The sequence below is a fragment of the Muntiacus reevesi genome, chromosome X, assembly GCF_963930625.1.
Source record: "Muntiacus reevesi chromosome X, mMunRee1.1, whole genome shotgun sequence".
NCBI classification, from domain to species: Eukaryota; Metazoa; Chordata; class Mammalia; order Artiodactyla; family Cervidae; genus Muntiacus; species Muntiacus reevesi.
Window position 1 is genome coordinate 56,823,289 of NC_089271.1, and position 144,179 is coordinate 56,967,467.

At 38.4% G+C, this 144,179-nt stretch overlaps 1 protein-coding gene across 2 annotated transcripts; it reads right to left on the reverse strand.

Moving 5' to 3' along the window:
* Positions 1 to 2,976: 2,976 nt before the first annotated feature.
* On the reverse strand, positions 2,977 to 115,570 carry EDA2R (ectodysplasin A2 receptor). 2 transcript variants are annotated; one of them, XM_065915679.1, is made up of 7 exons: positions 115,409 to 115,570; positions 92,236 to 92,332; positions 20,139 to 20,317; positions 19,496 to 19,581; positions 17,748 to 17,912; positions 14,441 to 14,827; positions 2,977 to 13,190 (listed from the first exon to the last, which is right to left on the reverse strand). In XM_065915679.1, exons 2-6 carry the CDS (start codon positions 92,320 to 92,322, stop codon positions 14,451 to 14,453), a joined length of 894 nt encoding a protein of 297 aa, XP_065771751.1. In that variant the 5' UTR covers positions 92,323 to 92,332; positions 115,409 to 115,570; the 3' UTR covers positions 2,977 to 13,190; positions 14,441 to 14,450. The 2 variants fall into 2 exon arrangements, with proteins under 2 accessions (XP_065771751.1, XP_065771750.1); XM_065915678.1 differs by having other exon boundaries at positions 14,428 to 14,827.
* Positions 115,571 to 144,179: the final 28,609 nt, after the last annotated feature.

Sequence of the window (144,179 nt, forward strand, 5' to 3'; positions counted from 1 at the left end):
CTAGCTACCAATGGTAGTTTTCAGAGAACTAAAACAAATGATTTCACAATTTGTATGGAAATACATAAAATCTCAAATAGCCAAAGCTATCTTGAGAAAGAAGAATGGAACTGGAGGAATCAAGTTGCCTGACTTCAGGCTCTATTACAAAGCTATAGTCATCAAGACAGTATGGTACTGGAACAAAGACAGAAATATAGATCAATGGAGCAAAATGGAAAGCCCAGAGATAAATCCATGTACTTATGGACACCTTATCTTTGACAAAGGAGGCAAGAATATACAATAGAGAAAAGACAATCTCTTTAACAAGTGGTGCTGGGAAAACTGGTCAACCACTTGTAAAAGAATGAAACTAGAACACTTTCTAACACCATACACAAAAATAAACTCAAAATGGATGAAATCTCTAAGTGTAAGACCAGAAACTATAAAACTCCTAGAGGAAATCATAGGCAAAACACTCTCTGACATAAATCACAGCAGGGTCCTCTATGACCCACCTCCCAGAGTAATGGAAAATAAAAGCAAAAATAAACAAATGGAACCTAACTAAACTTAAAACTTTTTGCACAACGAAGGAAACTATAAGCAAGGTGAAAAGACAGCCTTCAGAATGGGAGAAAAAATAGCAAACGAAGCAACTGACAGAGAATTAATCTCAAAAATATACAAGGAACACCTGAAGTTCAATTCAAGAAAAATAAACCACCTAATCAAAAAATGGGCCAAAGAAGTAAACAGACAGTTCTCCAAAGAAGACATACAGATGGCTAACAAACACATGAAAAGATGCTCAATATCATTAATTATCAGAGAAATGCAAATCAACACCACAATGAGGTACCATTTCATGTCAGTCAGAATGACTGCTATCCAAAAATCTACAAACAATAAATGCTGGAGAGGGTGTGGAGAAAAGGGAGCCCTCTTACACTGTTGGTGGGAATGCAAACTAGTACAGTCGCTATGGAGAACAATGTGGAGATTCCTTAAAAAACTGGAAATAGAACTGCCATATGACCCAGCAATCCTACTGCTAGGCATACGCACTGAGGAAACCAGAATTGAAAGAGACACATGTACCCCAATACTCATTGAAGCACTGTTTATAATAGTCAGGACATGGAAGCAACCCAGATGTCCATCAGTAGAAGAATGGATAAGAAAGTTGTGGTACATATATTCAATGGAATATTACTCAGCCATTAAAAAGAATACATTTGAATCAGTTCTAATGAGGTGGATGAAACTGGAGTCTATTATATAGAGTGAAGTAAGCCAGCAAGTAAAACATCAATATAGTATACTAACGCATATATGTGGAATTTAGAAAGATGGTAACAATGACCCTATATGTGAGACAGCAAAAGAGACACAGATGTATATAACAGTCTTTGGACTCTGTGGGAGAGGGTGAGGGTGGGATGATTTGGGAGAATGACGTTGAAACATGTATATTAACATATGTGAAATGGATCCCCAGTCTAGATTTGATGTATGGGACAGGGTGCTTGGGGCTGGTGCACTGGGATGACCCAGGGGGATGGGATGGGGAGGGAGGTGGGAGGGGGTTTCAGGATGCGGAACACCCATGTACATCCATGGTGATTCATGGCGATGTATGGCAAACCCACTACAATATTGTAAAGTAATTAGCCTCCAATTAAAATGAATAAATTTATTAAAAAAGAAGTAAAAAAATGTAATTAGTGTGCACACTGCTTGTTCAGGAAAAGATCAAAACTCAAAATTTGAAGTATGGTTTCCATTGAATATTTATCACCTTCACACCACAATAAAGTCAAAAGCTGTATGTTAAACAACTTACTTATCATAAATTGGGGACTGTCTATAATTCCTTTCCTCAACGCCAGCCTCAGACAACTTTAACTTCTGTCTCTATTAGCTTGCCTATGTGTACATTTTATGCAAATGGGATCATAAAATATGCAGTTTCTTTTGTCTGGCTTTTTCACTTAGCTTGCTTTGAGGTTCATTTATGACATGTCATGTGTTAGTTCAATCCTCTTTATTACTGAACATTACATTATATGTATACTTGACAATTTGCTTATCCATTCATCAGTTGATAGACATTTAAGTTGTTTCTACTATTTGGATACTGTAAATAATGTTTCTATGAATATTTGTGTAAAATTTTTTTGTGCACATGTATTTTTAATTACCTTGAGGTACATACATAGTGGAATTATTGGATCATGTATTAATTCTAACTTTAACTTTCAGAGGAATTGTTAGGCTGTTTTCAAAAGTAGGTGCACCACTTTACAATCCCACTGACAATGTATGGGCTTTCCCATTCTCCACTTGCCAACATGTGTTGTTAGCATATTAAATATGGGAGAAACTCAGATTACTCTAGGTCTTAAATAAGATTATAGTAAAACACGGAATTGAAAGTTAAATAGTATCTCTTTAGGTGGTTCTTTAAATTCAATGAGATTGTAAACAGATTCTAAAATGGCCAGGTAGTACTTCTAAGAGATAATAATCTAGACAGTCTAAAGAGAATATACTTCTATGCTTTAAAAAATACTATGATCAAAATGAAAAAAAAAAGCATACAAACTCATATTTTGCAGACCTCACAAGATATGTGCATAGTCCTCTTAGGATGGAACCCTGTTTTAAGAAGGGCTAGTTTAGCACACAAAAATTTTAGTAGATCTGTAGCCTATGAAAAAGACAGATGCCATAAGCAATTCAGAAATATTGAAGGAAAGCTAGGTTATAACCCAGATGTCTTGGGTGGCAACTCAGTGAATCCCACTACCCTTCGTGCTGGATCCACTGATAAGAAACATGTTTCATTGCTATACTCACTGAGCAAAGACACACCAGCCAAAAGAGGCACCTTAGTTATTTGAAAGTAGACTAATAAACAAGGTTTTTGGATGCATTTTTTCTTTATTGGCTAATATGAAATATCTCCAGAGCATCAGAAATAAAACATTCTGTCAGTAGCTACCACATACATAAGGCTCAAGATTCAACAAAATGTCTCCAAATAACCAATTTAGAATAATAAAAGTAATTGAAATTTACCCACATTCAATGTAAAACACTAGAGACCTTGGTAGTGAGGTGAGCAGAGTGTTACATGCATAAGAGATTATCTTCCCAGTACAGTAGGGGTTTGTGTTTCAGAGAGGGTACTACAGTGTTGACACTCTTACTGAGCCTGAGTCTGAGAACCTTGAAGGAGAAAGTTGTTCTCCTAGGCCCCTCTCTGTCAAAATTCAAATCGAGGTATACAGAGAAGAAAATACTGAACCAAAAAAGTAAACTCATACCCATCAAATACCTCCCCTCCCTTACAAACAAGAACACTTTTCTTTTGCTAGCTCAAATATAGACAACTCAATTATTATCTAGTCTTAGGGGCATGTTGAAAATGTTTCTGTCATGTGTCTTTTGTGCTTCCACTAACAAATATTACCCAAATAGAATAGACACATGAAAGCAAGGCATTCAAAGATACCTGTACTTTAAGAGAAATGCAATCTTTAAAAGCACTCCCCAGGAACAAAAACTTGAGTGTGACATTTGCCATGGCCAAGCAACAATTATGGAGAAGAACATGGCAACCCCCTCCAGTATTTTTGCCTGGAAAACCCCATGGACTGGACGGAGGAGCCTGGTGTGCTGTAGTCCATGGGGTCACAAGGAGTCAGACACAACTGAGTGACTTCACTATAAGCAGTAATTATAAAGAAGAAAAGTATCCTTCACCTCACCTCTACCCAAGACGTCTTAAAAAGCAAAGTAAAACATTTCCCTAGTTCAATTGCTAACTACAATTTTTAAAATTAACTTATTTAATTGGAGGATAATTACTTTACAATAGTGTGATGGTTTTTGCCATACATCAACATGAATCAGCCACAGGCATACATGTGCCCTCCTCATCCTGAACTCCTCTCCTAGAACCAAGGTGATTCTTGTTATGACTTTGGATGATCCCACAATGTTCATACCATGAGGACCTTGCTCCTGGTTGGCATACCCGTGTACTGAGGTAAGCTTGGCAACAAAGGCTGGTGTCTTAATTGCTACAGAAAAGGCCATTGCTAAGAAGTTATTATGGACTGTGTATTCTAGCCAGAAAGTTTCTGGTCTTGGGTGGAGCTTACAATGAGTTTTGTAGTGATTGTGCTTAAGGATATACCATTGGGAAATTTTGCTACATGGCTGCTGGCTTTTTTTCTGCAATGTTGCCCTCAGTGTCACTATGGTAACTGTACCATGTTAAAGCAACTGTTAAAGTGAAATTGTTAAGGGTAAACAGTGGAGAAAGTCCTGGTCTGGGGATCAAAAGACAGGTTAGACTGACCTCTAGTCTGCCAAGGGATATATCTAATATAAGCTGCTTTTTTCTTCTTCAAAAAGAATACTATAACACCCTATTCAGGGGATTGTGAGGATGAAATGAGACCAGAAATATATAAAAGAGCTTTGTAAATTATAGTCTAGAGCAGACACAGTGAAGATGGCTGGCTGTAATATTTTATCATTATATTATTGCTAATATAATTGTGACACAATCACTACCTTTCCCATAGATGCAGCGATATTAGTCTTGAACTATGGCAATGCAAATGGTGATTTTTGAATACCTAAGGCCTCCTCAAGCTGAATCATCTTCAATTTGGATACTGGTTCTTGCCCTGCCAGAAGCTCCAGACATGGCTAATTAGAGTCAGTGAGATAAGAATAAACTGTCCCAGAAAGAAAATAACAGAGAACTTAAAAGTCAAGACCTAAACCCTTGGCTCACACATATTTACCAATACCTGTGTTAGGTCAGGCTACTTGATACAGGCTTGCAATTCAATTACTTCTAATCCCCAGTGCAGTACATTGGGAACTTTTAATTTTTTCTTAGGTGCTTTTTAGCACCCTGACTAGTGGGTTGCCCTGGGAACCCTCAATCAGTGTTTGTAGATGAACTGTTCCCAATGATACATTTAATAAAACCTTGAAAGCAGAAGTCTGTTGTAGAGAGCATTCGTTTGCCAGTGCTAGGACCTATTGAAGTGCACACGCTGTTTAGTGTACTTAATTAACCACCAAGTAATTGTGGGACAAGAATTAGCTGTACAGGACTCAACAATAATAACAAAAACAGATAATACAGAAGAATACAACCTCCAAGTTACTTATTACATCATGGTCATGAGATATATCAGTTCAGTTCACTTGCTCAGTCATGTCCTACTCTTTGCGACCCCATGGACTGCAACACACCAGGCTTCCCTGTCTATTACAAACTCCCACAGCTTGCTCAAATTCATGTCCATTGAGTCGGTGATGTCATCCAATCATCTCATCCTCTGTCACTGTCATCCCCTTCTCCTCCCACCTTCAATCTTTCCCAGGATCAGGGTCTTTTTTAATGAGTCAGTTCTTCGCATCAGGTGGCCAAAGTATTGGAGCTTCAGCTTCAGCATCAGTCCTTCCAATGAATATTCAGGATTGATTTCCTTCAGAATTGAATGGTTTGATGTCCTTGCTGCCCAAGGGACTCTCAAGAGTCTTCTCCAATACCGAAGTTCAAAAGGATAAATTCTTTGGTGCTCAGCTTACTTTATGGTCCAACTCTCACATTCATACATAACTACTGGAAAAACCATAGCTTTGACTATAAGGACTTTGTTGGCAAAGTAGTATCTCTGCTTTTTAATATGCTGTCTAGGTTGGTCATAGTGTTTCTTCCAAGGAGCAAGCATCTCTTAATTTCATGGTGCAGCCACCATCTGCAGTGATTTTGGAGCTCAAGAAAATAAAGTCTGTCATTGTTTCCATTGTTTCCCCATCTATTTTCCATGAAGTGATGGAACCGGATGTCATGATCTTCATTTTTTGAATGTTGAGTTTTAAACCAGCTTTTTCACTCTCTTCTTTCACTTTCATCAAGAGGCTCTTCAGTTCCTCTTTGCTTTCTGCCATAAGGGTGGTGTCATCTGTATATCTGAGGTTATTGATATTTCTCCCATGAGATATATAGTTAGGAATTAAAGGAAAAGCATAATTCTGAAGGAATCAAACTGGAAGGAATGATGAGAAATATGAGATCCAACTGACATGTCAATAGAAAGAGACAGTAGGTCTTCTTTCCTCTCCCCACTCAGCTACCCTTAAGTATGTTGGGGGGGTATTTTTGGAGGTCTGCTAGGAGGTACTGTGGGGAAATCAGGCCCAAGAGGGAAGGTCACTTTGGCTCCTAAACTTTCTATAAGGTTCCAAGAAGCCAAATTCCCACCCTGCTCCCTGTTGGAGGCAGGGAGTTATAGGACTTCAAATAAAGGGTGAGGCCCAGGAGATTCACCGGGAAAATACTTGCCCCACCCTATGTTGCAACACAGAACTATCACTCTTAAAACATGCATAAGACGGTCTAGCTGACCCAGGGAGTGTGGTGAGTCTAAAGTGACTTAGAAGAAGGCAGGAGAAAACTTGTAGGCCATAGGAATTAAGAGCTATGCGGAGAGTAAAGCAAAAAAGAAAAGAAACCCTCTCTATCTTGGATGCGGATAAAGTCATGTGCTGTTTTTCAATGGAAGACTATGCTGCTGCCTCCACAACTTAGATTACAGAGCCAGGTGCTTTTTCTGGTGATGGAAATGAACTGCTTTACTCAATATCCAAAGTCTCTTCCCTAGGGTTCTTAATGATCTTTTAAAGGTTATTTAGGCAATGTCTAGTGGATAGAAATAACCAGTGCCCTCCAACACCTCTGTTTGTCCTGCCATGGTGGTAGTGGTTTAGTCGCTGAGTCATGTCTGACTCTTTGCGAACCCATGGACTGCATGGGATTTCCCAGGCAAGAATACTGGAGTGCATTGCCATTTCCTTCTCCAAGGTATCTTCCTGACCCAGGGATCAACCCTGGGTCTCCTGAATTTTAGGTGAACTCAGGGAAGCTGAGCCACCAGGGAAGCCCTTCTGCCAGAGTCAAGAGCAGTTTCTGCTTTACTTGACCTTCCCTGGGCTCCATTCTCAGTCATGAAATCCATACTTTGGTCTGGGGATGGGAATATGGAGCAGGCTGCCTTTCCCAAATATGAATTGCTTTGAGTAAGTTACTACTCCTGTCTTGAACTCAGGTTCCTCATCTTTAAAACAGGTATAATGTATGAAGGAACTTTTTTACAATATAAAGCACTAAAGCATTATAATTGACAGATTTTTTCAAATATCTGCAATCTATCTGAGAGAGGCTTTTAAAGATGGGATATTTGCCCTCTCCCACCTTGAAATAAAGTTGAAGACTCAAGCCACTGCTAAAACTAAGATCAGAGACTCTTAAATTGAACACAGGAGGGTAGGAAGGACAAGTAGAGTGTACACTCCTACTGGTTTCAACCTTTTCTCTTACCCCCCAGGGGAAAATGAGGTAAGATAGACAGATGAAGTCCTGTCTGACATTACAGCTATTCTCACTTTTCAATCTCTTGAGAGAGAGTGCTGATGGAAAGTCTCTTACTTTACCACTGGCAGAGAATATACATCCAGGCTGGATATAGGGTAGGAGTAGGGGAGCTGATGGGAGGCAGAGTGTATAGGCCTGGTATTGTGGGGAAAGGTATTACATTAATACATTCAGGCATAAGGGCCTTATTTGGCCCCCCACCCATTTTCCTTCCCCAAAGAGTTGTTTTCTGGAACAGATATGCCAGAAAACCTGCTATTCCAAACACTTCTAGAAAATGAAAATTTCAAGACACTGGAGAGGCCCCTAGCTTTAATAATTATGCTATACATCACTGAGTAACTTAAGGTCAGTCACCTTTCATCTCTGAGCCTCAGCTTCATCATAGGCAAACTGGGGATGGTGATCCTGGCCTTCAGTTCAGTTCAGTCACTCAGTCGTGCCTGACTCTTCGCGACCCCGTGAACCACAGCATGCCAGGCCTCTCTGTCCATCACCAACTCCCAGAGTTTACTCAAACTCATGTCCATTGAGTCGGTGATGCCATCCAACCATCTCATCCTCCATCATCTCCTTCTCCTCTTGCCCTCAATCTTTCCCAGCATCAGGGTCTTTTCAAATGAGTCAACTCTTCACATCAGGTGACCAAAGTATTGGAGTCTCAGCTTCAACATCAGTCCTTCCAATGAACACCCAGGACTGATCTCCTTTAGGCTGGACTGGTTAGATCTCCTTGCAGTCCAAGGGACTCTCAAGAGTCTTTTCTAACAACACAGTTCAAAAGCGGCAATCCTTTGGCACTCAGCTTTCTTTATAGTTCAACTCTCACATCCATACATGACTACTGAAAAAACCATAGCCTTGACTAGATGAACCTTTGTTGACAAAGTAATATCTCTGCTTTTTAATATACTGTCTAGGTTGGTCATAACTTTCCTTCCAAGGAGTAAGCATCTTTTAATTTCATGTCTGCAATCACCATCTGCAGTGATTTTGGAGCCCCCCAAAATAAAGTCAGCTACTGTTTCCTGGCCTTGGGTCTGTATAAAGATCCAAAGAGATGATTGCTCTGAATGTAAACTGCAAAGTTTAGTGCATATATGTAGTAAATTCTAGCATTCACATTCTAATATGATTATGTCTAGTCTTGGTTTTTGCAAGTTAAATCACCTCCAACATTCTGGACTATGCTGATGGTCAGTCACCAAGTCATGTCCAACTCTTCACGACTCCATGGACTACAGCACGCCAGGCTTCCCTGTCCCTCATCATCTCCTGGAGTTTGCTCAAGTTCATGTCCATTGCATCAGTGACACCATCCAACTATCCCATCCTCTGTCACCCTCTTCTCCTTCAATCTTTCCCAGCTTCAGGGTCTTTTCTAATGAGTCAGCTCTTTGCATTAACTAGTCAAAGTATTGGAGTGTCAGCTTCAGCATCGGTCCTTCCAATGAGTATTCAGGGTTGATTTGCCTTAAGACTGACTGGTTTGATTTCCTTGCAGTACAAGGGACTCTCAAGAGTCTTCCCTAGCACCACAGTTTCAAAGCATCAATTCTTCAGTGCTCTGCCTTCTTTATGATCCAGCTCTCACAACCATACATAACTACTGGAAAGACCATAGCCTTGACTCTATGGACCTTTGTCAGTAAAGTGAAGTCTTTGCTTTTTAACCTACTGTCTAGGCTTGCCATAGCTTTCCTGCCAAGAAGCAATCATCTTCTAATTTCATGGCTGTAGTCACCATCCACAGTGGTTTTAGAGCCCAAGAAGAGGAAATCTGTCACTGATTCCACCTTTTGCCCTTCTATTTGCCATGAAGTGATGGAACTGGATGCCATGATCTTAGTTTTTTTTTATACTGAATTTTAAGCTTTTTCGCTGTCTTCCTTCACCTTCATCAGGAGGTTCTTTAGTTCCTCTTCACTTTCTGGCATCAGAGTGGTATCATCCACATATCTGAGGTTGTTGATATTTCTCCCAGAGATCTTGACTCCAGCTTATAACTCATCCAGCCTCAAAGTTTGCATGATGGGCTCCGTGTATAATTTAAATAAACAGGGTGACAATAAACAGCCTTGTTGTTCTCCTTTCTTGTAATTCTGTGACCCTGAACCAGTCAGCTGTTCCATGTTGTTGTCGTCCAGTCACTCAGTCATGCCCGACTCTTTGTGACCCCATGGACTGCAGCACACCAGGTTTCCCTGTCCTCACCATCTCCCAGAGCTTGCTCAAACTCATATCCATTGAGTCAGTGATGCCATCCAAAAATCTCATCCTCTGTTGTACCCTTCTCCTCCTGCCTTCAATCTTTCCCAGGATCAGGGTCTTTTCCAATGAGTCAGCTCTTTGCATTAGGTGGCCAAAGTATTGGAGCTTCAGCTTCAGCATCAGTCCTTCCAATGAATATTCAGTATTGATTTCCTTTAGTATTGATTGGTTTGATCTCCTTGCTGTCCAAGGGATTATCAAGAGTCTTTCCCAACACCACAGTGCAGAAGCATTGTCTTTGGCGCTCAGATTTCTTTATGGTCCAACTCTCACATCCATACATGACTACAGGAAAAACAATAGCTTTGACTAGATGGACATTTGTTGGCAAACTAATGTCTCTGCTTTTTAATATGCTGTCTAGGTTGGTCATAGCTTTTCTTCCAAGGTGCAAGCATCTTTTAATATCATGACTACAGCCATCGTCTGCAAGGATTTTGGAGCCCTAGAAAATAAAGTCTGTCACTGTTTTCATTGTTTCCCCATCTATTTGCCATGAAGTGATGGGGCCAGATGCCATGATCTTTGTTTTTTAATATTTTTTTTTGATCTTTGTTTTTTGAATGTTGAGTTTTAAGCTAGCTTTTTCACTCTCCTTTTGCCTTCATCAAGAGACTCTTTAGTTTCTCTTTGCTTTCTGCCATAAGGGTGGTGTTAAAGTGCCAGTAAATTTGGTAAACCCAGCAGTGGACACAGGACTGGAAAATGTGTTTTTCATTTCAATCCCCAAAAAAGGACAGTGCCAAAGAATGTTCAAACTACTGCACAATGGCACTCATTTCACATGCTAGCAAAGTAATACTCAAAATTCTCTATGCTGGGCTTCAACAGTATGTGAACCAAGAACTCCCAGATGTTCAAGGTGGATTTAGAAAAGGCAGAAGAACCATATATCACATTGCCAACATCTGTTAGATCATAGAAAAAGCAAGAGGATTCCAGAAAAACATCTACTCATGCTTCATTGACTACTCCAAAGACTTTGTCTGTGTGAATAACAGGAAACTGTGGGAAATTCTTAAAGAGATGGGAATACCAGACCACATTACTTGCCTCCTGAGAAATTTGTAGGCAGGTCAAGAAGCAACAGTTAGAACTGGACATGGAAAAATGGACTGGCTCCATATTGGGAAAGGAGTACGACAAGTCTGTATATTGTCACTCTGCTTATTTAACTTATATGCAGAGTACGTCATGAGAAACGCCAGGCTGGATGAAGCACTAACTGGAATCAAGATTGCTGGGAAAAATATCAGTAATCTCAGATATGCAGATGACACCACCCTTATGGTAGTTGTTCCATATAAGGTTCTAACTGTTGCTTCTTAACTAGCATATAGGTTTCTCAGAGACAGGTAAGATCTCTCTAAGAGCTTTCCACAGTTTGTTATGATCCACACAGTCGTCAAAGGCTTTAGTATAGTAGATGAAACAGAGGCATATGTTTTTCTGGAATTCCCTTGCTTTCTCTATGATCCAGTGAATGTTGGCAATTTGGTCTCTGGTTCCTCTGCCTTTTCTAAACTCAGCTTGGACATCTGGAATTTCTCAGTTAACATAATGCTGAAGCCTAGCATGCAGGATTTTGAGCATAACCTTACTAGCATGGGAGATGAGTGCAACTGTCTGGTGGTTTTAATGTTCTTTTGTACTGCCCATCTTGGGAATTTGAATGAGGATTGACCTTTTCCAGTCCTGTGGCCACTGTTGGGTTTTCCAAATTTGCTGACATATTGAGTGAATCACTTTGATAGCATCATCTTTTAGGAATTTAAATAGTTCTGCTGGAATTCCAACACCTCCACTAGCTTTATTGACAGCAGTGCTTCCTAGGGCCCACTTAACTTCATACTCCATACTCCATACTTCATACTGGCTCTGGGTGAGTGACCACACCATCATGGTTATCCAGATCACTAAGATCTATTTTCTATAGCTCTTTTCTGGGTATGCTGGACTATATAGGCTGCTATTAATACAAAGCAAATAAAATAATTGCTCTATTCATCTGGTCAATTTTTATTTCAAAATGTGATCTATGTAAGGGAGTAGATGTCAGTCTAATTATCCTATTATGGACATAAGGGAGACTTAAAATCAGTACATGGTGCCTACACATGAGCCTCGAAGTTCCAATCTACCGTGTAGCATCAGCCATGGAGGGAGAAGTTCTACTTTATTCTAAGAACTGTGTGAAACTGGTCATGATGGCTTAGCAATTGATTGGTTTTTCTCTAAACTAAGAGCACCAATGTTTCCTGAGAGGCCCTGGAGCAGGCTTTAACAAAAACCTAAGGTCTTAAGTGTCCCCCTAGAGCTCAGCAACTTCACAATCACTCTAAAAATGCTCTGAGCTCTGAGTTTGGCCCTGGGGATGTAGAGACTCAACCTTGGGCTTAAGAAGATCAGGCACCATGAAAGGACAAAAGAGGCAAGAAAAGAAGATAAATAAGATAAAAGGAACTTTAGGAAGTACCATTTTAAAGGTCAAAAAGAAGCTGAGTTGGATCCCCACTAAAGAAGGTAAGAAACCTGTAAGGGGAAAGGGGGCAAACGGATTAGCTCTGTGATTGTCACAGCCAGAGTAGTCTAAGAGATGTATGGGGAATTGAGGTTTCACGCCTATCCTAACATGTGTGTAGGGTTGTGTGTGTGTGTGTGTGTGTGTGTGTACTGGGGAGGAGAACAGTGCAGAGTAGCTGAATAGGAAAAGTTTGATTTTGTCCCTAAAGTACAAGGTGTATCAATAGGATACTGAGAGGCTCCTCCTTTAGGTTTACCTGACCAAAAAGGCAGGCAGTAAAACTCTACCCTATTCACTGCCATCTTTTCCCCTCTTGTCTATAATCAAGCTGAGCTAGGAACATGTCTGGTAGTCCCACGACTGGGTAATCTGGCTTTCTAGGCTAGCTAGGATAGGAAAGCAAGAAGTGCTGCTGGTTAGTCTTGGGAAAATGATGAAGCATCAATCCTTTGGTAGGATGAGATAGGATGTGCTCTGTCTGTAGAGTACAGGTTGTTGTAGATATCATATCTTATGCCCCTGCTGCTGTTGTGGTTTAAGAACAAGTCAGGAGAGTCCAGAGAGAATGATTGGGCTGCCATGAGCCCAAGAGACCTAGGGAGGGAGTAGAGCAGGTTAGAAACCAATGGGGCAATCTCATTATCTGCTTCTTCTCTCCATCCCTCAAAAAATGGTTTAGGTCAGTGGTTAGGGTACAATAGCAGAAAAATGTCACCTGTTTGAGGTGATAACTTGACAATTCTATCTTACTCTACATTGGTAAGACAATTTCACATGAAACTGGATTCAGTTTTAAGTACCCCATACTTTAAATGAACCAAAATGGTACTTTCCAGACAGGAGATGCACTCTTTAGACTTCTTCAGGGCTATCTCATGACACAGGAAGCAGATGAGGTCTGTGTGGCCCAAGGAGCAGAGCAGGACCCAGGGTTGGTTACTATAGAGAGAAAGAAAGTTTTTCTTTACATCGAGCTCAAATCCATCAGTCATAGCAACAATACCCATTGATGAGTAGAACTTTCTGACATTGTAAGTATGTGAGCAAGGATGACACCAACACTTCGCGGGGATATTATAAAAGGGACTTAAGCATGGATTGAAAGGACTTGGAAGGGAGGTTGGACTATATGACCCTGAAGGTATCTAGACTGACCTTAGTAGCAGTCTTGGCTTCCACCTACATATTGTTTACATTTTCTTAGGTAAGATAAAGGGAGGGGTAGTCAATGGGGAGCCTGGACACTATCATAGCTTAGGAGAAATATTGAAATGGGTGGTGAAAGTAGTTGGTTAGTTGAAAAACAAGAGTCCACTCTCATGCTTCATACTGTCCCTTGTTACTTTCTTAAGCTTTTGAGAAAGTAACTTTGGCCATGGAACAGTCACATTGATTGAATTGGACAAGCTCTGGATTGGAGCTTCAAAACCTGGGTTCTAGCTCAGTTCTGCCACTGAAATGCTCTGTGACTTTGAGCAAATCTTTTCTCCTTTCTGTATCTCAGGTCTTGCCTCTATAAAATGAGGCTAACAAACCTTGAACTGCTTACCACAATGGGATGTTATGAAGACCAGATGACTGTAGTGTATATGTAGGGATATATAAATTGTGACTGGGATCAAGGAAGGGAAAGAAAAACTAACATGGTTTAAATACCTCTAATGAATTAGACACTGTAAAAGGCACTTGCACATGCCATTTCTCACTCACCTCTCACACTATAAGGTGAATAGTATTTCTTATTTTTCACAGATTAAGGACCTGAGGCTCAGAGAAGTGAAGGAATTTATACAAGGTTCACACAGCTATTAAGGAATGGAGGTAGATTTGAAATATAGGACTGCCAGATACTGAGATTTGTATAATTTCCCATTGCACCTTGCTGCTTGAACACATGATGGGAGATAACTGAATATAACTATTAGACAGTGGGGCCCCAAGAAAGCTTTCAAAAGGCCAGGATATAGAAATTGTTATTATGTCAACCTGGCTAGTTACTTGGCAACTATAGGCCCAGATCTGATGTATGACTGACTGGCTCAAAATGATTAACATTACCATTGTCCCTCTATCCACCAGTGTTCCTAGTTTGCTGTTCCTCTACCCCTAGCCATACTGAACTCCAGGGGATAATTTCTCTGGAGATGGTCACCAGTTTCTGGTCTTTCTGTCTTACCTTTCTAGCTCACCTCAGTAGAGTTAAGGGCTGAGGACTTCAAAGAGCACAGTGAGCTCCGGCCTGTCTCCAGAGCTTTCAGCTGCATTTCCTGTTAATGTCTCAGCTCCAGTATAGGAAGCAGAACTGGAAAACTTTCGCAGGTCCAGCTCTGTGCATTCAATGGGAGTGTGGACCCAGTGGGAGTGGCTCTCTGAGGCGCAGGAGGCCAAAGTAAAAGATTCTTGTACGGGGAAGCCATGAGTTGAGCTGCTGTTGTCATCTAGGATGGAATTAAGTGGCTGGGTCTCAAATATGCTTTCACTCAGTGGGGACTCAGGGCTGGTCTTCTGGCCAGGTGGTATGGGGAAGAGAGATTCCTCCTCTGCTGTCTCACCAGCCTCATACTGAAGCGAACTTCCTGAAATTTGAAACAGAAAGCCACTGGGTCAGAGGAAGCCAAAAGTAGGGGCTCTTCTCAGTGGAGCAGCTGGTCCTGAGCACAAAATTGGGAAATATCTGGGAACTAGTGCACTCCTTCCCATCCCTGGGAATCAGAGCACACAGCACCAGGCTGAGATGACAAAGTTGAGAAACACATTTACATTGGGGTATCAGATTGAGGCTACCTGGTGGTGGATCAGGGAAAAAGAATCAATTTCTCCAGAGAAAGAGAATCCTTTGTGGGAAGCAGCAGTTTAACAATCTCCACTCTAGATCTGGCAATGAGATTTATTTCCTGGTGCTATTCCTGTGTATATGTTGTGTTATATGGCAAAAGGCACTTTGCAGGTGGAATTAAGATTATGGACCTTAAGCAGGTAGATTATTCTGGATTACCCAAGTGGGACCAATGTAATCACATGTGTCCCTATAAAGGGAATACGGAGTAAGAAGAGTCAGAGAGAGTATCAGATACGTGAGATGAAAAGCTTTTGACCACCATTGTTAGTTTTGAAAATGGGAAGGGGTCATAAACCAAAGAGCAGGTGGTATATAGAAACTGGGACTGGCCCTCAGCAAGGAAATGGAACCTCAGCCCTATAACTGCAAGGAACTGAATTCTTCTATCTGAATGATTCAGGAAGTATTCAGGAAGTAAGCTTCAGATTATCTTCTGAAGCCTCCAGAAAGGGATAAAGCCTTGGCAACACCTTGATTTCAGCCTCGTTAGACTCTAAGTGAAGATCCAGCCAAGCTTACAAAGCTTCTGATCTATGGAAAGGGTAAGATAATAAATGAGTATTATTTTAAGCTATTAACTTTGTAGTAATTTATTATAGAAGTTATGACAATTAATATGTCTTTCATGCATAAATCTGATTCAACATCAGGTTACAAACTAAGAGCCTATGGGATGTGTATTTGTTTGATCCCTGCACTGTGGCATTGGTTGCTTTTAATTACAAGTCATTGTTAGAACTTAACACTTTTTCATATAAATATTTAGATTCTTGACTTCTCTTGAAAATTCAGAAGGTTTTGAAACATTGAATGTTCCTACATGGTAGTAAAGAGCTAAAGTTGGGTAGTAGATTCCCTTTAGACAGGGGATAAACTATTCAATTTGTCACAATTCCTACTCCTCTCTATTGTACCTTATATTGGATCCAATTCACATATTAATCTCACCCATACAAGCCCAGTATGCATATAAGTCAGTGACTTCTGATAAACACCTTCCCCAAATGAGAAAATATCTTACCCTTTTCCCCCTATGGAGACCATGAGGGAGCTACCTGCCCTCATATCCTCAGAGAAGGGTACTGCATTATTATTTTGAAGACAGAGGAGGCGCTGAGAAAGGTTACCCATTTCTCCTCTCCTAAGGCAGGGGGAGGGAAACAGGAAGCTCTCAAATGTTGCTTCATCTTCTTCCTTTTGGGCCCTGGAGCCAAAATGTTTCATTGCCCATGCCCAGAAATGGGTCAACTGCTCTTATCTGAGAAACTGGCCTCCAAAGTCAGAGACAAGATGGTTCACCCTGAGCCACAATGTTCTGGGAGACATCAGAGAGTAGAAGTGAGAGAACCAGAGTTTTGGAAGGGTCATAAAGGGATAAGAAGGAAATGGCAACCCACTCCAGTATTCTTTCTTGGAGAATCCCATGGACAGAGGAACCTGGCAGGCTACAGTCCATGGGATCGCACAAGTTGGACATGACTTAATGACTAAACCACAAAGGGATAATAGTGTTCCCCTTGTGCCCTACATCTCTTGAAATTTTAGATTTATCTCCACTTAAGTGGTAGAGTCAAACGTATCTGCTAGGCTTTTTGAAAATCATATAGCAGGTCCTAGATCTGAACCTGTAAAAGTCAGGTCTATATAAGCAGGATCTTTACACAGAGAGGTTGAAAAAAGTTGTGTTGCTTTGGATCCAATATCCAGTAGACTGATGAGGAATCCTTAGCATCTGTGTATCTATTAGAATGTATCTTCTCTTACTAAGTCAACTCCATTTACTAGCCTGGGTTCCTATTTTGGTGTTTCTGTTTAGCTCTCAGCTCCCTTGAGGGCAACTCCCTTGAGGGTACACCAAGCCTCATTACTCTTGATTAAAAATTTATCCCCTTGTTTGGTTTTGGCCAGTCATCATCCCACCTCCCCCATATTTGCCCTCAGTGACCTGGACTTTCTGTCCCACATTCTTGGTTAATGGCCGGACTTGTGCTGAACACAGATCATGATGTTATTCCTAACTTTAAATCTCTTATGGGCTGGGCCAGACCTCTTTGGGTATCATTACTTTATGAGAAAAAATGTCTAATTTTGTCAATTCTTCTGGACACTGGACTCTGTTACTCACATCTGGTATATCACTATACTGATAACCGTTGCCTGAAACCTCACTCACTTTTATTACAGTCATGCCTCATTCCAGCCAGCCTCCCTCCTTTCCTGCTCCAGAATCTATACCTATTTGTAGAAATGACTAGTTAGAAAAGAACTTAGAAATTAACTCTATCATTTTAAAGGTTAAGGAGAAAGATTTAAATATTAAGGAGAAAGAAGCTAGATGACTTATCTGAAATTACACAGTGATTTAGAGGTAGATTTAGAACCTAGGTCTCCAGATGCCTTTCTCAAGAGTTTTCCTACAGTGTTGTAGTCCTTTATGAACTCTCGTACCTTAATGAACCAGGTCCCATAAACACACAGGGTCACCGTCAATTATCTCTGAAGTCTTGTGCCCATTACTACCCTCAGATAGTCTACCTTTGAGGCTTTTCATCACTTTAGGGAAAGTCTATTAACTCTCAATCTCAGAAAATTTCCTCTATTCAGCTAGTCAGAAACTTGTTCCTGATTCATGTAATATGTGAAGCAGCTACCCTTACCACGCTGGCAATGTCTGTTGAAGAACTGCTTGCAGTAGAGGAAGAAGAGCCCCAGGAAGGCCAGGGTAAACACCACGAGCAGACTGCTCACCAGTGCAACAAGTGTGGCCTCCTGAGGGGATACTGTGGGTACATCTGCCTTCACTAAGCTCAGCTGGAAGGCACCTGTGAGACAAGAAAGTGGGGGAAGTCAGTCACTATAAGCAGTCAATAGTCATCCTGACACTGGGTTTGGACTTCCTCAAGCCATCACCTTCTCCCTAGGGTCTTCCTCAATTAGGGCTGATAAATTGGTTCTATTCCTTTGTAGAGCAAAGAACAAAGTGGAGGGACTCTAATATATTGCTGATATGGTATAAATTAGTATAGCTACTTGAAGATTCACATATCCTATGGTCTTTCCATGTCACATCTAGTTATATAACCTAGAAAAATAGAAACAAACTAAAATGTTCATCAGGGCACAGGATAAATAAATCATGATATAATTCTATAATGTGATATTATATAGCATTTAAAATAAAAGACTTATATGGTTCAATATAAATAATCCAGAGGGGAAAAGTAAATTGGAGAATATATAGTTTGATATCATTTAAGCAAAATATTACAAAATTTAAAAAAATAGCATATATTGTCTATGAATATATATATATGTATGTATTTATATGTATCAAAATATGGTTGGAGAGTATGGCAGAGTCATAATGCTCACCAGTTATCCACATGCTTCTCTACGTTTCCCATATACCCTTGTAGTAAGGCCATCAGAGTAATTCTGGCCAATGAACTGTGAGTGGAAGTTAATATATGTTACTTGCAGACTGAAATAGTTAACAGCTAATATGTCTGTCTCCTCTATCTCTTACACTGTCCCACCAACCTGGAAGTCACATGATTTGATGGTATAGTCATAAGATGGAAGAAGACCTTTGCATAGCAAGAAGCAAGCTTTTATTATATTAAACCACTGAGATTTGGGAGTTTGTTATTGTAGTATATCCTACCAACAAAATATACACAATTTCATGTTACTGGTTGCCTCTGGGGAGGTAAAGAGAGAATGAAACTAAGAAAGGACAGAAAAATGAGCTCTGTTTAACCTGTGGAATCTTCATTTTAAAAAATATCTGAAGCAAATATGTATGATTTTAAGATTTATTAATTACTGATACTGTATAATTGAACATTTTTGTTTTTTATATTTTTCTGCATTTAAAATATTTAACATGTTTGAAATACTTCATGTTTTAAAAAGATATCACTCAAAAAATGTGAGTTGACATACAGACAGTAGATAGACAAAAATGATAGACATATAAATGGATAATGATATGGGTACAGACTAGAACCTAATACTTCATCCTGTTACCAGTCCTAACCATTAGGGACTCCTATAAACTTCAAATAAATAATCTACAATTGTACAAAAGTTATAATTTATAAAGTGCATCTAACCTATTATTTCATTAGAAATAGACAGCATCCCACAAAGTATGAGGAACAACAATTTTCATGACTTACATTTTTTTTTTCAGATAAGGGAAATGAAGTTCAATGAGTTACAATGATTTTTAGAAGGTTACACAGAAAATATATTGTGTAACTATTATTCAAATGTAACAGATTCCCTTGCCAATCTACCCTATAGGAAGGAGGAGGAGAGGGTAGGGGAAGACTTTACTACCCCATTTTGCTCTCATCCTATGGATTGGGGAAGAAAGGGGAGAAGAGAACTGGATACACACACTGAACTTCAGAGGAAGGTGTCTGTTTTGTGCACGGGATACATTCTTGATCTTGTAGGCCTCCAATACGTGTCTTTTGGTAGAATCTGTGGTCAGAACAATAAGAAATGGCAAGGTGGTCAAACAAGCAATGTACTTGGATTGGTCTGTCTTGAACCATAGGCAGTTTCTAAGAGTCTTGCCCTCTAGGATGCCATCTCTCATTCTGACTCCTTTTGAGTTCTCTGCCTCTATGTCGGTTTCTGACTTAGAATCCCAGACTCCTCACCTCTTCCCCCATTCACCAAACCCTATAGCCAAAGGAGGAACTAGTCTCACAAGAGAAGGAAACACTGCTTTATACCAACTGCTTCCCAGTCTCTTTTAGATCTACAGTGAGATTTACCTTGAAACTTGGGTCTGAGCAAAGTATGCCAGCATGATAAAAAAAAAAAGCTGTTTACAACTCATCTATAACTGACTGTGTGCTAGGCACTTTATAGGAGGATCTTGAGAAGATACTGTTTTGCCTTCATGGGAGCTTAACCTCATCATTATATGGACAGTTAGAAAACTTCAACTAGGCGCTGAGAGGTAAGGGTCAGTGAGACCTCCAAGGTCTAGAGAAGGACCAGAAGAGCTTGACCTTATACAGAAGGCTCACCTGGGCAGACAATTCCCACAGATGGCATTAGAGGTAGCTGTACAATTGGCCTTCTGAATACGATTGATGACAGCACAGGTGATGCAAGTCTGACATCTATGGTGTCCCCAGCTGCTTTTGTATCTACGAGGAGGGCAGGCTGTGCAGTATGCATCTCCACCCTCTCCATAACCACAATCCTGTAGAGAAATGTGAGTTACTAACATCACAGAGATTTTGAGAGAGGATTAGCTATGGGACTAGTGGACACTGCATGTAGCAACATTTTGCACACTGCAAGTGGCAACCCATTACTGAATCATGACATCAATTTAAAAGGTTTCAACCAGTATTGAAAGTTGAAATAAGATAAAATAAAATAAAATAATGACACCAAATATCAGAGTGCAGAGCATGTACTAAAGCAAGGTATTTATATCAATCATCATAGGCTAGGTCAGTTCAGCACAGTTCACTTGCTCAGTCATGTCCGACTCTTTGTGACCCCATGTACTGAAGCACACCAGGCCTCCCTGTCCATCACCAACTCCCGGAGTTTACTCAAACTCATGTCCATTGAGTTGGTGGTGCCATCCAACCATCTCATCCTCTGTCATCCCCTTCTCCTCCCGCCTTCAATCTTTCCCAGCAACAAGGTCTTTTCCAATGAGTCAGTTCTTCCCATCAGGTGGCCAGAGTATTGGAGTTTAAGCTTCAGCATCAGTCCTTCCAATGAATATTCAGGACTGATTTCATTTAGGATGGACAGGTTGGCTCTCCTTGCAGTCCAAGGGACTCTCAAGAGTCTTCTCCAACACCATAGTTCAAAAGCATCAATTCTTCAGCACTCAGCTTTCTTTATAGTCCAGCTCTCACCTCTTTACATTACTACTGGAAAAACCATAGCTTTGACTAGATGGACCTTTGTTGGCAAAGTAATGTCTCAGATTTTTAACATGCTATCTAGGTTGGTCATAACTTTTCTTCCAAAGAGCAAGTGTCTTTTAATTTCATGGCTGTGGTCATCATCTGCAGTGATTTTGGAGCCTCCCAAAATAAAGTCTGCCACTATTTCCATTGTTTCCCCATCTGTTTGCCATGAAGTGATGGGACCAGATGCCATGATCCTGTTTTCTGAATGCTGAGTTTTAAACCAACTTTTCCACTCTCCTCTTTCACTTTCATCAAGAGGCTTTTTAGTTCCTCTTCACTTTCTGCCATAAGGGTGGTGTCATTTGCATACCAGAGGTTATTGATATTTCTCCCGGCAATCTTGATTCCAGCTTGTGCTTCATCCAGCCCTGCTTTTCTTATGATATACTCTGCATATAAGTTAAATAAGCAGGGTGACAATACACAGCCTTGACGTACTCCTTTCCTTATTTGGAACCAGTCCATTGCTCCATGTCCAGTTCTAACTGTTGCTTCCTGACCTGCATGCAGATTTCTCAAGAGGCAGGTCAGGAGGTTTGATATTCCTGTCTCTTTAAGAATTTTCCACATTTTGTTGTGATCCCCAGAGTCAAAGGCTTTGGCATAGTCAATAAAGCAGAAATATATATTTTTCTGGGACTTGCTTGCTTTTCCGATGATCCAGCAGATATTGGCGATTTGATTTCTGGTTCCCCTGCCTTTTCTAAAACCAGCTTGAACATCTGGAATTTCACAGTTCACATACTGTTGAAGCCTGGCTTGGAGAATTTTGAGCATTACTTTACTAACATGTGAGATGAGTATAATTGTGTGGTGGTTTGAGCATTCTTTGGCATTGTCTTTCTTTGGGATTGGAATGAAAACTGACATTTTCCAGTCCCGTGGCCACTGCTGAGTTTTCCATATTTGCTGGCATATTGAGTGCAGCACTTTCACAGCATCATATTTGAGGATTTTAAATAGCTCAACTGAATTCCATCACCTCCACTAGTTTTGTTTGCAGTGATGCTTCATAAGACTCACTTGACTTCGCAGTCCAGGATGTCTGGCTCCAGGTGAGTGATCATACTATCGTGATTATCTGTGTTGTGTTTAAAATATTTTCAAAGCAAAGCAATAAGCCAGAGATGCCTGGGGAAAGAAATTATGAGTGGAGACACACAATAGACTGCCTAAGAGAAAGCTGGAGAAGATTTTCTTGGGAAAATAGGACATTCAAAAGCATCACTATATTTGGAGGGGTAGTTTAAAAAGGTAGTAGCATGTCTATGGCAAGATACATGATTAGAAAAAAGTGGAAAAAACCCAAAGCTTACATGCAAGACTGACCTACAGGCTAAGTGCCAGTTTGGCTAAGTGTTGAAGGAGTGCTTCAGCACAGAGCCGATCTGCAAATCCTGGGTGAGATATGTGGGGGTTTTGGGTTGTTATTATTGTTCTTGCTTTTAACTTCTGGCATTCAAGGAAATCTCTGTTAAAATATTAGCTGAATATGATCTAAATGAATACAGATTTCAGTGATCACATATAACAAGAAATACAGCTTTTGTGCAAACAGTTTTGTTACTGGGTAGGGAGAGGGTCCAAGGGGAACCTCCCTCATGGGCCTCAGTCCTTGTTGAGGACACAAAGAATAATATGAGCTCTTACCTGTGGCAAAATCAAGTTTACTAAGGAAAGATCAAAAACAATACCTCAAGGGAGAGGTAGGTCAAGCCAAGAGAGGCACTGGATCAGGAATGATGAAGTATCAGAGATTTTAATGGTGAGGTGTTTACATATTTATTTAGATGGGCATGAACTGAGAATTTTGATTGATAATTGCAAGTTACATACCAACAGGTTCTATTGTGCATATCTTTCCCATAACTCAGTCTGCTATAATAAGACATATGTATGCCTGCAATGCAGGAGACCTGGGTTTGATCCCTGGGTTGGGAAGATCCCCTGGAGGATGGCATGGCAAACCACTCCAGTATTCTTGCCTGGCAAATCCCCATGGACAGAGGTGTCTGGCGGGCTACAGTCCATAGGGTCACAAAAAGTCAGACATGACTAAGCAACTAAACACATGGCACATGTATGTATAGAGTATTTATGAACCCTTAATAGGTTAGAACTGGACATGGAACAACAGACTGGTTCCAAATAGGAAAAGGAGTACGTCAAGGCTGTATATTGTCAACTTGCTTATTTAACTTATATGCAGAGTACATCATGAGAAACGCTGGGCTGGAAGAAGCACAAGCTGGAACCAAGATTGCCAGGAGAAATATCAATAACCTCAGATATGCAGATGACACCACCCTTATGGCAGAAAGTGAAGAGGAACTAAAAAGCCTCTTGAAGAAAGTGAAAGAGGAGAGTGAAAAAATTGGCTTAAACTCAACATTCAGAAAACTAAGATCATGGCATCTGGTCCCATCACTTCATGGCAAACAGATGGGGAAGCAGTGGAAACAGTGGTTGACTTTATTTTTTGGGCTCCAAAATCACTGCAGATGGTGGTTGCAGCCATGAAATTAAAAGATGCTTGCTCCTTGGAAGGAAAGTTATGACTAACCTAGATAGCATATTAAAAAGCCGAGACATTACTTTGCCAACAAAGGTTCGTCTAGTCAAGGCTATGGTTACTTTCCAGTGGTCATATATGGATGTGAGAGTTGGACTGTAAAGAAAACTGAGTGCCAAAAAATGGATGATTTTGAACTGTAGTGTTGGAGAAGACTCTTGAGAGTCCCTTGGACTGCAAGGGGATCCAACCAGTCCATCCTAAAGGAGATCAGTGCTGGGTGTTCATTGGAAGGACTGATGCTGAAGCTGAAATTCCAATACTTTGGCCACCTCTTTCGAAGAGCTGACTCATTGAAAAAGACCCTGATGCTGGGAGGGATTGGGGGCAGGAGGAGAAGGGGACAAGAGAGGATGAAATGGCTGAATGGCATCACTGACTCAATGGACATGAGTTTGAGTAAACTCTGGGAGTTGGTGATGGACAGGGAGGCCTGGCGTGCTGCGATTCATGGGGTCACAAAGAGTCGGACACGACTGAGCGACTGAACTGAACTGAACTGAACTGAGTAGGTGCCCAGCTGCCTAAGTTCACAGCTGTGTATCAAGGGGGCATGTGCCAGGCCTGGAGAAGCCCTATGGTTAGTTTGTATCCACTGTGTGCCTAGGGAGCATACACTGGAGTTGGAAAGGTCTCAGTGGTTATTTTGTATATGTGTGAGATCTCCTTGGCTGTTCTGTGGCATGTCTTGGGTAGGATTTAGAGATCAGCTGGCATCCTTTTCAGCTAGACCACCCCTCATCGCTCATGCCTATCTTCCTACCTGATGGTATGGTTAAAGCTCCTAAACAAATGGACTACTATAGCCATCATCAAATAACATAACAACTGAAAACAGTTAACAGTGGGGAAGGGGGATAATCTGATTTCCAGATTTACCACATTATAATTAAAACAGTGACCAGTTTTTAACAATGACAACAAAAACACAAGGCATAAAAAGAAACAGGAATATCTGACCCATTTAAAGTAACAAATAAAATTGACATAAACTGTTCCTGAGGAAGTTCAGACATCAGACTTACTAGATAAAGGCAGAAAAGTACTTTCTTAAATGTGTTCAAAGAAAACCATGGAAAAACAGAGACAAAGAATTAAAGAATATAAGGAAATAAATGTATGAACAAAATGGGACTATCAATAAAGAAAAATTGTAAAAAGGAACAAAAGAGAAATACTAGAATTGAAAAGTAAGATAGCGGAAATAAAAAATTCACTAGAAGAGTTCAACAGCTGATCTGAAAAGGTTGAAGAATAAATGAGCAAACCTAAAACCTGACAGTTGAAAGTATAAAGTCAGAGGAGCACAAATTCAAAAATAAAGAAAAAAGCAAACAAAACCTGAGAGACACTATCACGTGGGCCAATATATATATTATGGGAGGCCCAGAAGTAAGAGAGAGAGAGAAAAAAATTCGAAAAAAAAATTTGAATAAATATTGGCTGAAATTTATCAAGATTGAGAAAAGACATGAATAACACATTCACCATGCTCAACAAATATCAAGCTGGAAAAATTAAAAAAGATCCATATTGAGACATAAACAAGATGTAGATAGTCAAAGACAAAATGAAAATCCTGAAGCAGAAGGAGAGAAACAATTTATCTAGTACAAGGGATCCTCAATAAATTCAAAGTTGATATCTTTTCAGAATCTGTGGAAGCTTGAAGGCAATAAGATGACATACTTAAGTCTCAAAAGAAAAAAGCTGTTAGTGTATAGGAATGCAATCCTATACACTAAAAATGAGAAAACAGAAAGAGAAATTAAGGAAAAAATTCCATTCACCATTGCAAAGGAAAGAATAAAATACTTAGGAATAAATCTTAAAGAAACAAAAGACCTATGTATAGAAAACTATAAAACACTGATGAAAGAAATAAAAGATGACACAAATAGATGGAGGAATATACCATGTTCATGGATCAGAAGAATCAATATAGTGAAAATGAGTATATTACCCAAAGCAATCTATAGATTCAATGCAATCCCTATCTAGCTACCAACAGTATTTTTCAGAGAACTAAAACAAATAATTTCACACATTGTATGGAAATACAAAAAACCTTGAACAGCCAAATCAACCTTGAGAAGGAAGATTGGAACTTGAGGAATCAAGCTGCCTGACTTTAGACTATTCTACAAAGCTACAGTCATCAATGCAGTATGTTACTGACACAAAGACAGAAATATAGTTCAATGGAACAAAATAGAAAGCCCAGAGATAAACCCACGCACCTATGAACACCTTATCTTTGACAAAAGAGGCAAAAAATATGCAATGGAGAAAAGGCAATCTCTTTAACAAGTGGTGCTGGGAAAACTGGTCAACTACTTATAAAAGAATGAAACTAGAACACTTTCTAACACCATACACAAAAATAAGCTCAAAATGGATTAAAGATCTAAACATAAGACCAGAAACCATAACACTCCCAGAGGAAAACATAGGCAAAACACTTTCTGATATAAATCACAGCAAGATCCTCTGTTATCCACTTCCCAGAGTAATGGAAATAAAAGCAAAAATAAACAAATGGGACCTAATCAAACTTAAAAGCTTTTGCACAATGAAGGAAACTATAAGCAAGGTGAAAAGACAGCCTTCAGAATGGGAGAAAATAATAGCAAATGAAGCAACTGACAAAGAATTAATCTCAAAAATATATAAGCAGCTCATGCAGCTCTATACCAGAAAAAGAAAAACCCACAAAAACAACCCAATCAAAAAATGGGCTCAAGAACTAAACAGACATTTCTCCAAAGAAAACATACAGATGGCTAACAGATATATGAAAAGATGCTCAGCATCACTCATTCTCAGAGAAATGCAAATCAAAACCACAATGAGGTACCATCTCATGCTGGTCAGAGTGGTTGTGATCAAAAAGTCTACAAACAATAAATGCTGGATAGAGTGTGGAGAAAAGGGAACGCTCTTACACTGTTGGTGAAAATGAAAACTAGTACAGCCACTATGGAGAACAGTGTGGAGATTCCTTTAGCAACTGGAAATAGAACTGCCATATGACCTAGAAATCCCACTGCTGGGCATAGACACCAAGGAAACCAGAATTGAAAGAGACACGCGTATCCCAATGTTCATTGCAGCAATGTTTATGATAGCTAGGACATGGAACCAATGTAGATGTCCATTGGCAGATGAATGGATAAGAAATCTGTGGTACATATACACAATGGAATATTGCTGAGCTTTTAAAAAGAATGCATTTGAATCAGTTCTAATGAGGTGGGTGAAACTGGAGCCTATTGTGCAGAGTGAAGTAAGCCAGAAAGAAAAACACCAATACAGTATATTAATGCACATATATGGAATTTAGAAAGATGGTAACCATGACTGTATATGTGAGTCAGCAAAAGAGACACAGAGATAAAAAAACAGACTTTTGGTCTGTGGGAGAAGGTGAGGGTGGGATGATTTGAGAGAATAGCATTGAAGCATGTATATTACTATATGTGAAATAGATCACCAGTCCAGGTTCGATGCATGAGACTAGGCACTCAAGGCCGGTGCACTGGGATGACCCTGAGGAATGGGATGGGGAGGGAGGTGACAGGGGGATTCACGATGGGGGACACATATACACCCATGGCTGATTCATGTCAATGTGTGGCTATAACCACTACAATATTTTAAAGTAGTTAGCCTCCAATTAAAATAAATAAATTAAAAAATAAATAAAAGAAATAATCTGTTAGCCAAGAATGTTATACCCTGAAAAAAATCCTTCAAAAATGAGGGAGAAGGGCTTCCCTGCCAGTCCATTGGTTAAGACTTCGCCCTCCAATGTAGGAGGTATGAGCTTGATCCACGGTCAGGGAGCTAAGATCCCACATGCCACATGGCCAAAAAATCAAAACATAAAACAGAAGCAGTATTTAACACATTGAATAAAGACTTTTTCGGGTGGAGAGGGAGGTGGGAGGGGGGATTGGGATGGGGAATACGTGTAACTCTATGGCTGATTCATGTCAATGTATGACAAAACCCACTGAAATGTTGTGAAGTAATTAGCCTCCAACTAATAAAAAAAACTAAAAAAACAAAACAAAACAGAACAAAGTTTAAAAACATGAGTGAGAAATTAAAACATCCCTAGATAAAGAAAAGAAGCTAAAGGTGTTTGATACTATTAGAGTAGCATTTTAATAAATGTTAAAGGGAATTCTTCACATTAAAATGAAAGCACACTTGTTTGTAACAGATAAAAGCAAAAGAAGCAAAAATAGCACAAAGGAAGGTGATATCAAATTGTACAAGAGCAGTTTTTGCATCTTATTGAAGTTATCAATAAGTTGGTATCAATTCAAACTACATGGTTAAAATTTATTATGTAATATATGAAATAACTAATAAGGACCAACTGTATAGCACAGGTAACTCTATTCAATATTCTGTAATGGCCTATATGGGGAAATAATCTAACAAAAGTGGATATATGTATATGTATAACTGATTTACTTTGCTGTATACTTAAAACTATCAACATTGTAAATCAAGTATACTCTAACAAATTTTTAAAAAATAAATAAAATTGAGTATGTTAAAGGGAATCCACATGGTAACCATAGAGAAAAATATTCAAAAGAATCTCATGAAAGAAATGGTAAGGGAATTAAAACTTTTCATTGCAAAAAACAAAAAGCAAACAAAAAAAAACTAGCACTAAAACAGCAATAAGGAAGATAATAAACAAAAAATGATGTAAGAAATACATAAAACAAACAAGAGAATGCCAGAAGGACTCTCTTATCATTATTAATCTTTATGTATGTGGATTAAACTCTTCAAATGTACAGATTGCTGGATAGATAAAAAGAACATAATCTACCTATACAGTGAGATTCACTTTAGATCCAAAGACACAGATAAGTTGAAAGTAAAAGAATGGAAAACATAGTCCATGCAAATAGAACTGAAAAGAGAATTGGGATATCTATACTGATAACAGACAAAATAGACTTTAACGTTAATACTTTTATAAGAGAAAAGGAAGAATATCAGATATTTAATAAATGGTCAATACATCAAGAAGTTATAACAACCCTCAGCATACATTCACCAAAGAACTAATCCTCACCTCCCCAAAAAATCTATGAACCATTGACAAAATTTAAATGAGTAATAGCAGTTCTACAAAAATACCTGGAGACTTTAATACCACATTTAAATAATGGATTGAATATCTAGAGAGAAGATCAATGACAACATAGAGGGCTTTAATAACACTATAAAACAACTAGATATAACTGACATATATAGAACACTACACCTAACAAAAGAAGATAACGTTTTTCTCAATTGCACATGGAACACTTTGTAAATTAGATCACACATGTTAGGTAAAAACACAAGTTTCAGTCAATTTTAAAAGACTGAAATTATACAAATTGCTTTTTCTGACCACAAGGCAATGATGCTGCAAAACAAAAACAGAAAGAAAATTGAAAAATCTACAAACGTGGAAATTAAGCACCACATTCTTAAAGGAACTAATGGATCAAAGAAAATAGCTCAAGTGAAACTATAAATTACTTTTAAACTGAATGAAAATGAAAATACCACATACCAAAATGTATAGTATATATCAGGGCAGTAGCACTCTGAAAGAAATTTATACCTGTAAATGCCTATATTAAAAAAGAAAAGAGATTTCAAATCAATAATCTAACTTTACATCATGAGAAATGAGGAAAAAAAGAGCAAAGTAAACACAAAGCTAGCAGAAAGAAGGAAATAATATAGATTAGAGTGGAGATAGAGTAGAAAAAACAACAGGGTAGATGAAATAAAAAGTAGATTGTTTGAAATGAACAAAATTTCCAAGCTTTTAGCTATATTGACAAAGAAGAAAAGAAGATAAGAATGACTAAGATCAGAAACGAAAGTGAGAGTTTCCTGACAAGATGATGGAGTAGAGGGACCTAAGTTTAACTTCTCAATGAAAATACTAAAATCACAACTACCTGCTGAACAGCCATCAACAAAAAAGTACTGGAATCTAGGAAAAGATATTTTACATTCAAAGACAAAGGAAGCCACAGTGAGATGATAGGAGGGGCACATCTTCAATCGAGTGAAATCCTGTACCTGCCAAGTGGGAAACCAACAAACTGGAAACTAAATTTCAGAGGATCTCCCACAGAACTGAGAGTTCTGAGCCCCACATCAGGCTCCCAAGTTTGCTGCTATGGTGTCATTAGGAGGAGCCCCCAGAGCATTTGGCTTTGAAGACCAGTGTGGCTTGATGGCAAGAACTCTGCAAGACTTGAAAAAATAATAACACTCTTAGAGGGAACACATTAGGTTTCATGTGCACCACGACCTAGGGAGAAAAGCAGTGACTTCATAGTAGCCTGGGTCAGACCTACCAGCTGGCCCATGAGGGTATCCTGGATAGATAGGGGCAACTGTGGCTCACTGTGGGGACAACGACACTGGTGGCAGAGGTAGAGGGGAGTACTCATTGGCATGAGCTGTCTAGGAGACCACCTCTGACACTATGACCTGGTTCTACACAACAGCCCTTAGACTTCAGTGCTAGGAGATCTCAGACTAAACAACAAACAGGGCAGGAACATAGCCTAAACCATTAGAAGACAGGCCACTTAAAATCTTCTTGAGCACACAGCCATCTCTAAATGCACACCTTAACATAGCCTTGCCAACCAGAGTGACAAGATACAGTTCTACCCACAAGTGGGCAGACACCAGTCCCTCTCACCTGGAAGTCTGCACAAGACCAGCCTCAACCACCAGGGGGCAAAAACCAGAAAAAAGAACTAAAATCCTACAGCCTCTGGGATCCAAAACACAAAAAGTTAGGCAATGAGATGGTGGAGGAATATTTTCCAGATGAAGGAACAAGATAAAACCCCAGAACAACTAAGTGAAGTGGAGAGAGGCAATTTACCCAAGAAAGAGTACAGAGTAATAATTGTAAAGATGATCCAAGAATTCATGAATAGGATGGATGCACAGAGTGAGAAAATACAAGTTTTTAACAAAGAGGTAGAAAATATAAACAATAACTAAACAGAATTGAAGAATAAAATGACACAAATGAAAAGTACACTACAAGGAATCAAAAAGAGAATAAATGAGGTAGAAGAAGGGTTAAGTGAGTAGGAAGAAAATATGGCGGAAATTAATGCTGTAGAATAGCATAAAGAAAAATGAAAAAAGTAAGGACAGTCTGAGACACTTCTGGGACACATCAACATTCACATTATAAGGGTACCAGAAGGATACAAGATAGATAAAGGATGTGAGAAAATATTTGAAGACACAATAGCCATAAACTTTCCTAACATGAGAAAAGAAATACCCATCCGCATCCAGAAAGCACAGAGAGTCCCATATGTGATAAACCTAAAAAGGAATACACTGAGACATACGTGAAAAAAAAAAACTGAAAAAAATACAAAGAGAAAATATTAAATCAGAAGGGAAAAGGAATGGATAATGTATAATGGAATCCCCATAAGGCTATCAAGTTGATTTCTTCACCAGAAATTCTGCAGGCCAGACATGAGTAGCACGATGCTGTATATTCAAAGTGATGAAAGGGAAAAACCTACAATCAAGAATACTCTATTCAACAAGGCTCTCATTCAGATTTTAGGGAGAAATCAAAAACTTTACTGACAAGAAAAGGCTAAGAGAATTCAGTACCACCAAATGAGTTTTACAGCAAATGATGAAGGAGCTTTACAACAAATGATGAAATAGGCTGAAAATGCCACAATTAGAAACGGAAAATTACATAATGGGAAAGCTCAACAGTAAATGTAAACATACAGAAAATGTATGGAATCATTCATACACATATTATTGAAAACCACAATCATGAGAAGAAGATAATACAAATGCAGGATATTGTAAATGTGTTTGAAATGAATAGACCTGCAACTTTAAAGCAATCTTTAAAGCAATATATATGTATATACTTTATGTCAACACCTCATGGGAAGCACAAAGCAAAAATCTGTAATAGATACACACATAAAAAATAAAAAAGAATACAACAGAGCTCTTAAGATAGTCATCAAATCCCTGCTGCTGCTGCTGCTAAGTCGCTTCAGTCATGTCCAACTCTGTGCGGCCCCATAGATGGCAGCCCACCAGGCTTCCCTGTCTCTGGGACTCTCCAGATAAGAACACTGGAATGGGTTGCCATTTCCTTCTCCAATATATGAAAGTGAGAAGTGAAAGTGAAGTCGCTCAGTCGTGTCCGACTCCCAGCGACCCCAGGAACTGCAGCCTACTAGGTTCCTCCGTCCATGGGGTTTTCCAGGCAAGAGTACTGGGGTGGCGTGCCATTGCCTTCTCTGCATCAAATCCCTAGAGAAGAGAATAAGAAGGAAGCGGGGAAAACCTAAAAAATAAATCTAAAACAATTAACAAAATAGCATTAAGACTTAAATATCAGTGATTACCTTAATTGTAAATGGATTAAATGCTCCAACCAAAAGATACGGACTGACTGAATAGATACAAAAACAGGACATATATATATGCTGTTTATAAGAGACCCACTTCAAATCAAAGGACACACACTGATTGAATGTGAGGGGATGAAAAAAGGTATTCTATGCAAATAGAAATCAAAAGAAAGCTGCAGTAGCAACACTTATATGAGAAAAAACGGACTTTATTTTTTTAATTTGTTTTTTAATTTTTATAATGTCTTGGTTTCCACCATACAACAATGCAAATCAGGTGTAACTGTACATACATCCACTCCCTCTCTCCCTTCCCTCCTTTCCCCCACCCCAACCCTTGAAGTCATCACAGAGTACCAGATTGTGTTCACTGTGGTACATAGTAACTTCTCATCAGTTATCCATTTTAAACCTGATACAGTACATACATTGATGCTACTTTCTCCATTCCTCCCAGTTTTGCCTTGCCCCACTGTATCCACAAGTCCATTTTCTACATCTGCCTCTCCATTCCTTCCCTGCAAATATGTTCACCAATGCCATTTCCCCAGATTTCATATACATGTGTTAATATACTATAGTTGTGTTTCTCTTTCTGACTTACTTCATTTAGTACAACATGCTCTGGATTCATCCACCTCACTAAAACTGACTCAAATTCATTCCTTTTGATGACTGAGTAATATTTTATTGTATATATGTATCACATCTTCCTTATCCATTCATCTGTCATTGGACATCTAGGTTGCTTCTATGTCCTGGCTACTGTAAATAATGTTGCTATGAACATTGGGTGAAAAGTGAAAGTGAAGTTGCTCAGTCGTGTCCGAGTCTTTGGTGTACCTGTGTCTTTTTCAATTATGGCATTCTCAGAGTATATGCCCAGTAGTGGGGTTGCTGGGTCATATGGTAGATTTATTCCTAGTTATTTATGGAATCTCCATACAGTTCTTCATAATGGCTGTATCAATTTACATTCCCACCAGCAGTGTAGGAGAGTCCCCCTTTCTCGACATCCTCTCCAGCATTTATTGTTTGTAAATTTTTTGATGAGGGCCTTTCTGACTGCTGTGAGGTGAGGTGATAACTGATTGTAGTTTTGATTTGTATTTCTCTAATAATTAGAGTGCTGAGCACATTTTCATGTGTTTACTGTCCATCTGTATGTCTTCTTTGCAAAAATGTCTGTTTAGATCTTTTACCAAATTTTTGATTGCTCTGTTTGTTTTCCTAACAAAGCTGTATGAGCTGCTTATATATTCTGGAGATTAATCCCTTCATGGATCACAGCCTTATCATGGCAAAGGGGGTTGCATAACACAATGAAGCTATGAGCAATGCATTGAAGGGCCACCCAAGACGAATGGGTCATAGTGAGCAATTCTGACAAAATGTGGTCCACTGAAAGAGGGAATGGTAAAACATTCCAGTATTCTTGCCAGGAGAACCCCTTGAACAGTGTAAAAAGGCAAAAAGATATGACACCAGGAGGTGAGCCTTCCAGGTGTCCAATAAGCTACAGGGTAAGAGCAGAGGACTATTATTAATAGCTCCAGAAAATAATGAAGTGGCTGGGACAGAACACAAATGATACTCAGCTGTGGATGTCTGGTGGTGAAAGTAAAATCTGATGCTGAAAATAACAATATTGCATAGGAACCTAGAATGATAGGTTCATGAATTAAGATAAATTGGATGTGGTCAAGCAGGAGATAGCAAGAGTGAACATTGACATCTTAGGAATAAGTGCACTAAAATGGACAGGAACGAGTGACCACAACATCTACTACTGCGGGCAAAAATTCCTTAGAAGAAATGGAGTGGCCCTCATAGTCAGCAAGAGTCCAAAATGCAGTAATTTGGTGCAGTCTCAAAAATGACAGAATGACCTTGGTTCATTTTCAAGGCGAACCATTCAGCATTACAGTAATCCAAGTCTATGCCCCAAACAGTAATGCCAAAGAAGCTAAAGTTGGCCAGTTCTATGAAGACCTACAACACTTTCAAGAACTAATGCCCAAAAAATGTTTCTCTCATCATAGGGGTTTGCAAAGCACAAGTAGGAATTTAAGAGATACCTGAAGTAACAGGCAAGCTTGCCCTTGGATTTCAAAATGAAGCAGGGCAGAAGCTAACTCAGCTTTGTCAAGAGAACACACTAGTCATGGCAAACATCCTAGTCCAACAACACAAGAGGTGACTCTACACATGGACATCACCAGATGGTCAATAAAATCAGATTAATTCTATTTGTTGCAGCTGAAGATGGAGATCTATACAATCAGGAAAAACATGACCTGGAGCTGACTGTTGCTAAGATCATGAGCTTTTTATTGCAAAATTCAGGCTTAAATTGAAAAAAAAAAATTAGTGAAAATCACGGGGCCATTCAGCTATAGCCTAAGTCAAATCCCTTATGGTTATACAGTAGAGGTGAGGAATAGATTCGAGGGAGTACCTGAAGAACTATGGATGGAGATTCATGACATTGAATAGAAGTCAGTGAAAAAAAGACTCTCAAAGAAAAAGAAATGTAAAAAGGCAAAGTGGTTGTCTGAGGAGAGCTGAGGAGAGAAGAGAAAAAAGAGCTGAGGGGAGAAGAGAAGCAAAAGTCAAGAGAAAAAGGGAAAGATACAACCAACTGAGTGCAGAGTTTCACAGAAAAGCACAGAGAGATAAGAAGACCTTCCCAAATGAACAATAGAAATAAGAAAGGAAAACAATAGAAAGGGAAAGGCTAGAGATCTCTTCAAGTAAACTGGAGATGTCAAGGGAATATTTCATGCAAGGATTGGTATGATACAGGACAGTAATGGTAAGGACCTAAGAGAAGCAGAAGAGATTAAGAAAAGGTGGCAAGAATACACAGAAGAACTATACCAAAAGGGTAATAATGACCCGCATGATCACAATGATGTGATCACTCACTAAGAGCCAGATATTCTGGAGTGTGAAGTCAAGGGACATTAGAAAACATTACTACAAACAAAGATAGTGGAGGTGATGGAATTCCAGCGGAGCTATTTAAAATTCTAAAAAAAAAAAAAAAAAAGATGCTGTTTAAGTGCTCCACTCAATAAGTTATAAAATGTGGGAAACTTTACACTGGCCACAGGGCTGGAAAAGGTCAATTTTCATTCCAATCCCAAAGGAGGGAAAGGCCAAAGAATGTTCAAACTATTGTACAATTGTACTCATTTCACATGGTAGGAAATTTATGTTCAAAATACTTCAAGCTAGGCTTCAGCAGTATGTGAACCGAGGACTTTCAGATGTACAAGCTGGCTTTAGGAAAGACATTGGAACCAGAAGCCAAATTGCCAACATTCACTGGATCACAGAGAAGGCAAGAGAATTCCAGAAAAAAATCGTTTAATTCTGATTCATTGACTATGTTAAATATTTGACTGCGTGGATCACAACAAGCTGTGAAAAATTCTTAAAGAGATGAGAATACCAGAGCACCTTACCTTCTACTGAGAAACTGGTATGCGGGTCAAGAAGTAACAAAACGAGACATGGAGCAACTGACTGGTTCAAAATTGGGAAAGGAGAACGACAATAGCTTATTTATTCTATATGCAGAATACATCATATGAAATGCTTGGCTGGATGAATCACAAACAGGAATCAGGATTGCTGGGAGAAACATCAACAATCTCGGATATGCAGGTTATACCACTCTAATGGTTGAATGTGAAGATGCACGAAGGAAACTCTTGATGAGCGTGAAAGATGAGAGTGAAAAATCTGGCTTAAAATCCAACATTCTAAAAACTAAGATCATGGCATCTAGATCTATTACATCATGGCAAATAGAAGGGGGAAAAGTGGAAGCAGTGACAAATTTTATTTTCTTGAGCTCTAAAATGACTGAAGATGGTGACTCCAGTCATGAAATTTAAAGATGCCTGCTCCTTGGAAGGAAAGCTATGACAAACCTAGACAGTGAATTAAAAAGTAGACATCACTTTGCACAAAAAGTCCATGTGGTCAAAGCTATTATTTTTCCAGTAGTCATGTACTGACTACTTGAAATTTGGACTCTTGAGAGATCGTTGGACTAAGAGGAGATCAAACCAGTCAATCAGAAAGGAAGTCAACCCTGAACATTCATTGGAAGGACTGATCCTGCGAATAGACAACTCATTGGAAAAGTCCTTGATGCTGGGAAAGATTGAGGGCAAAATGAGAAGGTGGTAGTACAGGATGAGATGATTAGATTGTACCACCAATTCAATGAACATGAATTTGAGAAACCTCTGGGAGATAGTGAAGGATAGGGGAGTATTGTGGGCTGCGGTACATGGGGTCACAAAGAGTCAGATATGACTCAGACACTGAAAAACAACAAAAACAAATCTTTCGTTTGATTTGCAATAATGTTCTCCCATTCTGAGGATTGTCTTTTAATCTTGTTGTTTCCTTTTCTGTACAAAAGCTTTTCAAAAAACTCAATACTATGAAAATGACTATAATACCCAAAGCAATCTACAGATTCAATGCAATCTGTAGCAAATCACCAATAGTATTTTTCGCAGAACTAGAACAAAAAATTCACAATTTTTTTGAAACACAAAAGACCTTGAATATGCAAAGCAGTCCTTAGGAAGAGAAATGGAGCTGGAGGAATCAACTTTATTGTCTTCAAACTATACTACAAAACTACCGTCATCAAGACAGTACAGTACTGGGACAAAAACAGAAATAAAGATCAATAGAACAAGACTGAATGCCCAGAGATAAACTCACGCACCTATGGGAACATTATCTTTGACAAAGGAGGTAAGAATATACAGTGGAGAAAAGATAGCTCTTTTCCCCACTCTTCAATAAGTGGGGCTGGGAAAACTGGATAGCTACATGGAAAAGAGTGAACATAGAACACTTCCTATCCCAATACATAAATATAAACTCAAAATGGATAACTCATGTCCACTGAGTTGGTGATGCCATCCAACCATCTCATCCTCTGTTGTCCCCTTCTCCTCCTGCCTTTTATCTTTCCTAGCATCAGGGTCTTTTCCAATGAACTGGTTCTGCACATCAGGTGGCCAAAGTATTGGAGCTTCAGTCTCAGCATCAGTCCCTTCAATGAATATTCAGGACTGGTTTCCTTTAGGATTGATTGTTTTGATTTTTCTTCAGTCCAAGGGGCTCTCAAGAGTCTTCTCCAACATCACAGTTCAAAAACATTGATTCTTCAGTACTCAGCCTTTATGGTCCAACTCTCACGTCTATACATGACTACTGGAAAAACCATAGCTTTGACTATATGGACATTTTTTGACAAAGTAGCGTCTTTGCTTTTTAATATACTGTCTAGGTTTGTTATAGCTTTTCTTCCAAAGAGCAAGCACCTTTCAATTTCATGGCTGAAGTCATCTTCTGCAGTGATTTTGGAGCCCAGGAAAATAAAAAACATTACCTCCTAGACTAACTGAACTAAAAGCAAAAGTAAGCAATTGAGTGTAATTAAACTTAAAACCTTTTGCGAAATATATTTAAAATAAAGAGACAAATAAGGATACTACATAATAATCAAGTAATCAATCCAAAAAAGATAACAGTTACAAATATATATTCATCCAACATAAAAGTACCCCCATATATAAGGCATACACTAACAGTTATAAAAGAAGAGCTAGGTAACATAATAATAGTGGGGATAGTAACACTCCAATTACATCAATAAATATTCAGACAGAAAATTAATAAGGAAATACAGGCCATAAATGACACAATAGACCAGATGGATTTAATATTTATACATCATTCCAACCAAAAGCAGCAGAATACACATTCTTCTCAAGCACAGTTAGAATAATCTACAGGGTATATTACATTCTGAGCCATAAAGAAAACCTTTATAAATTTCAGAAAACTGAAATCATATCAAGCATCTTTTCCAACCACAGTGCTATTAGATTGGAAAACAACTTTAAGAAGAAAATTGTAGAAAACACCCACGAACACATGGAGGTTAAATAATATGCAACTAACAAACAAGATCATTGAATAAATCAATGAGCAAATTAAAGGAAAAACCTAGAGACAAAAGAAAATGGAAACATAATGATCCAAGAATGACGGGACATAGCAAATGCAGTTCTAAGAGGCAAGTTAATTATAGCAATACATTATTACCTCAAGAAACATGAAAAATCACAAATATACAACCTAACCTTATACATAAAGCAACTAGAGAAAGAACAAACAAGATCCAAAATTTCAGGAGGAAAGATGTCATAAAATTTAGAATAGTGGTAAATGAAAGGGCCTTAAAAAATAGAAATGGTCAATGAAGATACAAGCTGGTTCTTTGAAGACATAAGCAAAATTGATAAATCTTTACCTAGATCCATCAAAATAAAAAGAGAGAGGGTCAAATCAATAAAATTAGAAATTAAAAAAGAGAAATCACAATTGACACCACAGAACTACAAAGGATAATGAGACAACTACAATCAACTATATCCCCCCAAAATGTACAACCTAGAATGGACAAATTCTTAGAAAGTTACAGTCTCCCAAGACTAAACCAGGAAAAATTAGAAAACATGAAGAGACCAATCACAAGTACTGCAATTGAAACTGTGATTAAAAAAAAAAACAACAAAAGTCAAGGACCTAGTAGCTTCATATGTGAGTCAACATTCTTCTAAGTACCTTCCCTCCTGAAACTCTTCTAAAAAAGTGCAGAGGTAGGAATATTTAGGAGTTTATTTTGTGAGGTAATCATCACCCTGATACCATCACATCAAAAGAAAAAATATCTAAGAATAAGGCTATTAAGGAGACAAAAGACCTCTACTCTGAAAACTAAGATGATAATGAAAGAAATCAAAGATGACTCGAACAAATGGAAAGATATACCATGATTTTGGATTGGAAAAATGGTGTCAAAATGACTATACCACACAAGGTAATCTACAGATTCAATGCAACCCCTATCGATTTACCAATGGCATTTTTTAAAGAGATTCTACAAAGCTACAGCCATCAAGACAATATGTTACTGACACAAAGACAGAAATATAGATCAATGGAACAAAATAGAAAGCCCAGAGATAAATCCACGCACCTATGGACACCTTATCTTTGACAAAAGAGGCAAAAATATGCAATGGAGAAAAGACAATCTCTTTAACAAGTGGTGCTGGGAAAACTGGTCAACTACTTATAAAAGAATGAAACTAGAACACTTTCTAACACCATACACAAAAGTAAACTCAAAATGGATTAAAGATCTAAACGTAAGACCAGAGGAAAACATAGGCAAAACACTTTCTGATATAAATCACAGCGAGATCCTCTATGATCCACTTCCCAAAGTAATGGAAATAAAAGCAAAAATAAACAAATGGGACCTAATCAAACTTAAAAGCTTTTGCACAATGAAGGAAATTATAAGCAAGGTGAAAAGACAGCCCTCAGAATGGGAGAAAATAATAGCAAATGAAGCAACTGACAAAGAATTAATCTCAAAAATATACAAGCAGTTCATGCAGTTCTATATAAAAAATAAATAAATAAATAACCCAATTAAAAAATGGGTTCAAGAACTAAACAGACATTTCTCCAAAGAAAACATACAGATGGCTAACAGATATATGAAAAGATGCTCAACATCACTCATTCTCAGAGAAATGCAATTCAAAACCATAATGAGGTACCATCTCACACCCGCCAGAATGGCTGCTATCCAAAAGTTTACACACAAAAAATGCTGGAGAGGGTGTGGAGAAAAGGGAGCCCTCTTACACTGTTGGTGGGAATGCAAACTAGTACAGCCAATATGGAGAACAGTGTGGAGATTCCTTAAAAAACTGGAAATAGAACTGCTATATCACCCAGTAATCCACTGCTGAGCATAGACACCAAGGAAACCAGAATTGAAAGAGACACGTGTACCCCAATGTTCATCGCAGCACTGTTTATAATAGCCAGGACATTAGAAAGAAACAAAAAGAATGACCACTTTTACTACTACAAGTCAGCATCTTAATAGAAGTTCTAGCCAGAGTTATTATAGAACGAAAATATAGAAAATGAATACAAATTGGAAATAAAGAAGTCCCTGGACCGCTAGGGACTCCCCTGGTGGTCCAGTGGTTAAGACTCTGCACTTCCAATGTAGGGGGTGAAGGTTTGATCCCTGATTGGGGAATTAAGATCCCACGTCCTGTGCAGCATGGCTAAGAAAAAAGTAAAGCTATACTTGTAGATCACAAGATCCTATGTGTAGAAAAACCAGTTATTCCACACAAATGCCTACTAGTAAATTTTATGGGCTAAATTATGTGCTGTGTTATGCTTATTCACTCAGTCATGTCCAACTCTTTGTGACCCTATGTACTGTAGCCTGCCAGCCTCCTCTGTCCATGGAATTCTCCAGGCAAGACTACTAGAGTGGATAGCTGTTCTTTTCTCCGGGGGATCTTTCCAATCCAGGAATCGAACCCAGGTCTCCCACATTGCAGGTGCATTCTCTATCAATTGAGCCACCAGGGAAGCCCAAGAATACTGGAGTGGGTAGCCTATCCCTTCTCCAGTGGATTTTCCCAACCCAGGATTTGAACCAGGGTCTCCTGCATTGGAGGTGGATTCTTTACCAGCTGAGTTACTAGAGAAGACCACAGAATTATGTCCCACCCCTCAAATCATACGTTGAAGCCATAACTCTTGTACCTCAGAATGTGACTGTATTTCCAAGCTGGAACATTTACAGAGATAATTTAATTAAAATGGGATGGTAGGGTGTAACCTAATGCAATATGACTAATATCCTTACAAGAAAAGATTTTGGGGGGCAGTCCCAAGATGGAGGAGGAATAGGATAGGAAGTTCACTTTCTCCCCCAAAAATACAACAAAAGATCATCTGCATGTGGAGCAACTCCCACAGAACAACTTCTGAACACTGGTGAAGGACACCAAATGCCCAGAAATGCAAACAAATCTCAGAATGATGATAGGGATGAAAAGAGAGACAAAGGGTTTTGGGACAGGGACTCTTCTTGGGGAGGGAGTCATGAAGGAGAAGAAGTTCACACACAATAGGAAACGTTCTCAAAGGCAGAGTCAATGGGAGCTTAGGAAACTCAGAGGGAAGACCGAGAAAACTTCACCACAGAAATAATGCTGAGAAGAGGTTCACATGCTTGCATCCACCCACAGTGAGTGGGAGCTGGGTGCAGAGGCATGGGCTATGCCATTGGTTCTCAGGGAAAGGACCTGGGTTGAATGCTGTGAGGATACTCTGAGGGGACTAATGTGACAAAGCACAGACAGAATGGGGAAAGCGTGGGATTGCCAGAGAAACAAAGAGAAAACAAACAAAGGACCGTTCCCAAGGGACAGCTCTAATGCCTCATTTTGATTCCTGGTGTGTTCATAGAATAAGAATACAAAAGTGGGGTGACCTTTCCCTAGTGAATATCACAGTGGGGTGAGGTTGCTACCATTTATAGCCCAGGAAGCAGAGAGGCAGGTGTGCACCAGCCAGAGGCAGAAGGCAAAGGGCCGCTGGAATCTCAACCCCAGAGACCACATCTGCTGCCAAGATGTGAGCAGACTGCCAGCCACTACCCATGTCTTCCTGGGATCCTGGACAGCTCAGATCTGCTGGGAGCATCACAGCTTGAAACCAGCTCCCCTGAGGAGACCCATGGTCCACCTGGGACTGTGACCTCACGATGCACCTGGGAGCCCAAATGGATTGGCCCTGGGAGGTGCACACCCACCATGAGCTGTGGCAATCCCTATGTGGTCCATCCACTCATACACGCCAGCAGTATCCCTCCCTCTCCACAGCACAACTGAGCAAGTGAGCCTGAATAAGTAGCCACTGTTGCCCCTTCGTGTCAGGGTGGAGATCAGACACTGAAGTTAGACTTGCAAGCAGAAGCAGCCAGTGAGAGTAAAGAAAGAAGGGGGAATCACCCCAGAAATGGCAGGTGCAACAGATTAAAATCCTGCAGGCCTTCCTAGATATATCAGAAGGCCTTCTGAGTGAGCAACTCAGCTGGAGCAGGGAAAGAGAACATTCACCTAAGTACCACTGGATACATACTTTCTGCCTCCTATAAATTTTTATTATAATTATTATTTTAATTTTTTATTTTATTATTTTAAAAATTTAATTTTTTTCTTTTTTCCCCATTTTCCCCCTTTCTTTCACCCCCTTTTTCTTTTTTCCCTCATACTGTCCTATATGCTTCTTTATTACTCTTTTAACTTCCATTTTTTACTCTACTTCTATCTTTATAAAAAAACCTATTTTAAAATAAATTCCACCAAGGAAACCAGATCTGAAAGAGACACATGTACCCAATGTTCATCGCAGCACTGTTTATAATAGCCAGGACATGGAAGCAACCTAGATGCCCATCAGCAGACGAATGGATAAGAAAGCTGTGGTACATATATACTATGGAATATTACTCAGCCATAAAAAGAATTGATTTGAATCAGTTCTAATGAGATGGATGAAACTGGAGCCCGTTATACAGAGTGAAGTAAGCCAGAAAGATAAAGACCAATACAGTATACTAACGCATATATATGGAATTTAAAAAGATGATAACGATAATCCTATATGCAAAACAGAAAAAGAGACACAGATGTACAGAACAGACTTTCGGACTCTGTGGGAGAAGGCGAGGGTGGGATGTTCAGAGAGCACAGCATTGAAACAAGTATACTATCAAGGGTGAAACAGATCACCAGCCCAGGTTGGATGCATGAAACGGGTGCTCGGGGCTGGTGCACTGGGAAGACCCAGAGGGATGGGATGGAGAGGGAGGCGGGAGGGGGGATCAGGATGGGGAACACATGTAAATCCATGGCTGATTCATGTCAATGTATGGCAAAAACCACTACAATATTGTAAAGTAATTAGCCTCCAATGAATAAAAATAAATGGAAAATAAAATAAATTCAATAACTTTTAAAATGTTGTGTTTGATTTTGCCTTTTATATTGCACTTTTGAGAGTCTAATTTTTATTCTAGGTTTTAATTTTTGCATTTTGATCTTTTGTTATTTTGTGTCTTAAAATTCTAATTTTTTAGTATTCATTTTCACTTAGGGATTTTATTATTGGATTGATTGCTTTCTTCCCTTTTGACCCTCCCTTTTTCTCCTCCTTGTCACCTCTTTCCCCCTCCTCCCTCTTCTCTTCTCTATATAACTCCATGATTCTCCTAGGATGTTCCTGGCTGTGGAGAGTTGTTTCAGCATTAATCTATGGGTTTTGTCTTCTGTGCTGTGTGGACTCAGAAGTGAAAACCTGAGGCAAGAGGCTCAACTCCAGAACCTTGGGCCATCATAGAAATCCTGACCCCAGGGAACATTAATAGATGAGAGTCCGCCCAAAAGCCTCTACACCTCTACTGAAACCAACCACCACCCAAGAGCCAAAGTTCCAGTGCAAGACTCCCCATGCTTATCCTCCAGCAAACCAGGAAAATAACACTGAACATTAACAGATAGGCTGCCCAAAGTCATGCCAAATCCAGAGACACCCCAAAACTCACTACTGGACACTGTACTGCCCTTCAGAGAGACAAGATCCAGCTCCATCCACTAGAACACAGACAGAAATTCCCCCACCCAGGAAACCATCACAAGGCACTGGTTCAACCCAACCCAGAGGGAGCAAACTTTCCATTTGCAGAAAGGAGACTCCAAACACAGAAAACTAAACAAAATGAAAAGATAGAGGAATATCCAGCAGGTGAAGGAACAAGATAAAAACCTACCAAAGCAAACAAAAGAGGAGGAGATAGGGAGTCTATCTGAAAAAGAATTCAGAATAATGATAGCAGAGATAATTCAAAATTTTGAAAACAAAAGGGAGATACAGATAATTAGACTAGAGACACGGATTGAGAAGTTGCAAGAAATGTTTAACAAGGACCTAGAAGAATTAAAGAACAGCCAATCAACAATAGACAACACAATAACTGAGATTAAGAACTCTCTAGAGGAAACCAAAAGTAGAGTAACTGTGGTGGAAGAATGGATAAGTGAGCTAAGAGCAGATGGTGGAAATAAATGAAGCAGAGTAGAATAAAGAAAAAAGAATAAAAAGAAATGAGGACAGCCTCAGAGATCTCTGTGACAATGTTAAGCACCCCAGCTTTTGAATCATAGGTGTCCCAGAAGAAGACAAAAGGAAAGGGCATGAGAAAATACTTTATAGATAATAGTCAAAAACGTCCCTAAAATGGGGAAGGGAATAGCCACCCAACTCCAAGGAACTCAGAGAGTCCCATACAGGATCATTCCAAGGAGAAACACACCAAGATACATATTAATCAAGCTAACAAAAATTAACCACGAAGAGCAAATATTAAACACAGCAAGGAAAAAGCAACAAATAACATACAAGGTGATCCCCCAAAGGCTGACAGCTGAACTTTTCAACAGAAACTCTGCAGGCCAGAAGGAAATGGCAGGGTATACTTAAAGTGATGAAAGGGAAAAACCTACAAGCAAGATAATTCTATCCAGCAAGGATCTCATTCAGATGTGAAGGAGAAATCAAAAACTTTACAGATAAGCAAAAACAAAGATCATTCAGCACCTCAAAGCTGGCTCTTCAACAAATGCTAAAGGGAAACACAGATAAGGTCAATAAAAAGGAATCCAAAACAATGAAATAAAAGGTAATGGGATCATACTTCTCACTAATTACATTAAATGTAAATGTGTTAAGTGCTCCAACCAAAAGATACAAATTGGCTGATATAAAAAATAAGACTCTATATTTGCTGTCTACAAGAGACTCACTTCAAACGTAGGGACACATACAGACTGAAAGTGAGGGGCTTGAAAACACTATTTCATGCAATCGGAGAACAAAAGAAATTGGGAGTAGCAATGCTCATATCAAATAAAATTGACTTTAAAATAAAGACTGTTATAAGAGGCAATGAAGGGCACTACATAATGCAGGGACCATTCCAAGAAGAAGACATAACAATTATTATTATATATGCATCCAACATAGTAGAACCAAAATACATAAGGTAAATGCTAAGAACTATCAAAGGGGAGTTCATCTTTCAGTATCATATCTTTTGCCTTTTCATACTGTTCATGGAGTTCTCAAGGAAAGAATGCTGAAGTGGTTTGCCATTCCCTTCTCCAGTGGGCCACATTTTGTCTGAACTCTCCATCATGACCCGTCCGTCCTGGGTGGCCCTACATGGCATGGCTCAGAGCTTCATTGAGTTAGACAAGACTGTGATCCATGTGATCAGTTTGGTTAGTTTCCTGTGATTGTGGTTTTCATTCTATCTCCTCTCTGATCAATAAGGCTAAGAGGCTTGTGAAAGCTTCCTGATGGGAGGGACTGCCTGTGGGGAGAACTAGGTCTTGCTCTAGTGGGCAAGGCTATGCTTAGTAAATATTTAATTCAATTTTCTGCTGATGGGTGGGGCTGTGTTCACTCCCTATAGTTTGGTCTAAGGCCAAATTATGGTAGGGGTAATGGTGACCTCCTCCAAAGGACTTATGCCAGTATGATGCAAAGAGTTGACCCATTGGAAAAGACCCTGATGCTGGGAAAGATAGAAGGCAGAAGGGGGACAGGACGACAGAGGACCAATAGACATGAGTTTGAACAAGCTTTGGGAGATGGTGAAGGACAGACAAGCCTGGCGTGCTGCAGTCCATGGGTTAAAAAGAGTCAGGCACAACTGAGTGACTGAACAACAACAAAAATAAAGGGGAAATTAACACTAACACAATAATAGGGGGGACTTTAACACTCTAGTCACACAATGAACATATCATCCAGACAGAAAATTAATAAGAAAACACAAGCTTTAAATGATACATTGGAACAGTTGGATATAATTGATATCTATAGGGCATTTCACACAAAAATGATGGATTTCACCTTTTTATCAAGTGCACATGGAATATTCTCCAGGATCAATCAAATCCTGGGCCAAAAATCAAGTCTTAGTAAATTAAAAAAAAAACTGAAATATTTTCAAACATCTTTTATGATCACAATGCTATAAGATTAGATAGCAACAATAAAAAAATAACAAACACATGGAATTGTGTTCATTGTTCAGAAAAACCACCCTTCTGAATAACCAACAGATCACTGAAGAAATCAAAAAGGAAATCAATATCTGCATAGAAACAAATGAAAATGAAAGAAAAAGACAAGTCAAACCTATGGGATCAGTAAAAGCAGTGACAAGAGGGAAGTTTATAGCAATACAGTCTACCTCAAGAAACAAGAAAAACATCAAATAAACAACCTGACATTATACATAAAGTGACTAGAAAAAGAAGGAAAAAACCCATTAATGTTAGTAGAAGGAAAGAAATAATAAAAATCAGAGCAGAAATAAATGAAAAGGAAATGAAGGAGAATATAGCAAAAATCAATACAAAAAAAATGGTTCTTTGAGAAGATAAAATAGAAAAAAACATTAGGTTAACTCATCAATAAAGAAGGGAGAAGACTAAAATCAATAAATTTACAAATGAGAAAGAAATTACAACAGACAACACAGAAATAGAATCATAAGAGACTACTATGAGCAATAATATGCCAACAAAATGGACAACTTGGAAGAAATGGAAAAATCCTTAGAAAAGTATAACCTTTCAAAACTGAACCAGGAAGAAATAGAAAATATGAAGAGATCAATCACAAGCATGGAAGTTGAAACTATGATCATAAGTTTATAAACAAAAGCCCAGGACCACATGGCCTTACAGGAGAGTTCTACCAAATTTAGAGAAGACCTAACACCTATCCTGCTCAAACTTTTCAAGAAAATTACAGAGGAAGGAAAACTCAAAAAATCATTTTTAGAAAGTCACCATCACCCTGATACCAAAACCCAACAAAGAAAGAGAAAATTACAGGCCAATATTACTGATGAACACAGGTGCAAAAATCATCAACCAAATCCCAGCAAACAGAAATCAACAACATATTAAAAAGTTCAAACATCATGATCAAGTGGGCTTCATCCAAGGGATGAAAGAATTCTTCAATATATGCAAATCAATCAATGTTATATACCATAATAACAAATTGAAAGATAAAAACCATACAATTATTTAAATAGATGCAGAGAAAGTCTTTGATAAAATTTAAAGTCCATTCATGATAAAAAAAATTCTCAAGAAAGTAGACACTGAAGGAACAAACCTCAATATAGTAAAAGCCATATACTCAAACCCACAGCAAACATTATCCTTAATGGTAAAAAATTGAAAGCATTTCCTCTAAAATCAAGAACAAGACAAGGGTGCTTCCTCTCATCACTGCAATTCACCATAGTTTTGAAAGTCCTAGCCATAGCAATTAGAGTAGAAAAAGAAATAAAAATAATTCAGATTGGAAAAGAAGAAATAAAATTCTCACTGTTTCCAGGTGACACGATTCTCTACATAGAAAACCCTAAAGATGTCACCAGAAAATCACTAGAGGTAATCAATGAGTATACTAAATCACAGGATATAAAGTTAATACCCAGAAATCCTCTGCATTCCTATACACTAATAATTAAAAATCAGAAAGAGAGATTAAGGAAAGAATTTCATTCACCACTATAACAAAAAGAATAAAATACTTACAAATAAATTTAGCTAAAGAGAGAAAAGACCTGTATACAGAAAACTACAAAATGCTGATGAATGAAGTCAAAGATGAGAGGAAGAGAAGGAGAAATGTATCATGTTCTTGAATTGGAAGAATCAATATAGTGAAAATGACTATATTACCCAAAACAATCTATAAATTAAATGCAATTCCTATCAAACTACCAATGGTACTGTTCACAGAACTAGAACATATCATTTCACAATTTGTATGGGAACACAAAAGATCTTGAATGCCCAAAGCAGCCTTGAGAGAATGGAAATGGACAAATCTACCTTCCTGACTTTAGACTATAGTACAAAGCTACAGTCATCAAGAGAGTATGGTACTGCCACAGAAACAGAAATATAGATCAATGGAACAATATAGAAATCCCAGATATAAATCTAAATACCTATTGAAACCCTATCTTTGACCAAGGATGCAAAAATATGCAAGAGAGTAAAGACAGTCTCTTCAACAAGTGGTGTTGGGAAAATTGGTCAATTATATGTAAAAGAATGAAACTACAACAGTTTCTAACACCATACACAAAAATAAACTCAAAATGGATTAAATGCCTAAGTGTAAGACCAGAAACCATAAAACTCTTAGAGGAACACACAGGAAGAGCACGCTCTCGACATAAATCACAGTAAGATTTTCTATGACCCACCTCCCAAAGTCATAGAAATAAAACAAAAAATAAACAGATAGAGCTTAATTAAACTTAAAATCTTTTGCACAGTGAAGGAAAGTATAAGCAGGTGAAAAGACAACCCTCAGAATGGGAGAAAACTATAACAAATGAAACAACTCACAAAGAATTAATCTCCAAAAAATACAAGCAAGACATGCAGCTCAATGCCATAAAAACAGACAACTCAATCAAAAAGTGAGCTGAAGACCTAAACAGACATTTCTCCAAAGAATACATATAGATGGCTAATAAACGCATGCTCAGCATCACTCATATTATAGAAATGCTAATCAAAACTACAATGAGGTATCATCTCACACAGGTCAGTATGGACATCATCAAGAAGTCTACAAACAATAAATGCTGGAGAGGGTGTGGAGAAAAGGGAATCCTCTTTTATTTTTCATGTGAATGCAAACTGGTACAAGTAGTATGGAAAACAATATGGAGATTCCTTAAACAAAAACAACTAGGAATAAAACTATCATACAACCCAGTAATACCACTACTGGGCATTGAAAAAGACACATGTACCCCAGTATTCATTATAGCACTGTTTACAATTGCTAGGACTTGGAAGCAACCTAGATTTCCATTTATAGATAAATGGATAAGGAAGTTATAGTATATATACACAATGGAATATTACTCAGCTATAAAAAGGAATGAATCTGAGTCAGTTCTAATGAGGTGGAGGAACCTAGAGCCTATTATACAGAATGAAGTATGTCAGAAAGAGAAAGACAAATATCATATATTAACACACATATATGAAATCTAGAAAGATGGTAACAATGATCCTATGTACAGGGCAACAAAGGAGACACAGACATAAAGAACATATTTTGGACTCAGTGGGAGGAGGAAGGGTGGAATGATTTAAGATATTAGCGTTGAAATTTATACATTACCACATGTAAAAGAGATAACCAGTGCGAGTTTGATTTATGAAGCAGGGCACCCAAAACAGGTGCTCTGTGACAACCTGGAGGAATATGGTGGGGTGGGATGTGGGAGGGGATTCAGGAAAAAGAGGGGACACATGTATGCTTATGGCTGACTCATACTGATGTATGGAAAAACTGTTACAATATTGTAAAGTAATTATCCTCCAAATAAATAGATCAATTAATTAAAAATAAGAAAGAGATTAGGGCAAAGAGAAAGGGAGATACCAGATTCACACATATACATGCATAGAGAGAAAATCATGAAAACAAAGAACAGAAAGAGAGATGCAAGCAAGGAGGGCCTCAGAATGAACAAAAGCTAGTCTACACTTTGATTTCAGCATTCTAACCTTAAGAACTATGAGAAGTAAAACTTCACTGCATATATGTATGCACACATATAATCAGTTCAGTTCAGTTCAGTCACTCAGTCGTGTTTGACTCTTTGTGACCCCATGAACCCAGCACGCCAGGCTTCCCTGTCCATCACCAGCTCCCATAGTTTACCCAAATTCATGTCCATTGAGTCAGTGATGCCATCCAACCATCTCCACAAGCGGGTGTTGTTTTTGCTTTGGCTCCATCCCTTCATTCTTTCTGGAGTTATTTCTCCACTGATCTCCAGTAGCATATTGGGCATCTACTGAACTGGGGAGTTCATTTTTCAGTGTCTTATCTTTTTGCCTTTTCAAACTGTTCATGGGATTCTCAAGGTAAGAATACTGAAGTGGCTTGCCATTCCCTTCTCCAGTGGATCACATTCTGTCAGATCTCTCCACCATGTCCCAGCCATCTCGGGTGGCCCCACACGGCATGGTTTAGTTTCACTGAGTTATACATATATACATACACACACACACATATTTATAACAACTGTTGATGTTGTTCAGTCACTAAGACTCATCTGACTCTTTGCGACCCCATGGACTGCAGCACACCAGACTTCCTTGTCCTTCACCATCTCCTGGAGTCTGCTCAAACTCATGTTCATTGAGTTGGTGACACCCTCCAACCATCTCATCTTCTGTCGCCCACTTCTCCTGCCCTCAATCTTTCCCAGTGTCAGGGTCTTTTCCAGTGGATCAGTTCTTTGCATTAGGTGGCCAAAGTATTAGAGCTTCAGATTCAACGTCAGTCTTTTCAATGAATATTCAGGGTTGATTTCCTTTCTGATTGACTGGTTTGATCTCTTTTCAGTCCAAGACTCTCAAGAGTCTTCTCCAGCAGCACAATTCAAAAGGGCTCAGCCTTCTTTAAGGCCCAACTCTCACATTGGTACATGACAACTGGAAAAATGGGTTTTTTTTGGCCAATGGATCTTTGTCAGCAAAGTGATGTCTCTGCATTTTTGCTGTCTAGGCTTGTTATAGCTTTTCTTCCAAGTATCAAGAAACTTTCAGTTTCATGGCTGCAGTCACCATCTGCAGTGATTTTGGAACTCAAGAAAATAATGTCTGTCACTGTTTCCATGTTTTTCCCATCTATTAGCCTTGAAATAATGGGACCAGATACCATCTTTAGTTGACATCTTAGTTTTTTGAATGTTGAGTTTTAAGCCAAATTTTTCACTCTCCTCATTTATCTTCATCAAGAGACTCTTTAGTTTCTCCTCACTTTCTGTCATTAGGGTGGTGTTGTCTGCATATCTGAAGTTATTGATATTTCTCCTGGCAATCTTGGTTCCAGCTTGTGATTCATGAAGCCCAGCATTTCCCATGATGTACTCTGCATAAAATTTAAATGAGCAGGGTGAAATTATACAGCCTTCACATACTCTTTTCACAATTTTCAGCCAGCCCATTGTTCCATGTACGGTTATAACTGTTGCTTCTTGTCCTGCATACAGGTTTCTCAGGAGGCAGAAAAGGTCCTCTGGTATTCCCATCTCTTTAATTGTTTTCCAGTTTGTTGTGATACACACAGGCAAAGGCTTTAGAATAGTCAATGAAACAGAAGTAGATGTTTTTCTGGACTTCTCTTGAAGTTTCTATGATCCACAATTGTTGGCAATTTGATCTCTGGTTCCTCTGCCTTTTCTAAGTCCAGCTTGTACATCTTGAAGTTCTCAGTTCATGTGCTGTTGAAGCCTAACTTGAAGAATTTTGAGAATTACCTTGCTGTTATGTGAAATGCAGACCATTGTACAGTAGTTTGAACAGTCTTAGGCATTGCCCTTCCTAGGGATTGGAATGAAAACTGTCCTTTTCCAGTCCTGTGGTCACTGCTGAGTTTTCCATGTTTGTTGGCAGATTGAGTGCAGAACTTTAATAGTATTATCTTTTAAGATTTTAAATGGTTCAGCTAGAATTCCATTATCCACACTAGCTTTGATTTTAGTAATACATCCTAAGACTAAAGGAGATCAGTCCTGGGTGTTCATTGGAAGGACTGATGCTGAAGCTGAAACTCCAATACTTTGGCCATCTCATGCGAAGAGTTGACTAATTGGAAAAGACTCTGATGTTGGGAGGGATTGGGGGCAGGAGGAGAAGGGGACGACAGAGGATGAGATGGCTGGATGGCGTCACGGACTCGATGGGCATGAGTTTGAGTAAACTCTGGGAGGTGGTGATGGACAGGGAGGCCTGGCATGCTGCGATTTATGGGGTCGCAGAGTCGGACATGACTGAGCGAATGAACTGAACTGAACTGAAGGCCCACTTGATTTCCCACTTTAAGATCTGCCTCTAGGTGAATGAACATACCATCATGGTTATCTGGGTCACTAAGACCTTTTTTTGTGTGCAGTTCTTCTGTGTATTCTTGCCACCTCTTCTTAATCTCTTTTGCTTCTGTTAGGTCCTTGCCATTTTTGTCCTTATTGTGCCTATCTTTGCATGAAATTTCCCCTTGGTATCTCTAATTTTCTTGAAGAGATCTCTAGTCTTTCCCATTCTATTGTTTTCCTCTATTTCTTTGCATTGTTCATTTAAGAAATTATATATACATGGATTCCAGATACATATATAGTTACAGTTCTACAGTTATAGTAGCCCTAGCAAAGTAATAGATATATGAACTCAGAAAAGTAGCAATATGTAAGATAAACACACAAAAATCTGGTGTATTTCAATACCCCACAAGAAGCAATCCAAAGAGGAAATTAAAAAGCAGTTACACTTCATGATATCTAAATACATAAAATATTTGGAAGTAAATTTAACTGAAGAGAGGAGTGCCCAATATGGCACGATATGAATATTCTGAACTAATCCTCTGCCATCAGCATACAATTGCAATTATTTACAGAGGACCTATTGATGACAAAGCTTGGAAGATTAGAAAAAAAAAAAAAAGATCTTCCACAGCTCAAGGTAAAGAAAGAATTACATCAAAAATGTAGGAAGGACAAAAGTATGATATATTCAAGACCTACATCCCAATGTGGGTGATTCATAATTAGGAGGACAACTACAACTGCAAAAGTTCTCCCCTAAGGAGTAAGGGGGCAGAGACCCACATTAGGGTCTACAGTTCAGGAGTCTTGAACTAGGAACACAAGTCCCCAGGACATTTGGCTCTGAAGGCCATTTGGGTTTACTTACAGAGAGCCAGAGAGTTGTGGGAAACAGAGACTCCATTCTTATTTTTTTAATTAATAAATTTATTTGGCTGCACAAGTCTTAGTTTTGTCATGTAAAATCCTCTACTTACACCATGTGAACTCTTAGTTGTGGCATGCTGGGTCTAGTTCTCTGACCAGGGATCAAAGTCCAGGACCCCTGCATTGGGAATGTGGAATCTTAGCCACTGGAACACCAGGGAAGTCCCATAGAGACTCCATTCTTAGAGGATGGAGAGACTAGAGAGCAATTGTACCAAACAAAATCTCACACACTCTAGGACCCAGATCAGAAGCAGTAATCTTATAGGATGCTGGGTCAGACCCACCTGTTGGTCTTGGATCGCCTCCTGGAGAGACAAAATGCAACTGGAGACAGTTCACCCTGGGGACATAGATACTTGTTGCAGCAATTTTTTTTTTTTTTGTGAGCTGGTTCTACCATGACGATGCTGGTGCTGGTAACTGCCATTTTGCAATCACCCTTCTAGTTTATTAGTGCAGGGACCCATCCCTGCCTGCCAGCCTGTCAGCAACAGTATTGGGACACCTACAGCCAAACAACTAGTCACCAGGCAGGGATGAAGACCCACTGATGAGGAGGAAGGCTGCCTTAAGATCCCTTGAGCCTACAGCCAACCAGGAACACAACTCAGTCCACCAGAGGGTCTGAAACTTTGGCCTGCAACAAACCAGTTCACCAGCACTAGACCTGGGAACACAAAGCCCTTGCAGCCACAGATGCTGAAATCTGACTATGTTCACTACTGGACCAGCATTAGCTCTGAGATCAGCTTCACCCACCAGTTGACAGAAACTGTCCCTAGGTCCCAGTGAGTTCAATTCTGCTCACTAGGGACCTTAAACACCAACACTAGGATCCCCATGGTCCCATGACCTGGTTCTGCCACCAGTGATCTGGTACTAGCCTTGAGAAATCCTAGGCCTCAGTCCTACCCTCCAGTGGGCCAATACAAGCTCTGGGATGACCAGGCGTTGCAGCCAGAGGCCTCAGGATATGGCTCTGTCTACCAGTATGCGAGCACTAGCCCCAGGACATGGTTTCACCCACCAATGGGTGGACAACTGCCCAGAGATAACTTGGACCCTAGCCAGGTGACCCATGATGTAGATCCATTTACCAAAAGGCCAGCATTTATTTGGGACGCCCTAGACCCAGGAAATGACCTAGCTTAGCAGCAGAACAAAAACAGATCTGGGAATACCAACCCTCAGCCACCCAATGCAGAACCTGGCTCCCCTCACCAGAGGGCCAGGACTAGCCCTGGGAAAACATGGGGTTCTGCAGCCAGCTACCTTGTGATCTGGTCCTACCAATCTGTGGCAGGTAGCCTCTTCACAAGGAAGGGCCTAGCAACCAACTTGATTGGGAGTGAGAGACAACCTCCAGACCACACACAATAGTCAGCCTGCCACTACAGAAGGACCCACACAACTCACATGGGGGATAACCCTATCTCTAATGACCAAAAAGGAGTGCAATGCTGAGGTGCATAGGACATTTCCCCCAAAAGGCCACTTATACAATGTAACCAATATACCAAGTGCACAGAAATGAAAAGATAATTAGACAAAATGAATATGTTCCAAATGAAGGAATAAGATAAAACTACAGAAGAACTAGTGAAGTGGAGATAGACAATCTACCTGATAAAGAGTTCAAAGTTATGTTCATAAAGATGCTCAAAGAACTCATGAGAAGATGATATAAACAGAGCAAAACATTTAAAGTTTTAAATAAAGAATTAGAAACTATAAAGAGCAATAAAAGAGATAGAAAACGACATAAGCAAAATGAAACATACAATAAAAGGAGTCAATAGTAGAATATATGACAATGATACAGAGGACCAGATCAGTGACTTGAAAAACAAAGTTGGAAATCACTGAAGTGGAACAGAATAAAGAAAAAAAAATACATAAAAAATGAGGAGAGAAACATAAGTTCAAGATGGCAGATTTGAAGGACGTGGGCTTAACCCTTTCTACAGAAACACCAAAATCACAACTAACTGCTGAACAGTCATTGACAGATAAACGCTGGAACCTGCCAAAAAAATTACCCTAAAAGTCAAAGACAAAGAAGAAGCCACAATGAGATGGTAGGAGGGGTGAAACTGATAAGATCAAATTCCATACCTGCTGGGAGTGTGACCAACAGACTAGAGAGCAATTGTACCACAGAGGCCCTCCCACAGGAATGAAAGCCCTGAGCCCATGTCAGTCTTCCCGGTTGGGGTTCTGGCAATGGGAGGAGGAGCCCACAAAGAATCTGGCTTTAAAGCCAAAGGTGTTTCATCACAGGAAATCCATGGACTGGAGGAAACAGAGACTCCACACTTGGAGGGTGCAACAAGGTTCAGTATGCACCAGATCTAACGGGAAAAAGGCAGTGAATCCATAAGAAACTGAGACAGACCTACCTGCTAGTACTGGAGAGTCTTCTGTAGAGCCAGGGTGGCTGTGGCTTACTGTAGAGACAAAGACAATTGTGGTAGCAGCTCTGGGGAGTACTCATTAACATAAGCCCTCCCAGATGCTGCTATTAACCACATCCAACATTCTGTTGGCTCCAGAGCTGATGTCTTTTGCCAAACAACCAACAAAAGGGGAAGACAGCTGCATCCACCAGCATAAGCTGCTTAAAGGTTTTCTGAGCATGGCCCTGCCCACCAGAGGGACAAGATCCTGGTCCACCTACCAGTGGAGCCCTTCCATCATGAAGCATGCACAAGCCTCTTCGGCATCCTCATCCACCAGAGGGCAGATAGCAAAAGCAAGAAGAACTACAATCTGCAGAACAGAAACTGCAATCATAGAAAGTTAGACAAAATGAAATGGCAGAGCAATATGTTCTAGATGAAGTAACTAGATAAACCCCAGAAGAACAATGAAGTGAAGTGGAAATAGACAACCTGCCAGAAAAAAAATTTAGAAAAATGTTAGTAAAGATGATCCAAGACCTTGGAGAAAGAATGTAGGCAAGGATTGAGAAGATGCAAAAACTATTTAAGAAAGATCTAGAAGAAGTAAAGAACAAACAAACAGAGAAGAATAATGCAATAACTGAAATAAAAAATATACTAGAAGGAATCAATAGCAGAATAACTGAGGCAGAAGGTGGAAATCACTGCCATGGAACAGAATAAAGAAAAAAGAATGAAAAAAATGTGGTCAGTTAAAGAGATCTCTGGGACAACATTAAACACACCAACATCCACATTATAAAGGTTTCAGAAGAAGAGAAAAAGAGAAGGGACCTAAGAAAATATTTGAAGGGATAATATTAATAGCAGAAAACTTCCCTAACATGGGAAAGGAAATAGTCATCCAAGTCCAGGAAGGACAGACAGTCCTAGGAAGGATAAACCCAACAAGGAACATACTGAGACACATAGTTATCAAATTATCAAATTGACAAAAATTAAAGAAAAAATACTAAAATCAACAATGTAAAAAAGGTCAGATAACATAATTGGGAACTCTCATAAGGTTATCAGTTGATTTCTCAGCAAAAACTCTGCAGGCCAGAAGGGAGTGGCATGATATATTAAAGTGATGAAAGGAAGAACCTACAACCAAGAATACTCAGCAAGGCTCTCATTCAGAATCAATGGAAAAATCAAAAGGTTTGTTGTTCAGTCACTCAGTTGTGTCCAACTCTTGCAACCCAATGGACTGCAGCACACCAGGCTTCCCTGTCCTTCACCATCTCTTGGAGCTTGCTCAAACTCATGTCCATTGAGTTGGTGATGCCATTCAACCATTTGTCCTCTCGTCCCCTTCTCCTCCTGCCTTCAGTCTTTCACAGCATGAGGGTATTTTCCAATGAGTCAACTTTTCGCATCAGGTGGCCAAAGTATTGGAGTTTCAGCCTCAGCATCATTCCCTCCAATCAATATTCAGGATTGATTTCCTTTAGGATTGACTGGTTTGATCTTCTTGCAGTCTAAAGGACTCTCAAGAATCTTGAGACTCAAGAGACTCAAAAGGTTTACAGACAAGCTAAAGCTAAGAGAATTCAGCATCATCAGTCTAGCTTTGCAACCAATACTAAAGGAATTTCTATGGGTGGAAAAAGGAAAGGACATGTTAAAAACAAGAAAATTACAAATAGAAAAACTCACCAATTAAGAAAAAACATACAATAAATGTAGCAAATCATCTGCACACAAATATGATATCAAAACCAGCAATTGTGAAGAGAGCACAAATGCAGGATATTGGAAATGCATTTGAAATCAAAAGACCAACAACTTAAAACAATCTTCCATATATAGTCTACTATATCAAAATCTCATGGTAGTTGCAAACCAAAAAACTACAATAGATACATACACAATAACAGAGGGAAATTGACAGTAACACAGTAAGAGTAGGGCATGTTAACACCCAACAACACTTATCATCCAGATAGAAAATCAATAGGATACACTGGCCTTAAATGACACATTGCACCAAATGAATGTAATAGATACATATAGAACATTCCATCCAAAAGCAGCAGAATATGCATCCATTTCAAGTGTACATGGAACATTCTCCAGGATTGATCACATGCTAGGCCAGTAAACAAGCCTTGGAAATTTAAGAAAATTAAAACCATATCAAGCATCCTTTTCAACTATAACTATGGGACTAGAAATCAACTGCAAGGAAAAAATTCCGCAAAAACCATAAACATGGAGGCTAAACAATATGCAACTATAAAACCAATGAGTCACTGAAGAAATCAGAGGAAATAAAAAATACTTGGAGACAAATATAAATAAAAATATGATCCAAAATCTAAAATTCATAGTGATAAAAGTTTGTTTCAGCAAACAAGAAAAATCTCAAGTAAATAATCTAATCTTATACTTAAAGGAACTAGAAAAAGAACAAACAAAACCTAATGTTAGTAGAAAAAATCATAAAGATCAGAGCAGAAATAAAAAATGTAGAGACCAAAAAATAGACAAGATCAATGAAACTAAGATATAGTTATTTGAAAAGATAAATAAAATTGATAAGCCTTTAGCCAGACTCATCAAGAATAAAACAGAATGGACCCAAATAAAAAAATCAGAAATGAAAAAGGAGAAGTTCCAACAGACATTATAGAAATGTAAAGACTCATAAGAGACTACTATGAAGAACTATATCTCAGTAAAATGGATGGCTTAGAATGGAAAAACTCTTGGAAATTAACAATTTCCCAAGAATGCATCAGAAAGAAATAGAAAATATGAGCAGATCACTTACCAGTAATGAAATTTAATCAAAAGTAAAAGGGAAAAATCCCAACAATCAAAAGTACAGAACCAGAAGCCTTCACAGGTAAATTCTACCAAACATTTAGAGTTAACACATATCTTTCTTTTTTTCCATTTTTTAATTGGAGGGTAATTGTTTTAAAATTTTGTGTTAGTTTCTGCTCTACAACAATGCAAATTAACTGCAGAGAAAGGAATGCTGCCAAACTCACCCTGATACAAAAACCTGACAAAGATATCACACACAAAAAGGGAAATTACAGGTCAACATCACTAATGAACATAGATACAAAAATCAACAACAAAATATTAGTAAGCTGAATCCAATAATATATTCAAGAGATCATACACCATGATAAAGTGGAATTTGTTCCAGGATGCAAAGGTTGTTCAGTATCCATAAATCAATCAATGTGGTACAGCAATGTAATAAATTGAAGGATATAGATCATATGAATGTCTCAACAGATGTATAAAAAAACTTTTGACAAATTAAACATACATTTATGGAAGAAACTCAGTAAGATGGGTAGACAGGGATCATATCTCAACACAGTTAAGGTAATATACGATAAGCCCACAGCTAACAGCATACTCAATGGTGAAAATGGAAAACTTTTCTACTAAGAGCAGGAACAACACAAGGATGTTCACTCTCTCTCCTTTTATCCAACATAGTTTTGGAAGTCCTATACACAGCAATTAGAAAAGAAAAATAAATAAATAAAAAGTATCCAAACTAGGAAGGAAGAAGTAAAAATGTCACTGTATACAAATGACATGATAATATACATAGAACAAAAATTGTAAATATGCCTCCAAAAGACTACTAGAGCTATCAACAAATTCAGTAAGTGGCAGGATACAAAATTAATATACAAAAATATGTCTTGAAAGCTTTGATTTGTCTGTTAATGACTTTGACCTTTCTGTTAGTATGTGTTGGGCACTTCGGCCTGACTCTGAAATCAGGCTGTCCCTACTGGAAATGTGCTAGCCTTTGCTCTAATTCCTTTTGGAACTGGACTGTTCCTATTAGAATTGTGTTGTTTAGGACTTTCCCCCTTTACTCCAGAGAAAAATATCTCTAGGAAATGGGATCCTAATTATATAAATGTTCTGAGTATGCCCCTACTTCAGGGATTCTGGCCAGTTTAATGTTTCAAAACTGCAGTTCCTCCTCACATGCCTTTTAAACTAAATGGACCAACTTAATTTAGAATACCAGTGGCCATTATGGGGAATTTTTGAACTCCCCAAACATACTTTTCTTAAAACAGAATTGAACAGCCATGACTCTAAAATTTTCAAAACTGAATAACACACCTGTTATAATTGGTATTTTGCAAGTTCCAAATGTGATCACACAAGTCTAAAATTGCCTCACTGTAAAATACAACTTTTAAAATAACTGAAACAAACTATTGAAAAAAAGACAAAATGGCTCCTGAGGCCTTTCCCCATCTCCATCTTCCATCCCTGGATGTGCAGCAGCCATGTTAATGTTAAGCTGTGCCTCTAGTGCTATCTTCCTCCTTTCCTTACGGACTACCTCTAAGCCTCAGATTCTCCTTTCTAATTCTCGCATTGAACTTCCCATTTTTGTTAAATCTCTCCCTGCTCCTTCCTCTGAACCTTTTAGAACCTGCTTCTTTAAAGTTAAGTCTTCTGAGCATCCAAACAAATTCCCAAGTTCATTTTGTTCCCTGGGCTAAGGACAAGTTGTGAGCCATAGTTGAAGAATTTTATAAAGTAACTAAGGACCAGCCACCCAGGTTTGCTGATGAATTGAACATAGTTATTCAAACTTATTAACTTGGGTTTTCAGATCTGTATCAGTTAGTCCACATGCTTGTTGGTGAGGGTCAAGTGAAACACAGGATAAAGTTACCCAGTGGGAAAATCTTGAAAGAGATTTAGAAAAACAAACGTTAACTTTTGGCAAGAAGCTAAAACACTTGCTGGAGAACTCCAGTGAGCAATATAGCAGCTTTCCCTAAGCCTATTGATTGAAACAAAATTCAGGGTTGCACACAAAATCTAATGAGCCTATTAATGACTATTATAAGTTGTGTGTTTGTTAATTGCTCATTTATGTCTGACTCTTTGCGACCTCATGGACTGTATCCCGCCAGGCTCCCCTGCCCATGAAATTCTCCAGGCAAAAATACTGGAGTGGAGAAGATACCCTTCTCCAGGGGATCTTCCAAATCCAGGGATCAAACCTGGGTCTCCCGTATTGCAGGCAGATTCTTTATCATCTGTGTCACCAAGGTTTACTTAAAACTATTTTCAAAGGGCATTCTGGGTTTCCTTCAGATGTTAAATACAACAGGGTAGCCTTTAACTCTGTGTTTATGAATGGGCTGAAACAGGACATTTCTCTTTTAGTTAAAAGGACCCAGATGGAATGGTAAACTATGTCCACCCTGGATTTAGTTAATTTGGTAAATCAGCTTGCCTGCACCCTACATTAGTCACCAAAGAGAAAAATGCTAAAATTCTTAATTTTCAACTCTGAAAACTGGAGGTCCCTAAACAAAACAACCTCTTAGTTTCAGCTATTATTGCAAAGAGCCAAGACACTGGCAAAAACAAACAAACAAAACTACACAAACTTAAGCACTTTAGGTGCCTTCAACCCTCTAATTAGACTTTCCAGTTCCCTCCCATTTCTCAAAAACTGGGGCTCCAAGGATCTATAGGGACTCCTCCCAATTCTTCCTCTTAATCAGCTCAGATAAATAACTCCATGTTGGTAATGAATATCTTACTCTCTTTACTGATACTGGAATCACACTGTCAGTGTTCAACTCCACTGTTATAAAGCAACTCCTGTCTCGGGATCCTAAAATAGTTCAAATAATTGAGATTTCTAGTGAACTATAAAATGTTCCTGTCTCTGAACCTATTCCATCTTGATTAGGCCCAAGAGATACCCATTCTTTTCTTCTTATTTCCTCTACCCCTATCCACTTATTAGGCTAAGACTTCTTGGAAAAGTATCATGCTAGAATTTCTTTCTTCCAGAAGGGGGGAATAATTTTAGAATTTGACAGCATCAATGCAAATAGCTAACCAGATTAAATAAATGATGCTTCAACATCTTTCCTTATCTCTGATGGTACTTGAGCTGATTCTGGAGACACTGACAATTTGTCCCTATTGAGCCAACTCCCACCTTTCTTATGGGAAAAAAATCTGACTGATATTGCCAAAATTCACAGTGCACCTCCCATCAATACTCAAACAGATCCCTCAAATCCTCTCCCCAGAATTAACCAATGCCCTAAAAGTAAAGAAGCCCTTCAAGGTATAAACCCGATAAAAGAAGATTGCAAGGTTCAAGGTCTCATTATCCCTTGCACTAGTATCTGTAATATTCCCATTTTACCTTTGAGAAAAATCCAAGGAGGTGTGTCCAGGATCTCTGAGCAGTAAACAGTGTTGTTTTCTCTCAACACCCTGTTGTTCGTATCCCCACACATTACTAACATCCATTCCTATAGAAAGCAAATTTTTCAGCATAACTGATCTATACAGTACATTCTTCAGTATTCCAGTTGACAAGGGTAACCAACAAATGTTTGCTTTCACCTGGAAAGGGAGACAATATATCAAGACAGTAGTGCTGCAGTGTTTCCCAGAAAACCTCTCTTTTTTTTTGGTGGGGGGGGGGGGTCTGTGCCACACAGCTTGTGAGATCTCAGTCCTCTGACCAGGGATAGAACCTCTGCAGTAAAAGGGCAGTTCTAACCATTGGATCGCCATGGAATTTCCAGAAAGCCCCTCTTAACTTTCACAAATCTTTTTTTTTTTTTTAATTGGAGGGTAATTTCTTTACAATGTTGTGCTGGATTTCTGCTGTACAACAATGAGAATCAGCAATAAGTACACATATATCCCTTCCCACTTGAGCCTCCCTCCCACCTGCCCCTGTCCCGCCTCTCTAGGTCATCGCAGAGCACCAAGACGAGCTTCCTGTGCTTTATAGAAGCTTCCCACTAGCTGTCTATTTTACACATGGTAGTGTATATATGTCAATGCTAATCTCTGAATTCATCCAACCCTCTCCTACTCTCGCTGTGTCCACAACTCTGTTCTCTACATCTCCATCTATATTCCTGCCCGGAAAATAGGTTCAGCAGTGCCATTTTCTAGATTCCATATATAAGTGATATTTGTTTTTCTCTTTCTGATTTACTTCACTATATAACAGGATCTAGGTTCATCCACCTCACTTCAACTGACTCAAATTTGTTACTTTTTATGGCTGAGTAGTATTCTATTGTATATATGTACCACACTTTTTATCCATTCATTTGTTGAACAATCCCACTACTGGGCATATACCCTGAGAGAGTGAGTGGGTGAAGTCGCTTAGTTGTGTCCGACTCTTTGCGACCCCATGGACTGTAGCCTACCAGGATTCTCCGTCCATGGAATTTTCCAGGCAAGAATACTGGAGTGGAGAAGATTCCCTTCTCCAGGGGATCTTCCCAACCCAGGGATTGAACCCAGGTCTCCTGCATTGTTGGCAGATGCTTTACCATCTAAGCCACAAGAGAAAACCATAATTCAAAAAGACACATGTACCCCAATGTTCACAGCAACACTATTTACAATAGCTATGATATGGAATTTTCACAAATCTTGAAAGCTGATTTGAACAATTTGAAGTTTTCTACTGGCTCAAAGTTGTTACAATATATACATAATTTGTTTCTATGCTCTCCTGTTCAAACCTCTTCACACAAAGACAACATCCATCTGTTAAAACTTTTGGCCTTAAAGGACCATAAAGTCTCCAAAGAAAAATTGCTGTTTGCTCAAACTCACATTGGGTATTTAGGGCACTTGATCTCTGAACAAGGGACTACATTTGGATCTATGTAGGCTTCATGGAATTCTGAGCTTCTCCAAACCTAAAACTAAGTGTCAATTTATGATGGCTCAGACGTTAAAGAATCTGCTTATGATGCTGTAGGCCCGGCTTCAGTCCCTGGGTCTGGAAGTTCCCCTGGGGAAGGAAATGGCAACCGACTCCAGCATTCTTGCCTGGAGAATTCCATGGACATGAGTCTGGTCGGCTACGTTCCATGGGGTTGCAAGGAGTTGGACACGACTGAGCAGCTACACATTTTATGAGGTTTTACTGGGCTAGCTGGCTACTGACAAAATTGGATTCCAAATTTGTTTCACTGACAAAATTGGATTCCAAATTTGTTTCTTATCTCCCAGCCCATATTTGCTTTATGAATAACAGCGAGCCTGACCACATTACTTGGGGAGATGAAGATGACATAGCTTTTGGAACCTTAAAGAAAAGCTTTATGACACTACCTGCACTTGGACACCCTGTCAGCTCCCCCTTTACTTCTTTGCAAGAAAGAATGCAATACCCTTGGCATATTCATCCAAAAACAGGGACTGTCATTGGCTCCTACTGTATCATAGAAAACAGCTGGACTCTGTGGCGTGGGATATCCCCCTTGCCTCACAGCTATTCCAGCCATTGCCCTTCTAGTTAAATCTGCTGAAAAAATAATCATAGTACTCCATGCATAGACACCCTCCTGAATTCTCATCACATTAAATACTTTTCAGGCAGTCACCTCACTTCTTATGAAATTAACTGCAAAAGGATTTGCAAAATCCTGCAAGTGAACTCTTCACACAACTCTTTCACATTGTCATAACTCCAAACCTGCTATTTGTCTCTGCTTCTTCACTGACAAAACCCTTTAGGACTGCTTATCACTGATAGATAACCTTTTGACTCCTTGTAATGATTTACAGGAGACTCCTCTATTCAATGTACATTTTTCATGGTTTACTGATGGTTCCAATTTAAAAGATTAAAAAAGTCAACATCATGTTGAGTATGCTATTACAACTCCTCTTGAAGTTGTTGAGGCAGCACCTTTGCCTTTGGTGGCTACTTTAGCCCATTAGGCTGAATTTTACACTCTCCTTGGGCTTGTACTCAAGCCAAGGGCAAAACTGCAAATATTTATACTGCTAGCTGATATGCCTTTGGGGTGGTGTGGAAGCACTGAGATTTTCTTATCTCTAATGCATAAATGATTAAAAATATCTCTTACATGCAAAACTTATTGGATGCCATACTTTTGCCAGCTGCCTTGGCTATTATTATGATCCCTGGGCACTCCAAACTTGGCTCCCTAGAGGCTTAAGGAAACCATCTAAGTGATATTCCCACCAAAACACTACTATCAAAGGAAATAATGGCCTAATCTCTGTCATGGTCTAAAGGTATGCTCCCCGGAATGACAGTCTAGAAAAAAAATGACTAGAATTTCCCAACCACTGGCCTTCAAAAAGGGGAAAAAAATGGGCATCGGGCATCTAGTAACTGTTGGTTCAATAAAGACAGAACTCTGGTTTCAGCCAAATAACAGATCATCTCTATCAGAAATTCTAAGATTCCCACTCCTTACCATTGTATGTGCATTAAATCATAGGTCCACTGACAAAATAACAGCATTCCTGAGCCGATATTGTTGGGGAAATATTAATAATGCCACAAAAATTACCTGCCTTGCTTGACCCACCTATTCAAAACATGCAATCCAGGAAAATATGTTCACACTCTTTCTGGACATTTTGAGTTGCTTAATGGGCCATTTGAGATTTGGTAAATGGACTTAACACAGCCACCCTCATCTCATGTATATCAATGTTTTAGCTATGGGCTACGTGTTTTCTCACTAACTGAAGCTTTCCCTTGTAGATAGTCCACTGGCTTCTCCTGTGAATAAAATTTTGTTAGTCAAGATTATCCCTACCTGGGGAACCCCTCTCACTTTCTTCAGTGATCATAAAGCCCATCTTATTGGTCAGATGCTTCAACAAATTTGAGTTACTTGGCCAGTTTTACACTTTCATGGTGCTTACCATGTTCAGTTCTCAGGGTTAATCAAATGCACTGATGGTGCTATTAAAACAAACTTATGGTTACAAAAGGAGAAAGGGGGGGATAAATTAGTGGGAATCTGGGATGAAAATATACACACTACTATATATAAAATAATCAACACGGACCTACTGTATAGCACAGGAAACTATACTCAATATCTTGTAATGATCTATAATGGAAGAGAATGGTGAAAAATAATATATATGTATAATATATTTAAAACTGAATCACTTTGATTTGCATCTGAGACTAACACAACATTGAAAATCAACTATATTTCAACACATTTGTTTTTTTTAAGATTCATTCGGCAAAATTGGTAGAGGTTCTCCAACCATAAAGAATTGACATTGATCTTTCTAAATCTCAGATCTTATCCAACTTGGAACTCATAAACTCATCCTTTGAAATAGTCACAGGACACTCAAAGCACCTGGTCCCCATCTCTTTTGATCTTGATAAAAGGAGACATACTTCAATATTATAAAGGTCTAATTGCTCTTATTAAAAATAACCATGCCCTGGTACAGCAATCTTTTTACAATGTTATTCTTAAGAATCATACCCTGCAACCTGGAGATGTCATCTATTGGAAAAAAGCACCTTCAAAAGAACCTTTCCAATCCCGCTGGAAGTCCCCTGTCAGGTACTGCTAACAAACCCCTGTGCTGCCAAAATCCAGGGAATTCACATGCCACAACTAAAGAAAGCATCAAACCCTGATTTGACCTGCACATCATCTGGTAACCTGAAGGTAAGCATTTCCCAGAATTGAAGCAGATGACACCTGATGAGACAGCTATCCCAAGATGCCTGGACTAAGCCTATTAGAAGGTTTAGAATTCACATAAGTCTCCTTCTTTCATCTGGACTACTAACCGATTCTGGATTGTTATCCAAATTCATGATCTCAAAATTTGCAACCTAGAGGCTGTATTATTGATAAAACATTTGGTTACAAACAGTCATTTTGAGATAACAATATTGTCTAAAGTTGCCAAAAGTTCATCAGCGATTGCTTCATATTTATTCCTGGACTGTGTCTTCCCAAAGTGCTTGTTTAATTCAGTGTTGAATGTGCTCTTGCTGTATTAATTATTCTAAAATACAGACTTTAGATTGAAAACATCTGCAAATCTCCCTCCTACCCCTCCTTGTTAATTGAACGTGACCTCAATAGGTTTCCTTTTTTTAAAAAAATTTTTATTTTTTTTATTTTTCAGTGGGTTTTGTCATACATTGATATGAATCAGCCATAGAGTTACACGTATTCCCCATCCCGATCCCCCCTCCTACCTCCCTCTCCACCCGATTCCTCTGGGTCTTCCCAGTGCACCAGGCCCGAGCACTTGTCTCATGCATCCCACCTGGGCTGGTGATCTGTTTCACCATAGATAATATACATGCTGTTCTTTCAAAACATCCCACCCTCACCTTCTCCCACAGAGTTCAAAAGTCTGTTCTGTACTTCTGTGTCTCTTTTTCTGTTTTGCATATAGGGTTATCGTTACCATCTTTCTAAATTCCATATATATGTGTTAGTATACTGTAATGTTCTTTATCTTTCTGGCTTACTTCACTCTGTATGATGGGCTCCAGTTTCATCCATCTCATTAGAACTGATTCAAATGAATTCTTTTTAATGGCTGAGTAATATTCCATGGTGTATATATACCACAGCTTCCTTATCCATTCATCTGCTGATGGGCATCTAGGTTGCGTCCATGTCCTGGCTATTATAAACAGTGCTGCGATGAACATTGGGGTGCACATGTCTCTTTCAGATCTGGATTCCTCAGTGTGTATGCCCAGAAGTGGTATTGCTGGGTCATATGGCAGTTCTTTTTTGTTTTTTTTTTTCATATGGCAGTTCTATTTCCAGTTTTTTTAAGAAATCTCCACACTGTTTTCCATAGTGGCTGTACTAGTTTGCATTCCCACCAACAGTGTAAGAGGGTTCCCTTTTCTCCACACCCTCTCCAGCATTTATTGTTTGTAGACTTTTGGATAGCAGCCATTCTGACTGGTGTGTAACGGTACCTTATTGTAGGTTCCCAATCTGTGTACTTTTCCTCTAATACAGGACATGACATCCAGGAAAGGTCCTTCCTGATATCAAGGGACAAAATGTCACTGAATCTAGCAAAACAAACAAACAAATAAAAAGTCTCTGACTCCTGGTTAGTGATGCTTTCAGAGAAATTTCTCTTTTTAAAATAATTTTTGGAGTATAGTTGATTTACAGTGTTGGGTTAGTTTCAGGTGTATAGAAAGGTGATTTAGTTATACATATATTAATTTTCAGATTCTTTGCCCATATAGGTTACTACAGATTGCTGAGTAGAGTTCTCTGTGTTATATAGTGGGTCTTTGTCACTTACCTATTTTATATGTATTAGTGTGGGTATGTTAAATCCCAAGCTCCTAATTTATCCCTCCTACCCATGTTTCCCCTTTGACAGCCATAAATTTGTTTTTGAAATCTGTGAGTCTGTTTCTCTTTTATACATAAGTTAATTTGTATCATATTAAAATTAGATTCCACATATGAGTGATATAGTATGATATTTGTCTTTCTATGACTTACATTTCATTCTTTTTATGGCTAAGTAATATCCCACTGTATATATGCACCACATCTACTTTATCCATTACTCTGTCGATGAACATTTAGGCTGCTTTTGTTTCAGCTATTGCAAATAGTTATGCAGTGAACACTGGGGTACATGTATCTTTTCAAATTATCGCTTTTTCCAGATTATATGCCCAGGAGTGGGATTGCTGTATTATATGGTAGGTCTATCTTTAGTATTTTAAAGAACTTCACACTGTTCTCCATAGTGGCTGTACCAATTTACATACCCACCAATAGTGTAGGAGGGTTCCCTTTTCTCCACACAATCTCCAGCATTTACTGTTTGTAGACATTTTGATGATGATCATTCTGACCAGTGTGAGGTGATACCTCATTGTAATTTTAATTTGAATTTCCCTGATAATTAGTAATGTTAAATACCTTTTGAAATTTCTTAATCAAAAGGAGAAAGTGAAAATTAGTAAGCAGAAATCTCATTTAAAACAGAGTTGGGAGGCCAGAAAGGAGAGCTCTTATGCCCTACTGTTCAATGTGAATTGCAGACCCAACGGGAAGAGATATATGTTTGCAACTTAAGTAGGAAAAAGGTTAATACTTTGTTAACTAGAAGGAAGAAGGAATAATTTCATTTTGCCTGACATCAGCCTAGCTAATGAGAGACTGTCACAACTCAGGCAATGAAAAGTCACTACATTTTGAACTTCCAGTTTTCTCCAATGGGCATTTTGTTTATATCAGCCCCTCCTAACTTGCCTTTCTCCTCTATGAAAGAATATTACTTTCTTTTATTCTCCAGGCTTGTCCGTGGTTGACCCACCATAGCATGCATATCTGAATTGATTGTTTTTTGCTGTTCCTAAATAAACCAACTTTTCTTGTAAAAATAAAAGGCTGTTTTATTGTTTTAGGTTAACAGACTTTAGCTAATGCCTTATAGACTAACTTGGAAAAATCCATTTCACCAAATCCAGCTGGATACCCGGAATCTGATAGGCTGCATGGAGGGAACATCTGTTATCAGTGCTCGCCATTTTATTTACCATCTGGAATTAAGGGGAGGGCAAGGGGCTTCTTATTAATAGAAATTCTGTTACCTTATATGAAGCATTGGAATAGTGATGGTTGTCACATCTGTTTGACAGGGTGAACTAAGGTTCAGAGCAATACAACATACATGCAATGATATAATGCCCTGTTTTCAGAGTCAAGATGAGCTTTGGTCATGTTACATGACCAAATCATGTACCAACAACAAAATCTCTGGACCTGAATGGTCTTGTCAACTAAGTCAGAGCTAATGCTACCTACACCTCATAAGTTTATTAAGATTAAATGAGTTGAGCAAATAAAGAATGAAAGCAGCTCAAATCACTGAGTAAAAATTGGTCTTTTTAATTTGTCATGTTGAATAACTGGATAGCCATATGATAAAATTTGATCCATATTTCACACTATATACCAGAATAAATTCCAAATGGATCATTGATTTTAAACATAAGGATGAAAACTTGCAAATATTGAAACAAAATATGAATGAATTCCTCGCTTTTTAAGTTTATTTTTTATTGAAGGATAACTGCTTTACAGAACTTTGTTGTTTTCTATCAAACCTCAACATGAATCAGCCATAGGTATAAATATATCTCCTTCCTTTTTAACCTCCCTCCCATCTTCCTCCCCATCCCACTCCTCTAGGTTGATAAAGAGCCCCTGTTTGACTTTCCTGAGCCATACAGCAAATTCTCATTGGCTATCTATTTTACATATGGTAATGTAAGTTTCCATGTTACTTTTTCCATACATCTCACCCACTCCTCCCCTCTTTAATCTAGGAATAGAGTACTATTTCTTAACTATAGTTCAAAGTCCAGAAGCATTAATGGAAAGAGAGAAAAATTCAATTTACCTACATAAAATTTTAAAATGTTTTTCAGGACAAAAAATTCATAACCAAAATTTTAAAAAGTGAAAAACTAGGAAAAAATATTACATAATTATTTTTATATTTTATTTAAATTAAATATATTTCATTAACTATATTACATAACAAAAAGCTTACATAGTACACTGAATATTAATATCCTTAATATGTGTGCTTAGTTTCTCATTCTTGTCCAACTCTTTGTGACCCCATGGACTGTAGCAAGCCAATATTTCCCGTCTATCACCAAATCCCAGAGCTTGCTCAAACTCATGTCCAATGAGTCGGTGATGCCATCCAACCATCTAATCCTCTGTTGTACATTTGTGCCTTCAATCTTTCCCAGCATCAGGATCTTTTTCAGAGAGTCAGTTCTTCAATCAGGTGGCCAAAGTACTGGAGCTTCAGTTTCAGCATCACTCCTTCCAATGAATATTCAGGACTGATTTCCTTTAGGATTGACTGGTTTGATCTACTTGCGGTCCAAGGGACTCTCAAGCATCTTCTCTAACACCACAGTTCAAAAGCATCAATTCCTTGGTGCTCAGCTTTCTTTATGGTCCAAGTCTCACATCCATACATGATTACTGGAAAAACCATAGCTTTGACTAGATGGACCTTTGTTGGCAAAGTAATGTCTCTACTTTTTAATATGCTGTCTAGATTGGTCATAGCTTTTCTTCAAAGGAGCAAGCATCTTTAATTTCATTGCTGCAATCATCTTCTGCAGTGATTTTGGAACCCAAGATAATAAAGTCTCTCACAGTTTCCATTTTTTTCTCATCTATTTGCCATGCAGTGATGGAACCAGATGCCATGATCTTAGTTTTCTGAATGTTGAGCTTTAAGCCAACTTTTCCACTCTTCTCTTTCACTTTCATCAAGAGGCTCTTCAGTTCCTCTTCACTTTCTCCCATAAAGGTGGTGTCATTTGCATATCTGAGGTTATTGATATTTCTCCCAGCAATCTTGATTCCAGCTTGTGCTTCATTGAGCCTGGCATTTGGCATGATGTAATGTGCATAGAAGTTAAATACACAGGGTGACAATATACAGCCTTGAGGTACTCGTTTCCTAATTTGGAACTAGTTTGTTGGTCCATGTCTGGTTCTGACTGTTGCTTCTTGACCTGCATACAGAATTCTTAGGAAGCAGGTTAGGTGGTATAGTATTCCCATCTCTTGAAGAATTTTCCACAGTTTGTCATGATCAACAAAGTCAAAGCTTTAGTGTAGTCAATAAAGCAGAAGTAGATGTTTTTCTGGAACTCTTCTGCTTTTTCAATGATCCAATCGATGTTGGCAATGTGATCTCTGGTTCCTCTGTCTTTTCTAAATCCAGCTTGAACATCTGGAAGTTCTTGGTTTACATACTGTTGAAGCCTCACTTGGGGAATTTTGAGCATTACTTTACTAGCATGTGAGATTAATGCAACTGTGTGGTAGTTTGAACATTCCTTGGCATTGTCTTTTTTTTGGGATTGGAATTAAAAACAACGTTTTTCTTCCAGTCCTGTGGCCACTGCTGAGTTTTCAACTTTGCTGGCATAGTGACTGCAACACTTTAACAGCATCTTCTTTTAGGATTTGAAATAGCGCCACTGGAATTCCATCACCTTCACTAGCTTTGTTCATAATAATGTTTCCCAAGGCTCACTTGACTTCACACTACAGGATATCTGGCTCTAGATGAAAGATCACACAATCGTGGTTATCTGGGTCATTAAGATCTTTTTTTGGATAGTTCTTCTGTGTATTATTACCACCTCTTCTTAATATCTTCTGCTTCTGTTAGGTCCATACCGTTTCTGTCATTTATTGTGACCATCTTTGCATGAATGGTCCCTTTGTATCTGTGATTTTCTTAAAGAGACCACTAGTCTTGCCCATTCTATTCTTTTCCTATATTTCTTTGCACTGATCACTGAGAAACACATTCTTGTCTCTCCTTGCTATTGTTCGGAACTCTGCATTCAGATGGGTATATCTTTCCTTTACTCCTCTGCCTTTAGCTTCTCTTCTTTTCTCAGCTATTTTTAAGGCCTCCTCAGACAACCATTTTGCTTTTTTGAGTTTATTTTTCTTGGGGATGGTATTGATCACTGCCTCCTGTACAATGTCACGAACTTCCATTCACAGTTCTTCAGGCAATCTGTCTATCAGATCTACTCCCTTGAATCTATTTGTCACTTCCACTGTATAATCATAAGGGATTTGATTTAGGTCATACCTGAATGTGTTAAAACTGGATTTAGAAAAAAAAAGGCAGAGGAACCAGAGATCAAATTGCCAACATCCACTGGATCATCAAAAAAGCAAGAGAGTTTCAGAAAAAAAATCGACTTCTGCTTTATTGACTATGCCAAAGGCTTTGACTGTGTGCATCACAATAAACTGTGGAAAATTCTTTAAGAGATGGGAATACCAGACTGCCTTACCTGCCTCCTGAGAAATCTGTATGCAGGTCAAGAAGCAACAGTTAGAACTGGACATGGAACAACAGACTGTTTCCAAATTGGGAAAGGAGTACATCAGGCTGTTTATTCTCACCCTGCTTATTTAACTTATATGCAGAGTATGCCATGTGAAAATGCCGGCTCGATGAAGCACAAGCTGGAATCAAGATTTCTGGGAGAAATGTCAAGAACCTCAGATATGCAGATGACACCACTCTTATGGCAGAAAGTGAAGACCTAAAGAACCTCCTGATGAAAGTGAAAAAGGAGAGTGAAAAAGTTGGCTTAAAACTCAACATTCAGAAAACTAAGATCATGGCATCCAGTCCCATCACTTCATGGCAAATAGATGGGGAAACAATGGAAACTGAGAGACTTTATTTTCTCCGGTTCCCAAATCACTGCAGATGGTGAGTGAAGCCATGAAATTAAAAGATACTTGCTCTTGAAAGAAAAGTTATGACCAACCTAGACAGCATATTAAAAAGCAGAGACATTACTTTGCCAACAAAGGTCCGTCTAGTCAAAGCTATGGTTTTTCCATAGTTTTTCCATGTATGGATATGAGAGTTGAACTATAAAGAAAGATGAGCACCGAAGAACTGATGCTTTTGAGCTGTGGTGTTGGAGAAGATGCTTGACAATCCATTGGACTGCAAGGAGATCCAAGCAGTCTATCCTAAAGGAAATCAGCCCTGAATATTCATTGGAAGGACTAATGCTGAAGCTGACGCTCCAATATTTTGACCACCTGATGTGAAGAACTGACTTACTAGAAAAGACCCTGATGCTGGGAAAGATTGAAGGCGGGACGAGAAGTGAAGACAGGGGATGAAATTGTTGCACGGTATCACTGACTCAATGGGCATGCATTTGGGTAAGCTCCGGGAGTTGATGATGGACAGGGAAGGCTGGTGTGCCGCAGTCCTTGGGATCACAATGAGTCGGACACAACTGAGCGGCTGAACTGAACTGAACTGAACTGAATGGTCTAGTGATTTTCCTTACTTTCTTCAATTTAAGTCTGAATTTGGCAATAAGGAGTTCATGATCTGAGCCACATTCACCTCCCAGTCTTGCCTTTGCTCACTGTGTAGAGCTTCTCCATCTTCGGTTGCAAAGGATATAATTAATCTGATTTCTATTGACATGGTGATATCCATGTGTAGAATCATCTCTTGTGTTGTTAGAAGAGGGTGTTTTCTATGATCAGTGCGTTCTCTTGGCAAAACTCTGTTAGCCTTTGCCCTGCTTCATTCTGTACTCCAAGGCCAAACTTGCCTGTTACTCCAGGTATCTGTTGACTTGCTATTTCTGCATTCTAGTCCCTTACAATGAAAAGGACCACTTTTTTGGTGTTAGTTCTAGAAGGTCTTGTAGGTTTTCATAGAACTGTTCAGTTTCAGTTTCTTCAGCATTACTGGTTGGAGTATAGACCCAGATAACTGTGATATTGAATGGTTTGCCTTGGAAACGAACAGAGATCATTCTGTCATTTTTGTGATTGCACACAAGTGCTGCATTTCGGACTCTTCTTGACTATGAGGGCTGCTCCATTTCTTCTAAGGCATTCTTGCCCACAGTAATAGATAAAATGGTCATCTGAATTAAATTCTCCCGTTCCAGTCCATTTTAGTTCACTGACTCCTAAAATGTCAATGTTCACTCTTGCCATCTCCTGTTTGACCACTTCCAATTTACCTTGATTCATGGACCTACTATTCCATGTTCCTATGCAGTGCTGTTCTTTACAGCATTGAACTTTACTTCCATCACTAGTCACATCTACAACTGTGTGTTGTTTTCGCTTTGGCTATGTCTCTTCATTCTTTCTGGAGCTATTTCTCCGCTCTTCTCCAGTAGCATATTGGGCACCTAGTGATCTGGGGACTTCATCTTTCAGTGCCATATCTTTTGCCTTTTCATAGTGTTCATGGGGTTCTCAAGGCAGGGATACTGAAGTGGTTTGCCAGTCCCTTCTCCAGTGGATCATGTTTTATCAGAACTCTCCACCATAACCCATCCATCTTGGGTGGCCCTACACAGCATGGCTCATAGTTTCATTGAGTTAGACAAGGGTGTGGTCCATGTGATCAGTTTAGTTAGTTTTGTCTGACTGTGGTTTTCATTCTGTCTGCCCTCTGATGGATAAGGATAAGAGGCTTATGTGAGTTTCCTGATGGGAGAGACTGACTGTGGGGGGAAAATGGGTCTTGTTCTGATGGTTGGGGCCATGCTCAGGAAATCTTTAATCAAATATTCTATTGGCGGGCAGGGCTGTGTTCTCTCCATGTTTTTGGCCTGAGGTCAAACTATGGTAAGGTTATTGAAGGTATTGGCACCTTCTTTTAAAAAGCCTGTTTCCCCAGTCCTGTGGAAGCTCTATAAACAAATCCTACTAGCCTTCAGAGGGACTGGGGGTTCTCAGTCCCTCTCTCAGATTCCCAGGTTGAGAAATCTGTTGTGGGTACTAGAACTTTCTTAACAGTGCAGGAATTTCTTTGGTATAATTGTAAACATGTGTGTACACACACACACACACACACACACACAGAAGAAGAGAGAGTCTTAATATATAGAGCTAGGAAAGATTAAAAAAAAAAAACAGCAACAACCCTATAGAAAAGTAAACATACATGTTACAGAAAAAGAAATATAAATGGTTCTTATTCCAATGAAAGATGCTCCACTCCACTCATAATAATAAGGGAAATTAAATATAAAACTATATTGAAGTACCATTTTTAAACTAATTAGATTGACAAAATTCCAAAAGTTTGGCAACATGGTCCATTGGTAAGGCTGTAGGGAAACGAGCATATTGTTGCTGATGATGCAAAATGGTCCAGTCTCTATGGAGGGGAACTTGGCAATATCTAACAAAATTACATAAGCATTTAATTTATCCTAGCAGTCACGCATTTAGAAACCTATTTCACTGGATCAGGATGGGGAATACATGTAACTCCATGGCTGATTCATGTCAATGTATGACAAAACCCACTGCAATGCTGTGAAGTAATTAGCCTCCAACTAATACAAATAATTGAAAAAAATAATAAAAATAAAATAGAAACCTATTTCACAGATACAATGACATTTGTAAAAAATGGAAAAAATGGTTCATGTGTGAGGCTACTCATTATAGTACTATTTGTAATAGAAAAAAATTTCATCAGGAGGAGACTGATTGAATAAACTATGGAAGATGAACAATAGAGTACCTTGCAGGTATAGAAAGGAATGAGGATAATCTATATAGAGTGCAATGGAATGATCTTCTAGACATATTGTCAAATGAAAAAGAAAATCAAGGTCGAGAAAAGCAAGCTACCATTTATCTAAATATGAAAGAGTAAGGTTGGTCCAAGTACACATACATAAATATCTGCTTATATTACAAAAAGAAACAATAGAAGGATAAACCATAAAACAAAAATTAAAACAATAACGGGGAGGAGGGGACATACCTAAAGGAAGAAGGAAGGAATAAGTTGGATGGGACAAGTATAGAACTGAGAATTTGGGAATAAACTTTGTTTTATAGATTAGGCTATGAAAGAATGCAAATAACTTACATAATGATACAACAAGATTAAATTGAAAATAAACCAATTCTTTAAAATTTAAATGAAACAAATCAACCTAAAATGAAAGAGAAAGAGAGAGAGGAAGAAGAAGATGATGAAGAAGAAACTGAAGGAGAAGAAGAAAGATGAGGGGAGGGGGAGAAGAAAGAAGGGAAAGGGGAGAAAAGAGGAAGGGAGAGGAAGGAGGATGTGTGTGTTCATAATGCTGTCATCATGCCTGGAACATAGTAAGTCTTTAATATACATTAGATATTGTTCTTATAGGAGGCATTTCTTTATTGTGAGCACTGGAATTAAAAAAAAACCTGGACCTCACTCTTCCCTTGTTCACTTGCTAGCCAAGGGAATGATGAGATCTAGCTAGCTAGTATTTATTGGGAATCAACCATGTGTCAGTCATGCCTCTTTATTCTATTCATAAATTCAAAAAATATTTAATGAGCAACTACTCTGTATAATGATACTATTCTAGATGTTGTGACTAAACTGAAACAATCAGACAAATTCCTGTATAACAATTCCAAGTTGTACATTCTCATCTATGTTTCACAAATAAGCAGACTTGAGGTACACTGGTGTATCACAACAAGTGGCCCATCCTGGGAAAACTCTTCCATAATCAGAGATACTAGGCTGCAGTGGGTGCAAAACGATCAGTTGTTCAGTCGTGTCCAACTCTTTGTGGCCCCATGGACTGTAGCCTGCCAGGATCCTCTATCCATGGGATTTCCCAGGCAAGAATACTGGAGTGGGTTGTCATTTCCTTCTCCAGGGCATCTTCCCGACCCAAGGATAAAACTCACCTCTCCTGCGTTGGCAGGTGAATTCTTTACCACTAATGCCACCTGGGATGCAAGGGGGATTCCAAAGCAACATGTGTCCAATCCAAAAAGACTCTCTGTCTTGTGAGTCTGAAACTTCTAGAGACAGGTGGCAACAGTGTATTGGTGCTTTGTGATGGTATCCTACCACAAAAAGTGCACTCGCCTGGGAAGTGTCCTTTCCTTTCTTCCACAACTCGGAGACTTTCCTCTAATCTAGATGCATCAGAGACCTGGCTCAATCTCTTACATCCCCTAGGCAGGATCAGCTGAGAGTACTGAGAGCCAGAGAAGAACTAGATAAATCACACAGACCAAAATCACAACCACAAAGACTCTGAAATTTAAATTATTAGAACCAGACTCACAAAAGTAGACTAGGATCTGTGTGATAAACACAAACAGGTGATTGTCTGCTAAAATAAAAGATTTAAATAGAACCCAGAATCTCCTAATATAATTGACAAAATGTCCAAAATGTGAAGGAAAAATCTCCTGTCAAAACAAGAATCAGGGAAATGCAATGTGAATAAGAAATGGCAATCAACTGACACCAATACTTAGATGAAACTGATGTTGTAATAACCTGACAAGGAGTTTAAGGCAGGCATCAACAATAAATCACAAATTATATTGAGACAAAAGAAAAATTAGAAAATCACAGCAAAGAAATATGAATTATAAAAATGTGCAATTTTACATAGAAACTATAAAAATAAAAACAGAAACAAATCTCACTATATGAACTCAATAGTAGTTAGGAGATGGCAGATAACAGAATCACTGAACTTGAGAACAGAAAAACAGAATGCATGCAATCATGGACCTGTGGAACAACAACGAAAAATCAAACAATTATATTATCAGAGTTTCATGAAAATAAAAGGAAAATATATGTCTGAAAATATTTTCAAAGAAATAAATGTTAATACTTCCCAAATTTGGCAAAACAGCTATTGATTCAAGAGGATGAGAAATTCCTAAATAGAGCAAGTTTAAAGAAATGCAAACCAAAACATATTGTAATGAAATTTCTAAAAACTAAAGACAAAGAAAAAAATCTTAGAAGTAGCTAGAAATAAATGACACTAACTAAAGACAATACTAATAGAAATGACATGGGTTTTCTACTTGAAATTATGCAGGCTGGAATGAAGAGGTCAATGTTTTTCAAGTGCTGAAAGAAAAAAAACTGTCATAAGTGCAAATTCTATATTCAGTGAAAGTACCCTTCAGGAATTAAGAGGAAATAAAGATATTCTGAGGCAAAGGAAAATTAAGAGAATGTGTTGCTAGTAGGTCTATCCTTAAAGAATGGATAAATGGAGTTCTTCAAACAGAAATAAAAATTCAAACAGAAAATAAATGATTAAATTATAGAAGAAGAAATTCTGGAGCATCAAGAAGAAAAAAGGAATATTGAAAGAGCAAAAATATGGGTATATACAATCAACTGTCCTCATGAGTTTTATAAATTGTGTTTATTCATTAAAAGAAAAATCTTAAAATTATCTGATACTCATAGCGATGATATTTGTAAGTGAGAAAGTAAAGGAACCTAAGTAGAATTAGTGTTTCCATACTGTACTAAAAAAATGATAAAATGTTGATACCAGTGGAGAGTGTTAATTCACATGTGTATAATACAATGAATCCACTCTAAGTCCACTATATACAAATGAGTTCCATTCTGAGAGCATATTCATTAAGTCCAATTCGTTTTTAAGTCCAATTTGTTTGTAAGCCCAACAAAGTTAGCATAGGTACCCAGTTGGCTATAAAGTACTGTACTGTCATAGGTTTATAATACTTTTCACACAAATAATACATAAAAACAAAAAATAAAGAAAACATTTTAAATCTTACTGTATAGCACCTTGAAAAGTACAGTAGTACAGTACAACAGCTGGCACACAGGGGTTGGCATCTATTGAATGGGCAAGACTTAATGACTGGAGAGGGAGAGGAGCTGGGAGATGGTAGAGATAAAGGATTGTCAGCAGTAGGAGATGGAGGGAAAGTTGCAATGTCACTGACATCTGACACTGATGGAACACATACTTGCATCTTTGAAAATTCACAACTTGAAGGTTCATATGTAGGGGACTTAGCATACCCAGAATGATGTTGAGGAAAGCTATTCAAAATTATTACAAATAAATCAAGATGGAATCCTAAAAATTTGTTCAAGTAATCCACAGGGAGGCAAGGAATGACACATGGAAGAACAAGAAACAGAAAAAAAAAAAAAAAGGATAAAATGGCAGAGTTAGGGTCTAACATATCAACAGTTACTGTAAATATAAAAAAAAAATTAGTACACCAATTAAGAGCTGAGATTGGCACAGTGTATAAAATGAACACTATCAAATTGCCCTCAGTAAGAATTTCAGGGATGGCTTCAAGATGGTGGAGGAATAGAATGTGGAGAGCACCTTCTCCCTTACAAAAGATCACCTCTCCCACATCAAAAGATCATCTCCATGTGGAACAATTCCACCAAAAAACTTCTGAACACTGGCAGAGGACCCCAGATGTCCAGAACAGCAAAACAATCTCCTCAGAATGAGGGGTTATGTCTTCTGTGCTGTGTAGCCTGAGAAGTCTTGATGCTACTGTAAGAGATTGGGCCTGAACCCCAGAGGCAGTAGACTCAACTCCAGTTCTTTGAACCATCAGAGAACTTCCAAAGCCATGGAACATTAATAGATGGGAGTCCATCCAAAGGCCTCCATACCTACACTGTGACTAAACTCCACCAAGAGACAGCAAGCTCCCAGTGCAGCATGCCCCATGCCAATCCTCCAGCAAAACAGGAAGACAATCCTAAATATTAGCAGACAGGGTGCCCAAAGTCATAGCAAACCCATAGACACCCCAAAACTCACTACTGGACACAGCAAAGCCCTCTAGAGAGAAGAGATCCAGTTCTATCCAACAGAACACTGGCACAAGTCCCCACACCCATGAAACTTTCACAAGACACTGATCCAACCCCATCCATGGGCAGCAGACTCCACAATTAGGAGGAACTACCACCCTCCAGCCTGCAGAAAGGTGACCCTAAACACAGCAAACTAAACAAAATGAAAATACAGAGAAATACACAGCAGATGAAGGAACACAGTAAACACTCAAAAGATCAAACAAATGAGGAGGAGATAAGGAATCTATCTGAAAAATAATTCAGAATAATGATAGGAAAGATGATCCAAAATCTTGACAACAAAATAGAGGCATGGGTAAATAAATTGGAGGCATGGATTGAGAAGATACAAGAAATGTTTAACAAGGACCTAGAGTAATTAATGAATAAACAGTCAACAATGCAATAACTAAGTTTAAAAATACAGTGGAGTGAACCAACAGTAGAGTAACTGAGGCAGAAGAATGGATAAGAGAACTGAAAGACAGAATGGTGCAAATAAATGAAGCAGAGAGGAATAAAGAAAAAATAATAAAAAGAAATGAAGATAGCATAAGAGATCACTGAAACACCATTAAGCACCCCAACTTTTGAGTCATAGGTGTCCCAGAAGAAGAAAAAAGGAAAGGGCATGAGAAAATATATGAGATTATAGCTGAAAACTTCCCTAAAATAGGGAAGGAAATAACCATCCCAAAGCCCATAGAGTCCCAGGCAGGATAAGCTCAAGGAGAAACATATCAAGACACATATTAATCAAACTAATAAAAATTAAACACAAATATTAAAAGCAGTGAGGGAAAAATTTTTTAAAAATTAAAAAAAAAAAGCAGTGAGGGAACAGCAACAAATAACACACAAGAGGATCACTATAAGGTAAATGACTGAATTTCAACTCTGCAGGCCAGGAAGGAATGGCAGGAATACTTAAAGTGATGAAAGGGAAAAATCTACAGCCAGGATTACTCTATTCAGCAAGGATCTCATTCAGATGTGAAGGAGAAATCAAAAGCTTTACATACTAGCAAAAGCTAAAAGAATTCAGTACCACCAAACCAGTGCTTCAACAAATGATAAAGGAACTTCTCTAGATAGAAAACACAGAAAAGACTTATAAAAACAAATCCAAAACAAAATAACAAAAAGTAAACATAATATTAAACTCAAAACAATAAGTAAATGGTAATGGGGTCACACTTATCAATAACTACCTTAAATGTAAATGGACTAAATGCTCCAAGCAAAAGACATAGATTGGCTATATGGATACAAAAACAAGGCTCCCACATATGCTGTCTACAAGAGATTCACCTCAAACCTAGGGACACATATAGGCTGAAAGTGAGGGGCTGGAGAAAGATATTCTATACAAAAGGAGACCAAAAGGAAGCAGAAGTAGCAATAGTCATATCAGATAACATAGACTTTAAAATAAAAACTTTTTTAAGAGATAAAGAGGGACATTACATAATGATCAAGATATCAATCCAAGAAGAAGACAATTATAAATATGTATGCACCCAATGTAGGGGCACTTCAATCCATAAGGCAAATGATAACAACTATCAAAGGGGAAACTGACAGCAACACAGTAATAATGGAAGCCTTTAATAAATACTCCACCCACATCAATGGACAGATCATCTAGACAGACAATTAATAAGGAAATACAAGCTTTAAATGACACATTGGAGCAGCTGGACCTGACATATCTACAGGGCATTTAATTCAAAACCAATAGATTCCACTTTTTTTCTCAAGTGCACATGAAACATTCTTCAGGATAGATCACATCCTGGACCACAAACTAAGCCCTGTTAATTAAAAAAAAAACTGAAATGATTTCAAACGTCTTTTCTGATCATTATGCAGTAAGATTAGATATCAACTACAGGAAAAAAAAAAAAACTATAAAAACCACAAACACATGGAAGATAAACAACACAGTTCTGAATAACCAACAGATTAGTGAAGATATGAGAAAGTAAATCAAAATATTCATAGAAACAAGTGAAAATGAAAACATGACTACTCAAAACCTACAAGATGCAGTAAAAACAGTGCTAACAAGGAAGTTCTTAGCAATACAAGCTTACCTCAAGAAACAAGAGATACATCAAATAAACAACCTAACATTACACCTAAAGCAACCAGAAAAAGAAAAACAACAACAACAAAAAAAACCCCAAAGTTACTAGAATGAAAGAAATCAGAAAGATCAGAGCAGAAATAACTGAAAAATAAATGAAGGTGACTATAGCAAAGAACAATAAAACTAAAAGATGGTTCTTTAAGAAGATAAACAAAATGGACAAACCATTAGCCAAATTCATCAAGAAAAAAACAGGGAGAAGATTCAAATCAATAAAATTAGAAATGAAAACAGAGAAATTACAACAAACAAATCAGAAACACAAAGGATCATAAAATACTGCTACAAGCAACTATATGCCAATAAAATGGACAACTTGGAAGAAATGGGAAAATTCTTAGAAAAATATAGCCATCCAAAACTGAACCAGGAAGAAATAGAAAATATGAACAGATCAATCACAAACATGGAACTCAAAACTGTAAACAAAAATCTTCCTAACAAACAAAAGCCCAGGACTAGATGGCTTCACAGTTAATTTCTACCAAAAATTTAGAGAAGAGCTAACATTTATCCTACTCAAACTCTTCCAGAAAGTTTCAGGGTAAGGAAAACTACCAAACTCATTCTATGAGGCCACTATCACCCTGATACCAAAACCAGACAAAGATGACACACATGCAAAAAAATTTACAGGCTAATATCACTGTTGAACGTAGATGAAAAAATCATCAACTAAATTCTAGCAAACATAATTCAACAACATATTAAAAAGATCATACATCATGATCAGGTGGGCTTTACTGTAGGGATGCATGGTATCTTCTATATATGCAAATCAAACACTGTGATATGCCATGCTAACAAATTGAATGATAAAAACCAGATGATCATCTCAGTAGATGCAGAGGAAGTCTTTGACAAAATTCAATACCCATTATGATAAAAACTCTCCAGAAAGTGGGCATAGAAGAAACATACCTCAACATAATAGAGACCATATACAACAAACCCATAGCAAACATTATCCTCAATGGTGAAAGACTGAAAGCATTTCCTCTAAAATAAAGATGGGGGAGCCACTCTCACCATGACTATTCAACATAGTTTTGGAAGCCTTAGCCACAGAAGTCAGAGAATTAAGGAAATAAAAGGAATTCAGATTGGAAAAGAAGCAAAACTTTCACTGCTTGCAGATGACATGATTCTCTACATAGAAACCCTTAACAACACCACCAGACAATTGCTAGAGCTAATCAATGAACATAGTAAAGTCATAGGGTATAAAATTAATACACAGAAATCCCTTGCATTCCTATACACTAACAATGAAAAATAAGAAAGAGAAATTAAGGAAACAATCTCATTCACCATTGCAACAAAATGAATAAAATACTTAGGAATAAATTTACCTAAAGAGAACACCTGTATGCAGAAAACTATAAGACACTGATAAAAGAAATCAAAGATGACACAAATAGAGAGACATACCATGTTATTGGACTGGAAGAATCAATATAATGAAAATGACTATACTACTCAAAGCAATCTATAGATTCAATGCAACCCCTATCAAACTATGAACTGTATTTCTCACAGAACTAGAACAAATAATTTCACAATTTGTATGGAAACACAAAACACCTTATTAAATAGCCAAAGCAATTTGAGAAAGAAGAATCAAGCTGGAAGAATTAACCTTCCTGACTCCAGACTATACTACAAAACTACAATCATCAAGATAGTATAGTACTGGCAAAAAACCAGAAATATGTACCAATGGAACAAGATAGAAAACCCGAAGATGAATCTATACACCTATATCTATACACCTATATCACCTTATCTTTGAAAAACAAGGCAAAAAAAAAAAAAATACACTGGAGAAATAGTGTCTTCAAAAAGTGTTGCTGGGAAAACCGGTCAACTATGTGTAAAAGAATGAAATTAGAATATTTCCTAACACCATACACAAAAATAAACTCAAAATGGATCAAGTGCTCGGGCCTGGTGCACTGGGAGGACCCTGAGGAGTCGGGTGGAGAGGGAGGTGGGAGGGGGGATCGGGATGGGGAATACGTGTAACTATATGGCTGATTCATGTCAATGTATGACAAAACCCACTGAAATGTTGTGAAGTGATTGGCCTCCAACTAATAAAATAATATTAAAAAAAAAAAGAAAATATAAAACTCTTAGAAGAAAACAGACAGAACACTCTCTTACATAAATCAACAGAAGATCCTATATGACCTACCTCTTAGAGTAATGGAAATAAAAACAAAAATAAACAAATGGGACCTAATTAAAAGCTTTTACAAAATGAATGAAACTGTAAGAACAGTGAGAAGACAACCCTCAGAATGGGAGAAAATAATAGCAAATGAAACAAGTGACAAAAAGTTAATCTCCAAAATGCACAAACAGCTCAAGTACATCAATATCAGAAAAACAAACAGTCCAATCAAAAAGAGGGCAGAGAATCTAAACGGACATGTCTCCAAAGAAGACATACACATGAAAAGATGCTCAACAGCACTTATTATTAAAGAAATGCAAATCAAAACTACAATGAGTTATCATTTCCCAAATGCCAACAGAGGTCCCTATAGTCAAACTATGTTTTTTGTTTTTTTTTTTTTTCTCGGTAGTCATGTATGTATGTGGGAAATGGACCATAAAGAAGGTTGAACTCTGAAAAATTGATGCTTTCAAACTGTGGGGTTTGAGAAGATTCTTGGAAGTCACTTGGACAGCAAGGAGATCAAACCAGTCAAACCTAAAGGAAATCAACTCAGAATATTCTTTGGAAGGAGTGACGCTAAAGCTGAAGAGCCAAAATTTTGGCCACCTGATGCTAAGAGCTGACTCATTGGAAAAGACCCTGATGCTGAAAAGCCTGAGGGCAGGAGGAAAAGGGGGTGACAGAGAATGAGACGGTTGGATAGCACCACCGACTCAATGGACTTGAGTTTTAGCATAGTCTGGGAGTTGAAAGCAGGGAAGCCTGGCATGCTGCAATTCATGGGATCACAGAGTCGGACACGACTTAACAACAAACAACAACATCATCTCAGAAACAGAATGCCACCATCAGAAAGTCTACAAACAATAAATGCTGAGAGGGTGTGGAGAAAAGGGAACCCTCTTACACTGTAGGTGGCAATGAAAATTGATACAACCACTATGGAGTACAGTATGGAGATTCCTTGTAAAACTAGGAATAAAACTACCATGTGCCCCAGCAATCCCAGTACTTGGCATATACCCTGAGGAAACCATAACTGAAAAAGACACATGTACCCCAATGTTCACTGCAGCACTATTTACAATTGCTAGGATATGGAAGCAACCTAGATGTCCATTGTCAGATGAATGGATAAGGAAGTTATGGTGCATACACACAATGGAATATTACTCAACTATAGAAAAAAGAACACATTTGAGTCAGTTCTAATGAGGTGGATGAACATAGAGACTACTATATGGAGTGCAGTAAGTCAGAAAGACAAATATCATATATTAATGCACATATATGAAATCTTGAAAGATGGTACTGACAATCCTATGTGTAGGGCAACAAAGGAGACACAGACATAAAGATGAGACTTTTGGACACAATGAGAGGCAAGGTGGGATGATTTGAGGAAATAGCACTGAAATATACACATTACCAAATGTGAAATAGATAACCAGGGGGAGTTTCATCTATGATGCAGGGAATCCAAAGCTGGTGCTCTGTAACAACCTGAAGGGGGGCGGGTAGGGAAGAAGTTGGAAGGGGGGGTTCAGGAGGGCAACAATACATGTATGCTTATGGCCAATTCATGTTGATGTATGACAGAGGCCATTACAATGTTGTAAATTAATTATCCTACAATTAATTAATTTAAAAAAGAATTTCTTAAATAGAAGTTTCATTTCTTAAGAAATTAAAAAGGAAGAAAGTATCATGAAAAATTTATATTGAAAATTTTATTTCCTAATGGGGAAACAAAGAAAACATGTTCAAATGATCATGTCCCCCCAAATTCTTTTCCTGCTAATTTTATAACAAGAAAAACATTGATCTTCTTAATTAATTTTACCAAGCTAGCACAGTTCTAATATAAATTTTGATGCTGATAGCACCAAGGGCTTCCCTGGTGCCTCAGACTATAAAGAATCTGCCTGCAATGCAGGAGTCCTGGGTTCGATCCCTGGGTCGGGAAGATCCCCTGGAGAAGAGAATAGCTAACCACTCCAGTATTCTTACCTGGAGAATTCCACGGACAGTGGAGCCTGGTAGGCTACCATCCATGGGGTCGCAAAGAGTCACACACGACTGAGCAACTAACACTATTACTTCACTTTCAGCATAATTCTGATATCAATTTTGATGCCGATAGTGTACTTATTTATAAATAAGAGTACTTATTTATTATAAATAAAATATTAACTTATAAAACATAAGAGGTCATTTAACCCAAAATCACAATAAAAAATGCCTTGTCCTGGGTATGGAAGATATTTTAATTTTGGAATTTATTAATATAGGTTATCAAATTAATATATCAATGATACATTCATTAAATAGTCAAGAGATAATGACAAAATGAAATAAAATTAAAAACCATTTCTGATTTTTAAAAATATTATACATTATATAAAAGATTTTTAAGCTACTCCACATTCTGCTTATGTATTTCTAGTCAGGTGCCCAAAATGAGTGAAGAATGAATGATAAACAGTGCATAGAACAGGAAAACAAAAATTCAGAAACAGTTCACAACACTGCAAATAAACAAACACCAAAAGGTGATATTTTCCCCTATCGAATAAAAAAAGGAAACAAACAAACAAACAAACTCCTCACATGTTAGTAATTTAATGTGACAAAGGAAGACATAAAATAGATGATAGACACATACATTATTTATGCTTGGTTAGGTTTCTGGGATATAAGAACTCCATGCACTATTGAAAACAATTGTAATTATAGTGGAAATTAGTAAAATAAAGAAAAAAAAGCAAGTGTTATCTGCTAATATATTACAGGAATCTTAAAACTGAATGCATTCTTTAGCTTGATCATTTTACTTCTAAAAATGTCCTGCTGGAAGAGTGTTGCTCTTCTCTAAAGATTTATTTACAGTGATGTTTACAGTTCATCCTGGAGAAGGAAATGATAACTCACTCTAGTATTCTTACTTGGAGAATTCCATGGACACAGAGGAGCTTGGTGGGTAACAGTCCATGGGATCACAAAGAACTGGACACAACAGAGTGACTAACATTTTACAGTTCATATGAGTGAACTTAAAAACTAAATAAAATAAATAATAAAAATAAGATTGTGTCAGATGCTGTTAGCTTCTTATCAAAAATTCATTGCTCATTTTCTTCCTTATTAACATAACATTGATTTCATTCTGGGTGGTAAAGTGACCAGTCTCAAGAACTGATTCTTAATTGGTCTTATTCTGTTATGGCAATCCCATTTTTGTTTGCCAAGTACTCATGTCCTAGCATCCATTGCAATTTTGAGATACTTATAATGCCCAACTCTGGTTAATATGATACAAAAGATTCAAAAGGAAATCTGTTGGAGAGCTTCTAGGAAAATGTGTGTGTGTGCTAGGCCGCTTCAGTTGTGTCCAACTCTTTGTGATCCTATGGACGATAGCCCACCAGGCTCCTCTCTGTCCATGGAGTTCTCCAGGCAAGAATACTGGATTATGTTGCCATGCCCTTCTCCAGGGGATCTTCTCAACCCAGGTATCAAACCCGTGTCTCTTCTGTCTCCTGCATTAGGCAGGCAGGTTCTTTACCACTAGCACTACCTTCTCCCCTAACAATATTAAGCTGCTTTTTTTTCCCTACTCCTTTTTCCTAACTTTGACTATGATGTAAGGATGTAATGCTTTCAGTTATGGTAACCAAAAGACCACAAGCATGAGGAAAAAATAGCAAGGTGCCCAGGATGTTGACAACATTCTGCCCAACCAACATCAAGGTTTCTTGCTTCCAAATTTCATTACATAAATAAATGTGTTTATGGTTCAAGTCTGTTAAGTTTTATGTTATTTTTAACTTAGTACATCCTAACTGAATAAAAGATTAATTTGCCCACAGCAAAGTTGGGACTCAAATCCATGTGTATCTGCCTCATGTTTATTTTTACTGAACCATTGTGACTTTAAACAGGACACATATCCTCTTTGAGTCTTAGTTTCATCATCTAAAATGGGGCTTATAATACCTTCTTGGTGAGAAATACAGCCAAATGAGATAATGCACATGAAAGCTCTTTACAAAGCACAGACTGCTATACAAGCACAAGCTGTTTATGTGTAAAGTTGTTGCAAAAACACAGTATTGCAGTTACCTCATTTTTTTCTGAGGTTTATAGTAGTACTAAAATAAATTACAACCAAAGAGATGCTTAGACAAATATACATTTCATTATGGGCCACTTTTTGAGAGTTTGGTAACAAACAACAGTTTGACAGAAAGATCTGTTTTTTCCCCTTAGAAAAGTTCAGGTTTGTAAATATGGGTGACTTTAAAGGTAATGGCCATGTACATAACAGGAATACATCTAATACCTTATCCTTATAAAAGTGCTGAGACTTCTGATCATGAAGATCAATGTGATATTTAAAACAGATTTTCTCAAGCCAAGTAGCTTATTCCATTGGGTCCATCATAATGTCCGGCATGACCGAAATCTTGGTGATCATTCCTTGGTCTTGGGATCCCTTATAAACAACGTGGGTACCCCACTGTGGTATAGAATGTTATGTGTAGAGGAGTTAAAATTAGAATTAGTGCTTGTTTCTTGATATCCCTGGGCCTTAGTCTCTATTTGCAAAATAGGTAGAAAAGAGACAGGCTAAATAATTACTACATTTTGTTTCAGTCAGGGGCTCATGTCACTCTTTAACCTGTGAAGTGAAGTGATAGTTGCTCAGTTGTGTCCTACTCTTTGTGACTCTTGGACTGTAGTCTGCCAGGCTCCTTGTCCACGGATTTCTCCAGGCAAGATTACTAGAGTGCGTTGCCATTCCCTTCTCCATGGGATCTTCCTGATCCAAGGATCAAACCTGGGCCTCCTGCATTGCCGGCAGATTATATACCGTCTGAGCTACCAGGGAAGCCCAAACCTAAAACTCTCCGAAGGATTCCTGGTGCACTTAAAAAATTTTTTTCTCATCATAAACTTGAAGAGTCCCCATGATTTGGCCAATCTCTCTCTCTGAGACATCATTATGTACTACTCTGTCTCTCACCCAAAAATCATCAGCTGTACTTACATTTTTCCTCTTCCTTGAACATTCCTAGTTCATTCTCACCTTGGAGCTCTGCACTGGTTCTATCCTCTTCCCAGAAGGCACCTCCTTAAAAAGACATTCCCATACTACACGATAGGAGCTAACCAGTCACTCTGTATAAGATCACTTTAATTTAATTCTTGTCATACTTCCATATCTATGTATGTATTTTGTTCACTGTTTCACTAATTGACCTATGACTGATTCATGTTGAGGTCTGACAGAAAACAGCAAAGTTCTGTAAATCAATTATCCTTCAATAAAAAATAAATCAATTAAAAAAAAAAAGGTAACGTTGGTGAAGGCAAAAATATTTGTCTGTTTTGCCACATCCACAGTGCCTAAAACCATGCCTGCCAGTTTGTAGGTGTTTAAACTATTCTCAAGAAAAAGAAATGCAAACAGGCAAAATGGTTGTTTGAGGAGACCTTACAAACACTGAGAAGGAAGAGAAGCACAAAGCAAAGAAGAAAGAGAAAAATATACCCAACTGAATGCAGAGTTTCAGAGAATGGCAAGGAGAGATAAGAAAGACTTTTTAAGTGAACAATGCAAAGAAATCGAGAAAAAACAATAGAATTGGAAAGACTAGAGATCTCTTCAAGAAAATTAGAGATACCAAGGGAATATTTAATGCAAGTGTTAGTCACTCAGTCATGTCTGACTCTTTGCGACCCCATGGACTGTAGACTACCAGGTTCTTCTGTCCATGAGATTCTCCAGGCAAGAATATTGGAGTGGGTTGCCATTCCCTTCTCCAAAGATAGACACAATAAAGGATAGAAATGGTATGGACCTAAGAGCAGCAGAAGAGATTAAGAAGAGGTGGCAAGAAAACACAGAAGAACTATACAAAAAAGGTCTTAATGACCTGGATAACCACAATGGTGTGACCACTCACCTACAGCCAGACATCCTAGAGTGTGAAGACGAGTAGGCCTCAGGAAGCATTAGTAGAAACAAATCTAGTGGAGGTGATGGAATTCCAGTGGAGCTAATTCAAATCCTGAAAGATTATGCCATTAAAGTGCTGCACTCAATATGCCAGCAACTTGGGAAACCCAGCACTGGCCAATGGACTGGAAAAGGTCAGTTTTCATTCCAATCACAAAGAAGGGCAATATGAAATAATGTTCAAACTACCACACAATTGCACATTGCTTTCACATGTTAGCATGGTAATACTCAAAATAATTCAAGCTAGGCCCCAACAGTACATCAACTGAGAACTTCCAAATGTACAAGATGGATTTAGAAAAGGCAGAGGAACCAGAGACCAAATTGCCAACATCTGTTGGATCATAGAACAAGCAAGGGAATCTAGAAAAACACCTACTTCTGCTTCACTGACTATACTAAAGCCTTTGACTGTGTGGATCACGACAAACCGTGGAAAATTCTTAGAGATGAGAGGACCACACCACCTTACCTGCCTCTTGAAAAAGCTGTATGCAGACCAAAAAGCAACAGCTAGAACCAGACACGGAACAATGAACTGGTTCCAAGTAGGGAAAGGACTACGTCAAAGTTGTATATTGTCACCCAGCTTATTTAACTTATATACAGTCAGTTCAGTTCAGTCACTCAGTCATGTCCAACTCTTTGCAACCTCATGGACTGCAGCATGTCAGGGTTCCCTGTCCATCACCAACTCCCAGAGCTTGCTCAAACTCATGTTCATTGAATCAGTGATGCCATCCAACCATCTCATCCTCTGTTGTCCCCTTCTCCTCCTGCCTTCAATCTTTCCAAGCATCACAGTCTTTGCCAATGAGTCAGTCCTTCCTATTAGGTGGCCAAAGTACATCATGTGTACAGATATACAGAGTACATCATGTGAAATGTTGGGCTGGATGAAGCTCAAGCTGGAATCAAGATTACCAAGAGAAATACCAATAACCTCAGATATGTAGATGACACAACCCTAATGGCAGGAAGCAGAGAGGAACTAAAGAGCCTCTTGATGAAGGTGAAAGAGGACAGTGAAAATGCTGGTTTAAAACTCAACATTCAAAAAACTAAGATCATACCATCCAGTTCCATTACTTCATGTCAAATAGATGTGAAAACAATGAAAACAGTGACATATTTTATTTTCTTGGGTTCCAAAATCACCGTGGAGAGTGGCTGCAGAAATTAAAAGATGTTTGCTCCTTGGAAGAAAAGCTATGACAAACCTAACCAGCATATTAAAAGGCAGAGACACCATTTTGCTGACTAGGTTCATACAGTCAAAGCTATGGTTTTTTTCCAGTAGTCATGCATGGATGTGAGAGTTGGACCATAAAGAAACCTGAGCACTGAAGACTTGATGCTTCTGTGCATCAATACTGTGGTATTGGCAAAGACTTGTGACAGTCCCTTGGACAGCAAGGAGATCAAACCAGTCATCCTTAAAGGGAACCAACCCTGAATATTCACTGGAAGGATTGATGCTGAAGCTCCAATACTTTGGCCAACTGATGCGAAGAGCCAACTCATTGCAAAAGACCCTGATACTGGGAAATGTTGAGGGTAGGAGGAGAATGGGGTGACAGAGGATGAGATGTTTGGATGGCATCATTGACTCAATGGATATGAGTTTGGGCAAACTCAGGAGATAGTGAAGGATAGGGATAGGGAAGCCTGGTGTGCTGTAGTCATGGGGTCACAAAGAGTAGGGCATGACCTAGTGACTGAATAACAATGAACAAAAGCAGTAAGTGATTGCTGAATTAATAGACAACTGCATAAAATATGTGAGTGTGAAAAAAATCTGCTGATTGCTCCCAAACTTTGTGTCCCCAACTGCAGTCTCAATTTAATACCACCCTCAGTTTCTGGGACCAACAGGGACCTGAAGCAGAAACAATTATGCAGCTCTACAAATCAGGGTTGAGTATATAATTCCTGCCTTGTGGGTTGTTTTGTTACCAACTGGGATTCTTAGACCCTTCCCAGTTCCCCATCAATGAATCCTCTCTTGCAGTTTCCTCAGTGGCCCAGTTCCTGTATACAGAGGCCACATTTCAGCCTACTCAGTTCTCTCTTTTCCACTCCTAAGACTTGATAGCTGGCTCCTGGACCCCAGATGAGTGGCTCTTGCTTTAGTTGACATATGTCCCTAATACTTAACAGCCTTCCTAAGCCTTTGCATTATATATCTCCTCTTGAGATACTCCATTATCTCATGGAATCCTCCCCTGCCTCTAATGCTGCCAGATTGAATTCCTAATGAAACTGTGACTGCTATTGTCATAATCTTTGGATATCATATGTTTTATTTACTAAACCTATTAGCCACAGATGGGGTCGACTCTCCTAATCTTGGACTTTCTTGATTGCCAGTCTGCTTTTCTAGGATGTAACAGAAATAAGTATCCTGACCAAGGGTACTTACCTTGGAGAGCTCTTGTCCAGGTCCACACAGTTGGCAAGTGACACACCGTCCCCATTGGTCCCAGTACTCATTTTCTTGGCAATCCATTGTGGGAAGGCTATGGGCACAGAATACAATTAGGGAACAAATGGAAAAGGATCTCAAGGCAAGTAGTGGCTTCCATCTCAGTTGGTTTATGGACCTCTTAGTCTAGCCTCTGGACCTGGGTTAGAAGGTTTGAGGAAGCCAACTCAAAACAGCTAATGCCTATACAGCACTAACCATGTGCCAAGAAGTCTTAAATGGTTTACATGTAATTATTCAAGCTTTGAAACAACCATATCATGAACTATTATTAGCCTAATTTTGAATGTGTGAAAAATGAGGCATAAAGGTCAATGAATTCACCAATGTTCATACAGTTAGTGGCTGTAACACTTGCTGAACTGGAAAGAAAATGATAAGACAAGGAGCTGGTATCTGTCTAGGAACTAGAGCATAGCCACAATCTCTCACATGTTACCAGCTATTAACAGTTTTGAAAGCACTTTCATACTCATTATATTTGATCCACACAAAATACATGTTGTAAGCAGTAGAGATTATTATCCTTTTGTGGATGAGAAAGCTGAAACATGGTTTTCTTTTGCCAAAACTGTCTCAAGTACCTTTGAGGAAAACTAGCTGTCATTGCTTCTGTCCTTGGAAGTGTGGGAGGGGAGAATGATCCAGCACGAAGAAATGTCCTGGTACATTAAAGTGTAGAGAAAAGGAAACATTACTCTGATAACAGTTCTCAAAATACAAATGGTATAGGGCACTGGCACTAGCATTGGTCAAAGAGTTGGGAGGTATGGGTTCTATCCTGGATACAGGTTTGCTTAGGACTAATAAGTTTTCTCAGGATATGGGACTTTCAGTGTTGAAACTAGGACAGTCTCAGGTAAACTGGGATGGTTGGTCAACTTACATGGCTCTTCTTTCAATCTATGATTCTGAATGAGTCACTTATTTTTTCTGGCTTCAGTTACTTAATCTGAAGAAAGGGGTCGGTATGTTCCTTACCTACCTTATATAGCCCTTGGAATGATTAAACGAACTAAGGTCCATCAAAGCATTCCTAAGAATTTGAGAAGTTATACAAAATAAGACAGATTTGAGTATATAGAGAGGTAGTTTTCTACAAAGATGAATTTTAATGTCAGTAACTGATACATGAGGCTTGCATTACTCAAAGAGAAAGGTGGGGTGAGATTCTTTTGTTCACTCCTTAACCTCATACCACGGTGGTGGTTTCTCAAAGTATATAAAATCTTAAATGTGTTCTTCCAGTCAGAAGAGAGGAGAGTATGGATGTATACCCTGTGCTAGATACCACCATTCTTCCCTTCAAAAGTCCCCAGTAGCAATGGAGTAAGTTTTCCTGTCTGGAATACTTGCTTGAATGTACCTTTGCCCATGATCAACTGGGCCATTCTTTCCCATTTCTTCATTCAGAAGAAAGTAGGCTACAAAACCCATTTTTTACATAAGCTTAAGATGCCCTCGTCTATGTTGTTTTGATTATTGACCCATATTGTCAGTCTCAGTAGGCACACTCCCCTCCCTACCCCACATCGTGTCATTAAGAATAAAAACTATCAGTGGTCTCACAGCTCTCATGACAAGAGAATTAAGTGTCATGGGCACAGGGCCAGAATACTCGTCTGGGCAACTCCCCTGTATCCTCTTCTTGCCCAAAAAAAACAGAAAATCATTGGCAGGAGCCAAAGAGCAGTCATGCCCTTAAGATACGCTCCCAATATAGGCATCTGAAATCTCCAAAGCAGCTGTTTCTGCCCTTTGGGTATCTGAGACACTCTATTCTATTTGGTATCCAGAGCCCCTTCCATCTAATAAATGTCATGTGGCATGAATCTTAACATGTCCCTCTAACCTTGGCTTTGAGACCTGTGAGTAGGCAAGTAAGGCGTATGGCCAAATCCCCATATCAGGTTCCAGGGAACGAACATAGGCCTTTTTTCCCCCATTTTGTCAAACTGTTTATCCAAAGCAAGCAAATTAAACTGTCTTTCACAATAAGTTTAACCAATTACCTTTTTTTAAAGAGAAGAAAGCCACAATGACTCTGATCTGTTCTGAAGAAGCCATGGTCATGAGTAAAGTTGTCTAATAATGGTTAAATTATTACCAAGGAACAAACTCAGGCCTTATGTCAAGTTCTTCCCTGTGGTCAGCAGTATCCTGTTGTAGACGTACTGCCTTTTTATTTTAAGAGAAGGTGAGGGAGAATAATTAAGTTTTGAGAAAATCAGAGCTACTGTGAGGTGCCCTATAACTGCAGCTAGACACACTTCCAAGGTATCCCAGAAGATACATCTGAATTCTCCAAACTGCTGTATAAGTCAGCAACATAGATGGACCTATAAAATTTCGACATATGTATGGATGCATGCTAAGTCACTTCAGTCATCACTGATTCTTTGCAACCCCATGCACTATAGCCCACCAGGCTCCTCTGTCTCTGGCATTGTCCAGACAAGAATACTGAAGTGGGTTGTCATGCCCTTCTTCAGGGGATCGTCATGAACCAGGAGTATAACCCACAGCTCCTGTTTCTCCTGAATTGCAGGCAAATTCTTTACCATTGAGCCACCAGGGAATATACTCATATAAATGCTTCCAGATAAAGATACAAAACCTTTTTATTACCTCAGCAGACTCTCGCATCCCCCTTCTCAGTCAATGCCATTCCCTTCTCTGAAGTAACTTCTATTCTGACTTCTATCACCATTATTAGTTTAACCTGTCCTAAATGTCATATAAATTTGATTCATATGAGAGCCCTCTTTTGTTCCTGGCTTTCTTTGCTCAATACAACATCTGTGAGATTTACCCATGACATTGTGTATAGTAACATTTATTTCTTACCATTGCTGTGTAGTATCCCATTGTTTGGATATGCCACAATTTATTTTATGTGTGTGGTTTTTTTGGTTGTTGTTTTTCTTTTTGTTTTGGTTGATGGGCATTGGGCTGTTTCTAATTTGTGGCCATTTAGAGTAAAGTTACCCTAATTTTTAAGATTTCTTTCCTTCTACTAATCCTGGGGTTCTTCATTTCTTCCTTTGCTAGTTGTTTTACGTGTAGAGTTAGGTTATTTATTTGACTTTTTTCTTGTTTCTTGAGGTAAGCCTGTATTGCTATGAACCGTCTCCTTAGCACTGCTTTTACAGTGTCCCATAGGTTTTGGGTTGTTGTGTTTTCATTTTCATTCCTTTCTATGCATATTTTGATTTCTGTTTTTTTTTTTTTTTTTTTTTTTTTTTTTTTTTTTTTATTTTTTTATTTATTTTTTTTTTTAATATTATTTTATTAGTTGGAGGCCAATCACTTCACAACATTTCAGTGGGTTTTGTCATACATTGACATGAATCAGCCATACAGTTACATGTATTCCCCATCCCGATCCCCCCTCCCACCTCCCTCTCCACCCGACTCCTCAGGGTCCTCCCAGTGCACCAGGCCCGAGCACCTGACTCATGTATCCCACCTGGGCTGGTGGTCCGTTTCACCATAGATAATATACATGCTGTTCTTTCAAAACATCCCACCCTCACGTTCTCCCCCAGAGTTCAAAAGTCTGTTCTGTATTTCTGTGTCTCTTTTTCTGTTTTGCATATAGGGTTATCGCCACCATCTATCTAAATTCCGTATATATGTGTTAGTATACTGTAATGTTCTTTATCTTTCTGACTTACTTCACTCTGTATAAAAAACTGGAAATAGAACTGCCATATGACCCAGCAATACCACTTCTGGGCATACACACTGAGGAATCCAGATCTGAAAGAGACACGTGCACCCCAATGTTCATCGCAGCACTGTTTATAATAGCCAGGACATGGAAGCAACCTAGATGCCCATCAGCAGATGAATGGATAAGGAAGCTGTGGTACATATACACCATGATTTCTGTTTTGATTTCTTCTGTGATTTGTTGGTTATTCAGCAGTGTGTTGTTCAGCCTCCATATGTTGGAATTTTTAATAGTTTTTCTCCTGTAATTGACATCTAATCTTACTGTATTGCGGTCAGAGAAGATGCTTGGAATGATTTCTTTTTTTTTTTTTTTTAATTTACCAAGGCTAGATTTATGGCCCAGGATGTGATCAATCCTGGAGAAAGTTCCTTGTGCACTAAGGTGAAATTCATTGTTTTGGGGTGAAATGTCCTATAGATATCAATTAGGTCTAACTGGTCCATTGTATCATTTAAAGTTTGTGTTTCCCTGTTAATTTTCTGTTCAGTTGATCTATCCATAGGTGTGAGTGGGGTATTAAAGTCTCCCACTATTATTGTGTTACTGTTAATTTCCCCTCTCATACTTGTTAGCATTTGCCTTACATATTGTGGTGCTCCTATGTAGGGTGCATATATATTTATAACTGTTATATCTTCTCCTTGGATTGATCCTTTGATCATTATGTAGTGTCCATCTTTGTCTCTTTTCACAGCATTTGTTTTAAAGTCTATTTTATCTGATATGAGTATTGCGACTCTTGCTTTCTTTTGGTCTCTATTTGCATGGAATATCTTTTTCCAGCCCTTCACTTTCAGTCTGTATGTGTCCCTTGTTTTGAGGTGGGTCTCTTGTAGACAACATATATAGGGGTCTTGTTTTTGTATCCATTCAGCCAGTCTTTGTCTTTTGATTGGTGTATTCAACCCATTCACATTTAAGGTAATTATTGATAAGTATGACCTCATTGCCATTTACTTTATTGTTTTGGGTTTGAGTTTATATATCCATTCTTTGTTTCCTGTCTAGAGAAGATCCTTTAGCATTTGTTGGAGAGTTGGTTTGGTGGTACTGCATTCTCTCAGCTTTTGCTTGTCTGTAAAGCTTTTTATTTCTCCTTCATATTTGAATGAAATCCTTTCTGGTTACAGAAATCTGGGCTGTAGGTTATTTTCCTTCTTCACTTTAAGTATGTCCTGCCATTCCCTTCTGGCCTGAAGAGTTTCTATTGAAAGATCAGCTGTTATCCTTATGGGAATCGCCTTGTGTGTTACTTGTTGTTTTTCCCTTGCTGATTTTAATATTTGTTCCTTGTATTTGATCTTTGTTAATTTGATTAATATGTGTCTTGAGGTGTTTCACCTTGGGTTTATCCTGTTTGGGACTCTCTGGGTTTCTTGGACTTGGGTGATTATTTCCTTCCCCATTTTAGGGAAGTTTCCATCTATTATCTCCTCAAGTATTTTCTCATGGTCTTTCTCCTTGTTTTCTTCTTCTAGGACTCCGATGATTCGAATGTTGAGGTGTTTTACAAATTCTTAGAAAAGTACAACTTGCCAAAACTGAGCCAGAAAGAAATGGAAAATCTTAACACACAAGATCCATCACAAGTATGGAAATTGAAACTGTAATCAGAAATATTCTAGCAAACAAAAGTCCAGGACCAGATGGCTTCACAACTGAATTCTACCAAAAATTTAGACAAGAGCTAACACCTATCCCAGGAAAACTCTTCCAGAAAATTGCAGAAGAAGGTAAACTTCGAAACACATTCTATGCGGCTGCCATGACCCGAATACCAAAACCTGACAAAGATGCCACAAAAAAGAAAATTACAGGCCAATACCACTGATGAATATAGATGCAAAAATTCTTAACAAAATTCTAGTAAACAGAATCCAACAACATATTAAAAGATCATACATCATGACCAAGTGGGTTTGATCCCAGGGATGCAAGGATTCTTCAATATCTGCAAATTAATCAATATAATACACCACATTAACAAATTGAAAGATAAAAACCATATGATTATCTCAATAGATGCTGAGAAGGTCTTTGACAAAATTCAACATACATTTCTGACAAAAACCCTCCAGAAAGCAGGCATAGAAGGAACATACCTCAACATAATAAAAGCTATATATGACAAACCCACAGCAAATATTATCCTCAATGGTGAAGAATTGAAAGCATTTCCCCTAAAGACAGGAACAAGACAAGGGTGCCCATTCTCACCACTACTATTCAACATAATTTTGGAAGTTTTAGCCACAGCAATCAGAGCAGAAAAAGAAATAAAAGGAGTCTAGATTGGAAAAGAAGAAGTAAAACACTCACTGTTTGCAGATGGCATGATTCTCTACATAGAAAACCCTAAAGACTCCACCAGAAAATTACTAGAGCTAATCAACGAATATAGTAAAGTTGCAGGATATAAAATTAGCACACAGCAATCCCTTGCATTCCTATACACTAAAAATGAGAAAACAGAAAGAGAAATTAAGGAAACAATTCCATTTATCATTGCAATGAAAAGAATAAAATATTTGGGAATATATCTACCTAAGGAAACAAAAGACCTATATATAGAAAACTATAAAACACTGGTGAAAGAAATCAAAGAGGACAAAAATAGATGGAGAAAAATACCCTGTTCATGGATCGGAAAAATCAATATAGTGAAAATGAGTATACTACCCAATGCAATCTATAGATTCAAGGCAATCCCTATCAAGATACCAACGGCATTTTTCACAGAACTAGAACAAATAATTTCACAATTTGTGTTGAAATACAAAAAACCTCAAATAGCCAAAGCAATCTTGAGAAAGATGAATGGAATTGGAGGAATCAACCTGCTTGATTTCAGGCTCTACTACAAACCACAGTCATCAAGACAGTATGGTACTGGCACAAAGACAGATATATAGATCAATGGTCAAAATAGAAAGCCCAGAGATAAATCCACACACCTATGGCCACCTTATCTTTTACAAAGGAGGCAAGAATATACAATGGAGAAAAGACAATTTCTTTAACAAGTGGTGCTAGGAAAACTGGTCAACCACTTGTGAAAGAATGAAACTAGAACACTTCCTAACACCATACACAAAAATAAACTCAAAATGGATTAAAGATCTAAATGTAAGACCAGAAATTATAAAACTCCTAGAGGTAAACATAGGCAAAACACTCTCCGACATAAATCACAGCAGGTCCTCTTTGACCCACCTCCCAGAATATTGGAAACAGAAGGAAGAATAAACAAATGGGACCTAATTAAAATTAAAAGCTTCTGCACAACAACGGAAACTATAAGCAAGGTGAAAAGACAGCCTTCAGAATGAGAGAAAATAACAATCAAAGCAACGGACAAAGAATTTATCTCAAAAACATACAAGCAACACCTGCAGCTAAATTCCAGAAAAATAAAAGACCCAATCAAAGAGTGGGTTGAAGAACTCAATAGACAGTTCTCCAAAGAAGACATACAGATGGCTAACAAATACATGAAAAGATGCTCAACGTCACTCATTATCAGAGAAATGCAAATCAAAACCACAATGAGGTACCATTTCACGCCAGTCAGAATGGCTGCTATTCAAAAGTCTACAAGCAATAAATGCTGGAGAGGGTGTGCAGAAAAGGGAACCCTCTTACACTGTTGGTGGGAATGCAAACTAGTACAGCCACTATGGAGAACAGTGTGGAGATTCATGAAAAAACTGGAGTTAGAACTGCCATATGACCCAGCAATCCCACTTCTGGGCATACACACTGAGGAAACCATAAATGAAAGAGACACATGTACCCCAATGTTCATTGCAGCACTGTTTATAATAGCCAGGACATGGAAGCAACCTAGATGTCCATCAGTAGACAAATGGATAAGAAATCAGTGGTACATATACACAATGGAATATTATTCAGCCATTAAAAAGAATACATTTTAATCAGTTCTAGTGAGATGGATGAAACTGGCGTGTACTATACAGAATGAAGTAAGCCAGACAGAAAAACACCAATACAGTATACTAATGCAGGTATATGGAATTTAGAAAGATGGTAACAGTAACCCTATATGTGAGACAGCAAAAGAGACACAGATGTATAGAACAGTCTTTTGGACTCTGTGGGAAAGGGCGAGGGCAGGATGATACGTGAGAATGGCACTGAAACATGTAAATTATCATATGTGAAACAAATCTCCAGTTCAGGTTCGATGCATGATACAGGGTGCTCGGGGTTGGTGCATTGGGATGACCCAGAGGGATGGGATGGGGAGGGAGGTGGGGGGGGGTTCAGGATGGGGAACACATGTACACCCATGGCAGATTCATGTCAATGTGTGGCAAAACCAATACAATATTGTAAAGTAAAAAAAATAATAATAATAAAAATAAAAATTTAAAGAATAGACTAAAAAGAAGTAAAAAATAAAAATTAAATTTGAAATATGATTTACATATCAGAAAAATAGAATAAAGCTGCTACACTATGGTCAAATGATTTTCAAAGAGAGTGCCAAGACAATTCAATGGGAAAGGAATAAGCTTTTCAAAAAAACGTATTGTGACACCTGCATAGTCACATGAAAAAGAATCAAATTGGATCCTTATCTCACACTATATGTAAAATTAACTTAAAGTGGACCAAACCTCTAAATGAAAGATATAAACCTATATAACTCTTAATGGAGTTTTTATAAGAAAACACAAATATTTATAATTAATTTTTTTTCTTATAGGAAAATATAGGTATAAATCTTTGTGACCTTTAATTAGGCAATGATTTCTTAGATCATAGCACCAGAAGGAACACAACAAAACAGAAAAAAAACACATAAATTTTACTTAACCAAAATTTAAAACTTTTGAGCTTCAAGGGCACTATCAAGAAAATAAAAAGACAAACCACATAACAGGAGAAAAAAAAAAAAACAACTGCAAGTTATAGAGAACTGACAAGCCATGTGTAGGGCTTCCCTGGTGGCTCAGGTAGCAAAGTATTCGCCTGCAATTCAGGACACCCAGGTTCGATCCCTCGGTTGGGAAGATCCCTTGGAGAAGGGAATGGCAACCCACTTTAGTATTCTTACCTGGAGAATTCCACGGACAGAGGTTGCAGGCTACAATCCACAGGGTTGCTTTCAAAGAGTCAGACACGACTGAGTGACTAAGCATGAACACACAAACTATATATCAATGTATGTGTGTATATACATATATAATGCATATGTATAATGTATATATTGTAATATACACACACACATATATATACACACACAAATATATAATGGGCTTCCCAGGTGGCACTAATGGTAAAGAAAGGGAAAGGGAAGTTGCTCAGTCGTGTCCAACTCTTTGCGACCCCATGGACTGTAGCCTACCAGGCTTCTCCAGCCATGGGATTCTCCAGGCAAGAATACTGGAGTGGGTTGCCATTCCCTTCTCCAGAGGATTGTCCTGACCCAGGGATCAAATCCAGGTCTCCTGCATCGCAGGCAGATGCTTTACCCTCTGAGCTACCAGGGAAGCAGTGGTAAAGAACCTGCCTGTCAATGCAGGAGACATAGGAGATGCAGGATCAATCTCTGGGTCAGGAAGATCCCCTGGAGGAGGGCATGACAACACACTCCAGTATTCTTATCTGGAGAATCACATGGACAGAGGACCCTGGCAGACTACAGTCCATAGAGTTGCACAGAGTCAGACATGACTGAAATGAATTAGCACACATGCATGCATACATATACAACATGGAAATCTTATGACTCAACAATAAAAGGACAAATAATCTAATTAAATATTTGAATATACACTGCTCAAAGATGCTTTAACATCATTAGCAACTAGGGGAATGCTGATCAAAATCACCATGAATACTATTTCACACCCATTGCTGCTGCTGCTGCTGCTAAGTCGCTTCAGTCACGTCCGACTCTGTGATACGCCATAGATGGGAGCCCACCAGGCTCTTCCATCTCTGGCATTCTCCAGGCAAGAACACTGGAGTGGGTTGCCCACTAATGTGGCCATAATAAAAAAAGGGGGGATGGTTAAATGTTGGGAAGGATGTGGATAAATTGCAACTTCATATATTGCTGGTAAATGTAAAGTGGTGTACTCTCTTTGAAAAGTGGTTTTGCAGTTCCTGAAAATATTAAACATAAAGTTACCATGTGATCCAGCAATTCTTATCTTCGTTATATAACCAAAATAAATGAGAATATATATTCACACAAAAATCTGGACATGAATGCTCTCAACAGCACTATTCATAATAGCCAAAATCATAGAAACAACTCAAATATAAATCAACTGATAAGTGGATAAACAAAGTGTAGTCTATCAATACAATTAAATATTATTTAGCCAAAAAAAGGAGTGAAATTCTCAATAAGGACTACAACATGGATGGACCTTGAAAACATAATGCTAAGTGAAAGAAGCTACACAAAAGGAAAAATGCATGATTCCATTTATATGAAATATCCAGAACAGGCAATTCATAGAAGCAGAAAGTAGGCTAGTAGTTGCCAGGGACTGAGGGAAGGAGAAAATGTGAAATAACTACTTAATAGGTACTGTCTGGAACTAGATAGTAGTGATGGTTGTGTGATTTGGTGAATATGTTAAAAAAAAAAAAACAGTGAACTGTACACTTTAGAAAAGTGAAATTTATGATATGAGAATGATATTTCATAAAAAACCTAGTTCCTTAGCATTTTCTTTAATACCTTTAACTACCCTATATCATTCTATTAGACAATGCTTGTTATTCCTCAAATTAAAATTTAAGAAAAGGTTTAATTAGGTCCCATTTGTTTATTTTTTATTTTATTTCCAATATTCTGGGAGGTGGGTCATAGAGGATCCTGCTGTGATTTATGTCAGCGAGTGTTTTGCCTATGTTCTCCTCTAGGAATTTTATAGTTTCTGGTCTTATTATTTAGATCTTTAATCCATTTTGAGTTTATTTTTGTGTATGGTGTTAGAAAGTGTTCTAGTTTCATTCTTTTACAAGTGATTGACCAGTTTTCCCAGCACCACTTGTTAAAGAGATTGTCTTTTTTGCATTGTATATCCTTGCCTCCTTTGTCAAAGATAAGGTGTCCATAGGTGTGTGGATTTATCTCTGTACTTTCTATTCTGTTCCATTGATCTATATTTCTGTCTTTGTGCCAGTACCATACTTTCTTGATGACTGTGGTTTTGTAGTATAGTCTGAAGTCAGGCAGGTTGATTCCTCCAGTTCCACTCTTCTTTCTCAAGATTACTTTGGCTATTCGAGGTTTTTTGTATTTCCAAAATGAAGCAACACACAAAGGATTAATCTCAAAAACATACAAGCAACACCTGGATTCCAGAAAAATAAATGACCCAATCAAAAAATGGGCCAAAGAACTAAACAGACATTTCTCCAAAGAAGACATACAGATGGCTAACACATGAAAAGATGCTTAACATTACTCATTATCAGAGAAATGCAAATCAAAACCACAATGAGGTACCATTACACACCAGTCAGGATGGCTGCTATCCAAAAGTCTACAAGCAATAAATGCTGGAGAGGGTGTGGAGAAAAGGGAACCCTCTTACACTGTTGGTGGGAATGCAAACTAGTACAGTCACTACGGAGAACAGTGTGGATATTCCTTAAAAAACTGGAAATAGAACTGCCATATGACCCAGCAATTCCACTCCTGGGCATACACACTGAGGAAACCAGATCTGAAAGAGACACATGCACCTCAATGTTCACTGCAGCACTGTTTATAATAGCCAGGACATGGAAGCAACCTAGATGCCCATCAGCAGATGAATGGATAAGGAAGCTGTGGTACATATACACCATGGAATATTACTCAGCCATTAAAAAGAATTCATTTGAATCAGTTCTAATGAGATGGATGAAACTGGAGCCCATCATACAGAGTGAAGTAAGCCAGAAAGATAAAGACCAATACAGTATACTAATGCATATATGTGGAATTTAGAAAGATGGTAATGATAACCCTATATGCAAAACAGAAAAAGAGACACAGATATACAGAAGAGAATTTTGGACTCTGTGGGAGAAGGCGAGGGTGGGATGTTTCAAGAGAACAGCATCGAAACATGTATATTATCTGTGGTGAAACAGATAACCAGCCCAGGTGGGATGCATGAGACAAATGCTCGGGCCTGGTGCACTGGGAAGACCCAGAGGAATCGGGTGGAGAGGGAGGTGGAAGGGGGGATCGGGATGGGGAATACATGTAAATCCATGGCTGATTCATGTCAATGTATGACAAAAACCACTACAATATTGTAAAGTAATTAGCCTCCAACTAATGAAAATAAATGAAGAAAAAAAATTTATAAGAAAGTATTATGAATAGTCTTTATCTTTCTGGCTTACTTCACTCTGTATAATGGGCTCCAGTTTCATTCATCTCATTAGAACTGATTCAAATGACATGGGTGATTCATGTCAATGTATGACAAAAACCACTACAATATTGTAAACTAATTAGTCTCCAACTAATAAAAAAAAAGAAAAAAAAGTATTATGAATATTCTTATATATGCCTCAAATGATTTGTTTTAATTCAAATTTATCTATTACGTGCTATTTGGGTTATTTATTGGGTTTGACCAGAGGTGCTGACAAGTGGCAAGATGACTAGAGTACCTCCTTATTTTGTCTGTCTCTGTCATGTGACTGTTTACCCTGTCTATCCTCTTGTCCTGATCCTGTCCCCTTTAAAAAAATAACCTAGAAAAATAAGAATGCAAGTTGACAGGGAAGAAGATAAGCAATGAAGCTGACATTAATAGTAATTCCCATATGAGCTCATGGCACCCTGAAAAATTGATGTTGCCAAGTTTCTGCTGATATTAGGTACTTAAACTACTGCCAGTGCAGCTGCCTCTGGCCACAGCTTGCGACTGCTGTTCTTCTCAACTTGCACATGCCTGTGGGATGAAACGTGCTTTCTCTATCTAGGATGAGTGGGCAAAACAGGATGACAGGTCTAAATTAAGAACTCAGGACTTCATGGAAGATATTTGCCTTGCCTGGGCAGTGCAGGAGATGTGAGATTAAAGAGGATGAGGAAGACAGCAGGTGGTCCATGCCCTGCCCATTCCTCTCCTTGTGAGCCTACCCAGTCACCCACATGCAGGGGACTGGCAAAAATCAAAGTAGTTGCTCAGTGTGGGCTTGAGAACAGTAATTTCTTTGAAAATCAAGCTTCTAATCTGTGCAATGCCTTCATCATTTCCAGATGATTGGCCTATAATCCAGATGGTGTTTTATCACTTGGTGCTAGCTCTCAGAGTTCTCTTTCTTGGCATGGCTCAGGGCCACTTCTATCCCTGCCCATAATCTGCTTCCAAACTATCAAACCTCTTATCTTCTTTCTGCCCACATATTTGTGAATTCTGCATTCCTCAGAATCGTGAGTGGTCCCAGGTCTAGCTCTACTATCAAAAGTGTATTCCTCCCCACTGCTGGACTCAAGGTCCCCAGTTATACCATGAGGATTTGGCCAAATCTTTGACTAGTGGTTCTCATCTAGTGCATCTTGGGAACTCCAAAAAACATGTATATTTGGTTCGCATTCCTGAGATTCTGATGTATTTGGAATTTTTAAAAATTCAGGAGGTGATTCTCATGTACAACCAACTTTGAAAGTCTTTGTTTGTTTTTTTCTGTTTTGGTTCTTCAACTCAGCTTGTGGGATCTGAGTTCCCCAACCAGGGATCAAACCTAGGCCCCCAGCAGTGGAATTTCAGAGTCCTAACCACTGGGTAGTCAAGGAATTCCCTGAAAATCATTGTTTTAAGGTTCTTTTTGGCTCTTGTACATTTTGTCTGAATATTAGATGCAGTTAGAAAAAGGACTTTATGTCCCCTCACAATTAGAGGGAACTTGATGAGGGAGTAACTTGGGGCCTACTCATTTTTTTCTGGAAAGAATGAGTGATAGTGTGACATGGGCTGAGGGTGGAATGATTCTTTTAAAACATGTTAAATCATGTCACTTTCAACCTCAAAATGCATTGATGGTTCTCCCTACTCAATAAAACTAAAGTCCTCAAAATGGCCAATGAGGCTTTAGGTGGTTTTCCTACCTCCCCATCACCTCTTTGATCCCATAATCTACTATTCTTCCTATTATTCTCTTAACTCAAACCATGCCAACCTCCTTACTCTTCCTGAAACTAACCTGAAAATGCTCCCACCTTAAGGCCTTTCACACTCACTGTTCCCTTAGTCAGGCATGTGTTCCTCTAGATATCTACATGGCTACTTTCCTCACCTTCTTCAGTTCTTTGATCTTATAATATCTTCTTTTTATTTATGTATTTATTTATTTATTTTTTAATTTATTTTTATTAGTTGGAGACTAATTACTTTACAATATTGTAGTGGTTTTTGCCATACATTGACATGAATCAGCCATGGATCTATCTTCTTAGTGAGGCTTTTCTAACTACTCTCTTAAAACTTCAACTTCCCATCATATTCCCTATGCCCTTCTCCTGTTTCATTCTTCTCAGTAGCACTTATGACAATCTGACACATTTTATATCTTACTTATTTACTTATATATTGCTTGTTTCTAACCCAACTAAAATGTAAACACCATGAGATCATGGTCGTTATGTTTAGTACTTCATCCCTCATGCCTAGAACATGCCTGGCATACAGTAGGGACTAAATAAATATTTGTTGGATGAGTTAATGGTAAACATTTACAAAAAATGGTAACAATCTTCTGGCCTAGTGAAAGGTTTCACAATTGGAAAGGGTTTCATACCAGTTAGCTCAATAGGTTTTTCCAATAACTCTGAGAATAAGCCATGGGTTATTATCACCAATTAATGGATTTTTAAAACAGAGGCTTAAAGAGAAAAAAAATACCTCAAATACACAGAAGAACCATACAAAAAAGATCATGACCCAGATAACCACGATGGTGTGATCACTCACCTAGAACCAGACATCCTGGAATGCGAAGTCACGTGGGCCTTAGGAAGCATCACTATGAACAAAGCTAGTGGAGGTGATGGAATTCCAGTTGAGCTATTTCAAATCCTAAAAGATGATGCTGTGAAAGTTCTTCACTCAGTATGCCAGCAAATATGGAACACTCAGCAGTGGCCACAAGACAGGAAAAGGTCAGTTTTCATTCCAATCCCAAAGAAGGGCAATGCCAAAGAATGTTCAAACTACCATACAATTGTACTCATCTCACACACTAGCAAAGTAATGCTCAAAATGCTCCAAGACAGGCTTCTAGAGTATGTGAACTGTGAACTTCCAGATGTTCAAGCTGGATTTAGAAAAGGCAGAGGAACCAGAGATCAAATTGCCAACAAACTGTTGGCAATTGTTGATCCATCAAACTGTTGGATCATCGAAAACGCAAGAGAGTTCCAGAAAAAAAATCTACTTCTGCTTTATTGACCACACCAAAACCTTTGATTGTGTGGATCATAAGAAACTGTGGAAAATTCATAAAGAGATGGGAATACCAGACCACCTTACCTGCCTCCTGAGAAATATGTATGCAGGTCTAGAAGCAAAAGTTAGAACTGGACATGGAACAACAGACTGGTTCCAAATCAGGAAAGGAGTATGTCAAGGTTGTATATGGTCACCAAGCTTATTTAACTTATATGCATTATTTAACTTATAAGGAGAGTATATGATGCAAAATGCCGGGCTGGATGAAGTACAAGCTGGAATCAAGATTGCCGGGAGAAACATCAATAACCTCAGATATGTAGATGACACCACCCTTACAGCAGAAAGTGAAGAAGAACTAAAGAGCCTTTTGATGAAAGTGAAAGAGGAGAGTGAAAAAGTTGGTTTAGAACTCAACATTCAGAAAACTAAGATCATGGCATTCGGTCCCATCACTTCAAGGCAAATAGATTGGGAAACAATGGAAATAGTGAGAGAATTTATTTTGGGGGGCTCCAAAATCACTGCAGATGGTGAGTGCAGCCATGAAGTTAAAAGATGCTTGCTCCTTGGAAGAAAAGTTATGACCAACCTAGACAACATATTAAAAAGCAGAGACATTACTTTGCCAACAAGTTCTGTATAGTCAAAGCTATGGTTTTTCCAGTGATCATGTATGGGTGTGACTATAAAGAAAGCTGAACACTGAAGAATAGATGCTTTTGAACTGTGGTGTTCAGAAGAGTCCCTTGGACTGCAAGGAGGTCAAACTAGTCAATCCTAAAGGAAATCAGTCCTGAATATTCATTGGAAGGACTGATGCTGAAACTGAAACTCCAATACTTTGGCCACCTGATGGGAAGAACTGACTCATTGGAAAAGACCCTGATGCTGGGAAAGCTTGGAAGCGGGAGGAGAAGGGGACGACAGAGAATGAGATGGTTGGATGGCATTACTGACTCAATGGACATGAGTTTGAGCAAGCTCTGGGAGTTGGTGATGGACAGGGAAGCTTGGCCTGCTGCAGTTCTTGGGGTTGCAAAGAGTCGGACATGACTGAGCAACTGAAGTGAACTGACTGAAATTTATTTAACTAGCATTAAACAAACCCAGGACTGACAGGTAATTTAAGACTTATGGTTATGGCATGCTTTCCAAGGCAGTATTGATCTCTAAAATAGGGAATGTAGGTCCTCCCAGGCTGTCACTTAAATTTACTATTTCCTCAGTGATCTTATAGGGACAAAAATATTTTCTGCAAGTGCTTGGGCCTGGTGCACTGGGAAGACCCAGAAGAATAGGGTGGAGAGGGAGGTGGGAGGGGGATCGGGATGGGGAATACATGTAACTTCATGGCTGATTCATGTCAATGTATGACAAAACCCAAAAAAATAAAAAATAAAAAATTAAAAAAAATATTTTCTGAACATTCATCTGTTCTTTAAAGAATGGCTAGATAGGTTTTCTGCTCAAGTCCTAGGAGATAAGGACCAGGATAATGATGGGAGCAATAGAAGGAGAAAGGAAGCGATGATGGGAGATACAGGTCTTACAAGGAAACTCCAAAGGACCCTACAATTACATGGGCGTGTGAACGACATGCCAGAGAAGATTCTAAAGGTTTCTGCCTAGGAAGCCAGGATAACCTTGGGACCACAAATAGTGTGAAAGGGGAGCTCCTTTTATTTATAAAAAAGACAACATTCTCAATTTTAAATTGTTTTAAGTTTGGAAAGTTGGAGTGAACAAAAGAGCATGTCAGTGGTGGTGCCCAACAGGCAATTAAAATATGTAGAACATAGGTGAGGGCTAGAAATAAGTCTAACGCATAAAAATACCAGCTCAGTTCATGAATGCACATCAGAATTATCTGGGGTACCTTAAAACATAGGGCTTCCCTGTTGGCTCAGATGGTAAAAAGTCTGTCTGCCATGCAGGAGACCTAGGTTTGAGCCCTGGGTCAGGAAGATTCCCTGGAGAAGGGAATGGCTATCCACTCTAGTGTTCTTACCTGGAGAATTCCACAGACAGGAACCTGGCAGACAACAGTCCATGAGTCACAAAGAATCGGACACAACTGAGCAACTAACACTTTCACTTTTAAAACATACTTAAACCTTAGATCAATTAAAAAAAAAAAAAACTTCTGGAAGGTTAAGCAACATTGGCCTAAGTAAATCATGACAGAGGCTTAGATGAGCTAAGAAAAATGTTAAGAATGAAACACTAATGGACATCCATATTTGAAGCTGGAAGAAGAATAGTCAGCAGCAACCAAGAAGGGGAATCCAGGGAAGAAAGACTAGAACCTGGATGGGATAGTACAGGACAAAGTTTTAAGAAGTAAAAGATAAGCAATAGTGTCAGCTGTTGGTACAGGTAGGTGAAGGAGCATCAGGACTGGAAATGCATTATCTTGTTGGTATGTGACAAAAGTATATTGTCTTTTAATATTCAAATATATCACAATATGTGCATGGAATAGAAATAATTCAGAAACCACAGGTGGTTGTTACAGTTTTTATCAAGCTTCTCTTTTCATTTCCAAAGTGGTTGAAGTATTTCAACTGTTAGTGATAGCAATGTTTGGTCCAGTACTGTTGATTAGTATATCAACAGAGGAGAATAAAGAGAGTTAGCAAAGTTAAAGATGTCACAATTATTTACCTTGTTTTTTTATTCCAGTGTACAGAGCAACAGATAATGACTCAGCAAGAATAAAGATGTTGGGGTAGAAAAATAAAAGAAAATTTTATTAAAAATAATTGTCACTGTACAGATAGAATTAATATCCCATGGGGGCAATTTTAATTCAGCCAAAAGCAAATGTTAACCATGTGGGTTAACATCTTTTTCCTTCAAAACATGTGAAAACACACACATACACAATAAAAAAAGCTCAAATATAAAAAAGACAAACATAATTTAAAAGACTCTAAATTGAGGGGGGGAATACTAAAAAGTATATAAATATATTGTTAGTGTCTGGAAACTGCTGAAAAAATTGTTAAAGTGAGTGGGGAAGAGAACACTGTAGCTAAGAATATGGTGATATAATTAAAACCAGCCATCTTTGGGCTGATTATGAAAACATATCCAGTTAAGTTCAGTTCAGTTGCTCAGTCATGTCTGACTCTTTGTGAGTCCATGAACCGCAGCATGCCAGGCCTCCCTGTCCATCACCAACTCCCAGAGTTTACCCAAACTCATGTCCATTGAGTCAGTGATACCATCCAACCATCTCATCCTCCGTCATCCCCTTCTCCTCCTGCCCTCAATCTTTCCCAGCATATTAGGAAAACATTGGACTGTAGTTTACCAGGTTTCTCCATCCATTGGATTTTCCAGGCAAGAGTACTGGAGTGGGTTGCCATTTCCTTCTCCAGTAGGAAAACATTAATGATTGCTGAAACAGTTTTCCAAAGTATGAGGAAGGGTACAAAAACTACCCTGGATGATGTTCAAGGGATAAATGAGATAATGTATGTGAAAGTGCTCTGGAAACTCCAAACTGTGCTACACATATGAGGGATTGCTATGAGTGTTGTTTCTATTCCACCCAGAATTTGGGAGCAAAGGGCATTGAAGAGAGGCCACAGGCCAGACAAATAACCAATACTCCAAACCACTGCTTTTGTTTCTCAGTGTCCCTAGACAAAGTGAGTCACATTCATGTACTGACCAACACAAGATACCATGAAATTCTGATATCATTAAAAGCTACTTACATCACCAGCAGTAGGCTTCCCAGGTGGTGTTAGTGATAAAACAAACAAACAAAACCCACCTGCCAATGCAGGAGACTTAAGAGACGTGGGTTTGCTTCTCCTGGAAGATCCCCTGGAGGAGGGTGTGGCAACCCACTCCAGTATTCTTACCTGGAGAATCACCATGAACAGAGAAGCCTAGCAGGCTACAGTCCATAGGGTCGCAAAGAATCAGACACAACAGAATTGACTGAGCATGCACACAGGTGCGCACGCACACACACACCACCAGCAGTACTAGGTGACTTCCCAAGGAGGATATACTCTTGACTGAGTTCTCCCAGCTGAAAACTGGATTTGTGGTATGATTTTTTTTTACAGGGTTAAGAACTCGATGAAACTCATTCAAGTGCTCTCATTTCTGATTTTTATTAATGTTCTTTGGTCTTGCCCCATATTCTCTCTACCCTGTTCAATTTACCAGATTATCTGGAATAGCTGTATCTCTCTGAAGATGTCAATAAGAACAGTACTTTTTCTCACAAAGCAATCTAAATTCTATCATATGCATTATCTTTTCCTCACAGGCCAGCAATATCCTAAGGAAACAGACATTCAAACTGATAAGCATTTGCAAGCATAGCCCAGGGCTGTTTATCCTCACAATATGAATGGGAGAATCAGTTCATAGAGTGAAGCCTGTCTGTATAGGATCAGATATTGATGCCAAAATATTGCTTGACTTTTATTTTTCAGGCTGTCTAAGGAAAAGATAGGTGGCGGGATAGTGGGGAAAAAGTGCAACTGATATAACAAGAAGTTCATGATCTCATATGTAAATGCACATCCTGTAAAACAATGTTCAGTATTGTACAATCTTAGAGTTAGATGGAAATTCAAAAGTCATCTTATCCCCAAATGTCTGTTGCCCAATAAAAAAATGCCATCCATATCTACTTGAATTCCTTTAGTAAGAGGCAGGCACCTCAGTTCATTATGTTTTTTTTGTTTTGTTTTGTTTTGCTTTTTCTCATCTTTGGTAACTGGCTAAAACTTCAAAGCATCAAATAATTGAAAACATTGTCATGGAATCTCAAAAGGATTCTTTAAGACAACCTAACCTCATTCCCTTGATTATCCAGATGGGGAGACTGAAGCTCCTCTAGAAAGTATAGAATTTCTCCTCATTTAGATAGCCAGTCAGTGGCAGAGCCAGGACTAGAATTCAAAGCCTCCAAATTTAGGACCTAGTGTCAAAATTAAAACAAAACAAAACTGACCTTGGAGTAAGAAAAATCTGGTTTTCAGGTTTTGCCTAAACACTTACTAACTCGATCTCTAGCAAGTTTCATTTTCTTTGGGCCTATTTGGCCACCTGTACAATTAAGACCAGAAGACCTGAACCTTCCCTAGGGGTAAGTAGTCAGTGGGATTATGGATTTGAAAGTACCTGGCACATAGTGGGAATTTAAGAAATAATAAATTACAAAGGAACTTGTCACATTCATCCATCATGTTCCTTTTAGTGTTTCCCATCACTTATGAAGATACCGCCACCACTGCAACTTATATAGCTTAAAATCTCAGAGTCTTATTTGACTTCATAGCATGCTATAAGAGAAAAGATGGAAGAGTTTTTGACCTGGGAATGAAAGATGAATGAGAATCTGGTCTTTGGTTTTCAGATCTTTGAGGAATTATCCTGAAGAGACTGAGCGGACTTCTCTGAGTGGCCCCAGAGAGAATGACTAGAACCTCTGGAAGCCACAGGAAGACTGAGTTTAGCTTAACAAAAGGAAGAACTTTTGCAGAGTCAAGGCTTCCTATGAAGGGAATGGACTCTCTCAGAGATTAGTAAGTGCATTCCCTCTGAAAGTATTCAGGCAGATACTAGCAAAGATGTTATAGGGTGTAGCTAATTGGAGTGAAAGAAAATTATGATTCATAAAAACCTACTATGCATCAGATATCATGCTAGGCATTTTACAAGGATTACTTCTTTTAATCCTTTCAACAAGCCTATGATATGGATACTATTCTCCCTCTAAACAGTTTTGGAGAAATTCATATTTCTCAATGGGCTTGCTACCGGTATAATAAGTGGGTAGTAGGAACAATGCTTTGTTGTATCAAACTGGTTGGCATTAAATGCAGTAGTACTTCATCCCTTGTGTACAAAAATCACACTCCCAGGACATATTTCCAAATGTCCTATGAGTACTGTTTTGATCCTGGTTGGAAATAAAGAATAATTGATATGCTTAGTATCACAAACAGCAGGTAAGTAGCAGACCCAGAACTTTAATAAGCTGTGTCTAACTCAGAAAGTGGACACCCTTTCTATTTGTACCATCCACAAAAATGGATGGAATTAGTGGAATACACAACCTTTTAAAGTCTAAACCATCCCAAAAGATATTGATTCTCTCATTCTTCTTTTTTCAATCTCATGTAATTTGTCAACTTCCAAATTCTGCAGATTCATCTTCTGTGATGTCTTGTTAAATTCATTATCTCCTTTCTGTTCCCATAGTCACCACCTCCAGGGTCTCATTCCCTCTCTGCATCTGGTTTATCTACCTCTCATGTTTTCTTATTGCAATTAAGGTAACTCATGTTTACCAGATTCTTCTTCCTGAAACACAGATTTGTCTTTTTCCTTTAGCTCAGAAACTTTCAATGATTTTCCAAAGTCTGATGAATTAAAGAGAAAATCTAGCATTCAAAAGTCTTCCATGGTTTGTCATCAATCTACCATGGCAACTTTAACTTCCATTTTCCACCTAATTGTACTCTAAAATCCAGTTTAGCTGGTGTTCTTTTCACAAGCCCAGAGCTTCCCTGACTTCAAACAGTTGTTCTTGTTTTTTTCTCTGCTTGGACTGCCATCTCTCCTGTTTCCACCTGTTGAAATCCTATCTGTGTTTCATGGCTCATCATAAATAATAATAATAGTTAACATTTATAAAGTGCTTATTTTGGTCCAGGCACTGTGCTAAGTGTGTGCAATTATTTCACACAGATTATCTAATTTAATCCTCACAGAAACTTAAGAAAGTAAGCTCTATTATTATCTCTGGCTTAACCTAGACTAAAACAGAATTCAGAGAGGGTGTAGCAATTATGCTTGATCAATGTCACACAAGTTAATAAATGGTAGGGGTGGGATTTGAGTTTAAGTAGTCTGGCTTTGCAGCTCTGTAAGGTGCTAAAATGTCAAAAAAAATCCAAAAACCCTTTCTGATTTTCTCTGGCTCAACTAGATGTGATCCTTCTCTGACAACATCAAAACATTTTGACAGAATCTTTAAAACTTATCTTATTTAATTGCTCTTATACCCATGACGAGGTGCCAGTGGGCACAGACTATGTCTTAGGCATATGTCTGTCTCACACAGTGTGGCACAGAGTAGGTGCTCAGCGAGAGTGTTATGTTGAATTGGAGGTATGCTGGGGTGAAGGAAGGGACTAAAGAATTATGTAGGGGAACATACCCCATACTTTCCTGCCTTAGCAACCCTGCATGGTGTGATACTGGTTAAAGCTGCCAACATCTGTCTAAATCAGATCTTGCAGTCTCTGCTTCCCCAGCCTAGTTTCCTGGCGGGCCTTTTCTTGTCCCCCAGTTCTCACAGCTGCCTCAGCCTTGGCCAATGTTTGAGATAAGGCAGGATCAAAATATCACTGCCCTGGGCTCAGTTTCCAGGAATGAAGGATCAAGTGAAACCCAGCCGGGTGGGTGAGGGTGAAAACTGAAAGCCCCCAAATAGAGCCTGCAATCTCTTTACACAAGCCCCGACTTGCCCAGGGGCCACGTGGGTAGGCCAGCAGCTCAACTTCCTTCGGGATGCTTTACAAATATGATCAGACTCCTCCCTCCCTTCCCTAAGCTCCTAGACTCCTTCTCTTCCTTATCTCCCAACCGCAGATAGGGTGGTTGGACAGTCCAGGCATGTTTCCAAAGGACATAGGGGTGCAGTAAAAGCCTACCCAGGGGAACTGGCTCGCCGAGGTCATCAGGGTATTAGTGCAGGTCCCTGGCATCTTACACAGCACTTTCTGGATACAGATGGGTGGGTAGACAGACAGCCACAGGACACCTTCCCAGCCATTCTGACTTTGTAGCACCTTAGCAGAATTATCCTAACATGATCCTGAACTCCCATATTTATGCTCCACAAATCTCAACCACTTTGCCACGCCAGAGAGTGTTCCACACTTACCCTGTAAATGAATGGATGGATGGATCTTGCTCCAGCAACAGAATTCTTGGACAAATGTACCTCAGTGCCGGCCAGATATCTCACCAAGCCCCTACTTCTCAGCCCCCAGCCTCCATACCACACACTCAGTAGATGAAATCCATTGCAGTCAAAGCTCTGCTCTGACTCATTTCACATGTGCAGCAACAACAGCCAGAACCTATTCTCTTTCCTTTCACGCTACTGCCTACTTCCCCGCCCCCATGAAGCAGCTATTGGATCACTGCAGTGTCTAGGCGTGGCTACACAAAGAAGTTTCACCCCTGACAGGGAGAGTAGGGGAGGAGTTGGGGAAGGGTGGGTGAATAGTGAAAAAGCCCCGCCTTTGGCAATAACTGGAAAGCTCCAGGGACTAAAGCGGGGAGAAAGGGAATAGAATCAGGAGAGGTTGTGGAGCTGGTTAAGATCTGTGGTTTCTCGGGAGGACTTGAGACTTTGTGGCAGAGTGTCACTTCTGTATATAAGCTTCACTCATTCAAGTGGTCCCTTTGTCCACTGCATTATACTTATTTTCTTACTGTCACTGAATTGTAATCTGTAATAATTTAATTTATAAATTTGCTTGGTTGTTTAATGTCTGACCTTTCCCTTCCACTAATCAGTAAGCATTATGAGCTAACACTCAGTAACAACACTTATGCAACACTTGATATCTTCCAGGCACTCTTCTTAATATTTTACATATATTAACTAATTTAATCCTCATAACTACACTAGTTTGATTCACAATTTAGAGGTAAGAAAACTGAGGCATAGTCTGATTGCCCAATGTCAAACAGCTAATAAGTGACAGGACTGGGAAGGAGACTGGTATATAGAAGAAGGAATAAATAAATTAACTAGAGAACCAGGGGTAAAGGACAAAATGAAAGAGGTAAGAAAGACTTTGAATATGTTGAAGTTGAGTAGCCACAGAGCCCCACAGGATGAAGAAATGTGAGCTGGCAGCAAGAGGACCCTTTAGCCTGGGGGCACTCTCCCACGACACAGTCTTGCTGTCTTTTATTTTTAAAACATAAGTCCTTTCCAGCTAAGATGGGAACATTCTTCAAGGTCAGAGTTAGGGGATTTTCAACAACCCTAGCCTCAAGAGCTCAAGATCTTCCCTTCCCCTTTTCCCTATAAATCATGCCTCATTTTTTGGTACTTTGGTTTTTATTTTTTTTAAAAAAATTATTGGAGTATAGTTTGATTTACAATGTTGTGTTAGCTTCTGCTGTACAGCAAAATGAATCAGTTATACATATATCCACTCTTTTTTAGTCTTTTCCCATGTAGGCCATTACAGAGTACAGAATAGCATTCCCTGTGAAACTCTAATAAGTAGGTCCTTATTAGTTATCTATTTTATATATAGTAGTGTGTATATGTCAATCTCAATCACCCAATTTATCCCCCCTTACACTCTGATAGCCATAAATTTGTTTTCTACATATGCAATTTTCTTTCTGTTTTGTAGATAAATTAGTTTGTTCCCATTTTTAGATTCTACATATAAGTAATATCATATGATATTTGTCTTTCTGTCTGACTTAGACTTCACTCAGTAGAACCAAGACTCATTTTAAAACTACTTCCTCACTGGTATCTTTATTATTCACCTTCCCCTTTGTGCCCAACCTTTCTATCCACAAAACATACACTTCTTCCTACTGCAAAGTAAAATCTTCTACCACACTGCCTCTTCCTCAAATAATAGCCTCATCTCTCTTTCTTTCTCAGCCAAATTTCTGACTAAAGTAGTCTTCACTCACTGTTTCCATGTCTTCACTTTCCATTAGCTTCCCAATTTACTGTAATCTGGCTTCTAGCCCAATGCTCTTTCCTTGAGGTCACAAATGACCTTTATATTTCCACATTTTAGAAAACATTTTCACTCATTTTCTTATTTATTTTCAGTTTTTTTTCCCCCAGTATCAGCCACCCTTTTCTTTGGGAAACATTATTGCTTGTATTGGAAAACATGGTCATCTCCTGGTTTTCCTCTATTTCTCTAACCCTTCTCAGATTATGTCACTGGATATTCTCCAGTAATATAATATTGATGATGCTGGGACTCTCACAACACTTTATACATACAATCTCATTTATCCCACAGAACAACTCTTTGAAGTATTATTTTCCTTAGTTTATACATGTGGAAACTCAAGATCAGACAAGTTAACTGAATAGTCCAAGGGCACACAGCAATTACAAGCTTAATCCAGAATTCTAACCAGAACCTGACTCTAAGCATGCTGCATCATGCTGTCTTGCTCCAATGAGTAAGGACATGGAACAATAGAATGTCTTTGGAGTCTGAATTGGGATCCCAGAACTGCCACTTAAAATTTGCATGCTGTGTCATCTTAGGCAAGTACTTTAATCTCTCAGAGATTCTGTTTCCCTATCTATAAAATATGGAAAGAAACAAGGTCAGAAGATTTGAGAATATTTATAGATTTCTTAATCCAGTTCCAGACACAGGAACTCAATAACTGAGACCTGTTAGAATGACAGTGATAACTACTATGTCTATAATTATTAATATTTTCCCTCTAATTTTTCTACCTTTTATTATTATTTTAACCTTATTAGTCTACATTTTTGTAACTAGTTTCTAATTTTATTTGTTTTTTCCTGATTCAATCCTCCTATAAGAGAATGTAATTTCGACTGAGGCAATTAGTCAAACCCCTGTGTTTTTCCTACACACTACCTTCTCAGGCCTAGGACTGGAAGTTAAGCACACAGTGACCAGAAGGCTGTATAACTGACTATTTTACACATGTATTTGCTAATAATATTACTTTAAAATAACAGGTAGCATAGTCTTCTAGAATTCTTTACACATATATTTCGTTTAATCCTTATAACTATGGGAAGGTGCCATTACTATTATGCAAATTTACTAATTGGAACCTGAAAAAGGAAATGGCAACCCACTCCAGTATCCTTGCCTGGAAAATCCCATGGACAGAGGAGCCTGGTGGGCTATAGTCCATGATGTCACAAAAGATTCAGATACAACTTGGCAACTAAACAACACCACCACTAATTGGAAAGGGCAGAAATGCCATCTCTTGCATGTGTACTATATGCAGGCACTGAGATAGGCAATTTATATGTTATCTCACTAACCCTTCTAGAGCACATCCAAGATCTGAGGATTATTAGTTCTATCTTAAAAGTGAAAAAAATTAAATGGAATATATAAAACATTAAGTGACATCCAAATGAGCACAGAATTTCTAAGCAGAGGTGTTGAGATTTGGACTCTTTTTACTATACCATGCTACTTTTCACCTACCGACAGCCTTGTGGGGATAGACAACAGGCACTGGGAATGGAAAAAAAAAAGAGATTTAGATACTTCATTCTAAAGCTCTACTTACAGGATGAGGGCCATAGCAATTTGAAGCAGCATTTCTGCAAAATATTAGAATTGTTTAGCTCAGTTCAGTTTCAAAATGAATCCACAGCATGATAGACTTGGCACATAAACAAACACATAAGTTGACAATAAATAAATGCATAAATAGGAGAAAGAATAAAAGCTATTGTGACAACACTAAGGGATACACAATCATAAAAGATTAATAACCATATAAGGGATTTATCTAGTATCCAGAGAGCAGGTCCTAAAATTCTTATTCTTAGCATTGGTGAGACATCCAGATACCCAGGCATTGCTACACTCCACACCCCACTATGTTTGGTTTGAGAAGACTCAAGAAGACTTGGTCACTTTCTGCCAATATCTGAAGGGAAAGGTTGTCACAGGGTAGAAGGTTTAGATGAGGTTTGTATCTTAAGGGGGCAAAGTGAGGACATATGGGTAGAATGTACAAGCAGACAGATTTATACTCAGTATAAAGTATGGTTTTCTAATAATCACAATGAAGGGTCAAGTCAGTCTCCAGGGTTCCAGATAACAGTCTCTCCCATTTATCTTCACTAATATGTTACCAGCCTGGAGCTGGGCAGCTGTGGTTATTTTCTTTAGTGTCTGCCTCCTTTCTGGATTTGGAGCGATTCCACCAGGGTAGAGTTTAGATCCAAGATTGCCCTCCATCCAACCACCTCTCAAGACTCTCCCTAGCAGGATCTTGTGAACTTTGGCTGTGTTTGTACTCAGTGAGGTGCAAGTTGGCCTCTTATGAGAAAGCTTAAAGCTAACCAGGCAGGCTGGAGAAGGAGGTGGATGCAAGCTTAGCTATAGAATCTATACGCAGAGTTACTACTAAGCCTCAGGGAATAGGTCTCTCCAGAAATATCCCTAGAAACCAAACAGCACCTAGGAGTGAGGTGAAGGCAGTTTGAGGGCCTGGACTTAGATATAGGGGTAGGGCAAAGAGAAGTTGCCAGAAAAAAATAGGATTCTTAAGTTCTCCATATTGCTCGTAAGCTACTATCACGCCCTATTCTAAGTGCTTTACGTGTCTTAACTAATTTATAACAGCCATATGAGATAGGTACCATGATTATCATCCTTATTTTTCAGATGAGAAACCAAGATATAGAGAGGCCAAAGAGCTTGTTCATGGTAATACAGTCAGAAAACAGCAGTGGATTCAAGAACGCTCACTCAGGTCTCTGGCAGCAGAATCATTACATGGAAATTTTTGTATGTGTGTTTGTGTTCTTTTTTTCTTTAATGGAAATTTTCTAGCCCCGACCCATATCTAATGAATCAGAAATTTCCAGGGATAGGCCCAGAAATTTCCAGGGATAGGCCCATAAATCTGTGTTTTAACAAGCCCTCCAAGGTAATTCTGATGCCCACTCAAGTTTGAACACCACTGTTCTAATGCACTAAATGAAATAACTTCTGTCCTTCCCAATTAGAAGCTCTTCCCATCTTCCCTGCACAACTATTCTAAATTTCTACAGTTTCCCTAAAGTCCCTATTTTGGCATCTTGTTATCAGTCCAGAAAAATGGACCCCTGCCCTTATCATCAAGAAAACAGATGCTATTAGGTATGAATCCCTTCCATCACTTTCCCTTATGCCAGAAAATTTCTCTCTCCATTCACCCTGGCTTTTCCTCTTGGTGGAGAGGAGAGAGAATGAGCCTCTCCTGTCTCTCCTGCCCTCTATGCACCGTGCTTTATTAACCTCTTTTCCACAGGTACCTTTATTGTTCACCTTTCCTCTTGTGGCCAGTCACTCTACCCACAAATATATTTGAATTCCTCCCATTGGTGAGGTGGGGGGGTCCTTTTTTCTTGACATCTTCATGATTTACTATGCCTCTGGGTTTATTTCAAGAGACTTCAAGATTCTCCAGCAATAACCCCATGCCTACTTTCACTTAACCACTTCCCTCAACTTCCCTTTAATAACCTCTATCTCCCTAATCCCCAGCCCTCCATCTATGGAGGAGTAGCCTCACTAAGCTCAGAGGTTCCCCCACCTGATCCACCTAGAAACCAATCTTCAGCCCCAGAACATTATTAGTTATCATGTCACCACCTGTTGGGGAATCTCTACACTTAAGAAATGAGAAGATTCCACCCACTTTGTCTATCACTCAGTTCAGTTCAGTCGCTCAGTGGTGACCGACTCTTTGCGACCCCATGAACCACAGCATGCCAGGCCTCCCTGTCCATCACCAACTCCTGGAGTCCACCCAAACCCATGTCCACTGTGTTGGTGATGCCATCCAACCATCTCATCCTCTGTTGTCACCTTCTCCTCCTGCCCTCAATCTTTCCTAGCATCAGGGTCTTTTCAAATGAGTCAGCTCTCCACATCAGGTGGCCAAATTATTGGAGTTTCAGCTTCAACATCAGTCCCTCCAACGTACACCCAGGACTGATCGCCTTTAGGATGGACTGGTTGGATCTCCTTGCAGTCCCAAAAACCTACATGACAGCCTCCCACTGCATATGGCATAAAATTTGAGTCTTTTAATGTATAATGTTGGTTTGGACTTGGATGAAATTGTTAAGAAATAGTTGGATTTTGTATTTACTTTAAGGGTAGGATTTAGATTATTTTCTATTGAAGTGGGTATGGGCAGTGTGTAAAAAAAAAGTAGGACTTGATGGATTTCTAGGTTCTAGGGCTGAACAACTGGATGCATGGTGACAACATTTATTTAGTTGAGACGACTGGCAGAAAAGCAGTTTTATGGAGGTAGAGAATCAAGTATATGATTTTGGGCATATTAAATATATAGTTTTTCAAAATAGTGATAATTTCAATTGATAGTTTTGCCTTTTTAAAATTAATTTTAATGGAGTATAGTTGATATACAATGTTGCATTAGTTTCTGCTGTACAGCAAAGTGAATCAGCTATGTATATACATATATCCACTATTTTAAAAATTCTTTTCCCATATAGGATATTACAGAGTATTGAGTAGAGTTCCCTGTACTATTCAGTAGGTTCTTACTAATTATTTACTATATATATATATAGTAGTGTACATATGTCAATAACAATCTCCCAGTTTATCCCTTCCCCACCCAACCTCATTAACCCCTGGTAACCATAAGTTCATTTCTAAATCTGTAACTCTATTTTCATTTTGTAGATAAGTTCATTTGTTCCTTTTGTTTAGATTCCACATACAAGCAATATCATATGATATTTGTCTGTCTGAGTATGTCACTCAGTATGTCAATGTCTAGGTCCATCCATGTAACTGTAAACAATGTTATTTCATTATTTTTATCACTGATATTACTACATCTTCTTTTATCCATTCCTCTGTTGATGTACATTTAGATTGCCTCCATGTCCTGGTTATTGTAAATAGTGCTGCAATGAATTTTCAGGTGCATATATATTTTTGAATTATGGTTTTCTCCAGATATATGCCCAGGAGTGGGATTACCACAGAATATGGTAGTTCTATTTTTAATTTTTTAAGGTACCTCCATACTGTTCCCCAGAGTGGCTGTACCAGTTTATATTCCCACCAGCAGTGTAGAAAGGTTCCCTTTATTCCACACTCACTCTAGCATTTATTGTTTGTAGAGTTTTTGATAATGGGCATTCTGACTGGTGTGAGGTGATACCTTAATGAGGTATTGATTTGCATTTCTCTAATAATTAGTGACGTTGAGCTTCTTTTCATGTACTTTTTAGCCATCTTCATGTCTTCCTTGGAGAAAAGGACCCTTTGCTCATTTTTTTGACTGAATTGTTTGTTTTTTTAGATATTGAGTTTCATGAGCTGTCTCTATATTTTGGAGATTAATCCCATGTTGCTTCATTTGTAATATTTTCTCCCATTCTGAGGGTTGTTTATTGTTTTGTTTATGGTTGCCTATGCTGTGCAAAAGCTTTCAAGTTTAATTATATTCCATTTGTTTATTTTTATTTTTTATTTTCATTACTCTAGGAGACAGATCAAAAAAGATCTTGCTGCAATTCATGTCAAAGTGTATTCTGCCAATGCTTTTCTTTAAGAGTTTTATAGTGTCAGACCTTACATTTAGGTCTTTAATCCATTTTGAGTTTATTTTGTGTATGGTGTTAGAGACTGTTCTATTTTCATTCCTTCACATATAGCTGTCCAGTTTTCTCAGCACCATTTATTGAAGAGACTGTCTTTTCTCCACTGTATATTGATGCCACCTTTGTCAAATATTAGGTGACCATTGGTGCATGGGATTATCTCTCAGCTTTCTATCCTGTTCCATTGATCAATATTTCTGTTTTTGTGTCAGTGCCATACTGTTTTGATTACTGTAGCTTTGTAGTATAGTTTGACATCAGGGAGTCTGATGCCTTCAGCTCCATTTTTCTTTCTCAAGATTGTTTTGGCTATTTGAGGTCTTTCATGTTTCTGTACAAATTGTCAAATATTTTATTTTAATTCTGTGGAAAATGTCACTGGTAATTTGATAGGGATTGCATTGAATCTGTGGATTGCTTTGGCTAGTATAGATATTTTTATAATATTGACTCTTCCAATCTGAAAATATAGTATATCTGTCCATCTGACTGCGTCATCTTTGATTTCTTTCGTCAGTATCTTACAGTTTTCTGGGTATAAGTCTTTTACTTCATTAGTACTCCTTTAGTATTACTTCTTTAGTATACTAATACTTTAGTATTACTTCTTTAGTGTATTCCTAGGTATTTTATTATTTTTGTTGCAGTGGTAAATGGAGTTATTTCCTTAATTTCTCTTTCATTGTTAGTGTATTGAAATGCGAGAGATCTCTGTGTATTAATTTTGTATCCTGAAGCTTTACCAAATTCATTGATGACCTCTAGTAATTTTCTGCTAGCAAATTTAGGGTTTTCTATGTATAGTATCATGCCATTTGCAAACAGTGACAGTTTTACTTATATTTTCTAAGTTGGATTCCTTCTATTTATTTTCCTCTCTGATTGCCATGGCTAGGACTTTCAAACTATGTTGCATAATAATGGTAAGAGTGGACATCCTTGTCTTGTTCCTGATTTTATAGGAAATGCTTTGACTTTTTTTCACCATTCAGAATTATGTTTGCTGTGGGTTTGTCATATATGGCTTTTATCATGTTGAGTTACGTCCCCTCTATGCTCACTTTCTGGAGAGTTTCTATTGTAAGTAAATATTGAATTTTGTCAAAAGTTTTTTCTACATCTTCTGAGATGATCATATGGTTTTTATTCTTCAATTTGTTAATGTGGTGTACCATATTGATTTATTTGCATATATTGAAGAATCCTTGCATCCTTAGGATAAACCCCACATGATCATGGTGTATGATCTTTTAAATGTGTTTTTGGATTTGGTTTGCTAGTATTTTTTTCTGAATTATTGTGTCAATGTTTATCAATGATATTGGCCTGAAATTTTCTTTTTTGTGTGTGAGATCTTTGACTGGTTTTAGTATCAGGGTGAGGGTGGTCTCACAGCATGATTTTGGAAATGTTTCTTCTGAAATTTTTGAAACAGTTTCAGAAGTTATATGTTAACTCTTCTCTTAATGTTTGATAGAATTTGCTTGTGAAGCCATCACATTTTCTATGATATCGAGCTGTATAAGCTGTTTGTATATTTTGGAGACTAATCCTCTGTGAGTTGTTTCATTTGCAATTATTTTCTCTGTGATATTGAGCTGTATGAGCTGCTTGTATATTTTGGAGACTAATCCTCTGTCAGTTGTTTTATTTGCAGTTATTTTCTCCCATTATGAGGGTTGTCTTTTAATCTTATTTAATGTCTCCTTTGCTGCACAAAAGCTTTTAAGTTTAAATAGGTCCCATGTGTTTACTTTTGTTTTCATTATTCTAGGAGGTGGGTCAAAAAGTATCATGCTGCAATTTATGTCAAAGACTGTTCTTCTTCTGTTTTCATCTAAGAGCTTTATAATTGCTACCTTTATATTGAATTCTTTTTTTATTCATTTTTATTAGTTGGAGGCTAACTACTTTACAATATTGTAGTGGTTTTTGCCATACATTGACATGAATCAGCCATGGATTTACATGTGTTCCCCATCCCGATTCCCACTCCCACCTCCCTCCCCATCCCATCCCTCTGGGTCTTCCCAGTGCATGTTCTGAGAGAATAGCATTGAAACAAGTATATTGAATTCTTTACTCTATTTTGAGCTTACTTTTGTATATAGTGTTAGGAAATGTTTTAGTTTCTTTTTTTTTTTTTTACATGTAGCTGTTCAGTTTTCCAGCACCACATATTGGAGAAGCTGTCTTCTCTTCATTGTATATTCTTGCCTTCGTTGTCAAAGATAAGGTGCTCATAAATGCATAGGTTTACTTGGGCTTTCTAGCAGCTCAATACCAGAAAAATAGTCCAATCAAAAAATGGGCAGAAGACCTAAACAGACAAATCTCCAAAGAAGATATCCAGATGGCCAATAAACACAGGAAAATATGCTCAAAATCACTAATTATTAGAGAAATTCAAATCAGAACTGCAATGAAATATGACCTCACACCAATCAAAATGACCATCATCAAAAAATCTATGAACAATAAATGGTGGAGAGGATGTAGAGAAAAGGAATCCCTCCTACATTGTTGGTGAGAATGTAAGCTGATATGGCCACTATGGAGACTCCTTTAATAACTATGAATAAAACTACCATATGACCCAACAACCCCACTACTGGGCATATAATCTGAGAAAACCATAATTGAAAAAGACACATGTACCCCAATGTTAATAACATCATTGTTTACAATAGCTAGGACATGGAAGTAACCTAGATGTCTATTGATAGATGGATGAATAAAGAAGTTGTGGTACATATATACAATGGAATACTATTCAGCCATAAAAAATCATGTTTGAGTCAGTTGTAGTAAGATGGATGATCCTAGAGCTTGTTATACAGAGTGAAGCAAGACAGAAAGAGAAAAACAAATATTGTATATTAACACATATATACGGAATCTAGAAAAACTGGTATTGATGAATCTATTTGCAGGGAAGGAATGGAGATGCAGATGTAGAGAACAGGCTTGTGGACACAGTGAGGAAAGGAGATAGTGGGGGTGAATGGAGAAAGTAGCATCGACATATGTACACTATCATGTGTAAAATAGAAAGCTGGTAGGAAGTTGATATATAACACAGGGAGCCCAGCCTGGTACTCTGTGATGACCAGAAGGATGGGATGGGGGGGAAGGGAGGGATGTTCAAGAGGGAGGGAATACATGTGCAGTTATGACTGATTTATTGTGTTGTATGGCAGAAACCAACACAACATTGTAAAAAGTAAATTTAAAAAATAAAGAAAAGAACTAAAGTAATATAAATCACAGTTTCAATTTCAGTAATTGTGATTGTCCTGTTCATATTTTCTATTTCTTCTTGGGTCAATTTTGGGAGATTATACCTTTCTAAGAATTTTTCTATTTCTTCTAGGTTGCCCATTTATATTGGCATATAGTTGCTTGTAGTAGTCTCTTATGATCCTTTGTAGGTTTTTGGTGTCAGTTGTAATTTCTTTTAATTTCTAATTTTATTGAATTGAGTCCTCTCCCTTTTTTCTTTGATGAGTCTGGTTAACAATTTATCAGTTTTGTTTATCATTTTTTAAAAAAACAGCTTCTAGTTTCATTGATGTTTGCTATTTATTCCTTCATTTCTATTTCATTTATTTCTGCTCCGATCTTTAAAATTTCTTTCCTTCTACTAATTTCAAGTGTTGTTTATTCTTCTTTCTGTAGTTGCTTTAAGTGTAAGGTTAGGTTGTTTACTTGAGCCTTTTCTCATTTTCTGAGGTGAGATTTTATTGCTGTAAACTTCCCTTTCAGAACTCCTTTTTGTATCCCACATGTTTTCAAGTATCATGTTTTCACTGACATTTTTCTCTTGATATTGTTTGATTTCTGCTTTGATTTCTTCAGTGATCTACTGGTTGTTTAGTAACATGTTCTCTAGCCTCCATGTGTGTGATTTTTTAGTTTTTCTCCTGCAGCTGATTTCTAATGTCATAGCACAGTGATTGGAAAATATGCTTGATGCAATTTTCTTATATTTACTAAGGCTTGATTTTTGGCTTAAGGTATGACACATCCTGAAGAATGTATCATGTGCACTTGAGAAAAAGGTGTATTATGTTGCTTTCAAATGGAGTATCCTATAGCCTGATCTACTAGCCTAAAGGGTCTTACCTACTAAGTCCATTTCTTTATTGCATCCTTCAAATCTTAGTCCTTATATTCCCTTCATTCATCACTGCTGTCAAGTAAGAAATCTTGCTTGATTCCTCTCCTCTGGAGGGAGAAGACCATACAAAGCAAACCAGAGCTACATATATTCCAAAGTTTTCATTCCTTATAGACAATGATGGGGGTAAAGCTGAATAAGTTGTTATCTTTATAGTTACTTGTATTACAGAGACAGTTTTATAAAACTGCTTATTCTTGCAGATTAAAAGATTAATGGTAATTAGTAGGGGAAGGATTGGAGAAGGAAATGGCAACCCACTCCAGTGTTCTTGCCTGGAGAATCCCAGGGACGGGGGAGCCCGGTGGGCTGCCATCTGTGGGGTCGCACAGAGTCGGACATGACTGAAGTGACTTGGCAGCAGTAGCAGCAGCAGCAGTAGGGGAAGGAAACTTTGAACGCCAGGTGGTATAGTTGTTACATCTTAGTGTTATCTTTCCTTGTAGACACTTGTTATTTTTGCATTCTGTTTTGAATTCCTGTAGTTCTGTCAAAGTTATTTAGGGTAAAATTAGGTCAGATAATATTTCTGAATTGATAAAAGATTATTATATTGGAGTGAAGAAAACAGTCAAAGGGCTCTAGACTTTTATCGAAACAGGGGCTAGTGGAACATTTCAACTTTGTTTGCAGACAATTTTTTTTTTTTTTTACCAAAATGAATTTGGAGGCCAGAAGCAATCATGCCCCTGCATGATTTCTTGAGGTGGTGGGGGATACTGCTCCTTCACATCTCATCAATCAACTTAATGCAGGTGTGAGTGAAGTATAGCTTTAATGGTGACAATGAGATAGATACGGTGTCTTATGTTACTCATACTAAAGTAGCAGATAACATCATGAATACTTCCTGAAAGGACACAAATGAAACCTTCCTATAATACTATTTCAAATTTGTAAAGCACTTTGCATTTATCAAAGCACTTGCATTAAATCACCTACTTTTGTGGGGTATGCATTGTAAACATTGTACAGATGAAAACTGAAGTTCAGAGAGGAGTATGGGACTAATCAAGGATCATATGGCCAAGCAGTTGAACTGGGATAAAAATGGAACACTTTTGACTTCCAATTTAGTGGTCTTTTCATTATACTAGTTTTCATCTGATATTGGTAGCGATTTTTTAAAAGAAGAAATCATCACTTTGTAGGTAAATGTTTTGGCTGTCAATTTACTCATTAAGTTTCACAAAAACCAATCATGTTACCTTGTCCTGGAGTGGACACTTAACCACACCTTCCTCATTTCACTGCTAAAGAAAGCAAAATATAAAAAAGGAAACAAGTAATATACTTCAGACTTATTATCTGAGAGGTGCTGTGACACATACACAATTATATGTACATCTTTGGCTCCGTCTCACACAATTCATTAGTGTTCTTATAGATGGTCTTCGGTTTACTATAAAACTAAAATTAAACCACATATTTCAACACACTAAAGCCAAGAAATTTAAAATAATTCTCACTAAAAACATTAAAATAGAGAGAGGCTGGCGGCTGACAGTGCCAAGCACGTGCGGGGCCCGCTGGGGACCGGCCCAGGCCAGGCTTGCCACTGCAGCAACCCCAAGGCGATGGAAGAGCAGGCGCACGAACCTGGGCCTGTGGCGCCCAGGGCTATAGCATGAAAGCTGCTGAGACCGGACTCACTAGTCATCTACCGTGAGAAATGCGAGTTTGCCCGAGGGTGGGTCAGGAGCTGACAACTCCAGACCTCAGGGGAAGTCTGATAAAGAAGCTCTTCCAGGGGTTGAGCAAGGACAAGACGCTGGAGCCTCCTGGCACCACTGGGGTGGGACAAGAGTTGGGGGCCAAGGCCCGGGAGGACGCTGGGACTGAGCCTGGACCCTCCAAGTCCCTGGTGCCCATCCGGTCTGTCGGGGCTCCCTCCAAGGTTCCGGCTGGGCCCCACAGCTCAGAGCTGCTCCAGGGGCTGCAGCACTGTAGTCGGATTGCGGCTCACACTACTCCGCGTTCTTGGCCAAATTTGACACTTTCTTCCAGTACTCTAGCCTGGATGCCAAAGTGGTGGATCGAGGAAGCAAGCCGACGATGGGGACTCCTTGAGGCATGTCTGGATGATTGGGACCCCAGGTCAATCCTCACTGCCAGGTTTTGTGCAGAGTACCCAAGTATCCATATGATTGTTCTTTTCCCGGGAATAAAATACACCATTGAAGAAACTTGTCATTTCAGAAGGTTTCAAATGCTATGGAGGAGGTGGGAACACAGAACTTGGAAATTAGCTGAGTTTTAACTATTATGACACAGCTGAAGCTCTGGAAGATATTTTCTTGTGTTAGGTGGATCTATTTTTGCTTCCAGAGGGCAGCAGAAGAAGGAAAAGCTGCTTGGAAATATTTTCAATAGCATCTTTTTAAGTGGCTTGCTGACAAAGAGGTACCATGATACATTTTAATGATATTTTAATTAATTTTGAAAAGAAAAAAGGCAAAGAGCATGAATATCAAACACAATGCCATGGTGTTTACTGCTTTCAATCATATTGAACAGATTGGCACCATTTAAATCAAACTTCTGTGATCATAAGATCTTAAGAAGATCACACAAATACTGTGGTTAACAAAGAGCAAACATGCTCACACTTACACATTCACACACATACCTCCCTTTCTAAGCACCACTGCACCATAAACTAGAGTGAATTCCCAGCTCTGCAATTGATCATCTTATGAAGTGAATCAGAAAGCACTTTTAAAACCATTTGTGAGCTGTAAGGTCACTCTATGAATGCCACTCCTGTTGGGCTGCAGACATGCAGTGTTAACATTAAAAGATAAAGATTTGAAATACTGCTAGGAAACCTTTTCATGTACCTGGACAGTTTCTTTCAAGTTGGCAGAAGAATACTGGAGCTTCCTTCCTTCAAATCTGTATCAGTGGTCCTCTTCTGTAGCACTGTGTAGAATGTGCCTCCATGGTTCTCTTGTCCCCAGTTTCTGAAAAGGATAAAAAACCCTCTATTTAGACAGAACATGGACTCATGACATGTGAAATGCCCTACCTTTTGGTATAATTCTCACCCCCATCTATCATGTAATCATTCCTAATTTGGCAGCAGTTCACTCTCTCTGAATAGGGTGTTTGAGGCAAGTGGCAGCCCCTGGGTGGCTGGGAAACTGTAGGATCAGAGTGTTGGTAAGGAGTTATTGTGACCCTAAATCTGTCCCAGTTCATGACACTCAGAGTAAATAGATTTCAAATTCAGAACCTTCTGAGAAAAATTTTGTATCCATGAAAACAACCCAAAGAATTTTTCACCCAGTCAACTCTTACAATGTTTGATTAAAATATGTCTAAGAATATAATTATTAGAACAGGGAGTGAAGAGAAACAGGTTTCTCAAGAGTAAAATATTTTATAAACCAAATTTGATATATTCATTTAATTCTTTATTCATTTAATACTGAATTGTATTTTTGTAACTTTTACTATGAGGATAGGTCCTAGAGTTAGATATTTATTTTTATATAATTATTGGTCTTCAAATAGTTTTCCTACACTTCATATGGTTTTAGTTTCAATCAGTATAATTTTAAGTCATTCTGTCCTTGGTTATCTATTTGTATGTTGTTTAATTGAATTTTCAATTCAACTGTCAGCAGCATGTTCAGTACTCTGTACGGTGCTCGGTACTATAGGGATTCATTTGTAAATCAAAACCACAATAAGGTACCATTACACACCAGTCAGAATGGCTGCTATCCAAAAGTCTACAAGCAACAAATGCTGGAGAGGGTGTGGAGAAAAGGGAACCCTCTTACACTGTTGGTGGGAATGCAAACTAGTACAGTCGTTATGGAGAACAGTGTGGAGATTCCTTAAAAAACTGGAAATAGAACTGCCACATGACTCAGCAATGCCACTCCTGGGCATACACACTGAGGAAACCAGAACTGAAAGAGACACATGCACCCCAATGTTCATTGCAGCACTGTTTATAAGAGCCAGGACATAGAAGCAACCTAGATGCCCATCAGCAGATGAATGGATAAGAAAGCTGTGGTACACTCTCCGACATAAATCACAGCAAGATATTCTATGACCCACCTCCCAGAATATTGGAAATAAAAGCAAAACTAAACAAATGGGACCTAATGAAACTTAAAAGCTTTTGCACAACAAAGGAAACTATAAGTAAGGTGAAAAGACAGACCTCAGATTGGGAGAAAATAATAGCAAATGAGGAAACAGACAAAGGATTAATCTCAAAAATATACAAGCAACTCCTGAAGCTCAATTCCAGAAAAATAAATGACCCAATCAAAAAATGGGTCAAAGAACTAAACAGACATTTCTCCAAAGAAGACATACAGATGGCTAACAAACACATGAAAAGATGTTCAACATCACTCATTATCAGAGAAATGCAAATCAAAACCACAATGAGGTACCATTACACACCAGTCAGAATGGCTGCTATCCAAAAGTCTACAAGCAATAAATGCTGGAGAGGGTGTGGAGAAAAGGGAACCCTCTTACACTGTTGGTGGGAATGCAAACTAGTACAGCCACTATGGAAAACAGTGTGGAGATTTATTAAAAACCTGGAAATAGAACTGCCATATGACCCAGCAATACCACTTCTGGGCATACACACCGAGGAAACCAGATCTGAAAGAGACACGTGCACCCCAATGTTCATCGCAGCACTGTTTATAATAGCCAGGACATGGAAGCAACCTAGATGCCCATCAGCAGACGAATGGATAAGGAAGCTGTGGTACATATACACCATGGAATATTACTCAGCTGTTAAAAAGAATTCATTTGAATCAGTTCTAATGAGATGGATAAAACTGGAGCCCATTATACAGAGTGAAGTAAGCCAGAAAGATAAAGAACATTACAGTATACTAACACATATATATGGAATTTAGAAAGATGGTAACGATAACCCTATATGCAAAACAAAAAAAGAGACACAGAAGTACAGAACAGACTTTTGAACTCTGTGGGACAAGGAGAGGGTGGGATGTTTTGAAAGAACAGCATGTATATTATCTATGGTGAAACAGATCACCAGCCCAGGTGGGATGCATGAGACAAGTGCTCGGGCCTGGTGCACTGGGAAGACCCAGAGGAATCAGGTGGAGAGGGAGGTGGGAGGGGGGATAGGGATGGGGAATGCGTGTAACTCTATGGCTGACTCATATCAATGTATGACAAAACCCACTGAGAAAATAAAAAATAAAAATTAAAAAAAAAGAAAAAAATAAATACTTGAACAATGGGAAAAAAGAAAAAGAAAGCTGTGGTACATATACACAATGGAATATTAGTCAGCCATTAAAAAGAATACATTTTAATCAATTCTAATGAGATGGATGAAACTGGAGCCCATTATACAGAGTGAATTAAGCCAGAAAGACAAACACCAATACAGTAAGTTTACTGTAAGTTTAATGCACATATATGAAATTTAGAAAGATGGTAACAATAACCCTATATGCAAGACGGGAAAAGAGACACAGATGTATAGAACAGACTTTTGGACTCTATGGGAGAAGGAGAGGGTGGGATGATCTGAGAGAATAGCATTGAAACATGTATATTATCATGTATGAAACAGATCGCCAGTCCAGGTTGGATGCATGAGTCAATTGCTCAGGGCTGGTGCACTGGGATGACCCAGAGGGATGGGATGGGGAGGGAGGTGGGGGGTGGTCAGGATGGGGAACCCATGTAAATCCATGGCTGATTCATGTCAATGTATGGCAAAAACCACTACAATATTGTAAAGTAATTAGCCTCCAACTAATAAAAATAAATGAAAAAAAAAAAAGTCACTATGCATTTGGGGAGGGTACCTCTCTCCATGTAGACTCTAAAGACAGATTCTCTGCTCTAAGAAATTTTCCTTTTTTCTTTTTAACTGCTGCTACTTTGCTATTCACTGGATTATACTTAGTTTAAAAGATAATGTCAAAGATGAGAGTTTTCTTTAAATGATCGTTTTGTATTTGCAGTTCGCCTATTTGCAGGTTCCCTTAATTTTGTATGTGAATCCCTTAAGTGAAATTATTATGTGCCTTTCTACTGTCAGAATAGGATAAAGTATATCCTAGATCAGATTTATCTGAGATTGAAATGATGTGAACTCTGCCATCCATGTGGGCTTCTCTGGTGACTCAGCAGTAAAGAATTTGCCTGCAGTGAAGGAGATGCAGGAGATGCGGGTTCGATCCCTGGGTGTGGAAGATCCCCTGGAGGAAGGCATGGCAACTCACTCTAGTACTCTTGCCTAGAGAATTCCATGAACAGAGAAACCTGGCAGGCTACAGTCCATAGGGTCACACAGAGACAGACGTGACTGAAGTGACTAAGTAGCTACCACCTATGTAATAGATGAAAAGCAGAAAAACAAATTGGTTACTGTTTAAAAGCACTGAGATCTTCTGGAATCATTTGCATATCAGTGAAGGTGACTCCAGGAAATAAATGTCAGAGGTGGGTATGAGGCACGAACAGGTTGTCCCAGGCCCCAGAAGGATCAGGTTAACACTTCCTCTTGTCTGTCTGGATTCATGCGTCAGTTCAGGGCCTAAGTGTGTGGTTGGAGTCAGGAAGTCCTTTTCTAACTCTGAATTAACCCAATTCACTGAGTGATTCTGAGAAAGTCAAACTTTGTAGCTCACTCTGAATAAAAAAAGTTTATAATTGCTTTTCACAAGAATGAACAATAGTTATTACTGAAAAATAGTTTCATTTTTTCAGGAAAGAATAAAATATGAGGTAATATGATTAAGCACAATGGAGAGGAAAAGTTATTGGAAAATTATTGGTAAAACCTGGAAAGTAGCTTGACAGTATCTAATTCTTTAATATATGGGTACAGATCACCAGTGCCTCAGACTGGAAAGGTAGTTATATAACTGAAAAGTTTCCTCACTATGCATATAGTTTTTAAACTTCTGGTCACTGACATTGGAACAAAAAGGTTTTATCAAACATTGCCCTTTTCACTGGGCTAAAGGTTCAGTGCTGTAGTTACAGTTGGTGATGCCATAAAATATCAGGCCCAGACAATCGTTATGGCAGTCTAAATAGAGTTTTTTTTTTACACACTACTTGCAACGTGGATGCTATATTGTGTATTCTGTATCAAAGAAAAATATTTTTAATATAACTGAGAATTTGTACAATATGAAAAAACTGAAGCAAGAGTATGGCTATTATAACTACTCATCTTTTTCTCCCTTCCTCCTAAATATCATCACAGCAGATTATCAGTCAAAATGAAGAGTACATTCTAAAACTTGAACTAGGAGAATCATGTGGCATCTAAAACTCCAGTTCTCTATGGAGATGGAATACAATAAAATCAGTTTGAATATTAAAAAAAAACATTAAAATATATCTTAGCATTTAAATGCTTAAATCTTTCAAATAACTTACTAGGATATTTCTCTTTCTGGACATACAGTAGTAGTGTATTACTACTTGATTAAGACTCTTTTAAGCCCATCACAAATCTATAACTAGTAATTCAACAAATATTTACAGAGTCCTTACCACAAGTCAGGCACTGAGATATGCTATGGGGTACACTATGTTTTTATAAGAAATAGATACTGCTATGAATATGTTCAGTTTTTAAATCCCTTTTATTGTGAAATGCTTTTTTTTAACCAGGTTATTGTGTGGGGCTGGGTCTTGGTGGAAAAAGGTGGACCTCAGAGAGAGCTCATGCTGATCAGTATTCCCTGGAGCTTCCAACTACCAGTGTCCTTGCCTCCATGGTAAGATACAATAGACCTTCACTTCCCCATGAGACCCTCCAAGACCCCTTGGTAGGTGTATCCAAGATTCCTCTGGAAATACTGCTTTGTAATGAGACCCAGTGCACATGAGGCCTTGTATGCATCCTCCAAGAGTGGAATGTTTCTTCCCCTAGCCCTGTGGAGCTCCTGCACTCAAGCCCCACTGGAATTCAAGGCTAAAAGCTCTGAGAGGTTCTTCCTCTGGATGCTAGACTCTCAGACTATTTGGAAGGCTGTTTTTAATTTTTTTTTTTTTTTGCAGTGTAATTGATTTACAATGTTGTGTTAGGTTCTACTGTACAGCAAAGTGAGTCAGTTATACATATATATCCACTCTTCAAGATTCTACTCCCATATAAGTCATTACAAAGTACTGAATAGAGTTCCCTGTGGATAAAGGAGGTTCTTATTAATTATCCAATTTATGTATAGTAGTGTGTATATGTCAGTCTCAGCCTCCCAATTTATCCCTCTCCCCTTTCCTCCATGGTTAACTATAACTTTGTTTCTTAACATCTGTGATTCTCTGTCTTGTAAATAGATGCATTTGTATTATTTTTTTTTTTTAAGATTTAACATATAAGTAATATCATGATATTTGTCTTTCTGTGTTTAACTTCCTTCAGTATGACAAAATCTAGGTCAATTCATATGACTGTAAATGACATTATTCTTTCTTTATTACAGATGATTAATATTCCATTATGTATACATGTACCACATCTTCTTTTTTTATTTTATTTATTTTAGTTGGAGGCTAATAACTTTACAATATTGTAGCGTTTTTTGCCATACATTGATATGAATCAGCCATGAGTTTATATGTGTTCCCCATCCTGAACCCCCCACCCACCTCCCTCCCCATCCCATCCTTCTGGGTCATCCCAGTGCACCAGCCCTGAGCACCCTGTCTCATGCATAGAACCTGGACTGGCGATCTGTTTCATATATGATAATATACATGTTTCAATGCTATTCTCTCAGATCTTCCCACCCTCGCCTTCTCCCACAGAGTCCAGAAGACTGTTCTATACTTCTGTCTCTTTTCCTGTCTTGCATACAGGGTTATCATTACCATCTTTCTAAATTCCGTATATATATATATATATATATGTATGTTAGTATACTGTATATTTTTTTCTTTCTGGCTTACTTCACTCTGTATAATAGACTCCAGTTTCATCCACCTCATTAGAAATGATTCAAATGTATTTTTTAATGCCTGCATAATAGTCCATTGTTTATATGTACCACAGATTTCCTATCCATTCATCTGCTGATGGATATCTAGGTTGCTTCCATATCCTGGCTATTATAAACAGTGCTGCAATGAACATTGGGATGCACATGTCTCTTTCAGATCTGGTTTCCTCGGTGTGTATGCCCAGAAGTGGGATTGCTGGGTCATATGGCAGTTCTAATTCCAGTTTTTAAAGGAATCTCCACACTGTTCTCCATAGCGACTGTACTATTTTGCATTCCCACCAACAGTGTAAGAGGGTTCCCTTTTCTCCACATCCTCTCCAGCATTTATTGTTTGTAGACTTTTGGATAGCAGCCATCTGACTGGCATGAAATGGTACCTCATTGTGGTTTGATTTGCATTTCTCTGATAATGAGTGATGTTGAGCATCTTTTCATGTGTTTGTTAGCCATCTGTATGTCTTCTTTGGAGAAATGTCTGTTTAGTCCTTTGGCCCATTTTTTGATTGGGTCGTTTATTTTTCTGGAATTGAGCTTCAGGAGTTGCTTGCATATTTTTGAGATTAATTGCTTGTCCATTGTTTCATTTGCTATTATTTTCTCCCATTCTGAAGGCTGTCTTTTCACCTTGCTTATAGTTTCCTTCATTGTGCAAAAGCTTTTAAGTTTAATTAGGTAACATTTATTTATTTTTGCTTTTATTTACAAAATTCTGGGAGTTGGGTCATAGAGTATCCTGCTTTGATTTTTGTCAGAGAATATTTTGCCTATGTTTTCCTCTAGGAGTTTTATAGTTTCTGGTCTTACATTTAGATCGTTTATCCATTTGGAGTTTTTTTTTGTGTATGGTGTTAGAAAGTGTTCTAGTTTCATTCTTTTACAAGTGGTTGACCAGTTTTCCCAGCATCACTTGCTAAAGAGATTGTCTTTTCTCCATTGTATATTCTTGCCTCCTTTGTCAAAGATAAGGTGTCCATATGAACTTGGATTTATCTCTGGGCTTTCTATTTTGTTCCATTGATCTATATGTCTGTCTTTGTGCCAGTACCATACTCTGTTGATGACTGTAGCTTTATAGTAGAGCCTGAAGTCAGGCAGGCTGATTCCTAAAGTTCCACTCATCTTTCTCAAGATCGCTTTGTCTATTTGAGGTTTTTTTTTTTTTTTTTTTTTTTTTTTTTTTTTTTGTATTTCCATACAAATTGTGAAATTATTTGTTCTAGTTCTGTGAAAAATACTATTGGTAGCTTTATAGGGAACGTATTGAATCTATAGATTGCTTTGGGTAGTATACTCATTTTCACTGTATTGATTCTTCTGATCCATGAACAGGGTATATTTCTCCATCTATTTGTGTCCTCTTTGATTTCTTTCACCAGTGTTTTATAGTTTTCTATATATAGGTCTTTGTTTCTTTAGGTATATATATTCCTAAGTATTTTATTCTCTTCGTTGCAATGGTGAGTGGAATTGTTTCCTTAATTTCTCTTTCTGTTTTCTTACTGTCAGTGTATAGGAATGCAATATGTGTACCACATCTTCTTTATCCATTCTTCTGTCAATGGACATTTAGGCTGCTTCTATAACCTGACTATTGTAAATAGTGCTGCAATGAACATTGGGGGTGCGTATAGCTTCTCAAATTATGGTTTTCTCTGTATACATGCCCAGGAATGAGATTATTGGATCATTTGTTGTTGTTCAGTCACTAAGTAATATCAAACTCTTTGTGACCCATGAACTGAAGCATGCCAGGTTCCTCTGTCCTCCACTATCTCCCAGAGTTTGCTCAAATTCATGTCCACTGAGTTAGTGATATTATCTAACCACTTCATCCTCTGCTGCTCTCTTCTCCTTTTGCCTTTGATCTCTCCCAGCATCAGGGTCTTTTCCAATGATTTGGCTTTTCCCATCAGTTGGCTAAAGTGTTGGAGCTTCAGCTTCAGCATCAGCCCTTCCAATGAATATTTAGGGTTGATCTGCAGTGTGCTGAGATAGGCAGGATTGAAGTCTGGATTCCCTTGGAGGGAAGCCACTGAGTATTTCTCCTCTAGAGCTGTTCACCTATGAGTGTGCTCTGCTGCACCACTTTTCACCCACTATGTGAGTTTTCAGATTTCACTGTTTTGGCACTGCTCTTGGCCCCACCTTAACCATGTGTATGCCCACAGTTGACCCTAGTGTTTCCCAGATGTTGTTCTTACCAGGTTACCAGTGAATATCCACTGAAGTCAGGTCCCAACATTGCAGTAATTATGGATCTGGACCTACTGTGGGTGCTATGGGGGCAACTCATGGAAATCAGAGAAGATAAAGAAAAAAACGAATCCAGATTGGAAAAGAAGTAAAACTCTCACTGCAGTTGACATAACTCTCTCTATAGAAAAAAAAAAAAAGAAACACAATTCAGTGGAAAAAAAATAAAGTCTGCGGAACCAATTACCTTCCACTGTAAACTAATAAATCAGATTCTTCTATCTTGGAAAAAAAAAGAAAACCCTAAAGATGCCACCAGAAACTTATTAAAGGTAATCAATGAATATTATAAACTCACAAAATAGCTAAGATGGCAGAGGAACAGAAGGGGGCGGCCAGTTTATCCCCCACAAATTGATCAAAAGATCATTTGAATGCTGAGCAAATAACACACAAAACATTCTGAACACTGGTGGAGGACACCAGGCACCCAGAAAGGCAGATCATTGTCTTTGAATGGAGGTAGGACAAAATATAAAAATAAAAAGAGAGACAAAAGAGTTAGGGATGGAGACCCGTCCCAGGGAGGCAGTCATAAAAGAGGAGAAGTCTCCAAACACCAGGAAACCCTTTCACTGGCATGTCCGTGGGGCGTTTTGGAATCTCAGAGGGCAACATAACCAGGAGGAAAAAATAAGTAAATAAAACCCAGAGATTACGCACCTAACTGCAACTCCCAGCAGAGAAGTAGCCCAGATGCTTGCATCCACCACCAGCAAGAGGGGACTGAAAAGGGAGGTGTGGGTTGCATTGCTTAGGGTAAGGACTGGGCCTGAATGCCCTGAGGGCAATATGAGGGAGCTAACATGAGATAGCAACCCAAACTGTGGAATAGCCAGAGAGAAAGAGAGAGAGAGAGAGAGAGAAAAAAAAAGAGGAAAGAGAGAGAGAACTTTCTGTGAAAAGCTCTAACCTAAGGCATTGTCAGGTCTGCTCACAGAACAAAGGACTGAGCGAATACCAGAGTAGAGCTAGCTTGCAGCAGACCGGCCCATCCCCCACCAGAGGCAGGGAGGCAAGCAGATGACAACCAGAGCCGGAAGGCAAGGGGCAAACTCGGCCCCAGAGACAGCAGCCTCTACCAAACTGTGTGGCTTAGCAACTGGGAGGCTCCCAGTTGCTAACAAAGTCTTCCTGGGATCCTGGATGGTTGACATCCTCCAGGAGGGTCGCAACCAGAGATCAGCTCCCCAGAGGAGACACACTGCACACCTGAGATGGCACTCTCGCTGCGCACCCAGGAAACCAAGCAGCTGGGACAGGAGAGGTAAGACGCACTGCCCCACCTGGGGAGTGTGCGCTCACCAAGCACCCGGTCACCTGAGCTACTCAGACCTGGGAAGGGCACAAAACTCGGGCCCAACCAAGTCTGCATCTTTATGGAGTACTAGAGAACCTGAACATGAGTGGCTTAGATCTGGGAAGTGCACGCAACCCAGGGCCTGCCTTAGACAGTTCCCCTGCAGAGCAACCTGAAGCCTGAGCAGTGTAGACCAGGAAAGCACATGCGCCCTGAGTGGGGGCAAACCCAGTGTGACCCAGACACCGTGAGCACTCCTCACACATGCCAGTGATATTTGTTTGCAGTGTTCCTCCCTCCCTGCAGCACAACTGAACAAGTGAGCCTAAATAAATGACCACCTTCGGCCCCTTGTGTCAGGACGGAATTCAGATACTGAAGAGACTTACAGAGGAAACCAAAATAAACAAAAAAGAGGGAACCACTTTGGAAATGAGAGTTGCAACAGATTTAAAACCCTGTAGTTAGCACTGACTACATTGGAAGGGACCTATAGACCTTGAGAAGAAGTATAAGCTGGAACAAGGAACTATCTGAAACTGAACTGACCCCACATTGCCCTCAACAGCTCCAGAGAAACTCCTAGATATATTTTACTATTACCATTTTTTAATTATTCTAGTTTTTCTTTTTATTTTCAAGTTCTTTATTACTTTTTAAATTTTCATTCTTAAAACCTACTATTACCTTGAAAAAAGACCCTACTTAAAAGCAAATTTCATATATATATATATATATATATATATATATATATATATATATATATTTTATAACTTTTGCGATTATTTATTCATTTATTTATATTAGTTGGAGGCTAATTACTTTAAAATATTGTAGTGGCTTTTGTCATACATTGACATGAATCAGCCATGGATTTATATGTATTCTCTATCCCAATCCCCCCTCCCACCTCCCTCTCCACCCGATTCCTCTGGGTCTTCCCAGTGCACCAACCCCGAGAACTTGTCTCATGCATCCAACCTGGGCCGGTGGTCTGTTTCACTCTAGATAATATACATGTTTCGATGCTGTTCTCTCGAAACATCCCACCCTCGCCTTCTCCCACAGAGTCCAAAATTCTGTTCTGTACATCTGTGTCTCTTTTACTGTTTGGCATATAGGGTTAGCATTACCATCTTTCTAAATTTCATATATATATGTGCTAGTATACTGTATTGGTCTTTATCTTTCTGGCTTACTTCACTCTGTATGATGGGCTCCAGTTTCATCCATCTCATTAGAACTGATTCAAATGAATTCTTTTTAATGGCTGAGTAATATTCCATGGTGTATATGTACCACAGCTTCCTTATCCATTCATCTGCTGATGGGCATCTAGGTTGCTTCCATATCCTGGCTATTATAAACAGTGCTGCGGTGAACACTGGGGTGCATGTGTCTCTTTCAGATCTGGTTTCCTCAGTGTGTATGCCCAGAAGTGGTATTGCTGGGTCATATGGCAGTTCTAATTCCAGTTTTTTAAGGAATCTCCACACTGTTCTCCATAGCGGCTGTACTAGTTTGCATTCCCACCAACAGTGTAAGAGGGTTCCCTTTTCTCCACACGCTCTCCAGCATTTATTGCTTGTGGACTTTTGGATAGCAGCCATTCTGACTGGGGTGTAATGGTACCTCATTGTGGTTTTGATTCACATTTCTCTGATAATGAGTGATGTTGAGCATCTTTTCATGTGTTTGTTAGCCATCTGTATGTCTTCTTTGGAGAAATGTCTGTTTAGTTCTTTGGCCCATTTTTTGATTGGGTCATTTATTTTTCTGGAATTGAGCTGCAGGAGTTGCTTGTATATTTTTGAGATTAATCCTTTGTCTGTTGCTTCGTTTGCTATTATTTTCTCCCAATCTGAGGTCTGTCTTTTCACCTTGCTTATAGTTTCCTTCATTGTGCAAAAACTTTTAAGTTTCATTAGGTCCCATTTGTTTATTTTTGCTTTTGTTTCTAATATTCTGGGAGGTGGGTCATAGAGGATTCTGCTGTGATTTATGTCGGAGAGTGTTTTGCCTATGTTTGCCTCTAGGAGTTTTATAATTTCTGGTCTTACATTTAGATCGTTAATCCATTTGGCGTTTATTTTTGTGTATGGTGTTAGAAAGTGTTCTAGTTTCATTCTTTTACAAGTGGCTGACCAGTTTTCCCAGCACCACTTGTTAAAGAGGTGGTCTTTTTTCCATTGTATATTCTTGTCTCCTTTGTTGAAGATAAGTTGTCCATAGGTTCGTGGATTTATCTCAGGGCTTTCTATTCTGTTCCATTTATCTATATTTCTGTCTTTGTGCCAGTACCATACTGTCTTGATGACTGTGGCTTTGTAGTATAGTCTGAAGTCAGGCAGGTTGATTCCTCCAGTTCCACTCTTCTTTCTCAAGATTACTTTGGCTATTCGAGGTTTTTTGTATTTCCATACAAATTGTGAAATTGTTTGTTCTAGTTCTGTGCAAAAATGATAGGGATTGCATAGATTGCTTTGGGTAGTATAGCCATTTTCACAATATTGATTCTTCCAATCCATGAACACGGTATATGTCTCCATCTGTTTGTGTCCTCTTTGATTTCTTTCATCAGTGTTTTATAGTTTTCTATGTATAGGTCTTTTGTTTCTTTAGATAGATATACTCCTAAGTATTTTATTCTTTTTGTTGCAATGGTGAGTGGTATTGTTTCCTTAATTTCTCTTTCTGTTTTCTCATTGTTGGTGTATAGGAATGCAAGGGATTTCCGTGTGTTAATTTTATATCCTGCAACTTTCCTATATTCGTTGATTAGCTCTAGTAATTTTCTGGTAGAATCTTTAGGGTTTTCTATGTAGAAGATCATGTCATCTTCAAACAGTGAGAGTTTCACTTTTTCTTTTCCTATCTGGATTCCTTTTACTTCTTTTTCTGCTCTGATTGCTGTGGCCAAAACTTCCAAAACAATGTTGAACAGTATTGGTGAGAGTGGGCACCCTTGTTTTTTTTCCTGATTTCAGGGAAACACTTTCAACTTTTCACCATTGAGGGTAATGCTTGTTGTGGGTTTGTCATATATACCTTTTATTATGTTGAGGTATGTTCCTTCTATTCCTGCTTTCTGGAGAGTTTTAATCATAAATGGATGCTGAATTTAGTCAAAGGCTTTTTCTGCATCTATTGAGATAATCATATGGTTTTGAAGCACACTACATAATGATCAAAGGATCAATCCAAGAAGAAGATATAACAATTATAAATATATATATGCACCCAACATAGGAGCACCACAATATGTAAGGCAAATGCTAACGAGTATGAAAGAGGAAATTAATAGTAACACGATGATAGTGGGAGACTTTAATACCCCACTCACAACTATGGATAGATCAACTAAACAGAAAATTAACAAGGAAACACAAACTTTAAATGACACAATGGACCAGCTAGACCTAATTGATATCTATAGGACATTTCATCCCAAAACAATCAACTTCACCGTTTTCTCAAGTGCACATGAAACCTTCCCCAGAATAGATCACATCCTGGGCCATAAATCTAGCCTTGGTAAATTAAAAAAAAATTGAAATCATTCCAGTCATCTTTTCTGACCACAGTGCAGTAAGATTAGATCTCAATTACAGGAAAAAAATTATTAAAAATTCAACCATATGGAGGCTAAATAACACACTTCTAAATAACCAACAAATCATAGAAGAAATCAAAAAAGAAATCAAAATATGCATAGAAACAAATGAAAATGAAAACACAACAACCCAAAACCTATGGGACACTGTAAAAGCAGTGCTAAGGGGAAGGTTCATATCATTACAGGCTTACCACAAGAAACAAGAAAAAAGTCAAATAAAAAACCTAACTCTACACCTAAACCAACTAGAGGACGAAGAAATGAAGAACCCCAGGGTTAGTAGAAGGAAGGAAATCTTAAAAATCAGGGCAGAAATAAATGAAAAAGAAGCTAAAGAGACCATAGCAACAATGAACAAAGCTAAAAGTTGGTTTTTTGAAAAAATAAACAAAGTTGACAAACCGTTAGCAAGACTCATTAAGAAACAAAGGGAGAAGAACCAAATTAACAAAATTAGAAATGAAAATGGAGAGATCACGACAGACAACACTGAAATACAAAGGATCATAAGAGACTACTACCAGCAGCTCTATGCCAATAAATTGGACAACTTGGAAGAAATGGACAACTTCTTAGAAAAGTATAACTTTGCAAAACTGAACCAGAAAGAAATAGAAGATCTTAACAGACCCATCACAAGCAAGGAAATCGAAACTCTCATCAGAAATCTTTCAGGAAACAAAAGACCAGGGCCAGATGGCTTCACAGTTGAATTCTACCAAAAATTTAGAGAAGAGCTAACACTTATCTTACTCAAACTCTTCCAGAAAATTGCAGAAGAAGGTAAACTTCCAAACTCATTCTATGAGGCCACCATCACCCTAATTCCAAAACCAGACAAAGATGCCACAATAAAAGAAAACTACAGGCCAATATCACTGATTAACATAGATGCAAAAATTCTTAACAAAATTCTAGCAAACAGAATCCAACAACAT

Bases quoted from the DNA above. Each gene is read 5' to 3' on its own strand.
- EDA2R (XM_065915679.1), bottom strand. From the start codon at position 92,322: ATGGATTGCCAAGAAAATGAGTACTGGGACCAATGGGGACGGTGTGTC. The intron at 20,318-92,235 runs GTAAGTACCCTT...ATTTCTCTACAG, and splicing joins CTGGACAAGAGCTCTCCAAG to GATTGTGGTTATGGAGAGGG. The intron at 19,582-20,138 runs GTGAGCCTTCTG...TTCTGACCACAG, and splicing joins TGTGGGAATTGTCTGCCCAG to ATTCTACCAAAAGACACGTA.